Genomic DNA, 144179 nt, shown 5'->3' with positions numbered 1-144179 from the left:
GAACGGTGTCGGACACGGTAAAAAGTTTTGAACTGCTCAAAATTTTATTCCGAGGACAACCACACGTGGTAATCCGTGTTCCGGCAGTGATTAAACCTTGGGGAGACGCGGTAAGACGCGAAAGTTTAGCGGGCTGTCACGGGCAGAGCACAGTCATCTGACGCGTGTTACGCATTGGTATCATGGTATATAGCGTGTGTTTACCGGCTTATCACTGACAAATGGATTTTCCGCGTATATACACGTGGCTGGACGTGGTTAGCCGTGCTTAGGCAGTGTTTCAGCAGTGGAACAGCCGCCAACGGCCATACCCCTTACAAAGCACGGCCAAACCAAAATTGACCAAAAGATTACCACTTACGACCACGTCCACCAGATTTTCATAATTTTTTGTACGGGATTAAGACGTGGAGTGCTGTGTGACCGGGGCTTTATGTTCAAACTATGGTAATAGAAAGTTGGGATGGAATGACATGCTCACTTTGCTATTTGCATATTCATATTGACTGTTCAAGAACTGTTCCCCTCCCCCTAAAAAAAAAAGCGAAACTTCAAAATGTCCTAACTTCCTTATTTTTCATCCGATTTCGATGAAAATTATACCGTTGAACTCGTAATATTTTACTCTTTCTTATCTGACTAACATAATATATATTTGGACTGGATTTCCCATTTAACTTGGTGAGAATTTACTGTTGCGTTGTTACCCATTCCATTATTCGCAGTGTTTTGATTTGCATGTGTGACTTGCGACTTTATCATTTAGAACTAGTCGAACTTTCATAATATGTAGTCAAATCATTCGGATGACAGATGATATCAGTCACCCTATGCCAGTCAATAGTTGCAGATTGAATAGAATTCACTTATTCTTCACCATGATTGGATGTGGTAAGGATTTTTGTCTTCTTCATTTTTTAAGTCAAATTTTCTCACCTCTTTGCGGTAGGTAGTTTGGATGATATTTCTGTAGGCGCTTTCCAATAAGAGCTAGGATGGCTAGGGCAAGAAGCACACCAATGATCGCGATGATTGTTCCAACGATGTGGGGGCCAGAATTAGTTTCTTTGCCTGAAACTTGATATGCACATAGGTAAATATATTACTCAATAGCAGATGAATTTAGATACCTACATCCTTAGACTTACGTATGCTTTTTCTCCCTTCTGTCCATCTTAAGTACCTAGTGCTAAAGGAGAAATAAATCACTTGAGCTGAACCGGAAAACACTAGGAGACATAGTTATCATGATAACCAAGTACAGGTGAAAGGTTTATTATGAAAATAGTTGAGGGATAATATCCTTTATTTTACAAATTTCATTAATAGAAGGAGGCAACTGAAGAAAATTAACACCTAGTTTTATTATTTTTTTTTTTACATCTATACCCAAGTGATGTTGATGTCAATATTTGTATGGTCTTTTTTTGTGATGGTAAAATGTTTGATTGTCTGGCAAAACTGAAACTAAAAATTTGGAATCAGATTGAATTTATCTCAGTTTAACTCAATGAGTATACTAGTTCAATTCCTTTTGTCATAAACATTTTGCAGAAGCCATGTCATGACCTCATTTATTTCAGAAACACAAAAGTGGCAAACATATCACCAAACCTGATATTGGTAGGATAGTGATTCTCGCAGTCGACGTTCCATTCAACGAGTCACCAGCAGCAATGCAATTGAATGTTTGTTCTTTCCCATTTTCAGCCAAGACAGTGATTGTCTCGAGCCTCTCGTATGTGTTGTCAGGTAGTGTTGTCTGCCGTGACATCGTGGAATTTAGTTTCTTTCCCGACTCCTCGGTCCAGAGCATGGAAATGTTAGGCCTGAATCCACTCACGACACACGTAAGGTTAAAGGAAGAAATATTGGAGGGGGGTTGGTATGTACACCGGTCTTGATGGGACTCACTCTGATCGAAACATTCCTCGATGTCATGTTTTGATGCCATTGCTAGGAAAGAAGGAAATCATATCTTTATTGAAATTTTGAATTTAGACGTGAAGCTTAAATCGTCATCAGTAATGATTGCAATAACAATAGACATCATTTTGTTTTTTTTTTAGAATAAATTGGCATTTTATCGTATTGTCTGTTACTTCCTACGTAAGTTCTAAAACGTTAAGAATGCTCAGAAGATGAAAAGATTACAAAATTATGAGAATATTAAGTATATTCATGGCAGACCGACGAGTCCATATCTCTTGCTTTGATAGTCACAACTACTCAACTTTTCTTCACTATTCATGCAAGATTTCAATTCTGCCACATATTATCCCTCACAGACGCTTCACCACCATGATTGCGATGCTGGTGCATACGACTGATTTCAAAATTGTATCGATGAATATTTTGAGCAATAGTATTGCATATATATATATATATATATAGATATATATATAGACCTATCTCTCTCAATCTCTCTATGTATATGTATATATATATATATATATATATATATATATATATATATATATATATATGTATTCATATGTACATACATATATTACTATGTACATACATATATTACTATGTACGAACAAATATTGGAATGAGTGATAGTCGCTTTGTCAAATGATCATGACAAAGGGAAGGGAGCCAGAAAACGTATGTATTGCTCAAACAAACTGTTTGTATTGACAGGATGATTCATGTTTATTTATTGAATATATTATTTTATTGATAACATTATTTGACCAACGAAATGAACTCTTAAATGCAAATACAGTGACGTCCATTGGTGTCTCATCTATTGTGTCATCACTATGATTATCAAAAAAGCGTCGAACAGGAAAACAATTGCGACTTAAATGGATTATAATGAAAAATTTGCATAGCAAATTCATAGCCAATTCTTTATTAATTGGTAAATGTGATATGTAAGATGATTTGTGGCAAGCTATTTTTTCATTGCTTCTTGATTCAGTTATAGCTTGCGCGTCTATTTAACATGCGAGGTGTCCAGTAAAACATTCACATTTCATGACATTCACAAACATCGTCTCCAGCGATTCTCCAGAATGGCATTGTAAAAATCATAATCTTACTTACAGCTGACCGTCATGATGGTGGAATTTTCAAAATTCTCGAGATTTGTCCGCACAACTTGGCAATAGTAGAGACCCTCATCTCCTACCTCCAACTCGTCGATTACGAGGCTGAAATTTTTGTCGATGTCGAACCGCTTCTCCCTGCTCTGAAATTCCCCATCTATGAATCTAGCCTTGGTCGTCCTCGACTGCCCATCTGAGATACTTTCCTTGACCCAGAACACAGCTAAAGGCTCCTCTTGGATGTCACATCGCAGTCGGATGTCCTCCCCTTTCCATCCATGAACGTTGGAGGCAGAATGTACCACTAAGGCTAGATGGTGGAAGTGTGAAATCATAGAAATAGGAAGCCCTTAATGCGTCTTTTTCGCATGTTTGGCACATGACCGAGATAGCGCAACTGCTTGGTGTGTCTGTTAAAAATGGCGTCACACTGTCCCAAAATTGACACAAAACAATTGGATAATGCCATTGAATTAAACGAACAAGGAATTTTCAATTTGGTGCAAAGTTAGCCCCCTTGGGTTGTTTGCTCTCAGCAAACGAATGATTTGCGAAATCATATACAAAATGTACATAGTCCAACATTCGGAGAAGTTTTCCTCATAATGTTTCCCATCAATAAAACTGAACAACAGTTAATTTATGAAAGTTCTCACAACGTAGGTGCATGATTATGTGTGTGCCATTGCTGGAATACTGCCAGTCATAATCATTATACACGAAGTACAAGACAAATGTTCCAATGATTACACGCAATATTGTGCTTCCATGTAGAGACGGCAGCCGTCATACACTTTTTCCTCTCTTTTCCTTTCTCTCTCTCTTTTATTTATGTTTAGTGATTGATGATTTGTACACGCATGCCCTTGTGTACGTGTCGTGTGTTATCTTCTTTTCTGAGTACCAAACGCACACATGCATCTGCTTTTCTATTGGTTTCAGACAAATTATTTTAGTTTTCAAATAATGTACAATTTAAGGGTGAAGTAATCCTGTGATAACTAATCTTGCATCGTTTTCTGTAGAGTCAATTGCTAGGACTAGGTAGTTTAATTGTAACTTTGCCTCCACACCTCTGGCCGGAGGATAATTTACCGTCCACGGAAATATACATAAATATAGGACATAACGTGAGTGTTGCCTAAAAATATGTTTGAGATGAAAATTTCAAATGACATAAGATACGGAAAGAGATTTGAAATGGGAATATATAAAGAAAATGATATTCTATTGAACCCATGGTTAATTCTAGTCTTATTTTTACGTTTAACCTTTTTAACAGAGCTGAATCATGTAATAGAGTCAGGTCTTCTCTATGAGTCAGGTCTGCCAAATAAAATTCCCTATCCTATATGAAGAATAATTATCATTGTACAATGTACTAATATAAAAACATTTGTAGAAGAATTTTGACCCTTTTTAAGCCCAACGATCCAGAGACCTTCATATGGTGAGCAGCCCGTCATGCGGGTTTTCTAGACTGTATAACAAGTAAAAGCGTCGTAACGGTTGTTACGTGCAATACTGATGAGCATTTTTTTTTACTTTATAATAAGTCCACTTAAATACGTTGCATTGACAGAATTTCGGACAAATTGCGTTTTGTCCTAATAACTTACTCCGTTGTAAAGTGAACACAAACGTGGTTTGATTTCAATATCAGGCATTGATCATCCTTACTCTACTTCGCATTTATCATTTCGTATACGTTTGTAACAACTTTAAATAGGTTTATTTCCTCCGCGAAAACCTGAACTTCATTACTGATGTGGTTGAATCACTTTTTATTGAATTGATAAAACCCAGATTAGATAGCGATAGGCGTTAGACAGATTTAATATGAATGTATTTCGATATTTCAATCTGAATTTAAAGGATTTTCCAAGTGTATGTGCAAAATTTAATGCAGAGGCCCATCTTGAACCAGTGATAAAGATGAAAGTCTGTTGAGTGATTTGATATTGTGCATACTTTCATTTCCTATTGAATACCTCACAAGAATTCGTAGAAATACTGATTTCTACTTCTTTTTTAAGTCTGATTTCAAAGCCTACTGGTAATTACCTTTGATATAATCATATATATATATATATATATATTTGTTTTTTGTTTGTTTTTATTTCTGCATTCAATCAGATGCAATTTGAATACAAACTTCAAAAAGTACAAAGAACAAAGAATAACAGGTGCAGTGAAATAAATCGATAACAGTAAATAGATACACAATATAGGTGATTGCATTCAGATACACAGAAACATAAAATAAGATATACAGTATTTTTTTCAGTAAACAGCAGAGATCAATGAATGCAGGAGACCACCATCATAAGCGATTAAGCTTGAAATGGACGGAGGCCTCATAAAATGACTATCCAACGACATAACTCTCTTGGAGGAAGGTGATCAGGTGAGTGCAGTGCAGTTGCAGGTGAGAGTGCAAGATGCAGTTGAAGGAAGAAAATAGAGATTGACAATCAGATGACAATCATTTGCTATAAATATTTGTTAGCTTAATTGGTTTGGAGAATATAATTGTATCAAATATCGTTTTAGTGAGGCTTTCAAAGAATAAATACTTGAACATGACCTCATATTATCCGGGAGATTATTCCAAATGTCCGGACCCGAATGTCTTATAGATTTATGTGTCACTAATAATTTGGGATTCAAAAGGTGGAAATTTCTACATATACGTGTAGGGTACGAATGAACAGAAGTATTAAACCTAAACATGTTATTAAACGATGATGGAAGTTGATCATGTATATATTTAAACATAATTACTGCTACTTGAATAATATTCAAATCAAAAAGCTTCAATGTTTTAAACTCATGAAATAAAGAATCAGTATGAGCCAGAAAATGCGATCCTGTACAAATACGTATAACTTTTTTTTTTTGTAATTTGAATATAGAATCTATTTTGGTAGAGCCGCAAGTACCCCATACATGACCCGCTGCAACAAAAGAATCCGAAAGTCGGGGGAGGACAATTTTCTAAAAATGTCATGACATTATTTCCTTATTCTTCCACTTTTATGTCATATATAACATGTCTCATAAAAGTTCTCGGTTGCGAAGATGAGAATGATTTTATTAGCGCATGTTGAGTGGTTTAAAGGTCCAGTTTACCTTTGGGAGCAGTGATTTAAAAAATGTTCAAGATATCACATTTAATGCATATGTGTAGGTCTGTTGTATCATAAAACATCCTACCATATGAAATATTTGCCATAAAACCTAAAATATAAGGAGATATCAGGATTTTTCTCAATAAACCGTAACTGTATACGGTTTAGTCTGGAAACATTTTTATTATAACTATTGTTCACATTTTGTGTATTTAACAACACTTAACATCCATTATACGGATTCAAATTTTGACAGTGGTTGTTTCTATCCCTAACTCACATTTTAGAACTATTTTAAAGCACTAATGCTTTCATCTGCAAATGGTAAATTATGCCTTTAAGAAATCACGTACCGTTTCGAGAAAACCACTTACAAAGTTTACCTTCCGACGCTATCATGATCAAGGGGAAGCAAGACAGTTTTCACCGTTTGACAATAGAAGGTACGCTTCTACCAACCTCCGCGATGTTCATTCAAGCTTAGCACCAGTGGTCTATGCACGATCAATCAGTAACCAGGATGCCCCGTACGCTAAATTATCTTTCCCACATAAGTTCCGGACCCCGTGAGAGAATGTATGAATTTTCATTCGACCGTATGACATAATCATTAACAAGACGCTGTAATAATGGAAAAAGAACGTCTGCTTATAGCGATATCTCGTGTGGCAAATGGTGTACGTTCAGACTCATATACTAGAGGTCCCAGGTTCAAGTCCCACTTTTTGCTTCAAATCCTACCTTTTGTTTTTTTTTTTTTTTTGGGGGGGGTACTACATTTCTAAATTGAATTATTGAACTTTTAAAATTTTCAACACACAGAAAGTACTGCATGTAATATTAATAGTATCTCACATTATATTGCCGTTTATTCCGTCAATGAATTGGAAGTTTTGAGACTTGGGGTCCGGGAAAAATAATTTCGTGCCCCGTACACACCCAAATCTTCGGACACGTTTCTATTCCGTTGAAAGTCAGAAAGTCATGGCCCAGAAAAATGCTGTTTTCTTGGCTTTTCTTTAATCATTTAGCTTCGAGATTTCGGCAGATTATAGAAGATACATTAGACTAAAAAAATTATGTCAAAAACAGAAATCTGAATGTTTTGACGGATTTCGATGATGTGACTTCAAACTCGATTTTCTCGGCTCACCCGTTAGCGACTTTAGGATCCTTTTGTTGTAGCGGATCATATATATATATCATACATATATATATATATATATATATATATATATATATATATGTGTGTGTGTGTGTATATTGAGCATATATGATAGAATATACGTGACCGTGCACCACAAAACAAACAAAATGTCGCACACAGTGATTTTGTGTGAGGACTGAAAATAGGTGAAATGGGTCAACATAACCAATCTTGAGTTTTTTTTATATTTTCTGGAAGAGCAAGTCTTTTTCTATATCATATTAAAGTTTGGAATCATAAAACAAACAGGAATTTGTGTTTTCAGCAGTTTTTCTCGAGCACTTTTGGGTGGAATAATGTGATTAGTTGTTTCTCATAGAACCCTCTTCCCATTTCTCAAAAACCCTGTCCATACACTTCACTTTCAACTCCAATAACTTTAGAGAGAATACAGTCAGTCCACAGCACCCGATAATTCGCTCGTATTTATTCAACTCGTATGCAAGCCCGCTCTAGGCTTGCATACGTAATGAGCTGCGTAAGGGGATTTTGTCCTTGGGCTTTCGGCAACAAAAGTACACCTTATTTGGTATCAAATTTAAGGAAAATATGTAAACTATCGTCACATGTTACTCAAATTATTGTAAATGAAAAATATCATAGCGTAATTTGAGCTTGAAAAATGATGAAAAAAGTAATTCGTGCAGTACACGTTCAAGACGACAATCTAATCTTTCTATCCATGTAAATATCTTGACAATTTGTTGCTTAATCCGGTCAGGAACCAGTAAAATATACATCGATGTCAGTGCTGATCAGCTTGAAACCGTGTAATCTCAAGAGTAAGCTCTCTCATTGGACAGCGCTTGCATTCAGCGCTTGCATTACGTCACTACGCTGCTACATAACGGTTTCATGCCACTTGCGGCTTCTTGGCACGCGTGTAGTTCAAGCGCTGAATGCAAGCACTGTCCAATGAGAGAGCTCTTTCGCGCCACTGTACACTTTGTGTGGAGCATACTTCCGGCTTAGGAGTGAATTTTACAGACATTTCAAAGCGGAAAAACTAGTATAAATCATGCTTGCGTCTCCTTGACTCCAATATATGATGAGCATCTAAGTTTCCTCTCTACGAAAAAGCCAAAATCAGAAACAACAGTTTCTTAATCCGGTCAGGAACCAGAAAAGAACTTTAGACGACAAAATCTTCCGTGAAAAGCAGGTAAAATTTACGCAAATTTAACTGATTATATAGTCATAATAAGATCCGATGTTATACCCAATTTTAGTATCAAAATAAAGATCTAAGTCTGGAGCACAATTTACCGTGACTTGTAGCCATGACAAATGTATGTAAAAGTCGCTACACTGTGAAAACCATAGCCCTATCAAAGTCTCGCAAAATCTCGCACGACGAGACACCTTTCAAACGCAAAGATCGTCAACGAGAGTGCTGAATAAATCTTGCCGGATCGGCTCATTAGCATACGTGCTGCGGACTGACTGAATAATGCTACTACATCGAAAGTTGGTAGTAATCATTTACAGAATGTGCTAATGAAGCATGCTTAATTTCAGCTTAATCTGATAATCCCTTCTTGTTGTTACTCCCGTGGTCAACATCCTGTTTTTGTTCAATTCATCCCACAGCTAGCATGGCTTGGTAAAGATTAAGCGCTTCAATATACGCCCTGTACTTCAAAACCTGTTTTCTCAGAACACTTTCAATAGTGTGTCCTTTCTTTCCACTATTTAGATAGGTTAAGAGAGTCCATTTGCATTGAGTTATACATCATTTTAAAGCTTAGAGTCTGCTCTTTCAGAATCTACTCTTAACTAAAAATCCATACCTGGCGACTTTTTGTTTGTTTTGTGATGCAGGGTCACATATACATATGTATACATATGTATACACATGTATGAATATGTGAGAATGATATTCATATGCACACATATTATATCCCATAAGGACTTCGTGCTGGATACATCAAATTGAAAAAAAAAAATCCACTCACTGCCCTGCCTTCTAGATACCCTCATGATCATTCTCCCACTTCGAAAAAATAATCAGAATTCATTGTATACACTGTACGAATCTGTTGACATAATGAGCTAAAAGTGTCGCACAGGTGCGCTTGACTGTTGATACAGCGTGTCCCACAAAAAAAAAAAAAAAAAAAACTAGAACTATCACTCATTGTGATTAATATACCCCCACCCACAACTGAGGGAATTAGCTCAACCCGGATTATTTTTTTTTGATACTTTTTAATGAAAAAAAAATTACCATGGCAATGCTCTGTTCAACGGTGAATAAATGTATTGCTCACTGTTAGTCACATGTCCCACATCTCAAGTCAAGTGCTCAAAAACTGAGTGAGCAAGATAAATAAACTGACAATTTCTATGGTTTTTATTAAAAATTGTGCATCCATGGTAACACAATGTTGGACATTGTGAAAAAAAATGAAGTTTGCATAACTATATATCAAAGCCGTCACATGTGCCAAATTTCAAGCCAAATGCTAAAAGGATGAGGGGCTTAGTTGAATTCACAATATTAGTGTATCATTTTCATTCAAAATATACTGTTACCATGGCAACACATTTTCCACTCTGACAAAAGATTTTTTGCACATCTAGGTAATGTAGAAGTAACATGTTAGGAGAATCGAAATGTTTGTATGATTTTCATTCAAAATGCACTGTTACCATGGCAACACATTGTTCAACAATGATGAAATATGGACTTTGCATATTTCTGTACTATAATGGCTGCATGTGCCAAATTTCAAGCCAAATGCTCAAAGAATGAGGGAGTTACCTGAGTCCACAATATTTTTGTATGATTTTCATTCAACCTATGCTGTTACCATGGCATCACAATGATCAACAATGACGAAAGGTTAAGTTTGCACATCTACGTACCATAGTTGTCAGGTGTGCCAAATTTCAAGCTAAATGCTCAAAGACTGAGGGAGTTGGCTGAATCCACATGCTTTTTGGTGAAAAAAAAATGTTGTTACCATGGCAACGCATTGCTCAACAATAATGACAGATTAAGTTTGAACATCTATATAGTGGTCACATGTGCCAAATTTTAAGCCAAATGCTCAAAGACTGAGGGAGTTAACTGAATCCACAATATTTTTGCATGATTTTCATTTAAAATATACTGTTACCATGGCAACACATTGATCAACAATGATGAAAGATTACGTTTACACGTACAACAGTGGTCATGTGTGCCAAATTTCAAGCTAAATGCTCAAAGACTGAGGTAGTTACCTGAATCCACAATATTTTTGTATGCATTTTAGGGAAAAGATGTTGTTACCATGGCAACGCATTTTTCACCACTGACAAAAGATTAAGTTTGCACATCTATATGCTATAGTGGTTGCATGTGCCGAATTTCAAGCCAAATGCTCAAAGAGTGAGGGAGTTAACTGAATCCACGATATTTTTGCATGATTTTCATTCAAAATATGCCGTTACCATGGCAACACATTGATCACCACTGATGAAAGATTACGTTTACACATCTACGTACCACAGTGGTCATGTGTGCCAAATTTCTAGCTAAATGCTCAAAAACTAAAGGAAGTTAGCTGAATCCACAATATTTTAGTATGTTTTTGGTAAAAAAAAAAAAAAAGAGCTGTTACCATGACAACGCATTGCTCACCACTGACGAAAGATTAAAGTGAAAACAAAGTTCTGGTAAGGGACTGAGAACCCGTCTGGCACCATTTCATATTTGCTTGCAATATATCGAAAGAGTCTACAAAGAAACTTACCTGGCTGACGCGGTTTGCCGGAATGATGAGTCGTTTTGGAGTATTTTGAGAAAAATAATAAAAGTCGGTAGACCGACTTTTATTCCAGAAGGCTCCAGACTAACTCGGTCTCGGGAAAACTCGACCCTATTTCAGACAATTAACACACAGGTCGTGATCGCCATGTTCATCAGTACTCTATACTACGGGTACCAAACGAGGCCTTGATGAGCAGACAGGAAAGTGCGTGCTAATCCTGTATAAAACAACTGGACAGCGCGTGGAGAGGCGGTCCTCAAGCCTATATCCCCTAGTATACGCCACCTATTTATATCTGTGGTATACGCACATCACCTCAGTTGCTGAGACGCGCGGTCTTTGAAGTTTTTGTTGTTGTTTATCAAGCGTCTTTGATTGTTTTTAGAGGTGCTTGAGAGGCGCACAGTTAATTTTGCATGCGCGCCAAAAAGAGGTTTTTGATGCGCGCGTTGTAAGAACTCGGACCATTTTGAGCATAAATGTGTGCGGGCTGCATTCGAAACTTGAACTTGGTATTTTACCAGAATGTATTAAAGATTTTGACATTGCTTGTTTTAGTGAAACTAAAACGGACTGTGTTGATGAAGAGTTAATTCCATGTGGATATAAAGTGTATAGCAAAGAGAATAATGATAGGAAACTACGGCATGGGGGAATCCATGGATTGTGTATTGTTGCGAAGGAAAATTACGACGTACAAATATTAACTGATTCAAACTCAAAATATGTTTTATGGGTCAAAGTAGTGATTTCTTCTAAAGTGTCTCTTATTTTAGGAGCAGTTTACATACCCCATGAAAAATCGAAGTACTATGAATCGGATATGTTTGAAGATGTTGCATCCTCTATTGTTGATATCAAGGGTAAATTTGAGCATCCTGTGTGCTTAATTGGAGATTTTAATGCTAGAACTGGTAATTTGGATGATTTCGTAGATGAAGGTTATGGCGGTATCAATACTGATTTTACGCAAAGTTCAGAAACTCCAACTGTTGGTACATTACCTGTTCGGCGGAATGTGGATTCTCAAGTCAATTTGAATGGAAGAAAGTTGTTAGAATTATGTAGAGCGTTCAATTTATCAATTTTAAATGGGCGCTTTGGAGACGAATCAGGTGTGTATACCTTTGATAATTCAAGTACTATAGATTATTGCTTGATATCTAGTGATTCGTTTGACACTGTAAAGAAGTTTGAAGTGGACTGTTTTGATGATACACTATCTGATAAGCATAAAGCACTACATGTTAACTTTGATTTTGATTTCGATGAAATTAATGATGAAACTACATGTACACATGGAGAGTGTAATGCAGTCCAAGGGTCGACAAAGATTGTGTGGGATCAGGCAAAATGTTCTGATTTCAGAAGTGAAATTAACGAGAGCATCGTAATAGATGACATCTCCGCGAGAATGGACTCTGCTGAATTGAGTAATGTCAATCAAACCGTGATAGATGATTTGTTCGTTTCATTACAATCTATATACTTTACGGCAGCTTCAAACACAAATATGGTTAGAAGGTCTGTAACGAAGGCTAAGGGTAATTTAGCAAAATCTTCAGATAATAAACCATGGTTTGATGAAAATTGTAAGAAACTTAGGAAAATATTTATCAAATTGAAAAAGAAATGTAAACGTAATGGATTCAATCGTGATGTAATGGATGAGTTTGAAAATTTCAGAAGATTATACAAGAAAACCTTGAAGAAAGCACAATACACGTTCTTTAAGGACACTCATGAAAAATTACGTACGTTGAAGTCTGAAAATCCAAAGGAGTATTGGAATATACTAAATCCCTCCAGAAAAACGAAATCAGAGAAGTGTTCAATTGACATTGGAACTTTCCAGAAACATTTTAAGAGTTTAAATGATATTAATGATGGTATGCTGAGATCAACACCGACGAGTTTTGCAAATACTTGTAATACAGCACATATCCCTCTTACCATGCATATTGAACATGATTATAATGACCGAATATCTGAAGAAGAGGTGACTGCTCATATAAAGCAATTAAAGAATAATAAGGCACCTGGTTTTGATTTGATATTAAATGAATTTTTAAAAAACAGCAATGCGTCCCTAGTGAATGTAATAACCAACGGCGTAAATCCGTACTGAGGAGTGGGGGGATGATTGGCGATAGTCACCATCACCACGATTACAAGCCCATAACCGGACCGGCGCAGCCCTGGGGGGGGGGGGGGGGGGAAGCTTGCCCCCCCCCCCCCACACACACACACACTTTACAGGGATCAAATGTCCCACTCCTTTCCATGCAAAGTGGGAGGGAAGTGGCAGCAAAAATATGACGACTTTTTGGTCTTGTTTTTGTTTGTTTGTTTTGTTTTTTCTTGTCAGCCGACTTTCGGCGGAGAATCAGACCTTAAAAGTACGAAGAATTTTTTGTTGTTGTTTCTCTTGTCTTTTGATGTTCTTTCTTCTTGGCTGACAGGCGATTTTGCGCCCCCCCCCCCCTTTCAAAAACGTAGCGCAGCCCTGAATAATGCCCAACTAAATTCAATAAAATTATAATAAGGATATCCATTTCTTGAATAACGCAGTAGATATTTTCCTGTAGCTATTAATTGTATTCTTCAATTTTCTTGATTTAAGTCATCACAGGGGCATCGTTCCGTTTTAATGATGGGGGATAGGGGAGGGACTTTGAGTTTGAATATCTGTGCGAGGGAGCGGAGCGGCCTGGGGGAGGGTGTGGGGAGGGGGTTTCCCCCTCCCATGCAGACGAGGAAAATTTGGCATTTTCAGACCTCAAATTCAGCGATCTGGTGCACACTTTTGGTAAAATTTGGGATCTTTTTCCTATAAAAAAAAACAAGTAAGAAAAAGAAATATTCATAGATAATTGAATGACTACATCGTGGTATTTCAGCTCTTGCTCCGCCTGTGCGACATCACTGTGAAGTAGTGGGGCCTATCACCGGCGTAGCCAGGATTTGATCTTAGGGAGAGCGGTTAGATGCGAGGGAGAGATGCGAGCGAGGGGGGAGGGTGTGTGAGAACTTTTTGCATATTGATGTTGTAAATGGTGCAATTTGATTCATTTTTTTTTTTTTTGCGTGTTCTATCGACTTGAAACAGTCCAACATGTTTAAGGCAGCAGTACATTTTATATAGATTATTATTGAACAATTTTGCCTAAATGGTATCATTTAGAGAAACTTAGAGATCATGAACGCGATCATGAATTTTGACATTGTACAGTCCAAAAGCGGCCGTTTGTAGCTATATATTTTTTTCGCTTTGGAAATGCATAAGGGGGGGGGGCACACCAGGCGCATTTGCTGGCAATTTAATATCATCAGGAGAATGACATAACGATTAAATGCGAGCGAGCGAAGCGAGCGAGCTTGAAAATTTTGACATTTTACAGTCCCCAAACTGCTTTTTGTAGCTACATTTTTTCGCTTGCAATTACTCGGCAGCAACATCAGGAGAATAGCATAGCGATTAACGCGAGCGAGCGAAGCAAGCGAGCTTGAAAATTTTGACATTGTACAGTCCCAAAACGGCAGTTTGTAGCTATATTTTTTCGCTTAAGAAATTAAGGGGGGTGGGGCGCACCGGGCGCAACTGCTGGCAATTACTGGCAGCAACATCAGGAGAATGACATAAAGATTATATGCGAGCGAGCTTGAAAGTTTTGACATTTCACAGTCCAAAAACTGCCGTTTGTAGCTATATCTTTTTCGCTTTGAAAAATAAGGAGGGGGGGACGCACCGGGCGCAACTGCTGGTAATTACTCGGCAGCAACATCAGGAGAATGGCATGACGATTAAATGCGAGCGAGCGAAGCGAGCGAGCTTGAAAATTTTGACATTTTACAGTCCCAAAACTTCTTTTTGTAGCTACATTTTTTCGCTTTGAAAATTAAGGGGGGGGGGGGGGCACCGGGAGCAACTGTTGGCAATTACTCGGCAGCAACATCAGGAGAATAGCATAGCAATTAAATGCGAGCGAGCGATGCAAGCGAGCTTGAAATTTTGACATTGTACAGTCCCAAAAAGGCAGTTTGTAGCTATATTTTTTCGCTTAGGAAATTAAGGGGGGTGGGGGTGCACCGGGCGCAACTGCTGACAATTACTGGCAGCAACATCAGAAGAGTGACATAAGGATTAAATGCGAGCGAGCTTGAAAATTTTGACATTTCACAGTCCCCAAACTGCCGTTTGTAGCTATATCTTTTTCGCTTTGAAAAATAAGGGGGGGGGGGGGGACGCACCGGGCGCAACTGCTGGTAATTACTCGGCAGCAACATCGGGAGAATGGCATGACGATTAAATGCGAGCGAGCGAAGCGAGCGAGCTTGAAAATTTTGACATTGTACAGTCCCAAAACGGCAGTTTGTAGCTATATTTTTTCGCTTAGGAAATTAAGGGGGGTGGGGGTGCACCGGGCGCAACTGCTGACAATTACTGGCAGCAACATCAGAAGAGTGACATAAGGATTAAATGCGAGCGAGCTTGAAAATTTTGACATTTCACAGTCCAAAAACTGCCGTTTGTAGCTATATCTTTTTCGCTTTGAAAAATAACGGGGGGGGGGGCGCAGCAACTGCTGGTAATTACTCGGCAGCAACATCGGGAGAAAGGCATGCCGATTAAATGCGAGCGAGCGAAGCGAGCGAGCTTGAAAATTTTGACATTTTACAGTCCAAAAACTGCCGTTTGTAGCTGTACTTTTTTCGCTTAGGAAATGAAGGGGTTGGGGGCGCACCGGGCGCAACTGCTGGCAATTACTGGCAGCAACATCAGAATAGCATAGCATGGCATGACGATTAAATGCGAGCGAGCGAAGCGAGCGAGCTTGAAAATTTTGACATTTTACAGTCCCAAAACTGCTTTTTGTAGCTACATTCTTTCGCTTTGAAAATTAAGGGGGGGGGGGCACCGGGAGCAACTGCTGGCAATTACTCGGCAGCAACATCAGGAGAATAGCATAGCGATTGAATGCGAGCAAGCGAAGCAAGCGAGCTTGAAAATTTTGACACTGTACAGTCCAAAAACGGCAGTTTGTAGCTATATTTTTTCGCTTAGGAAATTAAGGGGGGTGGGGTGCACCGGGCGCAACTGCTGACAATTACTGGCAGCAACATCAGAAGAATGACATAAGGATTACATGCGAGCGAGCTTGAAAATTTTGACATTTCACAGTCCCAAAACTGCCGTTTCGCTTTGAAAAATAAGGGGGGGGGGGGACGCACCGGGCGCAACTGCTGGTAATTACTCAGCAGCAACATCGGGAGAATGGCATGACGATTAAATGCGAGCGAGCGAAGCGAGCGAGCTTGAAAATTTTGACATTGTACAGTCCCAAAACGGCAGTTTGTAGCTATATTTTTTCGCTTATAGGAAATGAAGGGAGTGGGGCGCACCGGACGCAACTGCTGGCAATTACTGGCAGCAACATCAGGGGAATGACATATCGATTAAATGCGAGCAGGGAGGTGTTTCTCTTCCCACCTCCCTGATTCGAGCGAGCTTGAAAATTTTGACATCTTACAGTCCCCAAACTGCCGTTTGTAGCTATATTTTTTTCGCTTTGAAAAATAAGGGGGGGGGGCACACCGGGCGCAACTGCTGGCAATTACCCGGCAGCAACATCAGGAGAATGGCATGACGATTCAATGCGAGCGAGCGAAGCGAGCGAGCGTGAAATTTTGACATTTTACAGTCCAAAACCTGCCGTTTGTAGCTGTACTTTTTTCGCTTTGGGAATTAAGGGATGGGGGCGCACCGGGCGCAACTGCTGGTAATTACTGGCAGCAACAAATATCTCGTAAACACATTTATGATGTAATCTGGGGAAATTTCAATCCCAGAAGTGTATAACACTTTTCGTACTATTCTGGCAAACTGTTGATGATATGTCTTGCCTTTTCTGTGGGATTGTTTAATTAGGGATTAAAGAATCCATTTTTCTGTTCGTGAGATGAATGTTGTATATCAGTAAAATTGGCTGCGAATAAACTTGTCTTATTAATCTATTGATTTATGTTTGTTAACAGGTGAACTTTCTAGTGCTTTTTGCACATCTCCCATGAAAACAACAAGAAATCTGGTTAATAGGTCTGAACCATTAATCTAAAGCAATGTTCATTAGACTAAAGGAGGTACTTGCATATGGCAAAATATGGGAATCGACACGCGTTCCTTTTGTTTTTTCTGGAGGCAAACGAATTATACTAACTGAGCAAAATCACTGCCAATATGGAGAGGGTAAATGTGTTGCAATTCCTACGACTGAAACTCGTACAAGGCTGTTCACGAACTCGTTTGTTATCTAAAATTTTAGATCTTTGCATTACAGTATATAGCCTATAAGCTAGCTAGGTGGGGATGCAGCTGGTCTGATGCGACGAGACTACGAACAGTGGATGCGCGCGAATACGCCGCCTATGATCCAGTTGTTTGTCGTTGTTTTTTTTTTTTTTTTTTTAAATCGGTGGCAGTCTTCTTACACGGAAAAAAAAAAACTGCGATCGTGGCGCCTAGCGGACGCGGTAGATGCGTCCACTGTTTGTGGTCTCGCCCCATCAGGTGTATCGCTTGGCAAAGACAATTATCTCGCTGCATCATACGTTTCAGCAAATTACAAAGACAATAACTGCATTCTCCGCCTAGATTATAGGCTATGCAATAATCCATCATGCTGAAATCAACATCACCACATTTCTTTTTGTTTGTTTGTTTTTTTGTTCCTACATCTTTTTCTTGGGAGAATTTCAGGGGGGGATATTTGTACAGGCCATCCCCACCTCCTTCAAAAGTGGGGGGGGGGGATATATCCCCCCCATCCCCCCCGGGATTTACGCCCATGGTAATAACCAAATTATTTAATTTAGTTTTAGATAGCGGAATAATTCCAACGGATTGGACGATTGGTATGATACGCCCTATCTACAAAAATAAAGGTTCTGTTAATGACCCTGATAATTATCGTGGCATATCGTTATTAAGTTGCATTGGCAAATTATTTACTTCAATAATTAATGATAGATTGACAGATTTTCTCGATGATAATCATGCCATTGGGGAAGAACAAGCAGGATTCAGAGAGACTTATTCAACTGTTGATCATATATTTGTGTTGCATTCAATTATTGACTTGTATTTATCACAGAGAAAAAAATTATATTGCGCGTTTATAGATTATAAGAAACTTTTGACTCTGTCGATAGAACATTGCTATGGAACAAAGTTGCTAGATGTAACATACAGGGAAAAGTTTTTGATGTAATCCGAAATATGTATAAAAATCTAAAGTCATGTGTTGTCAACAATTCAGAGCGTTCTGACTTTTTTAATTGTAATATTGGAGTGAGGCAAGGTGAAAATCTCTCTCCTTTGCTATTTGCATTGTATATAAATGATTTTCAAGATTATGTAAGTTCCGCATATAATGGTGTTGATTTTTTGCCTAATGATTTGTTGACCGTATTACATGATAAAGGAATAGATGTATTTTTAAGACTCTTCTCATTGATGTATGCTGATGATACTTTAATCCTAGCTACTAGTGAGAACGAATTGCAATCTGCACTCAATGCTGTAAGTGATTACTGCAAATTATGGTTACTACAAGTTAATGTCAGTAAAACAAAAGTAATGATTTTCTCAAGAGGAAAAGTTAGAAAATTCAAGCCCTTTATGTTTAATGAGAATGTTTTAGAGGTTGTAGATGAGTATACTTACCTTGGAGTGGTGTTTAATTATAAAAATGATTTTAAAAAGGCCCAAACTAAACAAGTTGATAAAGCGAAACGAGCAATGTATAGTCTAATGGTTAAGTCTCGAAAGATGCGGCTTCCAATAGATATCCAATTAGAATTGTTTGACCGGCTTGTTGTACCCATTCTTATTTATGGTAGTGAAGTTTGGGGATATGAGAATTTAGCACTCATAGAGAGTCTACATTATCAATACTGCAAACATTTACTGAGACTAACAAAAAATACTATGAATAGCATGGCTCTGGGAGAACTAGGAAGGCTTGAAATAGCCTGTACTGTTAAAGAAAGAATGCTTAATTTTTGGTTAAAGATTATTACAGGAAAGAAAGAAAATATTCATCTATTGTATGTAATATCATATCACTTTTGCATAATTATAAGATATATTCATCACCATGGTTGTTGAAAGTTTATGATACACTAAATGAGTTAGGAATGTCTTTTGTTAGGAATAACTTTGAAAACGTAAGTTCTTCGTGGTTTAGGTGTTCGATAAAACTTAGATTAAGAGACGAATTTGTACAGAATTGGCAGTCTAAGATAAGTAACAGTTCATGTTGTACGAATTACAGAATCTATAAAACGAATTTATGTTTAGATCCATATTTGTTAAAAATCCCTTACATTTTCAGACAACTTCTTTCCAAATTTCGCTGCGCCAACTACAGATTGCCAATTGTAACGGGTAGGTATGCTGGTATTGAACATTGTGATCGATTGTGTAATTTATGTAATTCTAATAGACTAGGGGATGAATTTCACTATTTATTTGAGTGTCATACATTGAATAATGCCAGGAATAAATTCATTAAATCCTATTATAAAATAAGACCAAACAATTTAAAGATGTCTCAGTTATTTAATTCCCAAAATCGTAGTGAGTTGATAAATTTAGCTAAATTTTGTAAGGAAATAATGAAGCTCCATAAGAAATAATAATTATTAATATCATTATTTGTATTTTTTTCATGTAAATATAGCTTTTTACAATGTTTAGTTTTATATTATTGAAATTGCTTTTATCTGCGTTATTGTTGCCCTGCTTTTTTTTTAACTGTTTTGTTTGTCTTCCTTCTCTCTTTCCTTCTCTCTCTCTCTCTCTCTCTCACTCTCTTTCTCTCTTCTGGGTCCTGCACCATTCTGTATATTTTGTATATTTTGTAACTATGCAATTTTCTGTATATATATGTAATTTACAATGTATTAATGTATTAATTAACTGATTTTATCTGTTACGGTGTTTATTTTTGATTTTCTTCAATACCCTGACGTTGGGTGACATGAGAAAAAAAAAAAAAAAAACCATTGTCATTGTCATTGTCAAACCATTGTCATTGTCATTGTCATTGTCATTGTCATTGTCATTACTGCGAGTAGCCAGAACGCTACAATGTAGTTTATACAGGCCGCTCCCATATGCATGGTACAACGCTGTACAATCCAGAGGGACAACCAATACAACTCATCCCGCCGTCAAGCAAAGCGAAGCCGAGTTATCCCCGAGTCCGAGTCTAGCCTGACCCCGTTCGGGTAAGTTCTTCTTCTTCTTCTTCTTCTGGGGGCGTTTCATCAACGAGTTCGTCGGAGGTTTTCACCGACGAATTTGCTATCAGCCAATCAGACGCAAGGATTTACACTGACAACTGTTAAAAGCTAATGAAATCCTTGGTCTGATTGGCTGATAGCAAATTTGTCGGTGAAATCTCCGACGAACTCGTTGATGAAACGCCCCCCAGGTTAAGTCTGCCTCCTTCAATAGCCTGAAGATTCTTGCAGACTGGTGCTATTTACATTATAATACAATTTATTGAACGTTTTTGGTTAATATTTCCCATTTTCGAATTTACCCATCGAATATCTTGTTATTACAGCGTCATTCCGCACATTTTCTAGGCATACGTTCACATTTTGGAGCAAAATTTGACAACTTTTGCAGGCGTACCAGAACTTTCTTTGGGCTTTAAAGGTGCATGGTCCCGGTGTTTTAGTCAAATGCGTACGCGGGCGCACGGCGCAAGTTTCCTATAGAGATCTACGCTATCGACTCCTCTTTAGCGCTTACGCTTTGGCCCACTTCCCCGAGTCCGAAGAAGTCCGATCCACTGTAGTCAGTGGTCCGATCACAGTTCGGCTCATGATTCGGCTGAGGGGGATGACAGCTTTTCATAGCAAACTTCTTTTGCGATGTCATAATAGGGGATTTAACAAGCACATAATGCACAATGACAATGACAATGACAATGACAATGGTTTGACAATGACAATGGTTTTTTTATTTTCTCATGTCACCCAACGTCAGGGTATTGAAGAAAATCAAAAATAAACACCGTAACAGATAAAATCAGTTAATTAATATTGTAAATTACATATATATACAGAAAATTGCATATTTACAAAATATACAAAATATACAGAATGGTGCAGGACCCAGAAGAGAGAAAGAGAGTGAGAGAGAGAGAGAGAGAGAGAAGGAAAGAGAGAAGGAAGACAAACAAAACAGTTTAAAAAAAAAAAAGCAGGGCAACAATAACGCAGATAAAAGCAATTTCAATAATATAAAACTAAACATTGTAAAAAGCTATATTTACATGAAAAAAATACAAATAATGATATTAATAATTATTATTTCTTATGGAGCTTCATTATTTCCTTACAAAATTTAGCTAAATTTATCAACTCACTACGATTTTGGGAATTAAATAACTGAGACATCTTTAAAGTGTTTGGTCTTATTTTATAATAGGATTTAATGAATTTATTCCTGGCATTATTCAATGTATGACACTCAAATAAATAGTGAAATTCATCCCCTAGTCTATTAGAATTACATAAATTACACAATCGATCACAATGTTCAATACCAGCATACCTACCCGTTACAATTGGCAATCTGTGATTGGCGCAGCGAAATTTGGAAAGAAGTTGTCTGAAAATGTAAGGGATTTTTAACAAATATGGATCTAAACATAAATTCGTTTTATAGATTCTGTAATTCGTACAACATGAACTGTTACTTATCTTAGACTGCCAATTCTGTACAAATTCGTCTCCCTGGCATTACTACAGACTGCGCGATGCGCAGAGAAGACAACGAAGGCAACATTACTTAGCAACACCTACGCACTTTACTCTTGATGACAGCTCAACTTCGGTAATCTTCGTATCAATGCTAACGGTGATCGGCAGTATCATCAACAGCGCCCTCTACACTACCGAGACTATGCCCCTCATCTATATACTATAGTGGTCATATATACTACTATAGTGGTCATGTGTGCTACATTTCAAGTCAAATGCTCTAAGACTGAGGGAGTTAACTGAATCCACAATATTTTTGTATGATTTTCATTCAAACTATGCTGTTACCATGGCAACACATTGATCAACAATGACGAAAGAGTAAGTATGCCCATCTACGTACCGTAGTGGTCACATGTGCCAATTTTCAAGCCAAATGCTTGAAAACTTAAGGAGTTAGGCTAATCCACACATTTTTGTATGATTGGTAAAAAAAAGATGCTGTTGCCATGGCAACAGATTTATTAACACACACATCAAAGGTGTTTTGCACAAAATATACATTACATTGATCGCATATCCCAACTTTAAACTGAATTGCTACAAAACTGAGAGAGAGGTGCAATCCACAACATTTTGTAAGATTTTTATGAAAATCTTTTGTTGCCATGGCAACGCATTATGAAATACTAAAAAAAAAAGGTGTCTTGCACATCTGCCTGTGATAGCGATCACACATGCCAAATTTGAAGTTAATTGCTCAAAAAATGAGAGAGTAGTTCGATCCACAAGTTTTTACGAAAATATGCCGTTTCCACGGCAACGCATTATGCGATACTAACGAAAAAGGTGTCGTGCACATCTACCATTGATAGCGGTCACACATACCAAATTTGGGGTCAATTGCTCAAAAAATGAGAGAGGAGTTCGACCCACAAGATTTTGCAACGGACCGACCGCCCGACCGCCCGACCGACCAGCCACCCGGCCTCAGAGTGATTCCTATATACCCCCCCCCCCCCCTTACACACTATGTCTGGGTGGGGGTATAAAAAAAATGTTAATAGCACTCTAGATATAAGGTATAATAAGGTATAATTATAAGTTGCAACATTATATTGTTTATATCTTACACCCATAAACAACAATTCAATTTCTACAACTGGATGAAATTTTATGAGATATGGTCCAATAATCACAAAGATATGAACATTCTTCATTACACATCAGGAAGCCTCTCCATCCAAGTTTTGTAGTCAGCACGTATGTGTAGTCAGATTCAGCGATCAAAATTCAAGTGGTGCAATATCTATTCATGTCCAGTCGCGGGCTTAAATCTGCAAGGGTTTTTCGTTTGTCAGGACTTGGAGATGACCTATTCATTCATCCGTTTCTGATGAATAGAAATTCTTGCATATTTACGCCTGTGCGTTCAGCGAAACACTACGAAATCTTATCAAAATCTGAACAGAGTACAAGATTAAGGCAGAATTCAATCAATGAGCACCATGCAAGGCGACAATACTCAGAAATGTGCTCAAATACAGGGAAATGGGTACAAGCAAAAACCTTAACAAGGGCAGATCGGGGAGAAGAGTAAGAGTTCGAACACAAAACATTGACATGGACCACATGAGGCAAAGCCTCATTCAAGAACCCTAACAGAGTAGGAGGAGAAAGAACGTCCTACACGTAATATTAGACTTCGTACTTTATTTTAACGTAATAACTAAACTTGGATTGAGAGGTTTTCTGGTGAGTGCTGAAAGAAGGCACATATACCTTTGTGTTCAATGGACCATATGGCATGACATTTAAACCAGTTGTACAAAATAGATGCTAGTTTACGATTATAAACTAACATACAATATGATTTGGTAATTTTTAAATACTCATTTAAACTGCCATTAGCATTTTTTTTTTTTTGTGGGACACGCTGTATAAGTAAGCTCGATAGAGTTCCCTATAAGACCAAATAACCTTATTATTAGTGACATATTTCCAAATAATAGTTATAGCATTATTCTAGTCTTTATAGTCACTGGTATTTTACTGTGAAAAAGATCATTCGCAACATTTTCTGTGATTGTTCTACGAACTGTTTCCTACGAACGAAATACAGCATTTAAAACGAAAGGAGTCAGGCTCAATGGTCACGGGAATTCCCCATTACCTACGCAGAGCTCTAAATTCACAATCGGAATTCTGTTTCAGTGCAGATATGTGTTACTACAGCGTTGCAGACTAAAAATTGTTCGGATTGTTCCGATACAAAATGGCGCAAATTCCTTTGTGTGAAATGCCCTCGGATTTCTGTCATAGACACTATATTGCACACATTAAACTCACAAGTATTTCTAATGCATGAATAATACGACCGGGCTTTTCTGAGGCAGCTCCTTTTGCTGGCCTGCCACATAGCAGCATCATAAACAAAGCAACCATTTTGGTGCAGATAAGCTAAATGACACAGTTCAAATTGCTTCAGTTGTCATCATTTTACTGTCTTTCTTCAATCTCAATCCCAATAACCTTTTATATAACCTTGTTTATAAAGTGAAATACAGGATAGGCCCTACTCTGCACAATATGCATAGTTTACTATAAAATTGATTATGGAGATCCCACTGACTCCCAAATGGCTTTATTCACGCTTTAACTCTACATTATGACATTATTTGCACTTATGTCTTGTTAATGTCATTTTTAATGTAATATGTGTGGTTGTCTTTCTCAACCTCATGACGAGTCAAAGACAAGACATGTTTGGTATAGGCCAATCTGTCAGCTTTTTTTTTTTTTTTTTTTATAAAATAGCGTATAAGGTTTGCAGTCCTATTAAAGCAACACGTTTGAATTTCAAATTTCCATCTTTCAGATCAGTGAGCGCTTTGAAAGGTGAATTTTGCGCCTTTCTGTGTGAAAATTTGCACCCGTAAAGGTGCTCACAGTGTGTCACTGGTAAAAGATGCAAAGTTTATTCTATTTTGCCTAATATAGAGTGTATATTCAATCGACCGTAAGCCCCTACAATAAATTGCACCTAGTTAGCAGGCCCGTAGCCAGGATTTTTCAAGGGGGGGGGGGGTGCGGTCACTAAAAAAACGGACCTTCGGTACCAATACCAATGATGACACACACACACACACACACACACACACACTATTATATATATATATATTTGTATATATATATATATATATATATTCTTTGGACGACCGAACTACAAAAGTTGTATAAGAATTTGCGCGCGAAGCGCGCCGCAAATTGTAAATTTTGACTGTTTTAATGACGTTTTAAAGTCTCGAGGAAATTTGTATTTTTGTCTGTTGCATGCAATCGCGTTACGGTATTTCATCTAGGAAATAGTAAAAACTCATTTTGCCAGGAAGTTGCAAAGTTTAATTGTGTTCGAGACTCTGCGCGCGTAGCGCGCCGCAAAATTGAGAATAGTGATTTCCCTGGTGTTGTTTTAACTTTTATTTTTTCTATTGTATACCCGCGTTAGCAGGCCTGAAGCCTGGTATGCGAGTTTGTCAAAAACGAAAATAAATAAGAAAATTTTTAAAACAAAATGAATTGTAAATGTGAACCATTTATATTTTGCCTCCTTGTGGTAGGATATTTCCAGCATTTCCGAACTTTCAAATAATCATTTTAGATTAATAATATAAAAGGTAGTAGATCCGATTCGCAAACATCTCCAATATCAGTCAAATGTCATATTAACCATCATGCTAAGAAGGTTTTCTTTGTGAAATTTGGAGGTCAGTGAAATTCAAAAATTAAACATCCGTTAGCCATTGGAAGAAGTTGAGTGCAAATTCAGACCTCAGGCTTAGTGCTCAGATGTTTTCCTATTTGATTTGATCTGTCTTACTGTGCACACTAAGACACATACTGGAATGGTTATTTCTTATCTATTAAATTATAGTAGGTTATTTGGTTACTAGCTGTCTCTGGGCATTTTCGAATTTGGGCTGCAAACAGTGGCGTATCTAGGGAAAACGGCGCCCGAGGCAAGCACGAAAATTGCGCCCCTAATTTCTGAAAAAAAAGTGTTCAACCCCTACCCCATCCCGGTAGGGACTTTAAACAAAGTCCGCATGATGCTTTTTCAAGCACTTAAAAGGGATCTTTTTGAGGGTGATTTAAATGTAATGAATTTTGATAGATTTTGGCGAGCGAGCGTAGCGAGCGAGCCGAAAATTTTTGTATTTCAGCTTACAAAACATGGAATTTTTACTCTAAATTAGTACCAGCGAGTGAGCCGAAATTTGTATATTTCTGCGTCATCATTACGTTTTTTTCTTATCTTTTTTTATTTTTTCTTGCGCCCCCCTTCCCCGTATGTTCGAAACCGTTGGCGTTCTCTTTTGATCCAATCGGCGATCGCTTCAGAACGAATGAAATTGCAGTCGCTGCTCCGTGTAACATTTTTCCTGCTAAATATAAAATGACATGAGTGAACACAATAGACATTATCATTTTGGCCGCGTCATCGTCACGTTTTGTTCTTATCTTCTTCTCTTTTTTTAAACAAATTTTGGCGAGCGAGCGCAGCGAGCGAGCAGAAAATTTTTGTATTTCAGCTTACAAATCATGAAACTCTTGTCATTTTTTGCTTATTAAATCTTACAATTCTAATCAAAATATAGTGACGGCCTTATAGATAACGATTTATACCAACAAACTGAGGACTTGAAAAAATACTCTAAATTAGTACGAGCGAGTGAGCAGAAATTTGTATATTTCCGCGTCATCATTACGTTTTGTTCTTATCTTGTTTGATTTGTTATTGTTTTTTGCGCCCCCCCCCCGTATGTTCGAAACCGTTGACGCCCTCTTTTGATCCAATGGGCGATCGCTTCAGAAGGAATGAAATTGCAGCCGCTGCTCCGTGAAACATTTTGCCTGCTAAATATAAAATGACATGTGTGAACACAATAGACACTGCCATTTTGTCATCATCACGTTTTGTTCTTACCTTCTTTTTTATACAAATTTTGGCGAGCGAGCGCAGCGAGCGAGCCGAAAATTTTTGTATTTCAGCTCACAGAACATAGAATGTTTGTGTGAACACAATAAACATTGTCGTTTTGTCCGCGTCATCATGTTTTGTTTTTATCTTGTTTGATTTGGTTTTCTGCCCCCCCCCCTTACCATTTTCCCTCCCCCTTCCGGGCGAGTTTTTTTTTTTCTTCTTCTTCTTCTTCTTCTTCTTTTTCTTTTCTTTTTTTCTTCTTCTTCTTCGTTTTTTTTTCTTCTTCTTCTTCGTTTTTTTTTTCGTTTTTTTTTGCGCCCCCAAGGAGTGGCGCCCGGGGCACGTGCCCCCCTTGCCCCCTCCCCCCCAGATACGCCACTGGCTGCAAAGAGATCCACTACCTTTAAGTTAGAAGAGAGATAAGTAAATAATGATAAAATAAACAAACAAAAAAGAATGAGTTTCTTTTGTAATACTATCTGACAAACTTTTTACTTTACCATTTTACTTCATAGCTCAGCACTTTCCATTCTCTCTCATACCCTCTTACCCATTACATTTATATGAAATACAACTAAAATGAGTTTGCGTGCCTGCATAATACTCTTTGGAAATTATACGTGAAAATTTTTTTGGGTTTTGGCTCACTTTAAAATGAGAACCAGTAGAACTGTCACAACATGAGAAAATGTATAAGTAATAATCAACACTACATTTCCGAATTTGGCCTGCAAAGAAATCCGCTACCTGTAAGTTAGAAAAGAGATTAGTAAATAATGATAAAATAAAAAAGAAAGAAAAGAATGAGTTTCTACCGCTGTATCCAGAACAGAGCCTGAAACGGTGCAGGCTCAAGAAATCGTTTGTACTATAATACGTCTTGAAGTACTGTGTGATACTGTTGACTCAGACTTCTACAAAGCTGTAAGTGAGAATTGTAATCCAATCCGACTCATTTTGTCTCTCCTGATCGTTCGTAAGAAATGCTAATTCATGACCACCTTTTCACAATTTGATTGGAGCATGCATTCATAATGGAAAATAGTTGACATAATAATCTATCCCCAGGCATTATCATGCCAACATGTACTTATATACATGTACTATATCTTTGTGAGACATAGATATAAAATGTCTCAGGTTTTCGATTATAGTTATAATTTCGAGGAAATTTCTTTAATTCTTATCATAATAAAAACATTATACGTAAACTTGAGGCTATTAGATTTTCATCCACTTACCTCTGTTCCTGTGAAAAAATGCAAGTGTCAACCTCAATGTCATCCACGAATCGCACGTACTCGGGCGGCCAGTGGAAAAAAAAAAAAACACCGGTCACACGCGCCAAGGGCCATGGCATGCAGTGCCAATATAATAATAGCTCGCACAAATTGATACATAACATTTGTATTTGTGTGCATGGGGACGATCCGATGGTTCATACAACAAAAGGGTTTCGTACAATTATTTTTAACATTGTTAAACGTACTCTTCCACATTTACGTAGCATAATAATGTGTCTTTATATTTATTTGGATTGTTATCTTGAGAATTGCTAAAAACCGTTATTATGAAAAATTGGACCTTTCAGAATTTTGGGGGGGGGGGGGGTGCGTACGCACCCGACGCACCCCCCCCCCCCCCCCCTGGATACGGGCCTGAGTTAGCAAGATGCTTAAAAAAAAAAACACACACACACCTTGAATTAAAAAAAAAATACTTGACATTATGTTTTAACCGGGGTCATCCGACGAGACCGTCACCCACGAGTCACACAGCCCACGGGTTCGACATTTGAAAAAAGGTCCATGAGTCTTACTATACAGTCCATAAGTTCAAAATTATAGGTAAAGCAGCCACGAGTTTGATTGATACAAGACGGGGCTTAATGTATCGGTCAGCCCATCCACCCATGGGCCTTGTTCGCTTCGTGTCGAACTCATGGGCTGTATGAATTGTGGGCTGTATGACTCGTGGCTGTCGGTATCTTGACGTGCACCGGTCTCAACCAGGGTAAGGTAATAGGTGCCTGCACGCCTTAAATCTTTATGATATGAAAAAAAAAATGCTTGTCAATCGATCGTAGGATGGATAATGTAGGAATTGAGGATCACAATATGGGGTAAAAGAAAACATTGGCTCTATTTTAAACTTCATTTGTATCGTGTCTTGATTACTAAATATGATAATGTGCGAATGTTCCTCTTGGTTAAGATGGTCCTCCCTTGAGAGTCCAGAACGATCTTTGGCGGTCTTACCCCGATCTTGCTCGCATAGTCAAATAGTTTGTAATTTTGGTTTGTTTTCCTGGCCTCTAAGAAGTCATGCCACGACAAAGAGCAAGAAGAGCGAGAAATTCACGGATATCACATGACAAGAAAAAGGCCACAAAAACTGTCAAGTAAGGGTCTTGCAGCACTGCATATTGGGATTAGAAGACTTACTGCATCCGTGGGAGATAATATACACTGGGAGTATTTTATGTCAAGTGAAAACAAGTTATTGATTTCTTGAAACAACCGTCTATCCCTGAAGTTCCTGGAAAACAATTGGATCGGTTGTACAAGGACACTAAAGTAAAAACTTTTGAAGGAAATCAAACTCTACAACACAAATTCAATTGACATTAAATTTGACCTTAATAATTTACACCATTGCTCCAATGTTAACAAGACACGTGACTACATTCGACTGTATTCGAGTTTACTTCATCATTTCTTTCTTAAAAATCAACAAATCAACAAATTAAGTATTAGAATAGAATACATCAATATTTAAAGGGTTAATCATGAACAATGACGAGAGCAGTGTGCAGTTTACACAAGGCAACGGATAATATAATATAAAAGCTAGAGTAAAATCTGAATATATTCCCCACAAATAACATATGAAATTTGACCATGAAATTCAAACTGACGATCCCTTTTTTAACTTAGGCAAACATAATCGTTACACAATGTGTATTCATAAATGGATAATGATTTCTGTAGGCCCTAGATCTAATAACTGAATGTTACAATAGTATAAAGCGTAATCAAGGCCACCTAATACAACAGATATCGACTGTTACAGGGTGGAATGTAACATTCTTTGGAACGCCAGGGAGTTATATTTTCCCTCGTGATCATATTTTCCCTCAGCGCTGCGCGCTTCTGGAAAATATAATCCCTTGGGAAAATATAACTCCCTGGCGGTCCAAAGAATGTTATATTCCACCCTGTACCAGTCAATATCTGTATACTGATAGACAAAACGAGATATGAAGGGATATTTCACTTCACCAGAATGACATAATCAAGTGTTTAACTGAATTTCTTCAGTGATGGTTGAACATAATCATACGTGAATGTCATTAAAGGAAATTGTCCTTACTGAAATCTTATCATATCTATTTCAGCAACAGTCATTTTGTGCATGAAAGGTATCATAGTTACTTTCACACAATAGAGTACGAGTGAAAAGAGAAAAGTCAAGAATTATGTTATATAGAGTCAAGGTTATGTTATATAGAGTGTTTTATTAGAAATGTCAAATTCAGTTACTTTGTATTCTAAAATTGGTTTAACACATGCTTAAAATGGTCATCAACGTATTGGCGCAATGATCATGGTTCATGGAATTCGGTTGTGTTCTCAGTCTGTTCAAACTGAGCTTCAAAATCATATGCTAAATAGCGGTTTGCCAGTGCGATCTAAATGTTATCATTTAGAAGAAGACAATTTCGTTTTTGAAGTGCCCGGGGCAAACTAGACCTAGTCGTCCATTTTGCTACCCTCTTATGACCTATTAACCGAGGCCTATAAAGCATAACAAGACCCACGGTAAGAACAAATATATATATTTTATTCAAAACAACTATAGTTAAGCATTTTGACGATTATGTCAACGTAGATTTATATGCGGTCATAACAAGCTACAATTAAGAACAATATCCCAATAACTATTTAGTTTAATGTACCTCCGAAGTTAAGGGGTCCATCTTATTCCACTTTGCCCCTACCGCTCAGTTGATATTAGAGTGCAGGTTCATATTAAAACATGGAGTTACACTAACCTTCTGCGGCGGGGCCACAACATACAGAAGTAGTCAGTGTTATTAGCAGAACGAGGTGGTATCTTCCATCCATTTCAGGTAGTCCAAACCTTAGACAGCTCCTTAGTTTCATATTATAAAACAAAGTGATTAGGCTTATACGTTCTGATCGCGATGTCCGCCAAGCCTGTCAAATGATTACAGTGATTAGACTTCTTCAAAATGGTGGTAGTCGAGCACACCTACGAAGTATTTGAGACAGACGAGACTATTTTCGTTTTTGGTTGTTGTTGTTGTTTTTTTTTTAAAGAAAGACAGGGAAAGAGAACAAAAGGTAAATATGAGCGCTGTTGCACCCTACCACCTATCCGTTTGCATGGTTCGCTTACTTCTTTGTCAAAGTTTCTGCATGTCTGAGGTGGTGTACATTCGTTCTTGACATTGTTGTTTCACGGAAGACTACACCCCATACAATGAACATTGAGATATTTCGGGGGAAAAATCATACAAAACATTTCGACTCTTTTGTAATGCAACAAAGGTGTGTAGGGCAGATTCCCCCATTGAGCCATGAACGCGCAATGTTATTCCTGTGTGTGCAGAGTACATTAGGACGGGAAAAGCTTATTCACCAGCTGTGCAAAGTTTGCATGCATTTCACCTACACTAGCATATACATCGATGTGCAATGTATAGGGCCTTATCCTGCCTTATATACTTGAAATCTATGTCTAAACCGTTGTGGTTAAGTGAATCAGCAATGTCAGCACTTTGTTTCATTTCCGAGCAGTGAACTTGTTTTAACTGTCTTATTTGACACGTAAAAGCATGTTTAGAGAAGTATTGAAGGTTACATTCTGGTCTGAATTTGTATGCTGATTGCAGAGTTTGGGGTAACCCATAGAGCTGTATTTACGTATAATACAGCTCTATGGGGTCAGGGCCCCGGCGCAGTGTTTTCAAAAGTGTGGGGGCCCACTTCCGGGTTTCATGAGCTAACAAGGAAAAAAAAAAGGTCCTCAGCTCATCTCTCCCCCCTCCCCGTCCACTTCCGGGTTTCTTCAGCTAACAAGCAAAAAAAAAAAAAAAAAAAAAAAAAAGGTCCTCAGCTCATTCTCTCCCCTCCCAATTTAGTGCCACTTACGTACTTCCGGGTTGAAAAAAGTGTGGGGGCCCAAAGTGATGATACCTTATGACAGTATTGTATTCCTTTGTATGGTGCACAAAAAGTGTGGGGGCCCGAGCCCCCACGGCCCCCACGGCTGCACCGCCCCTGTGGGGTAACCATTCAATTTTGATGATTGGTAATGAACCCTGTAAGGGGAATAGTAGATCGATTGTGTAGAACGATTACGATCACGATTGGTGAAGATCGATGTAGTGGAGAGAGAGAGAGAGAACGACGATGTAACGACGAAGAGGTAAAGCTTGTGTGCCGTGTCGGCAAAAGTAAAAGAGAACAGATTGCATTTTCCCGGTGTCGATATCAGTCATTCTGTGTGTTGTCTAACGAACCCTTACAACCCTGCCGGAATCATAGATTGTTGTGTTGTAGTGATGAATTTTAATTTTTATGGTTGTTAGACTCGCCCAGATATATGGGATATAAAGGAAGCATTTCTGCATTCTTGCTTGTGAATAAGTATAATTGAGTCCTGTCTTGTATTATGCAGCTGGACTGCGTGCTGTCTAAAGAGAGTGTGTATGGCAAGACATATATAATGACATCATTTGGCCTATATAGAGATGAACGCAACTGTCAGGCGTCTAATCCCTCACAATGATACTGTTATGATATAAGTGCACTATCAACTCTCACTGTAAGCAACTTTGGATGTAATCCTGTGAAGGTTATTCAAATTAAAGTGATTCAAATTATTGTGTTTTGAAGCTCTTTACGATATGCTAACACTGATTCCCGCAGCAGCACATATTGAACATACATGTTATGTGTGTGTGCGTGTGTGTGTGCGTATGTGTGTTTCTAAATAGGCCTAACCTTATTACGTCACGAGATACGTTTCGATTGATTTCCAAAAATATTTTGTTTTACTTTCAGATGCACATGGAGCTCGAGTAGATGCTATAAGCTAAGGGAGAAGCTATCACTTAATCATCATCGGGAATAAGTTTCGTTGTAAAATAGCTACATAATAGTTTTGTCATTCATGCTTCTGCTATTTGTAACCTGTTTGTTGTGTCTTTTAAAGACATTAAGCAGAGATAGAAATTAAGTCATTTATACATCTCATTTATTCCTGCAATGTATTTTTTTAATGATTTTATTTTAGTCTGCGTTGGTATGATTTATTAAGATATTAAATCATGTAACAGATAGCATGTTTATTCACTTTAGATATTTGATATCAGCTATATTGAGTTAATATCAAACAAGTAAGGAGTTGTGAGTGGGGCACGCGGGCATGTTCAGACAGATGAGTTGAATTTATTACATTCAAATTGGAGGCTTTGTTTGTTGGTTGTTTTGAAACATCAAATATAAAGCACTCGTTGCGGCCTTGTCACTCTTATGTCTCTTTCCATAAACTTGATCAAAAGCGTGTCAATAACAATCCTTCTACAAATGCCAATCTTTTGCTGCATCACCTTGGCGTAAAGTTTGAAGGAATTATTGTGAGTGATAATCAAGTAATTTATGACGGACAGACCATCCAATGGTAACTTCCATGGAATTCTTGATTTTGATTGGCTGATGAGTACTGTTGCCATGGTAGTTACCATTGGATGACAAAGTTACCATAATTGTAACTTTTATGCAACGGCCGGGACTGCAAAAAGTTATGGCGACGATGATGAAGCTACACACACACACATACACACACACACACACACAGAAATGTAATGTCGCAAACCGTGTACGAAAAACATTTTATAGAACTCGTGAACCAGAGAATTAAATGAAAATAAAGAAAACAAACATAGAAAACAGATTGAAGGAAAAGAGAAAAATAAGGGAATGGTATGAAATGGGAGAAGGAATATGACAAAAAGAAGAGAGTAAAGAATGAGGAAATGAAAACGAATACACGAAATTTAAATGTAAATTAAAATTATGTATGCTTTTGCATGCTCGAAATGTGCATGCATGTTCAATTCAATTTCAATTCAAAGGTTTTATTTTCACTTCTTTCAACAGAATGATTTATGTACAAAAAAGTATAAATTCGACATGCGTTTGAAGGAATGATACATAGATAGCAAAGAATAACATTTTTCAGTATATTATAGTCATTAAAAAGTGAGGCATTTTTCATACAAACATATTTATACATTCTGCGAAAAAAAAAAGTGGAGGTACCCACTCAAAAGACTGTGCTTGTACTATGTAAGGACTTCACAGGGGGAAAAAAAATAGGTGAATAATCAACTACAAGTGTGCGGGAAATGAGAAAAGAAGGGGAAAAGGGAGAGAGAGGAAACAGAAATAAAAGTAAAGAGACGAGACAACTAAAAATAAAAAGCCTAGATCAATCGATACATTGAAGATCAAACCCACAGAGACTATTAGCCATATTAGAAGTGTAGAACGTTGAAATCGACCGAGAAAGTGACATTTAATGCAGTGATCTATTCTGCATAATTTGTCGAAAGTTGTCGAAATGAGAGTAATATTGCTAAATCGTCCAATGAGCAATAGGTCATTATGTACCGAGTCTACAGTTGCTAAAGGGATAACGGGGAGAACAAAACAAAATAGATAAAAACAAAATATTCTCGGCACCTGTAAATGTGAAAATACTCTCATGTGTGTTTGCAGGGCAAACGAGGCGAGTGGCTGACAATAATTTGCTTACTGGTGTTTGAAACATTAACATTATCGTTGTCTTATAAAACGATTCCCTGTCACAAACTTCTCATCACGGGGAAAATTTCTCGAATGCAAGCACAAGGGCCTATTACAGCTAACAGGATCTTCGTCTTTTTATTATTATTATTATTATTATTAATCTTTTGTCTCCCTCCTCCCCGCCCACTACTTCTATAGCTGTAAGCTCTATTTATAGGCAGACCGCCAAAATATGGAATCTGATGGCTTCCATTTAGACGTCATCTTTAAAAAGAAATCGTTAATATTCTACTTCGTAAGGACATAATTTTGATGCTTGAATCTGTGATTAGATTTCAATGGTCATGATTGACAAGCAATCAGCTTAATTTTCCCGCCTGGATATATTTTTATGTTTTATTTGCTCAACAAATCCAAATGATTCTAGCTTGAAATCTATCGTTCATAGAATGCTATTCGGCCCTACCCATAATTTATTGTAAATAGACCTGTGCATCAAATAATATGAACGAAGGGCAAATTCGTTACAGCTAGCTGCGGCCCAATCTGAACAATCCAGCCGAATTGTGGCCAAAAGTCAGATGACGCCCTCTGTGGTGCATTATTTACAATAATGTTGGTGCTGCCCAATAATCAATACCAAACACTGCGTATAATACGAGTAATGATTCTTTGATAGTGAATAGTCCTCAAGGCACTTTACCATTGTATTGACAACACCTTACTCAATACATTTTCATCAGTGATAGGTCCTAATCCCTGATTAATCTTTCGTTGCACCTGTGAGCATTCATGATTCGTGAGCAAATAGACCTATATTATTTAAAAATCGATACACTTGTTTGCATGTTCTATTGAGTCTCGAGAAGGAACGTCTCGATTTTCAAGAGGGGTTTTTTAAAGTCAAATTGAAACTGGAACGAGTGAATGCATTGTTTGCTTAGCTGCGTAATCGAGATTTTATTCTTGCTCCTTTATGTAGCCTAATACCTAATTAATAGCCTAACAGGCACCCTTTTTTCACCAATTGCATTTAAGTATATAAAGGAAATATTGACATTATTATGGCTGTGCAGTCCTCATATCTTTGTCACACACGCACGCAATGCACACAGACGCAATTTGCACTCATCTATGTTTTATGCAGGCCTTTTAAATGTCCATTTGCGTTTAAGGTTTTTGTAAGACATGAATAGGAGAGAGAGAGAAATCATGAGACTCGGGAGGGAGGGCGGGTAGAGCCGTGAAAGGGTGGCCGCAAAGCTACCAAGTCTCACGCATTGTGAGTGAGACTAACTCAAGCATTTAGGGTCTGTCTCACGATCTCACGCATGACACCCATTTTTCTCACGCTTTGGGAGCACAGCTTAAAGGATTAAAGTGAGATTTGCAATTGAAGGCATATTTCCCTTTTGTCTTTCAAAATAAGTAAAAAATAGTCACTTAGGTCAGGGAGGTGGTCCACCTCCCTGCTTAGGTATGCACCAACTTGCACCATTAAGAGCTAAAGATTGAACAAGCTCCCTTTTATACCGTGGGAGGGCGGACCCCCCCCCCCCTCCCAATCACCTCCCCTCGTTCAGTCGCTTCGCTCCCTCGCTTAGAAAATAATGCACATGCGAGCGCGCCGAGATGCTGAGTCATGAAAATCTCACTCATAATTTTTTTTTTGAACTTGGCATCTATGTGGCCGGGAGCTTGTAGGCCTATGTGATTTCCTGTTTGCAAAACCCAAGAGCAGAAATTAAGAACAATAAGAATTAATAGGCCTAATTGTAAAGCATACTTGATTGATCGAATACATAAAAAAAGAAAAAAAAGGATAGGACTATAGGGGGAGAACAAGGGAGCGAAAATACGTTGTACGTCCAGTTTGTGGTAATTTTTTTGATTGATTCATCTGTTAGCATTTTATTTTTTGTGTGGAGTGTGTGTGTGTGAGTGTTTTTGTTTTGTTTCTTTTTAGTCCTCTATTTACGTCCCTTTGATGATCGCTACATTTTTGGCAAATCACACACATTTTAAATGGAAGTGTATTGTTCATGCGCTTCTATAATTGGGCCTACTCTTTACAGTACTAGTAATTGGTTTATCCTAGATACCTAGAGTTAAACGTGAGAGGCAAAACCATCTCGCGTCGCCTGGGTGCCCATTCCCCAAAAAGAAAGCAAAAAAAAAAAAGAAAAAAGGAAAGAAAGAAAAAAGAAGCATACCAAAATAAAACCAGTTGGATTAATGTGTTTGGCAATAATCATTTTGCTTTTATAGGGGCATCTACTCTACCCTCAAAAAGATGAACGGTAGCAGGTTTAGGTCTTTTATTGTTGTTGTTGCTGCTGCTATTGTTGCTGTTCATAATTTAATATCTTTTTTATTCTTTTTATTCATTTCTTTTTTCCTGCACAGAGAGCACATCGAGTCGAGCACGACACTTTCCCATTCCCTATACTGTGTGTGTGCAACGTATTCAAACAGGCACACACACCTCCGTCCATGACCAAGCATGGCGTTTAATTCGCTCTATGGTAACGAGTGAAAGATAGTCTCGAAAACAGTCAACGCTCTGAGTGCAATGATTAAAAAAATCAACGTTTTGATCAAAATGCAAATTAAAACAGAAATACGGTTTTGGTGAGCATCATTAGGAAAATAAAATCGTATCCACTAAAATAAAAACACATTTAAGTGGTAAGTGAATAAGTCTAGATAATTATGCATTTTAACGATAACTTCTAAGTGGATGGGACACTTACACGGAGTCTAACGAGTGAAACCCTGGATTATCTGGCGAAAGTGACGAAGACGCGGAATCGACACTATGAATTTTCTGTTTTAGGGCAAGGGAAGGTTGACAATGTGTCCTTCATTGTGAAGATAGGCTCAGAATATAACTGTTTGGTAAGCTGTGTATGTTTTGAATTCCTGTTTCCTTCAAAGTTTTATTCATTTATTGCAAAAAGGGCACAGTCGCATCAACCTTGACTCATCAAGTGCCTACCAGAATTCTGTTCATCAGTTCATAGGCAGGCCAATAAGAACGTATTGTACAGTAACCACGTTTGACTGGTCGAGCGACAGTGAACCCGCAGCGCAGCCTTGCGCCTTCTTCCTGCGGGCTGGCAAATCACTTGATCGAATACAGTGCCACCAGTGGTGTCCCCCTGTTAGACTCTGTTTGTGGTCATGGTCTTATTGGCTCGTCTGCTGTAATCACAGGCAAATGATGATGGTAGGCCCTACACATGATATTTTGTTTGGTAGTGAAATGCAGGCAAGATTTTGTATTGAAATTGCATTGAACCCTACATCTCTAGACCTGGCCTGGAAGTCTTTGAAAAATATTTTTCTAGTTCGCAAATTGACTTTATCTGTATAAAAAAAGCCAAATGGTTAATGTCAATGAACATGTTCTTGTTAATGTTATGTAAATTTACGTTATACTTTTGGTAGTTGTAGGATTCTAACAAGTGTTAGTTTAATTTACCACTTCACTTCAGGAACAAACTTTAGCTAGTAGCGAGCAGGAGTTTCTCTTCATACCAGACATCTAACCTATGTGCCAAAACCCACAGAGAGTAATTTGCAAAATCTATTACACATTTTGCTCCCTTTATTAATGCAATATTGCAAGATGGATGTGAATGAGTACTGCGCTCTGATACAGTAGCTTACACATTAGACATGTACATAGAAACGTGGTTCTACTTGATTTGTCTTCAACTTCAAATACTCTCATTCAAAATTACTGTTAATTCAAATAAGCTGTTATTTTCGCAATGGGGAGGCAGTCACAGACATTTTTGCCATTAATGTTTTTGCGAATTAACACCGAGGCTATTCAAAATGCGCTATTGCCCTAAGGCTGAAGCCACAGCAATATTTTTGCATGTTGTTAAATTTGTGGTCCTGCTGTAATTCGCAAAATGGCAAAGATTAAAACCTCACAAAAATAACAGCTCATACATTGATGTTCAGCTTTATTCACTTTGCAATAATTTTTTTTAGCAGAAAGGACAATCGCCATGGGAACCAAGGTGTCCAAGAATCAGGGTGGGGAAGCATCGAAGAAAGTCAAGGCCGTAGCAGCTTTTCAACTGGCTGGGAAGAATGCCGTCAAGAGAGCAGCAATCCAGGCAGCCAAGGATTCATGTGAGTGTTCCCTCTTTGGCATAGCAGTCAGTCACAACCTCAACACATGATGCTTCTTGATGCGTGACTGTGACTGTGAACGGACGTGTTGCTTTGTCGCTGCGATATTTTGCAGCTTTTTACAGCTTTTTAACTTTCTTAACTTTCAATAAAGGTGGATTTTTTTTAGAAATTTGAGTGCAGTTTCTACCCGCCCTTGCCTGAATCCAGTTTTGAGCATTTTTTTACCGTATACTGAGTGTCTTTTTTAAGCCAGTTTGTCGTCGTGTCCATCCAGCCTACTGTACGAGTTCAAGATGGCCAAACACGGAGCCCACGAAACTGTGAAACCCCGCACAGTACTCTCAGCAATTATGTGCGTGTCTGTACTGATAGCAACCAGCCACCTCTACACTCGCCACAACGCTTGCGGAACCCCAAGCCCACTGTTAAGCCTTAGTATTCAAGAATTATCAGGTGGGATCGTTTTGAACTTGTCTTCATTTGCTTATCCTCGTGATGTACAGTTCTTCGAGTACGACTGTGAATTTTGTGACTGTGCTTCTGATTATGAATTTGAGGTGTTTTCCTGTGCTGAACCGAACATGTGTAGCATAAGTGCCCACGAAACAACCAAGCATAAGATTCTTGCCAGTTCGAACCCCATCATAAATCCATCATTTCTAGAACACCTGGATTACGTCAGTAAACAAGCCTCACTTTTGTTGGCAATTGACATTGAATGCAGCTAAGAAATGAAATTTTCACGGCAATTTTTATGCAGATCTACATCCATCCTTTCTTCAAATTATCTGGTAGTTTGTGTACATGCCAACTTGCTGAATTATAATGACAAGTCAATGGTATGTTTGTATAATTTATCGTTGGTGATACAGGCTGGTGCTATGTTATCATTAGCCGGAGACATCCACCCTAATCCTGGCCCCCGCTGTAAATATCCATGTGGTGTATGCAACAAAGCCGTAAAATATGGCCAGGACGGTATTTGCTGTGATCACTGCAACACTCGGATACACCGTGAATGTGTTCCTATGAACAAAGAAATGTATCAAATCATTGCTGACCACTCGCATCTACTTGTATCATGGACCTGTATCCAGTGTGGTCTCCCTAACTTCAGTTCCAGTTTATTTTTACAATCCAACTCCACCAGTTTTACCGATAATAATCACTTCTCAGTATTGCCCGACCTCGATGCAGGGAATGGTCAAACAGTATTATTTTCAGATCTGGATAGTAGTCGCTCTCCTAAGAAATTTTCAGAACCAGTAGCAACATCCTCCCCCCCGCCTTACATCGACACGGGGCAAAACCAGAACCAGAGGAGTGCCTAGCTGTAGAAATAAAGGGGATAAGATCAAGAGTAAGGACAACATACGACTTATGATGACAAATTGCAGTAGCCTCATTGGAAAGAAAGAGGCATTCGCAGAAAGTGTGAAGGATTCAAACCCCCATGTTATCCTAGTCACAGAATCCTGGCTGAAACCTGATATCATTAGTAATGAATGCATCCCAGACAATTACATGGCCTACAGGAAAGACAGGGAAGAGAGACCAGGCGGTGGTGTTTTTATAGCTGTCAGGAATGACCTCATTGTAACCCCAATGGAGTATTTCGATGTTGATGCTGAATTATTATGGATCTCCATCCAAATGACTAATGCAAGACCAGTTTATTTATGTGTGTTTTATCGTCCACCAAACCAGGGTTCTACCCCTATAAAGAAACTAAGAGACTCCCTCGCCAAGATTAATTGGAAGAAAAACCCAGTAGTGTGGATTGGGGGAGACTTTAATGTCCCAGACATTGATTGGAACGTCCCTTGTCGCAAACCGGGTCCTGAGTGCAGTTACAGTACCTGCAGAACTAACGAATGAACTACTCAGTTTGTTAGATGATTTCTCTCTTGTTCAGTTAGCATATGAACCGAATCACAATCATCAAACTAAATCATTGAGTGTTCAAAACATTTTAAACCTTCTGTGTGTTTCAAATCCAAGCTGCTTCCAGCCTTTGAAGACAGAGCCTGGAATATCAGACCATTTTAAGATAATTGCAGATGCAAGCACAAGACCGTGTACGCAGAGGTCCGAACGCAGAAGGATCTTTCACTGGCACAAAGCAAATGTGGAAGGTCTTAAAGAGGACCTCACCCAGTTTCGAACCAAGCTTGAGGGTAACTACAACCAGTCATCTGTAAACGAGAATTGGGAGGGATTCAAATCTACACTCTTAGACTCTGTGCATAGAAACGTACCCTCGTCAATCAAATCATCCAGATTTAATCTTCCATGGCTGTCAAGACCCCTGCAACGATTAATTAGGAAAAAGAATAGAGCCTTCTACACCACTAAATCTACCAACTGTGAACGACAGTGGAAGCGATACAAGTCGCTAAGGAAGGAAGTCCAACGTAACCTAAGAAAAGCAGAGCAGAAATATCTCTCAACAACCATTTTCGAATCTTTACAGACTAATGTCAAGAAGTTCTGGTCATTTGTAAAACACCGTAGACGGGAATCATGTGGCATCCCAGCCCTAGTAAGCAACGGGTCCCTGGTTAGTAGTGCAGTTGATAAAGCAGAGGTACTTAGCAGGCAGTACCGGTCTGTGTTCACCAAAGAAGAGACATCCTCTATTCCTTCTCTAGGACAGAGTCCTTACCCAGCCTTGCCAGATTTAGAAATAAGCACTAATGGAATAACAAAACTTTTGAAGGAACTCAAGGTCAACAAATCTCCTGGTCCTGATGGAATCAGCCCCCATGTGCTGCAGATGTGCGCAGAGGAGATTTCTCCAATCCTCCAAATCATTTTCACACAGAGTATTAAAACCGGGAAACTCCCTAAAGATTGGAAAAAAGCCAACATTTCAGCAATTTTCAAAAAAGGCTGTAAAACAGATGCTGCAAACTATAGACCAATCTCCCTCACCTCGGCTGTCTGCAAAATACTTGAGCGTATCTCCTACCGACATGTCATGAATCATCTCGAAGAGTTTAACATTCTAAGTGACAACCAGCACGGCTTCAGAGCACGAAGATCATGCGAAACCCGACTATTGTCCACAATACACCACATATTAGATGGAACCGACAGCACAAAACAAGTGGATGCAATAATATTAGATTTTGCCAAAGCCTTCGATAAGGTACCTCATCAACGACTGCTCCATAAATTAAGGTTTTATGGAGTAAGAGGCCCCCTCCTCTCCTGGATAACAGCTTTTCTTACTGACAGAGAGCAGTCTGTTGTCATCCAAGGCAAGTCCTCTAAACCCATCCATGTAGCCTCTGGAGTCCCTCAGGGCACAGTATTGGGACCTCTCTTGTTTTTATGTTACATTAACGATCTGCCAAATGGTCTGACGTCCAGAGTTTGCCTCTTCGCAGATGACTGCCTCCTACTACGCCCCATTAAAGATACGAAGGACTGTATTGCACTTCAAAATGACCTTCACTCCCTAAAAACCTGGGAAAGAAAATGGCAGATGAATTTCAAGCCAGAGAAGTGTAACGTCATGCGATTCTCAAGGAAACGATCACCTGTCCTCCATCGCTATACACTCTTGGGCCACACCCTTAGGGAAACAAATCATCATAAATACCTAGGAGTCACCCTCTCGTCAGATATGAAGTGGAACAGTCACATAGATAATATCTCGGCAAAGGCCAACAGTGTTAATGGGTTCATCCAAAGAAATCTCAACAATGCCCCAACCCATGTAAAAACCCAAGCCTACAAGAGCTTAGTTCGACCTCATGTGGAATACTGCAGTTCTGTATGGTCCCCCCACACAAAGAAAAACATCGATAAGATCGAGGCCGTTCAACGTCGAGCAGCTCGCATAATCACAGGAGACTTCAGTAATCACAGTTCTGTTTCTAATATGTTAAGGAACCTCAAACTACCCCTTCTCCAGCACAGAAGACAACTCAATAGCCTCGTCATGTTCCACAAAATCATTCACGACTGTTCATGTCGACCTAGACATCAATACTTTCTTGAGATTCCAGAACTCTGTCATAAGCAAACGGATAAGAACTAGGAGCTGTAAACCTAAACAACTGGTGATTCCACGATCGAATTCCCAACCCCATCTATTCTCATATTTCCCCCAAATGGCAAGAGAGTGGAACAAATTGCCTGAAGAACTTACATCAATAACAAGCACAAATGCTTTCAAAACAGCTCTACAAAAGCATAAGTTGCATTTGGACTAAACAACGCTCCAGTCACAGTCACGTTCTGAGTGATGCTCAACCTGAGCTTTTCAGAGTAACAGATCCAGATCCAGATCCAGATCCAGATGAGGTCAATGTCCCAAAGGTCAAATACTTGGCTATGAATTTTACCATTCACACCTTGACCAAGATATGATTCAATTTCAGGATTTTAAACTTAGTAAACAAAAAAGTCCCATTTTTGTTCTTTTTAATAAACATTGGTGTCTATGTACTTGAAAATTCATTTGAATCTTATTGAAGGCACAGATGATAGTATTTAAGAGGAATTCCTATTTGCATTTAATTGTTATTGGAATGCAGAAGAATAATGAAATCAAAATGTTTTCTCTCTTCATTACATCCATACCTGTGTGGTAAATTATTGCATAACGTGTAGCACAGGTCTTTGTCATGTAAACTTACCTCACATGTAGAGGTGCAGAATATCTTTGAGAAGGTCATAATTAATTATATTAATTGTCATAGCATCTCGTAACTCAATGAGCGCATGCTGGGCACGAAAATTTATGAATACACATCTGGTCAAGATAAAAAACTTACAAAAGTATTAGAAGGATACATTATTGTACATACAGTACATGTACGATGATGTAGCTTTGCTCATTTTGTCTTGTTACGTAGATTCAGAAATTGAAAAATGATATCAAATTCCTATATGTGTCAGTGAAAGTTTAAGATGTTGCAGGAAGTGTGTTGTGTTGACCAACAGTAATAAAGTTTAAAAAGCTCTTCACTAATTTGAAATTGAATGTTTATTTGTTTGCTTCTTTTGTATGTTTGTGCAGTAGGCCTATCTAATAATGTAAACTGTATGCAAACTCTGGTACTTATTTACTTGGTCACGCAATCTCGGAAGTATGTATTCCCAGATCATCAGAAGTATGAAATTCTAGGTCAACTGAAATACAATTCAACACGTTGTGTAGGCATGATTCAGTTTATGTTACTGTTTTATTATGACTGCTTTACTTCTCAAGTCATGAAATGAGAAAGTGTGAAGCTAAATTGTCATACAATGGAAATACCTTGCTATATTTGACTTTTGACATTTGAAAAAAAAAGCAATAATTAATGTACTTCTTGCTTAGAACTGTCTGAATTCATGAGCTCTCCGCAAAAAGCAAGAATTTTAATGTTAATATGAAGAGCAAGTTATAATAAAATTGTGATTTTTTTTTATGATTGTCACATTTGTTTTTGATTATTTATTTAATGTATTTATTAATTGATGTACATGTTGCTCTATTTATGGTTGTAGAAGCCTGGTACATGATATGTTAATATCTTTTCATCAAATATTTTCTTTTGTTGGAATAGTGGCAGCAAAGGTCTTGCAAAAGGGTGATTTCAATCTTCCTCCCAAGCCTCCACCACCTGCAAATGTTGGTAAGTGAATTGTTTTTTTTTTTCAGTTAACATTTTTTTTATATTGATTATTGATAGATGTTGACATACATTTAGAGATATTCACATGGTGTCAGTAATCACTTCAGTGTTACCATCTCAGACCCAGTATTGTATTCTAGTTCTGAATTAGTAAGTGATTAACTAGTGATTGATAGTAGTTGAATTTATGTACCAATTATACATTCTGTCTAGACAAGGTTTCAATGACATCATCAAGCCAAGGTTCAACTTGCTGAGGGGCAAAAAAAAAAAACAAAAAAAAAAAACACCAAACAAACAAAAAACGAAAAACTGAGTATGTGTAGCAAGTGAATTAGCTTTACAATACATCCCACATTCCATCATCGCTCACAATTTTATCATGGCAGCCAGGCAGGCTGGTATGTGGTACGCCTACCACGTGCTACAGCTCTACGCTTAATACACATGATTTGTTTGTGCCCCTCGAGCAACACATCTTCTGGCGTCATGAAACCTCATCTAGATACATCTATATCCTTTTGAACATTCCTGGAGCATTGTGTAGTGACATGGATGTGCACGCGGTTAGACAGAGATAATTTGGGCTTCAATATTAGTGAAAATCAGTTTTTTGATAGACAATAGCATGGCTGCCCCCTCCCCCCCCCAAAAAAAAAAAGAACCAAACAAACACACACACCAATAGCAAACAGACAAACATATAGCTTGCATTTCAGATTGTTTGTGGTCAAGAAGGAATCTAACTATTAGCAGAGCTATTGGAAACATTACAACACTGCTGATTGACAAACAAAAATCCCCGTACCCTGTGGATGACCATCATATTGGTCTAACAAACAACTGAATGAAAGTAAAACTCACAGAAGTCTATACTGCAAAACATGATATATTCGCGGCATGAAATTTTCGCAAATTGAAGCCGACAGCCTTTTTCGTGGCATGAAATTTTTGCTTATTGCCACTGGTGTTCAATGCCTATTATAAAGATATTTAGTGTAGACAAGAACTTTCGCGTTCATTTTAATTTCGCAAATCTTGGCGCTTGTGAAATTTGTGAAATTAAAATGCACGCGAACATTCCTCGTTTTATAATATTTTCACTTTAAACTTATCAAAATTGTGTGTAATTGGTAAGGACATACAAATCACACATTGTCTAAGCAGTCATTAGACACACGACTAACCTGCACAGATTCTTTTGTGCTTGTACCAATCCTCACACTTCAGCTGACTGGGCGTGCCTTGAGGCATCGTCCAGCTGCGGCTTTCCCATCCCAGCGCTGGTCCACACAGAGTTTAATGTCAATGCCAGACATGGTGGTGGCACAGCCCTCCTTCTGCTCACAAGGGGCAAGGGTGACAGCGACTCCTCCGAAGTCACACTCTTGCGATGCGGCTTTGACGGGAACCACTTCTCCGCGAAGTCCCTGGCGCAGGGTGGGGAGCACAGCATTTACAACTGGAATGAGATCTTCACCAACTGCGATGGCTACCTCCAGCCCAAGCTGATCTTTGGCCATGCGCATGCCACAATCATCACGAACATCGCCAGCTACGGCCACGGGGGCTGCGGGGTTCTGTTCGACGGGCCCAAGGCTGGGTCTTACGATTCGACGGCAGATATCACCCCCTCTCCGCATATTTCCACGACTTCTGACTCTGATGGTTCTTGCATTCTTGTTGTCTGCAGTGCTGAGCCAAACAAGGCTGGCGCTGTGCCCAGCCAGACGTATCTCGTACACTTCAAGCGAGATGGTAATATTACAAAGGTACAATCTTCAATTTATGTTTGGTATCCAATGTTGTTAAGCTGCGTTGACATAGTCACATGAAGTGATTTTGTAAAAGCATGATCTAAAAGTTTACTTTTTGCGATATGCAAACATTTGTATTAGTTTCTATCATTGCTTTCTGTAACATTTCTATTATTAGTTTCCATTATTACCAGTAATTAAATGTTACAAAAATGCATTGTACATTACAAAGTAGACCCACATAAAAAAAGAGAGTAGTGGGGTATTGTCACAGTTTGAAAATTATTCATAGAAACAGGCAACAAGACAAACAAAAGAAGATAAGTGAATTTTGGGGGAGAAATTATTATGTGAACTAGAATGACTAATCCGCTTGTTTCCTTGCCATCAATATCTTTGCACTTAGCTGCTTTGTGTCCGTATTTCTGAATGCTGAAGTTGGTGGAATCGCCCTCATTTTAAGGATTGTGTATTTAACTGTTTGGTGTTATTATGTTCTCTGTTCCACTCATTCCCTCTGCTTCACATCTCTACCTCTCCCTTCACCCTTCCTCTCCCCCCTCCCCTCCCCCCACCCACCATTTTGTAGGTGCCCCTGTACCCTGATGGCATTGACATGTGGGAGTTTTTAAGTCAGGATGGGGCACTTCAGATGAGTGGCCCCTCCCACAGTCACTACGCCGTGTTCCACAGCAAGAGTGCGCGCTTCTGCGAATCCCACATCAGCAGGCCGCGTGGCAGGGTCATCCACCTGCAGGAGTTCAGCGGTACCACGGCGACCACGCTTCTGGAGAACGCTGGCAAGTACGTCGGTCGGACGATGCTGCTCTTGTGCTCTCACAGCCTGACTGACGAAGACAGCACAACCTCAGCCCTTTATCAGGTACCACACCCATAAGATGCACATACTCACACAAATATAGACAAAAACAAGCAGATATGTACACAGACACACACTCACACACACACTTGCAGACACATAAACGTGCACACATACTGCTGTACGCATTAGAAGAGATGCATCAGTGGTATGTAAACCATCTCCAGTTGAGTTCAAAGATACTGTAGTAAGTCCTTTGTCTTGACTAGAAAGCAGTTGTTTCAATTGCAGTGGGTTCAGAAACTTGCCCTGTAATGCAGCAGACCCAATTCAGTGTTAAGCTGAACTTAGCCCACTGTTGGACCATAATGCATGACAATAAATGCATAGCTGCCATTGAATATTCCTTCAACCTGCAATTTCCATGACTGGTGCATTGGTTGTTGTTTTTTTTTATACCTATGGCAGGGCTGCACACTAACCCATTTTTTCTACTGGTCCGACCTGTCTGTCGGACAAGTAGGTACCCAGTTTTTTCATGTTTTACTGGTCCATTTCTGAAAAAGTTACTGGTCCAACAGTGATTTTTTTTTACTGGTCAGGGACCATCGGACCAGTGTCAGTGAGCAGCGTTGTCTGTGGTTTAATTTTGTTGTTTATTTCTCTGTTTAATTTCTTCTTTTTCTATAAAGTACAATGTACTTCATATACCTGATTTCAAATTTGTACAACTATCTGATGCAAATGCGGTGTGTTTTAGAGGTATAGTCTGAAAAAAAAAATTGGATGAAGACCTTAGAGGAGGTATAATGGGTGATGATGAGATTTCATGCCTGCCCTTATAGATTGCTCTGATGAAGGGTCAAGTGGGAGTGGCATATATTGCTGGTCTCACTGGTATGATGGACTCGCCGGACGTCTGGACTGTCTCATTGGTCAATGGTCAAATGCTCACTGTTGTTGGGCCGAGTGGTCCCTGTCGCTATGCTTTCTTCAGTAACATTCCAGAAAATGTACCTATTCCAGAACAGAGGTGAGTACAGTTTGTTACCTACTTCTTTTTCTCACCATGGTTAGACTAGAGGTGCAAGTTTTCTCTAATTTTATAAAATGTCATTTTAAAGGTAGGGAATCCCATTTGCATGCCTTAAATGAAGAGTTGTATAAACACAGTGGTATGTTGAAGAGAGTATCATTTTAGAAACTCCCATAAAGTATTGAAAGTGGAAGGTAATATTTAGTACATTTTTATTGACCGTTAGATTTTGAATTGAATTCTTTTCGGGGCTCACCGTAAATTCCAGTACAGTACTAGGCTACCTTTGCAGACCCATGCACTGCATGTGTGTCCATCATGTATATTTTGTGAATAAAGTTCATCAAAACTTACAAACACTTCTATATACATTCTTGCCACACACTCTATATGTTATTACATCAGCTCTTATACTTTAAGATTTGTGTTTATAGATAAAAAATACAGAAGACTGCAACAAAAAGGCTTAAGTGTGGCTGACACACAGAACTACTGAGTAGTGGGGTTTTGTGCATTATTCAAATTGTAGATAACTGTTGACTTCCAAATTTCTAAGCAGTGGCCTAAACAAGTCCCCTGAGGTTCATATTTAATGTTTTGCTGCATTTTGGGAGTTCTGTAAAAGGTATCCCCTACCTTTAAGGCTTTTTTTTTTCTCTTGCTGAAACTGAGTGTTATGACAAAAAAAAAAACAAAAAAAGAAAACAATTTATTTAACCCAATATTGATAGGGGGAGGAGGGGTCAAATTGACCCCTCCTCTTGACATTTCGCGCCACGATTCTGCAACGCACAAAGATTTTGCTGCGTCCTTTCATGACTTTTTTCATTTAAGTCTGCCGCATATTTTGAGACCAAATTTGCGATGTCCGAGTACACTGTTCTGAAGTTATGTAATGTTTTGCATTTATTGGCATGTCAACCCGAAAGCAGCTCAAATTCATGATATCGTGTGCAAATCCAATGCAAATTGTGTTGTTTTTTTTGTTAAATTGATATAAATTAGATTATTTTAACTTTTAATCATAGAAATTAATCCCTTCTTATGTAGATAAGCTTGAAAAATTTCCTGCAACAAATTTTGGCAGAAAAACAATAGAAAACAAAAGGTCGAAAAAAAAATTAAAATACGTAAGAAATTAACAAAACAACAAAAAACAAAAGAAATTGATTTTGATTGTGCTATTTTTTTTTACAAGGAAATTGTTTGATATGTCTTGAGGAATTCTGACACAAAACTTCATCAATCCTTCAGCCTTTTTAATGGAGTTAAGGTAACTATGATTTCATGTATAAATTTGCATAATTTATTTACTAAAAATAGAAAGTCAATATTTGTCTATTGTATGACCATGTAATCTTGTGGTTGACACCTGGCTCTATGTTCATTTTAATATTTTGCCAGTTATGTGAAACTGTCATCACACATTGTCAAGACATTGTGCTATAAACCTATTCGGAGAAACATGCATTATGGCGGAGGCATACCAGTCGCCATAGCGACATTTCTAGTGTGTTTGTTTGTTGGTGATTGTTGTCGATTTTTTTTTTTTAGGTTCGAGTCTACATACTTAGAAGTATGAATGATTACTTTCTGTCCATGTGAAGTATCTAGAACATACAATATTTTGTTTCCTTTACACATACATGTAAATTTAAAAAGATTGTTTGTATCAAAATATCCAACAATCAGTTCAATCGTTTTTAATTAGGTCCTTTCCCAATCTTTGCCACTTCAAGGTTTTCTTCTAATATCGTAGTCATTTTAATAGTTGATATGGAATGCATATACTTCCAAATTTTTCTGGGTTCCCTTCCTCTGAAGGTATAACAAACTTGCAGTAAGAAAACAAAGTATTCAAGTGTCTCTCCACAAATTTGTACATGAATTTCACAACCTTGTCTCTATGAAATTTATTGGCAGTTATTACCCAGGAAAGGTTTTGCCATGATGCTTGGGGATGTCTTAGTGGCCCATAATACAAATTGAAGACAATGTCAGCTGTTAAATTTTGGCCCAATTCTCCACTGTACTGTGCACATGTAAAGTGCACACCATTACTTCTCTCTTGCTGGTCCTGTGTTGATGAGTGGACGTGTACTTGTAATGCTGAGAATGACATTATGCCTCACAACTTGCCCCAGGTGTGTATCAAATTCATCCGACAGATTTGGCTCGGCAGAGGTGTTCAGTGACTTCCATCAGTTTTGTTGTCTTTACCTTGAGTTTGCTTTCCACAGAGTTTAGTAAAATTTTACAGTCTAATACAATCTTCCATGGTGTAATTAATACATCAACAGAAAATTTGACAAACTGATACTTAAAGGCATAATTTACCATTTGCAGATGAAAGCATTAGTGCTTTAAAATAGTTCTAAAATGTGAGTTAGGGATAGAAACAACCACTGTCAAAATTTGAATCCGTATAATCGATGTTAAGTGTTGTTAAATACATGAAATGTGAACAATAGCTATAATAAAAATGTTTCCAGACTAAACCGTATACAGTTACGGTTTATTGAGAAAAACCCCGATATTTCCTTATATTTTAGATTTTATTGCAAATATTTCATATGGTAGGATGTTTTATGATACAACAGACCTACACATATGCATCAAATGTGATATCTTGAACATTTTTGAAATCACTGCTCCCAAAGGTAAACTGGACCTTTAAAGGGTGTGTACAGTTCTGGTCGAGGTGAGGATTTAGCTTTTAACGTTTTGTGAGATATTCAGAAACCACTCTATGAGATGTCAAAGAGCATGCAGTTCTAAGGGGTATCAAAAGTTTATTCGATGAAAATCGGTTTTGAAATGGCTGAGATATCCAAAAACAAGATGAAACAAAGAGATCCTAATAAAGTTGTGGCATGTCGCCGTTTATTATTAGCACTTTTTTGGATATCTCAGCCATTTGAAAACCAATTTTCATCAAATAAACGTTGAATCCTTCTTAGAATTACATGCTCTTTCATATTTCATATGAGGCTTTTCACTATCTCACTTAGGAATGTTCAAAACATGAATCCCCACCACAACCAGTACAACCACAACAAGGGACTGTAGTCTCTTTAACTCTTCCTTTAATAGTGTTGTCATCATTTCTGCAAATGGTCACTGCAGCCTTTCTGCTGTAACAGACACATTTTTGTTTTTGTTTTGTTTTTTATGAGCAGTTCCCCCCTCCCCCAGTGATAAGGTATATTTCATCTAATACACGCACACACAAAATGTTTCTCTGTATCTGTTGCAGATGTTTTCAGCGTGGTTGCCTGGCAACCGGGTCTTCCCAGCGGATCCAAGGAGGACTGATACTGAACAATGATTCGGTCACTCTGTGGGTGGACATTTTGGCCAAAGTGCTACTGACCGTCAATGGGTCCACCATCCAAGCTGTGGAAATGGGAGACTGGACCGAGCAGCCGGACGGGCGGCTGGCCTTCCAGAGGAACCTGACTGACAATGAAAACAGCCCAGGACTGAAAGTATTCCGAGCATTTGCAGTTTTGAAGGACCTTAGTAAGTAGCAAACAGCATACACATAATAGATTTCTCAGGAAGTAACTGAGAAGAATGAGTGTCAACATTGTGTATTTTGAATAGAAAGAAATTAATATCTAGGTGAAATTTTTCAGACTTAAGTCGGTGTTTTTCTTTTTTTATAAAGTGGAAGAGAAAGTACACTGTGCATATCTTGTTTGTGTTTTTCCTCATATTTTCCCTTTTTTTTTTCTTTCTTTGGAACTAAGCTGTGAAGATGTCATTTTTAGCTCACTGCTTTTGTCATCATCATGTTAGGTTGCTCACCTGTATGACTTGTGTTCCACTCTACAGACTGATGTTGTTGAGGAATATTCTAGCCTAAGGAGTCATGCCATTATTGGCATTAAGAATTTATTTGAATTGGAATTGGAATTGGAATTGGAATTGGGATTAGAATTGGAATTGATCTGTTGTACATAACAAAAGGAAGTTGCTTGGTATGAAAGGGTTGAATAGAAATTGTCATGCCCATGTGAAGGGTTTACATAGAGCTGGGAAAAAAGGGTTATAAAATTTGTCCTGCCAAATGAAAGGGTCTACACTGAGGTGGGAATAAAAGGGTTATTTAAATTGTACTGCCAATTGAAAGGATGTCCACTGAGCTGGGAATAAAAGGGTTATGGAAACTGTCCTGCAAAATGAAAGGGTGTACAAAGTAGCTGGGGATAAAAGGGTTATAGAAACTGAAATACCAAAGAAAGCATATACACAAAGCTGGGAATAAAAGGGTTATAGAAATTGTCCTGTCAAATGAAAGGGTCAACACTGAGCATGGAATAAAAGGGTTATAGAAATCGTCGTGCCAAATGAAAGGACCTACCCTGAGCTGGGAATAAAAGGGTTATAGAAACTGTCCTGCAAAATGAAAGAGTGTACAAAGTAGTTGGGGATAAAAGGGTTATAGAAACCGTCTTGCCAAATGAAAGGGTGTAAGTAGTTGGGGATAAAAGGGTTGTAGAAACTGTCCTGCCAAATGAAAGGGTGTACAAAGCAGCTGAGAATAAAAGGGTTATAGTAGTTGTCTTGCCCATATGAAGGGTTTACACAAAGCTTGGAATAAAGGAGTTACAGAAATTGTTTTCCCAAATGAAAGGGCCTACACTGAGCTGGGAATAAAAGGGTTATAGAAACTGTCCTGCTAAATAAAAGGGTCTACACTGAGCTGAGAATAAAAGGGTTATAGAAATTTTCCTGCCAAATGAAAGGGTGTACAAAGTACAGTACCTGGGGATAAAAGGGGAATAGAAACTGAAATATCAAAGAAAGCATCACAACACAAAGCTGGGAATAAAAGGGTTATAGAAATTGTCTTGCCCATATGAAGGGTTTGCACAAAGTTGGGAATAAAAGGGTTACAGAAATTGTCTTGCCCATATGAAAGGTTTACACATATCTGGGAATAAATGGGTTATAGAAATTGTCCCGGCAAATGAAAGGGTCTCCACTGAGCTGGGAATTAAAGGGTTGAAGAAATTGTCCTGCCAAATGAAAGGGTGTACAAAGTAGCTGAGAATAAAAGGGTTATAGAAATTATCCTGCCAAAGGAAAGGGTGTACAAAGTAGCTGAGAATAAAAGGGTTGTAGAAATTATCCAAGGTAGGAAAAGTAAGAAATCAATATAGCGCCCTCTATCGGGTGTCTGATTATTGCAGCTGACGAAGATTTGAAGTTATTTGACCTTTGACCTCAGTGACCTTGACCTTTCTAAAAAATGAACCCCTCAAGGGCAATTTTGCGGTCAACCTGCATCCACTCACTAAGTTTGATTGAGATTGGACCAAGGACCTGGGAGGAGTAGAGGAACAAACAGACAAACAGACAAACATTGCTCGAATTATAGTATGATTCTTAATGCCAATGATGGCATGACTCTTTCATTTGGCAGGACAAATTCTATAACCCTTTTATTCCCAGCTCAGTGAAGACCCTTTCATTTGGCAGGACAAATTCTATAACCCTTTTATTCTTAGCCAAATGAAAGGGTCTATACTGAGCTGGGAATAAAAGGGGGTATAGAAATTGTGACCCGCGACAACGGTTTCAGGCAAAAGTCGCAAGAGCAAATTTCCTCCTAGGTGGGGTACAAAGATTTTTACCATTATTTTTGTCGATTCGGGTTTTTTGCAGAAATCGAATCTTTGATATGTTTTCTACATCTACACTAAATTTCATAGCATAAGACTACGTTTTTCCTATCGAAAATGGAATTTTAAGCACCCTATGTTGGATCGCACTCGTCAGTTTCGAGCTTCTTTCGAACGCCGCGCCAATATCCCCAGCGTTGCTACGGCGCAAGGTCTCGCATGCGATTGGCTGGTGCGTCGCACACATTTACATAATTCGGCTTTCGGAGACACCAGTTGCAGCGTTTGGGGAATGCTTTGTCCACGCATGCATGATTACATGCTCCATTGTTCTTGCTATAGTGGTTTATACGCTATAGTGCGTGCTCTTCGTTTGGCTTTCTATCCAAACTATTCTACCGCAATGTTCGACAACGGAAGTGAAACAAATATCATTTAGCGCGACATAATCGTGTGAAAAGAAAAAAACGATAGTCTACTTGGACATGTAGTAAAAATTATGACAGCAGACCGACTCAAGGGAAGGTAGATGAGAGGAAAGGAGAGGTCACATGAAACCAGTTATATTCAAATACTACACATCAAGATCGCACGAAATTAACGAGTCGTGTTTGTTTAATACTGTATAATTAACACCACCGAACAAGGCAACATAATTATGCACGGCTTGTAAAAGCAAAACAAACAGGAAGCGTGACCTTTGCCAGCACTGGCGTTTTTCTGCCTACAAAAGGGTCGCCAATGATAAAGTCAAATCAACAACAATGAAAACGCGATTTGTAAATGTGTGGATTCGCCACCTGCTCCTGTTACATGCACATGGTCATGACGTGTGGATGCCATTGCGTAATGCGTGCGCCCATACACATGTACACCATACGTGCAATTATCGTATCCGCCATATTGAAAGACGTAATGGTAAAACAAACCCGAGCGAACCGCATTGTTTTTCGACTCCATACGCTGAGCTCCTAGGAAGGGTGCCCGGGAAATTTGACTCTCTCAGTGAGCTAATCAGAAGGCGATGTGGTTGCTAGAGGCGGAGCTTAACATCGATTGGCACCATCGTACGGATGGGTGATTCTCACCTCGCATTGCCGCTCGGACATTGCTTTGAGAAAGAGGTGAATCTTCAAAGCCCGTTTTCTCGCAATTTTGTCAGGCTAACAACTTAAAAAATGCATTTTATTTCGCTTTCCATGCCCAATTATGGTGCCAAAGAATGCAAGTGTTTTATATCAATGCAAAGCTTAGGAAATGGGCAATGTGATTCAGTGAAAAAATGAATTTTCAAAATCCCCGACTTTTGCCTGAAACCGTTGTCGCCGGTCACAATTGTCCTGCCAACTGAAAGGATGTACACTGTGCTGGGAATAAAAGGAACTGTCCTGCCAAATGAAAGGGTGTACAAAGTAGCTAAAAATAAAAGGGTTATAGAAATTGTCCTGCCAGTTGAAAGGATGTACACTGAGCTTTGAATAAAAGGGTTTTAGAATTTGTCCTGCCAAATGAAAGGGTCTACACTGAGGTAGGAATAAAAGGGTTTTAGAAATTGTCTTACCCATATGAAAGGTTTACACACATCTTTGAATAAAAGTGGTATAGAAATTGTCTTGGCAAATGAAAGGGTTTACAATGAGCTAGGAATTATAAGGGTTGTAGAAACTGTCCTGGCAAATGAAAGGGTGTACAAAGTAGCTGAGAATAAAAGGGTTATAGAAACTGTCCTGCCAAATGAAAGAATCTACACTGAGCTGGGAATTAACGTCGGACGATCGTCATCCCTAATTGTACGTAAACTCCCGACCGACCTACGTTTGTGCCTGCAATTGCGCAATGCCAGACTCGGTGCTATATCCATAAACGTGTGGGACAACACTGCCACTGAGACACGTGTGTGTGTGTACGCATCATACACAAACATTGTGACCGCGAGCTGCGTTGATTGGATGAGAGAGGCCAGAAGACGCATGGCTCTTTTGGCCTCTCTTCATGGGCATGCGCACCGAGAGTGTGCGTCCATTCAGAAGCTCTTGTGGCTCGCTCGGACAGCCATTTTTAGGTCAGGAGATTTGTAGCACAGAACTCTTGTAGTCTAGAGTGTTGCTGACCCACTGAGCCAGCACTATTCTCATTTGGGGTCACTACATTTGATACAAAATGGGGGAGGCAGCGTGTTGCGTTTGTCTCCGTGCCACACAAACCACTCGCCACGATTGTAAGGCTTTAAAGGGTTGTAGAAAATGTCCTGTTGAATGAAAGGGTCTACACTCAGCTGGGAATAAAAGAGTTATAGAAGTCGTCCGCCAAATGAAAGGGTCTACATCGAGCTAAGAATTAAAGGGTTATAGAAACCGTACTGCCAAATGAAAGGGTGTACAAAATAGCTGGGAGTAAAAGGGTTATAGAAAATGTCCTGCCAAATGAATGGGTTCATGAAGTTGCTGGGGATTAAAGGGTTATAGAAATTGTCTTGCCCATATGAAAGGGTTTACACAGACTGGGAATAAAAGGGATACAGAAATTGTCCTGCCTATTGAAACGTTCTACACTTATCTGGGAACACAAGGGTTGTTGAAACTGTCCTGCCAAATGAAAGGGTGTACACTGAGCTGGGAATAAAAGGGTTATAGAAACTGTCCTGCCTAATGAAAGGTTCTACACTGAGCTGGGAATAAAAGGGTTATAAAAATTGTCTTGCCCATATGAAGAGTTTACACAAAGCTGGGAATAAAAGGGTTATAGAAATTTTCCTTCCAATTGAATGGGTCTACACTGAGCTGGGAATAAAAGGGTTAAGAAAATTGTCCTGCCCAATGAAAGGATCTACACTGAGCTGGGAATAAAAGGGCTATAGAAGTTGTCCTGCCAAATGAAAGGGTCTACACTGAGCTGAGAATAAAAGGGTTATATATATGACCAAGGAAGCAATGAGTGCTTGTATGTAAGGCAACCAGGGTATTGACAGCTTCAATAGAAGTGTCTGCAAAGGACTTGGCAACAAGAATAATTGTACCTTGCCTGCAGGCACAACCGCTGCCACCAGGGACCTTGTGATTGCCAGCTTGCATTCATATCTACTGAGCCACAGCAGCTTCTCGATGTCAGAATGATCATGATTTCTGCTTCATAATCATCTATGGCTTTTATCCAATAACCCTTTTGTGATTTCCTAGATGGGACTGATGTATCAATTGAACTTGAGGGTTCCCCGTGCCGAGTCATCAAGCAGCCGCCAGGGGTGGCATTCGCCCTCAACTGCGGGGGGCCGACCTATGAATCCCTCAACGGGGTGGTGTTCAACGACAACCAGACTATGTTCCGAATGGATGGCGACAAAGGTATAGTGTATTAAAATGGAGTGTAAGGTTAACCTGTCTAGTGCTTGTCCCTAGTACTTTTGGTCTGAGGTTTGTGGATTATGAGTGCTGACCAGTAAATGCATATGAGGCATTTGTCCTAAGTTTGTGTACGATCAAGGGTTCTACTCCTGCATTCAGTTGAAGTGCATGGAGCAATTTCCACCTCAGCCTGTCAACACCCTTGATACATGGTAATTGCCCAATTTGCATGTTCAGCTCGCCAAATGGAATGTTCATACTATTCTACCTTTAGATGCATTTTAAATCTTATGCATTATAGTAGTTGAGGTTCATCTTTAAAGATACTGAAAAACATACTATAAAACACAATATTTTTGCGGCATGAAATTTTCGCAAATCGGAGCCAGTGGCCTTTTCCACGGTGCGAAATTTTCACGAATTGCCTCTAACATTCAATGCATACAGTGTGGACAACTTTCGCATGCATTTCAATTGCGCGAATCTTGGCCCTCACGAAATTCACAAAATTAAAATGCACGCGAACATTCCCTGTTTTACAGTATGTCGATTTCTTCTCATTGTGTTTTCTGATAAATGTTTTCTCTGACGTAGACGCTAATAACTTTTGTCTGTGCAGGACTGCAGTGTCTTCGTAAGTACTACCCGTGCACGTCCGCCGGGCGAAACTTCCACGCCATCATCGGGAACACCTATGACACGTACATGCACAGCTCCATGAACTGCTCCCACAACGGTTTCCAGAACGAAGTCAAGTTTGAGGTGAGGTCTCTTTGCTGTGAAGAGTATTGAGGGGTTATTGTAAAACAATGTGATGAGATTGCATGGTCCTGTGTTGTGATGTCTGCATAGCTGCCATCTATTAGTAGGATTTAGTACATTGTATCTATTAGTAATTTCAGCATACAGCTGTATGACTACTGTTTTGGCCTCATGAAATTCTGCATCATTAATGTTTTGTTTTGTTTTGTTTTCCTTTTCAACCCGTTGAGGACGAGTCGCCGAGTATACTCCGGCAAGTGTCTATGGGATATGCGTGTTGTAGCAAAATCAGACCGTCCTTAACGGGTTAATGTATTGTGAGCTTCTCTCAGAGCAACCCACTGTTAGTAACTTTCACTAGAATGATTAGAAAATTGTACACAGACATGTTGGCAACTGTGTGCAAGCTGGTTCGCAGCTTTTTATTGTTGCTGATTTGTGCCACAGTTAAAAGAATTCCCTACCCTTTCATGCTCAGATGCCGATCCCTCCTGGTGACTACACACTGAGAATCTACTCTGTCGCCGAAAACCTGATGCATGCTGATATTCGGGACACTGCTGGCACTTTCACCAGTAAAGTATGTATCACTGTTCTTAATCCTCTCATAATCAACATCTCAGAATGCTACTGACATTTGTTTGTGACTAAGCTGCTGCTAATGGTGATGGCAAAGTGAAAGACGTTGTCCCACATTTTAGGGGCTCAATTCAAACAACTCTGCAACTTCTGTTGACTTGGCTGTGTTATGATAGTTTTATCAAAATGAATAAAGTCAATCAGTATGTTTGCCAAATTTCCATTGATTGCATGGCAAAATGGAAATAATGTTTACATTTTGTCAACCAGACTACAAACATATATTATAAGTTTGTGGTTTGGTTGTTTGTTTTGTTTGCCTTTTTTCCCGGTATCTAAAGCAAAGTTGCATTTTTTTTTTTAGATCTTCCTGTTGCTCCAGTTGTATTATCATTAAACCTATTGAAGATAAGTAGATTTTGCTATAACACACATTTCCCGTAGACAACTGCCAAAGTATACTTTGGACCAGTGGAGTGAGATGAAAATGAAAATGACAATGATAATAATGATAATAATAATGATAATAATAATGATAATGATGATGATGATATAAATTACAGTTGTGCTAGTATTTGGTACTAGTACTTTTACTTCTCATATCTGTACTAGCAGCAGTAGCTTTCTGACAATAATTCTGTTAGTTCTTATGAACGAATATAAATGAATGCAAGCTTAAGTGTGGATATATATACTCAACGATGGTGATAGTGGTGATACCCCTTGATGAACAGGATTTTATATTCTCCTTGAAAAATCCTTAATTTCAACTGAAGCTTGTCAGTAATTAGTAATTAGTTTTGACTGATGTATCGCGGTCGTGATTTGGCAAAAAGGTGTATGTCTGAAAAATATCATGTTTTTGGTTTTTACCATTTGGGGGGTTTTCGATGCCGAAATTTTCATGTGACCAACTTTCGTAAGTCATCGATCATTTGTTTCCGAGATACTTGGGGCTATCTCTGTATTATTTTATCAATTTTCCTGCTTTTGATTAGGCAAAAGGGTGTATCTTTACATACACCCTTGACGTACAATGACGTACCAGGATAGAGAACTACATGATTTGGCAAAAGGGTGTATCTCTAGATACACCTCTAACCGCGCACGCTGGGGAGCGCTTAAAGATTTGGCAGATAGGTGTATCTTTAGATACATCCATCTGCCGAATGAATCATGAATTATAGTTGCGAAGTATGATAAGGCAGAAAGGTGTATCTTTTATACTCTGTGTATATTATATACTCTGTTGTTTATACGTGCTGCTGGCATGTATGTGTACCGTTTCACCGGTCGGTGCGGTGGCGGGCCATGCTCCTGACTTAAAACTGGCAGCCCGTTGCACTGCAGAAGTTTCTCCTTGTTGCTAGTCGGTGAGTAGATAGAACCTAATATCTAGAAGTTCAGATCTAACGTTTGTCCTAGACTTCTATGGCCACTTCTATGCCATTAGATGCGCAGATTCGTAAAATCTAGCATTTCTGTTGAAATGACAGCTTTTCCGGCAAGTGTGGCTGTGGGATGAGAGTTCTCTACGCTTCAAAATGACAGTGATCCCTGCACTGTCCGTGCTGTGCACTGCATGTAGAAGCCTGTACATAGTTAACTATACACAGCCCAGTCGCTGTACATGGTACGTCGCGACAGGGCTGTACGCGCGCGACCACCAACCACTAGGACAGCGACGTAATCGTATTACGATAGCTTTGAATTTTGATACTTAACATCATTTTTGTCACCTCAAACTCAACGAGTATACTTTTCAATATTTACTCTACATCTTATGCTATCAGTATTCAAATGTACGCAATGAAACTTACCGAAATTGATCATCATATCCAGCATGTCCACACCGTACACAATCTTTCACGCCAGGCCTAACTATACACAGCCCAGTCGCTGTATGGTACGTCAGATTGTGTACGGTGTGGACATGCTGGATATGATGATCAATTTCGGTAAGTTTCATTGCGTACATTTGAATACTGATAGCATAAGATGTAGAGTAAATATTGAAAAGTATACTCGTTGAGTTTGAGGTGACAAAAATGATGTTAAGTATCAAAATTCAAAGCTATCGTAATACGATTACGTCGCTCTCCTAGTGGTTGGTGGACGCGCGCGTACAGCCCTGTCGCGACGTACATGTACCATGTACAGCGACTGGGCTGTGTATAGTTAGTACATAGTGTAATGGTGTGCTGTGTGACTGTAAGATCGGCTACCCATTACGCTATGCGTATGGGGCTGTTACCTAACAGACATTTAGTGGCAGTTACACACAAAGGTCTAGAGAAAGATGTGTCCATGTCTTTGGAAATGATACTTGGATGTACTGCTCAAAGTGCTCAGTGGATGCAAACAGTTAAATGATCCTACCTGAATTTTCACATTTATTGAATTTATTGCAAAAATTGGGAGCAGCATGATAACTGCGTTTTTAAGAACAGATACATGATGTGCAAACAACTGCCTCTTTGTTTGCTAAAGCATTCAGTAGAGAAAACAAACGAACATTTTGTCGAAAAAAAGGGGCACAAAGCTAAAAATATGATGAATCATCTCATTGGAAGTAGAAGTTTTTGGAAAAAAGGGAGGAGAAGGAAGAAGAAAAATTCTTCAGCTGTAATCCTTAACCATGCATATCCATGAGACCATGTTTTGTTAATATTTAGACTCTAGGGTGAGTTGTAATTTGCGCACATTTTTCTATGTTTGATGAACAAGTTGTGCATCCTGATATTTTTCTTTATTGTTATTTTTTAAATCTTTTTGTAATAATGAAGTAAAGATTGTCAAGAGTTAACATTTGATTAGAAATGGTCTCACATACACCCTTCTCCCTACAAAATTTCTGGTATATTTTGTTATCGTTTAATTTGGCAAAAAGGTGTATCTCTATACATACACCTTTTTGCCAACTTAAATGCACGATTTCTCACGGTGCATGAGAAGATACACCTTTTTGCCAAAATAGCGTGGGTCGCAGTCCCTGTAAACGTGATTTGGCAAAAAGGTGTATCTCTATACATACACCTTTTTGCCAAGTTAAATGCATGATTTCTTACGGTGTATGTGAAGATACACCTTTTTGCCAAAATAGCGTGGGTCGCAGTCCCTGTAAACGTGATTTGGCAAAAAGGTGTATGTCTCTAAACATGCTAAAAGTGCTAATTCTGAAGTATTCTTTAAAGTTAGATGCAAGAAAATTATCAGGAAATGAAATTTGAAGTGTATACTAAATCATGGAATTGAATCCCTGAGCGTTGCACAGTTTAGGTGGCTTCTACGGTCAAGGAAACTGCCAAAACTTTAAAGTCGATTTTCTCGGCTTTGTAGTCGCTGTAAAACGGCAGACATACACCTTTTTGCCAAATCACGACCGATCTGAAGTAAGTATCTTATTTGATTAAAGGATGAGTCCACCTTCACATACATGTGGATTGAGTACAGTAAATGCAGCAATATTAGTAGAACACATCAGTGAAAATTTGGGAAAAATCAGACCATCTGCTGCTGGATGAGAAGACTACTACAGTGTATGATGTCACACACATAGAACGATGTAAGAAAAATATAGAGAATTTCACAAAATTTTTAATTTTTGCAAAAAGTGCACAATTCCTTGACGTGTCACTGACATAAGGGTAATATTGTTCCCCCTGCCTTCTGAAAGAGGCAAGTCAAGCATTTTATTATGCGAGAAAAAGTGAAAATATGTGGAATTTTTTCTTTATATCGTTCTACACATGTGACATCACAAGCTGTAGTAGTCTTCTCATCCAGCAGTGACTGAGCAGAAACTTCAAAAATTCATAACTTTTGAACGGATTGTCCGATTTCCCTCCAAATCTGATGCGTTCTGCAGTGAGCGCCCGTTGTATCGAAGTCCTCGGGGCCGGCAATTTTCTTTTGTTATATCGAAATTTTGTTATAACCATACAAATAATAATAAATAAAAAAAAAAACAGAGAGAGAATAATGTTGTGACCTGAATTTTTATTTCAGTGTGACCGGAATTCCATTATAACCGTGTTTGTTGAAATGTGAGTGCACTGTACTAATATTGTTGCATTCACTCAATCCACATGTCTCTGAAGGTGGACTTTAATTGTCCTTTAATGTGTTAGCAGTAAGTGGCTTATTCAACTTGATTTAAAGTATTCATTGGATGGTTATGATGTCTGATATCTTTATAGATTCGGAGCCAGCTGAAAGCAATCAGGAATGATGTAGAAGGGCTGACTGGTAAAACTTGTGAAGTTCCCCTCTCAGTCTCAGGAAATGACGGAACATGCATCTATTTCAACACCAGTAAGTGAGACCTTGATTTGAGTGGTGCGTATGTCACAGTAAACAGTTCAATATTGAGTGACCGCCAGCATGCTGGAACAAGGAATTTGCCTGTCTTTTTTTTATTATTTCTCTTTCTTTTTCCCCCTGCAATTTCAATGATAGGTGGTACTTGTATTCTGACAGTAGCAAACCCCCCCCCCCCAAAAAAAAAGAAAAAAAAAAGAAGAAACAAGGCAAGAAAAAGGAAATATTCATTATGGAGACAGACATCTCAGTGGCAGAACACATTCAAACATGTGGACAACTTCCCCTCCCCCAGACAATCAAATAATCATTGAAAAAAAAAAATGGCAGTAGCAGTGATTTCCTTTGCTTGTTAGTATGTACATGGTCAGCATACTTAGATCAAAATAATAATAAAGAAAAATAATGTGTTAGCACCACAGGAAACAGAAACCTAAATGAGAGATAGTTATAAAAGCTTTGCCAATGAGGATATGAATATGGCATGGTCTATAGAGGAATCGCTGAAATAATAAAACAAAGCAGGCACAAAGGTTACATTATGCTCACATTTTGTCAGCTGAGAACAAGAAGGGCACTTATTGCATTCTAAGATTTGAGTGTGAAAAAATGAAACAGTCAATTTCCATAATTAAGGCGAAATTTCTTTTGTACACAACCAAAGAAAACTGTTTACCTTGCGTGAGCTTTCTCCAACTGTCTGAAGGCAGACAGTCAGACAGACAGTAGGCAAAAGCTCACGCAAGGTAAACAGTTTTCTTTAGTTGTGTACAAAAGAAATTTCGCCTTAATTAGAGAATCACCAACCAGATCATTTTTAAATGTTTCTCATAGATGGTGGTGATGTCAGGCCATCTGCTCTGCTTGTATATGACAAAAACTTTGTGGAACCCCGCTTGTCTGATGAGGAGAAGACAGAGGAAAAGAAGAAGAAACAAGAGGTAAATTTAAATCTCCTTTTATTTTTTTTTCTTTATCTTTTTTCTTTTTTCTTTTTTTTTTTTAGAGAGGGCTTAGAGATGATAGTCAGTTTCTTTTGCTTTGTTGGAAGCAACTTTGTTGTTGTTTTTTTTTTCATTTATGATGCTGAAGACGAGTGATATTAATGAAAATTTTATAGAAATCACATTGATTCTATCATTCTTTGTATAATTTTACTCGATCTATTATTCAAAAGCAAAACTTTAAAGGGATGGTGTAGTTTGGGCTGAGATGGGGCTTCAGGTTTCCAATTTTTTTTTATGTGAGATGATAAGAAACCTCACGTGAAATGATCATGAAGAAAGAACATACATATTTGTACAATTGTAAGAAGAATTCAAATGATTTGATGAAAAATTGTTTTGAAATGGCTTAGATATCCAAAAACAAAGAGGTCCAAATAAAAGGTGGGACTCACCTTTTATTTAAACCACATTGCTTAGGATATCTCAGCCATTTCAAAACCGATTTTCATCGCACAAACTCAACTAAGATTATGCCATCCCTTTTTATACATGTAGTGGAAAGGTACTTTCGGAGTCTCATAACTCTTTAACTTTGTTGGTCTGCTGTATTTTGGTTTTGGTTAGTTTATGTTTGCTTTTTTTTTTTCTAGCTTGCTGACAAGCTGCTCCCTATCAGTCGATCCTTTGTCATGAAGGAGATGAAGATCGCTGGCTGGTCGGCAAACCTTCTGCAGAATGCATCAGGGGAGGTCAGTTATCTGATATTTGAAAAAAAGAAAGAAAAAGAGTATAAACCACTGTGTACTGTACATTTTACTCGCTTTCAAACCATGTTCTACTTATAAGGTAGCCTGAAGAATGGAGATCACTACAATTGTACGTACCTTGCTTTAATGAAGGAAGTTGGGAGCAGAACCAGATCAGATAGTTTCTTTGTTGCAGAAGGTGTATTGAGCAAATAAAATGTTTGTTTTCTCTAGTTGGTATTCAAACCTAAATGGGGATGAAAGTAGTCCTCAATGCTATTGAGTACCAGTTTCATTATCATCAATTGCTCAAAGTGCCTCCCTAGACAAAGTAGCAGATTGAATTTAACAGAATTTTGACATTTAAATTTATGAAATTCTTCCGTTGAGAAGTTTTTATGCAATTGATTGACAAATTGCCCTACATCGACATAAACGTTGATGTAGGGCAATTTACGTCACTGTAGGGCAATTTGTCAATCAGTTGCAGAATTTTTACCATTGATCAGTTTTGAAGGAGATGTTTTAAATTAGATTGTGCAGTTTTCCTCACATTTTTTCTTTTTTTTTTTTTTTTGGTGTGTAATCCTAAGAGAACTACTAACCTTTCTGCTTTTTCTTAATCCCATACTGTAATTCCACATTTAAGTGAATCTTCCCTCTTTAAATTGCACAGATTGGAAACATGTCAGTATGGAACTATGGTGGTGACTTCAAAGTAATTGCTGGTGGGGATGGTACGGAGAAGAGTAAGTTGGAGTTCTTGTGTCTCTTTTGCAACCCTAAACATTTGATTTGCTTCATCAGCTGGTACTTTAGAGGTACGTACTACAGAGAAGAGTGAGTTGAAGTTATTGTATCCCTTTTGCAACCCTAAAACTTTGACCTGCAACTGATTGACAGTACCCGCTGCATGCTATAAGGATTAGAACCAACACTTGCTGTCGGGCGGAAGCTCGGTGGTCTAGTGGAGATGACGCCTGTCCGGAGATCAGGAGGTCGTAGGTTCGAATCCTGCTCGAGTATGTACACCCATGATTTTTTATCATGGCTGATACTAAAACACTGATCAATTCAGTGCTTATTTATGTTGATGTAGGGCAATTTGTCAATCAGTGGCAATGAAAACATCTTGGCGGAAGAATATCACAAATTTGAAAAAAAAAAAGCTTTGATATGTGTTATAATATGGTACTTCAAAGGAGCTACAGAGAAGAGTATGTTAAAGTTTGTGTTTCTCTTTTGCAACCCTGAGAATTTGATTTGTGTCATGAGCTGGTATATTTCAGAGGTAGTTAATTCGGACTTTTCCTCTGATTAATAAAACCGGGAGTGTCCTTTTTCTCTTGCCCCCAGTGTTTGTGACGTCTTTCATGCAGTGTACCAAGTCACAGGATATTGACCTCACCCAGCACTTCTCTGAGAAACATCTGGACAGTGCCCCAGAAATCCAGGTACTACACAGTGGATACCAGTACAAATGATAGTTGCCATGCAAACCGAGCTGAGATGTGCTACTTTTCAGGATGCCACAAACAGCAGATGTATTATTATATGAGCGTTGATTCATACAGCAAGTATCTGTATTCAACCCTTTATATGCCAACATACATACGTAGTTGTCACTTGCTTTGCTGTTTCACTAGCATTCGGGCTAATGCCTGCCAAACCAATTCTAACACAGCAGTGCGACAGTATTTTACAACTGCAGAGTAAATACACTGGAAGATTAGCATGCTGGCACAATCCCCACTCACAGACAGTAAGTGGTTTCCCCAATAATAGTACCAGCTGGCAAAGAATTCTATCCAACAGATGTGCCGAGTGCCAGTTAGGTACAATTAAAGGTGAAACAGGAGAAAGATTACTGCGCAAGCATAGATTACAAACCTTGAAACCTATATCCTTAAGTTCGTCATATGTGTGTGTTTGTGTCCATGTATATTTTTGTTATAACTTGAATATTTCAGTTGAACATTTCCTTTCAGTGTTTCATTCCCTGCTGCTGCTGTTGTAGTGCTCCAACAAAAAACGTATTCATGGTCTCTTGGGTCGGCCTTCCACAATTCATTCGGTCTGTGGCTTAATAAAGGAGACCTCCAGATGAATTTTAGATTTTTACATTTTAATAACTATAAATTGGTAATACTGGGCACAGACTTTCAGAATTTATAGTGATTGGGTAAGGAATGAGAATGTTGTCAAAATTGGTAACAACTTACAACTCACCATAGGCATGCATGAGTAGGGTCTCAAGGCAGCAGAACAAAAGAAGAAAGCATGCATAAATTCTACACAGGTGAACTTGCTAAGCATGCTGTACTGTGATGGAATTTGTCTTCTACACTTCTGAACTTTGTGAGCCTCCTGCCACCATTTCATCATCTTTGTTCAGTGCTGTTTGTTTGGGGTTTTTTTCAGAGTATTGGTTTCTCAGATCTAGGAACTAATAAACTCAACAAATCTATACATGGAGCAGTAGATTTGTGTACTACATGATATGAAATTATGAAAATTGTCTGGAATTCCTCCCCATTAAGGTGGGAGAATCTTTTCATGAGGGCTGCAACCAGGGCGGTTACTACTCCTTCACTGTGTATCTGTCGGACGCCAACGGTGAGGTGATCTCCAAGCAGTCAACCGGGATGAAAGGGAGCATCTCAAAGTCCGGCTGGATCCGGGAAAGCTTCAACTTCCGGGACTATGGTCCCGGCGTTCGCATCATCACCTTTGAGAGTTCAGGTACAGGAAATGAAAATGGAATGCACATGTGTATTGCAAAACATTGTGGAGATGGTGGCTGCCTTTTTTGCTTCTATTCGACTGTTATGCTACAGCTGGGAGACTGAAGATATGTGTGTCTATAATATCAAGGTTTAAACCTAACTAGGCCGGGCTATTTAGGTAGATGATACGGCTGGGGGGGGGGGGGGGGGGGGGGGGGGGGAGGGGGGGCCTCCCAGGCCCCCCTCCAAATCTCGGCCATCGACTGTGCGATCGCGACGAAAATTGGCACACACATTGCCTATGACGTAATCTAAAGTACCATGAAGTTAATCTTTTTTAAAATTATCATTTATGCTGAATTATGCTAATTTATGCATAATGATGAATGAAATCAGACAATTAGTTATAAATCACTAAATAAAGCTCAAAACAGGCACATTTTTTGTGTAGATATTCTTTTTAGTGTCCTTAGCAAATGTAAGAGAAAAAAAATTGTGCAATCAGAAAAAATTTCCTAAGTATTTTATTGTTTTTTAAATTTCTTATGTATTTCTTTGTTTTTTTCAACTTTATGTCTTTCATTGCTTTTGCGATGAAATTTGTCCATGACATTGTTCCGAACAAGAAAATTTGTTATTTATTGATTTTACTCAATAAAACCCCAAAATAATCATGCTTTTATGAAATTTGCTTGTAAACACAGTTTGCATTGAAATTTTACACAAATTCACGTTTTTGAGCAATTTTTGGTCTGACATGCACGTACATATTTATGCGCAACTTAAGAACTGCGCACCCGGGCATCGCAAATTTGGTGTCAAAAGATGCGGGAGACTTGAAAGAAAAAAGTCATGAAACATCGCGGCGATAGCTTTTCGCGATAGCGATACATCGCGCGAAACGTCGAGGGGGGGCCTCGGAGCCCCCCCAGCCTAGTTAAGGTTAAGCTAAAAAATAAAGATAAAAGAAAGACATCAATCCAGGATTCTCCAAAATTTGTATGATCATCATCTCATACATTCTTTTTTTTTTTTTTCTTGTAACCCAGCAATTATAACCTACCTGTATCCATGCTAGGAATGAGCTGAAGCAGATTTCCTTTTTGCCATTGCATCATAGTTCAGAGCTACATGTCTATAGATATTAACCCATTGAGGATGGGCTGATTTTGCTGTAACATGCATTTCCCATAGACTCCAACCCAAGTTTTCTTGGGATTTGTCCTCAATAGGTTAAACTAACATACCAAAAGGTAAAAACTGTTTGTTTGTTGTAAAAATTCAATTGTAATTCTCTGACGCCATAACAAAGAATCAACAAATTTTAAATGTCCTGACACAGGCAAAGATGACAAGTACTGGGGTGGCCACTTCGGGACACGGATGTCAGCTGGCTTCGTGCGGGTCAAGAATGAGATCAGCCCTGCAAACGATGACATCTTTGATGATGTCGAGACTATGTCCGAGGAAAACCGTGGTCGCGATATCACCACCTTCTTGAACCAGCTGGTTGCAAAACACAAGAGTGCCCTTGATGATATATCCTCACAGAAAGGTAGGTAGGATGTTCGAGCCCATGCCAAGCCCGACACGTTTGCCCTTCAGCAAGGCACTTTATCCACATTGCTGCTCTCCACCCAGGAGTATAAATGGGTACCCGGTAGGATGAGAAAGCTTATGTTGGTTGATCAGCATGTGCGCGCCTGTAAAAATGGCTGCGACTGGCTGGAATGCTCCCCAGGGAGTGGAGAATGAGCACTGTTAGTGCTGGTTGGAAATAATGTATCCAATGACCGGGGTAATAATAGTCTGTAAAGCGCATTAAAACCCTGAAGTGTGTGAAATGCGCTATATAAAAACCAGCTATTATTATTATTATTATAGGATGTGGCCAGCCTGACAACTATAAATGAAGAGTTTGTTTGCAAAAACCGATAAGTCCATTTTTGAAGATTTTGAAGTACGGTCTCTGTCGTAAAGTACAAAATAATACCTTTTAAATGATATATTGGTCACTACAAATAAAGGTACATTTTTGAAGTTATGGTCAAAAAAAGCAAAAATTTTCTTATTATTCTCTTTGTTTTTCTTGACCTTTAATCGCAAATATCTCCATTTGACAAATATGGACTTATCGGTTTTTGCAAACAAACTCTTCAAATAGTCTCACATACCTATATCTATGTCAACAGCAATCTGCACCATTATACTGCAGACCTGTTTATAGCTGTACGATTAACAAGACACTACAAGCTTTCCAGACCACCTTCACAAATCTTTGTGATGCAACCAGAGTGGTACAAAGTATATAGTGTGCATTATGAATAACATTGTAATATGATTATACTGGATATTACCATGAGAAAAATTCAGTATATAGACCAAGCTGAAAATAATGCCTACATAGACTAGCTATATGCAAACATGTATCTGACTGTATTCACACGTATGCTGCCAATTGTGGTGTGCTCAAAGCTATTAAACATATCTACATGTACGTAATTAAACTTTATGTAATTTCCCATTCAATCCCCCCAAAAAAATTGTCTGAGAAGAAGTAAAAAAGGAATATGATTTTGTTTGATATAATCACTATAAACGTAGGATGTTGTCAGTCAATCTAATTGTCTAATATAATATGCTAATAGTATGAGACAATGATATACACACTTATTGTAGTCCTACCTATGATTGTGAGATATTAACATTCAAAGGTGCTTGCTTTAGAGTGTCTAAGTACTGATAAGTGACATATACACGTAATATAAACCCTTCAGCTTCTAATGTTTGGATGCACTTGTAATTCATCATCCACTTTAAAGAACACGAGAAACCCAAAAAGAAGTCTCAAGCCCAGGAAGCTGCCGTAGCTTTTAACACCACTCCAGGTGACTTCCAGCCAGGCAGGATCGCCACGCGCCTCGGCAAGCGGGAGATTCGCGTCTTCGTCTCCAGCACCTTCCGTGACTTTGGCGAGGAGCGGGAGCTGATCATAAAGAAGGTGTTCCGCGAGGTCAACCGGCTGTGCCTGGACCGCGGCGTCTTCTTCACCTACGTCGACCTCCGCTGGGGCATCACGGAGAAGGACACCCAGGATGGGAAGACGATTGCCATCTGCCTCCGAGAGGTAAGATGTGGTCCCAACTTCCTTCTGTCCCACCAGCTTTTAGGTCACATTGCATTCATATGGGGTCAAATCTTTTGCTTTGCTGACGGCGCGTTCACATGGTGTAATCCTGTGTGTACCAAATGGGTTTAGCTTATTGGTGTGAAACGATATGTTAGACAAGCTAATATTAGACCAAGTGAGTACAAAGTACCTTTAATATACAAGGCATTTGGAGTACTCCAAGGGCACTCCTAAAGAACACTAAACTCTGTGTGGGCAAGTGAAGAGGCTCTAAAAGTGCTCTGAGATTACACCCCTCATGAGGCTAGGTTTTCAAGTACTTTGGAAGTAGTACCCAGTATGCACTTTGCATGTGCTCCAAGTTCCCCTGTGAGCAAATGTTAATATGGGTTCCATGACATAATTGCTCTTGTGACAATTACTCCCATGAAATATCTGCATACTATTAAAGGGGATGGCTAGTAACTGATCAGTGGGAATCAGTGGGAATGCTGGGGGTGATTGTTCCAATCCTTGTGTGATTCATTTAAGAATACATTTGTTGTGTGAAAATTATTTGCTTCAGAATGGTCTCATATTCAAGTAATGTGCAGTTTAATGTTAACAATCGCCCCGTTACTGTACAGGCATGCTAACCTGGAAACATTAAATTGCACATTACTTGAATAGGAGACCATTCTGGAGCAAATAATTTTCACACAACAATAGATATAATGTACTCTTAAATGAATCCCACAAGGATTGGAATAATCATCCCCTGCCCAGCATTCCCACTGATTCCCACTGATCAGTTACAAGCCATCCCCTTTAAAGCCAAACATACATTATAAATGCTACATATACGAATGCACCCATAGAAATAACCCTTACCCTAATCCTAATCCTCACATCAAACTAAACCTAAAACCCTATCACAACCCTAACCCTAAAGTCCTTTGCAAAAATACATAGTCCCAGAGCAAATGTTGTGTCACCATTACAATGACAGCTACATATGTATACCTCTCTCAGCCACTTTGTGATGTATTGGTCTCAGCAGGCAGTCACTCTCTGTATGAACAAATTTTATATAACATTTCAAGACATGCATATATCAGAGTGCTTCAGAAGCGCTCCTGCCCTTGACCCTGTGTGAAAATGGGGCATTACATTGTACATGGGATATCCACAGAGCTAATCTACCCAGATGTGTACATCGTGTAGATGGGGTACCCAGTAGTAAGCTATATTCATCTATCATGGTTTAATAGCCCTTGTGCTTCATGAAGTAATTGGCCCAACTTGAATACTACCAAGGGAGTGGGTACAGTGCATTTGCAGGGATGAGGTTAAATCCAGTAGCTTGGATAATGATGTGTTATTAAACAACTGTGAAGGAGAGGTGCTAGATGAAAGGGGTCTAGGGCAATTACCCCCTGGGCAATTACCCCGCACCCTTCCCCTGGCCCTAATCCTAATCCTAATCCTGAACCTAACCCTAACCCTCACCCAAACTCCTAACCCTAATCTTTACTCTTACCTTACCACTGACCAGTATTTGGCCGGGGGGTAATTGCCCTCCGGGGGTAATTGCCCGGATACGGATGAAAGAAATGATGGCAATCACTTCATAGGCAGATGCATATAGTCTCTTTTTCTGTTACTCAAAGCATTTCTTCAAAATTTTATCCTCAGATTGACAAGTGCCGGCCATATTTCATCTGCTTGGTGGGCGACCGATTCGGCTGGAGTCAGAAGGAAGAGAAACCGGATGACACCCTGAACAAGAGCTTTGACTATGCCCAAGAGAATCACCGCGAGCTGTCTTGGATTGACGCATACCGCTATGGGAGCAGTGTGACCCAGGTGTGGACTTCACTGTGTTTTATCTTGGTTAAACCTGTTATGTACATCTTTCCAAGATCCTACAACTGTTTGTTAAAATTCAGCTAGTTCCCAAGAACTACACGTATATTTTGATATTTTTATGCCTCCGCCACGAAGTGGTGCCGGAGGCATTATGTTTTTGGGTTGTCCGTCCATCCGTCCTTCCGTCCGTCTGTCCGTAATGAATTTTGTGGCAAGCATAACTAAAAAATCTTTTGAGGTATCCTAATGAAACTTGACATGTATGTGTATTAGGGGGTGAAGTTGTGCCTATCAACTTTTGGGTGCACATGCTCAAGGTCAAAGATCAAAAGGTCAAGGTCAAATATGTAAAATTTCACTATTTCCTCCATATCTATGCATTGGCTGAAGATATTTTCTTGAAACTTAGTGTATGCATGTATTACCCAATTAAGATTCTATGGTGAAAGTTTGGGGTCATGAGGTCAAAGGTCAAAAGGTAAAGTAAAAATATTAAAATTTCACTTTTTTCTCTGTACCTTGGAAATTGTTCAAGGTATCTTCATGGAACATAGTATATATCGTCGCTGGGGTGACAAAACCTTGTATCTGCAATTTTGGTGAAAATGACTTTTTTTGGATTAATGGTCAAATAATGGGTTAAGTGATGTCCTGTCCACATCCCAACTGTCTTACTCCATAAACTTATGAATGGATCAAAGTCAAGTTAAAGTTCTTAAATCTTTAAATACATGCTCTCCTATTCATCCAATTAAACCTAGGTCAAGGAAGGTGAACATTCAACACATTTGTGACAAACTTGTCATTTTAATATTTTGCCAATTTTGTGAAAATGTAATCACACATTGTCCACATGTACTGTAGACCTATTAGGAGAACCATGCATTATGGCGGAGGCATACCAGTCGCCATAGCGACATTTCTAGTTTCAGTTAAAATGATGTTGATATCAGGGTTCATACAGGTCATGGAAAACCTGGGGGGCGTTTCATGAAGGAACTTGTCGGATAAAATGTCCGACAAGTCAATTATATCCGACAAGTTCAGAGAAATCAGCCAATCAGACTAAAGAATTTCTCCAAACTTGTCGGATATAATTGACTTGTCAGATATTTTATCCGACAAGTTCCTTCATGAAACGCCCCCCAGGAAAGACATGGAATTTAGTCTAGTCTTTTTCCAGTCCTTGAAAGTCATGAAAAACTGATATTTCCATCAAAAGGTCATGGAAAGTCATGGAATTGCAAAAATTATAGAAGTTCATCTGTTGTTTGTGTGAGAGGTGTATGTATTCCCATTGCTTCGCTTTGGTTTGAGATCAAATTTTGTTAAAAAAAGAATTGTGTAAAAGTCAGGGAAAGGTCGTGGAATTCTGGTTAAAATGGAATTTAATTCATGAGAAAGAGTATGAACCCTGTGATATTATCATCATCATTAGTTGTTGTAGTAGTAGTTTAGTAGTAGTAGTAGTAGTCATAGTAGTAGTGGTAATAGTGGTAGTAGTAGTAGTAGTAGTGGTAGTACAGTGAAACCCCGTTATAACGAGTTCGGTTATAACGAGGAACCGCTTATAACGAGGTGATCGCGTCGGTCCCGTTTTCCTTTGCGTGTAAACCTATGGCAGAACGAACCGGTTATAACGAGTTCGGTTATAACGAGATTCCGGTTATAACGAGGACTTTTTCGGCGCATCGTGATAAAGAAAAACATAAGAAATTTGATCGGATGTAACGAGGTACCATTTCTTGACTTGCCGCTTTTCAAACACGAGACAAATGAAACATTGAAAATCGAATTCACGCTATCCATGTCTTTTTCACGTTTTGCAGAGAACGGTTCCTTCCATGTTTTCTTCTAAACCACGCAAAAAACAACACATTAATGCCATTCGATGTTCCTACTAAATTATTAAACGTAATCACTCGATTTTCTTTTTCGCGAGATCACACGCGTGCGTAATGTTATAGGTCAGACCACAGCGCAACAAGGGAAAAAAGATAACGCACTCAAAAACTTTTCATGTATAACTCCGACACTCGTGGCAAATATGGAAATTCGAATGCGTGTTCAACTCAACATTATATCCTTTCCATTTGTAGTCCTGACTTCAGTTCTTTTGCTGGTTAGCAAATATGAGTGTATGATTATAGCCGAAATAATTAATGAAATCGCGATCTCGCCTGGTGACAGTAGCGTTAAAATAGTTGAATAACGCAATCCTGTCGCAATTTTTTTAAGAACGGATGGATACAATGCGAAGGGATTTTCGGCAGATGATAAAGAACGCATCTTTAATCCTTTCGGGCGCAACGATAATACATTGTATGAGATTACAGCCGAAATGATTCATGAAATCATCGCATTCCCGCTGGGCACCAACAGCGTAAAATAACCTCGCAAGTTACGGTAAACGACGCACGAATGTTACTCTGAAATCATCGCGATCTCGCCGGATGACAGTAGCGTAAAAATATAGTTGAATAAAGCATGTTTACCTACTTAATCGGTGTTCAGAAGAAGAAACAAACGTATTTAACAATTTGAATAGATCTGGGTTTGTTCATTATCACAATTTTAACAACGCATTTCCCAATTAAGATTAAACAATCTTTCTTTCAAAATGGTCTACGAGTAACAGATTTGCGTAAAAAGGATCACAACCTTCTAAATTCAATCCTGGCGCTTATTTTTCAAGCACGGATGTACAAAACGCGAAGAGATTTTCGGAAGAAAATGAACAACGCATCTTTAATCCCTTCGGGTGCAACGAACATACATTATATAAGATTACAGCCGAAATGATTCATGAAATCATCGCATTCCCGCTGGGCACCAACAGCGTAAAAATACCCCGCAAGTTATGCTAAACAACGCACGAATGTTACTCTGAAATCATCGCGATCTCGCCGGTTGACAGTAGCGTAAAAATAGTTGAATAACGCATGTTAAGCTACTTAGTCGTTGTTCAGAAAAAGAAACAAACGCATTTAACAATTTAAATAGATCTGGGTTTGTTCATTATCACAATTTTAACAACGCGTTTCACAATAAAGATTTTCTTTCTTTCAGAATTGTCTATGAGGAACAGATCTGCGTAAAAAGGATCACAACCTTCTAAATTCAATCCTGTCGCTTATTTTTCAAGAACGGATGTACAACACGCTAAGAGATTTTCAGAAGAAAATAAACAACGCATTTTAATCCTTTCGGGCGCAACGATCATACATTGTATAAGAATACAGCCGAAATGATTCATGAAATTATCGCATTCCCGCTTGACACCAACAGCGTAAAAATACCTCGCAAGTTACGGTAAACAACGCATTTTATACAATGTGATTTTGATATAATATAGGCCTATACTTCAAGAACATAACGTGCACTATTATGCGAAGAGATTTTCGGAAGAAAAATAAAGAATTAACCTATTTCAACCCTGACTTTTTCGCCTAATTCACAAATAATTTCCCTTTATTCTCTCGATAGTAATGATCCATAATTGTGTAATAACAACGCAAAGGATGTTCTTAACTTTCATTGTTGGGTATATTATGACGTCGTGCTTATGTTTTTCTTTGTTTTGATGCGTACGGTTAAAACGAGGTACCGGTTATAACGAGGTAATATCGCCGGTCCCACGGACCTCGTTATAACGGGGTTTCACTGTAGTAGTAATTCTTCGTTGTCTTCTGATTTTACTGAATGACTGGAATGCTATGACAGCTGAATGTGCATTTTGAGATCATTCCTCAATTGTTTTATTTTTTTCCTCACATGTTATCTAAAATACACAAACTCTCAAGATGTAGGCCTACCAGAAGCCCAAGTCTTTATCAACAAAATTGGATTTCCCCAAACTTGATTTCTATACTTCCATGGTCAGATGTTGAAGTACAAACAAACCCAGCATGCCTTTCCATCCTGTAACCTCTGATCACCATAACATCTTCTCTTTCTCTCTCTCTCTCTCTCTCTCTCTCTCTCACAGCTGGAGGTTTTGCATGGAGCCATGAGGCCCCATGTGGACATCCGAAAGGATCGCGTCAGGTTTTACGTCCGGCAGTCACGAGTTAAGAGGGATGAATTGCCCCCAGCAGAAGACAAGGAAGCCAAGGTGAGTCGGCTGCTTCACTCAGCTGAAAGACGTAACCTTTAATCCCTGTGTCTGGGTCATAGGGGTTGAAGGTCAAAGTAGAATGTAAAATGTCCTAGATGCATTTCATGCCACTTCAAATTCACTCATAGATTTAACACATCACTGTTGGCCGCACAATGTTTATGTTGCATTTCCAGAGCTTGTGAACCATTACCTGCGTCAAACCTCAAACCTTCAAACAACATATTACCTGCGTATGGTAGAAAATAACAGAGGTTTGTTTGTTGTTGTTGTTGTTGTTTTGTGTTTGTTTGTTTTTCATTGTGACCACCTTTCTGAATATGCACACTGCTTTATGTGACCACCTTGAATTTACCCCCAAAGAAAACACCATTTTAGAGACCTCAAATTATCGTATGATTTCATAAAATTTTTATTTTATGAAATCATATGATAACTATAAAATTTTAATAAATTTTTATTATCCTTTGTTTTTATTCGCTGTACTGTTTTATACCGCACTTCTTTATTGATGGTTCTTGTAGTTCCATCATGCACTCTACTGCACTTCATGCAATGTAATGCACTTTGAGAACCCAGATAAGTAGTTCCATCACTTTACAAACACTCATAATTGTTTTTATTATCATTTAACCCATTCTCGGCGTCACCGTCACTGTTCAGGAGGAGACGCAGTGGCACTTTGACCGGCAGCAACAGCTCAGGGAGACAATTCTCAGCTCTGGCTACCCGTGCAAGGTATTTGAGGGCGCCCTTGATGCTTCAGCCATGATAAGAGAAGTAAGTACAGTCTGGGTATCTATGAAAGTCCACACCCTCATGTACGTGTATTGGAGTGATGCCATTGAAGAAGTAAAGAGTACTGTCCACCTCCTGTGCCAGCCTTGTGCGGATGTTTGAATTGTATGTGACATCCAAGAAAAGCTCTTTGTACAGCTGTGGAGAGTTGTACAAGTGCAGCACAAAGATATCATGTGGGGGGAGGGGAGGAAGCTACACACTAAGGACACTGCATTAGTGAAATGTCATCGTGTACAATATTTACTCTTTTGGAAATGAATTTCTGTGTAATGTAGATTTCATCTCGCAGATAGTGTGTGCTACTTTTTTTGTGTTCATGTGTGCTTTTATGATACCATTCTTGGGATTTATTTTTCATCATTGTTAATGTATGTATGTTTATTTATGTGTTTGTATTCAAGGATCTGAAGCAGTGCATCGATGAAGACTTTCCCCCTGGAACCAACCTTACTCACCTTGAACAAGAGAGGGAGGCACACTTAGCATTTGCCGAGGCGAGGAGGCGTGTCTACATTGGTCGTCAGGAATATTTTAACGCCATAGATGACTACTTTTCCTCCCACAAAAAGGTGAGAGATTGGAGCTCTTGTTTCCAGGGTGGTAATTCTTGGTAGGATACAAATTCTTGAGAGAAAATATGTGACCGTGCACCTCAAAACGAACATAAAGTCGCACACACTGATTTTGCGTGAGGACTGAAAACAAGTGAAATGGGTCAACCTAGCGAACTTGACTTTTTCATATTTTCTGAAAGAGCAGGTCTTCTTTTACATCATGCTAAAATTTGGTATCATAAAACGGGCAGGAAAGTGTGTTTTTTAGCAGTTTATCTCGATTATTTTCGGGAGAATAGTGTGATTAGGTGTGTCTTTAGAATCCCTTTTTCATTTCTGAAAAACCTTGTCCACACTCTTCACTTTCAACTCTAATAACTTTTGATAGGATAGCGCTACTGCTTTGAAAGTTGGAATCAATTATGGACAGAATGTGTTAATGAGGCATGCTCAATTTCAGTTTAATCTGATAATCCCTTCATTGTTGTTACTCTGATGGTTTACATCCTGTTTTTTGTCCCATCCATCGCACAGCCAGCACGGTTTGGTAAAGATTAAGCGCATGAATAGACACTGTACTTCAGAGCATCTTTTCTCCGTTCACACTTTTCCTGAGTTTGTGCTTTCTTTCCAATATTTAGATAGGTTAGGAGAGTCCATTTGATTTGAGTTATACATTGTACATCATTTTCAAGCTGAAAGTCTGCTCTTTCAGAATATGGTCTTAACTAAAAATTCATGTCTGGTGACTTTTTGTTTGTTTTGAGGTGCAGGGTCACATATACGGTGTATGTGTTCTGAGAAATTACTGTCCAGAAAAGGCGGCTTGTCATTTCTGTGAAAGTGGCACCAGATTTCAGACATTACATATACCTTTCCACAGCACTTTATACCTCATGGTTTTCTCTCAGCAGAAAATCAACCAGTTGAGGACAAGTCCCCATACTCGGGCAGATGTCTTTGGGAAATTTGTGTTGTAGCAAAATCAGCCCATCCTCAACGGGTTCAAACAAAATAGCAAGTGTTCGGGAGTTTGGTTCCTGGAAATTTTTTTCAGAATTCTCTGGCGAAGTGACTTGCGACATGAAATTCCTTGCTAATATCCATTCCTACACAGACTGTAAACATTGTTCTTAAATCATAACATATGTTTTTTGTTATTTTTTTTTTTTATTGTTGTGGTCTCAATAGAAACCACTAACTATTGTTGGCGAGTCTGGATCTGGGAAGTCTGCCCTCATTGCTAATTGGTCGGGTCGATTCCAGGAGAGCAACCCAAAGGCCTTCCTCTTTCTACACTTCATTGGGAGCTCAGCAGAGAGCGCCTCCTACCTCAATCTCCTCAGAAGGTTTGTTTTCACCAGTGAAGACTCAGTTTGTCATGTTTTTTTTTTTGTTTTTTTTGTGCAACTGTTAATTGTTTAAACATCTTATTTTTATCTATTTATTTCATTTTATTTATTTATTTATTTTTTTTTTTTTGGGGGGGGGGAGGGGGTTGTGTTTTTGTGTTTTCGGGGGTGGGTGCCAATTATATAGCAGGTTCATGGGATATGACAATTTCCCAAATTGCAATACTACTGTAAATGTTTCTTTTGTAGGAAAGTTAAAATGCTATTTTTGGATAAAACAACAACAACAACAAACGAACAAAACCCTTCTTAGCCCCAAAAATACTGCAGGGTTGTTTACAAGGGTTGGCACCCCTGCCTTAACTTACTGCTGAGATGCAATCGTATGTTCAAGTGAAGTTTGTTCCCTGTGACTTGAGAAGGGGCCAGGTCGAAAGCTTTTTTGACTCATTGAAGACTACATGTAGTCCCAGATATTATCAGGTTGGGGTAAGTGGGAAATATGTGTTAAGAGAAAAATCAGGCAGGGAAAGCAATCACATATAAGGACTTCACACATCAAGAACAGTCAGGGACGGGTTAGGGACACAGAACAAAGAAAACAAGAGGGGAGGTGGGAGGTCATGGGCAAGGAGCCCAACAGGTAAAGGGAGGGGGATTAAAACGGGAGGGTGGACAGACAAAAGGCAGAGGAGGGTCAGTGATGATCCCAAGGACCATGGGGGCAAGCAACCTTTGCAGGATAAGGATGAATAGGGAGGCAACATCAACAAAATTAGGAACAACAGAGGGATAAAGAAAGGAAAAGGATGAAATAGCAACAGCATGGGGGAGGGTGGCTGAGCAAGCAGCGAGCCCTAAAAAGGTGTACCAAGAGGAGGCAACAAAATGCTCCCACCCTCCCCTTTTGTTTTCTTTGTTCTGTGTCCCTAACCCGTCCCTGACTGTTCTTGTTGTGTGAAGTCCTTATATGTGATTGCTTTCCCTGCCTGTTTGTCATTTTGCCTCTGACGAAGATTCTGCTAAGATCGAAAGCTCAGGCCCCTTTTGATTCCATTTCACTCCATTGGCTCGCCACTATTGGATAAGCAGTTTTCTTCAGCCTTTTTTGCTACAAGAGAAAAATCAGTCTGCCTTCAATGGGCTGATATCCTGGATAAATTTCCCCATCTAAAGAGGACCATACATAAAGTAACCAACACTTTGACATGGCATGATGCTATGAACAGATTGTCTGATTTCCCTCAAGCTCACGCTGCACTCTCTGAGTATACATTACTATTAAATGTGTGGAAAATTCCTTTTACAGATTGTAATGATGTTCATTCAAAGGTTTTTGAACATCTAACCACTTTGCTTTGTGGTTTTCATCAGTGTATCACAATCTCTGACATAATTCATGATGAGTATTTTGTTGCCACCATGCGTAATCAGTTTTCACTTTGCCTTGAGTGTTATCAGTGTCATCGTTATTACCTTAAATACTCTCTCCTTCCCTCTGACTTTATATCCAACTGTTTGTCTGTCTGTCTTTCTGTCATTCTGTCCACCTGTCTGTTTGCCTGTTGTTTGTCTCTCTGTCATTTTGTCCATTTATTTGTCTGTCTCTCTTTCTGTCATTTTGTCCATTTGTCTGCATGCCTGTCTGTCTTTCACCCGATCTGTATGTATGTGTGTCTGTCTTTCTGTCATTTTGTCTGTCTGTTTGTGTTTTTGTCCATCTATCTCTCTGAGCAGGCTGTATGAAGAGATGAAAGAGTTCTACCAACTGGACCTCGAGGTGCCCACCTCAGACAGGAACCTGGTCATCGACCTCCCCTCCTGGCTCAAGATTGCTGGTAACAGGTCAAAGGTCATGATTGTCCTGGATGCTCTCAATCAACTGGACAGTGGTGCAGGAGGCAGTGGTCAGTGGATTCCCATTTGTTTTGACCATGTTCCTACATTTGACTTCTTTTACTCATAATAGATTTTAGCATCTATAGTGGAGCAGAAATTTGGTTGTCAGTTTGCAAGGCTTGTAATCAGAAGGAAAATGTATTGTTTGTGTGTGTGTGTGTGTGTCATACTACAATGTCACACGCTTTTCCATGGTGTACTACAATATTTTTGAATTCAAGCAAAATTTCATGTTGTGATTCAAATGCGATTGGTGATATACGTGTAGGAATACACAGTAAAGTGTAATTGTGAATTATACATGAACAATTTCAGTTCAGTTGTATCTTAACTTGCATTGGATATCAAGGAAATATACTGTATATACTTCTACACATATCTCTCTCTCTTCTGCTCTCTCTGTCTCTCTCTCTCTCTACAATATATGGGTACATGTATATATGCAATGCATGTATACATGATATGACTATGTTTGACTACACCCATAAATAGATTATATTGATAAATAGATGAGGAGGCAGATATAGTGAGAGACTTAAGCTGGTGTGTAAGCCTAAGACTGCATAATGATTTTAAAGATGTGTGCATTTTTGCATACATATTCTATTTGTTTTTCTCTTGAGATAGTTTTGCAGTGCATGAAATATCAAAAGATTATGGTAAAGCAAGCAAATCTGAACTACTTTCTTTGACCCAGGTGATGAGATGGAATTGAAGTGGATGGTAGCTGAGCTGCCACCAAACGTGTACATGCTTCTATCAACACTCCCTGGCAAGGTAAATCATCTCCCCAACCCCACCTCCACAAACACAAACAAACAAACAAATCTCATTCTTTTCTCTCAGTAACATTTATTGTCTACCAGTTTTGCAAGTTCTGAGGGGCATATTTTTTTTTTTTTTTTTTATGGGGGGGGGGGGTTGGAAAGCTGTGAAAAACAAAGCAAGCCAGGTGTAGAAAGCAAGAATCAGAGTTTTCCGTGATTGACGAAAGAAGACAAAGGAAAAAGAAATATGAATAACAGTATTATTTGAATTACAATGTAGAATGTGTGCCTACAACAGCATTTGATATAACATTATACAGTGACAATAATTTGAGTGTCATGAATGGGTGCCGTAAAACTTTTGAAACTTTTTTGTAGCTGTCACTATTCTTGCTTTTAGCCTGTAGAAGAATGATGCCCAAAGATATTTACAACTGTAGTATCTCTGATGGAATGTTACACACTAAAGAATTCAGGTTGGTCTGGAAGAGACATGTCACTTGCGTGGGAACACACATTTCTGCTTTTTTTCTTTAATGATTACCCAGGGATACCCATTTTTTCAGGCATAAACTTGAATTCAGGCCTTTTTGTGTACAAAGTAGCTTCATGTACATGTATTTCAGGCGTGCTCTTTTATTCTAACTAGCATTCCTGATTATACTATAATTATGAAAAAAAAAAAAAAACCTAAAACCTAAAATAATGTTATGTACTCTGATACCCAGGCCCAAGACAAGGTGCTGGAGTTCTGCTGGCCGACATACAAGGTTGAACCATTGAAGGATGAGGAGAAGCATGAGATCATCACGGGCTACATGGACCTCTACGGCAAGTCGCTGAACGCCGAACAGTCCGACCTCATTATCAGCGCCCCTCAGAGCTCCAACCCACTCTACCTCAAGGCTCTACTGGATGAGGTAAAGACATGCGCCTCATGTGAGGGAAAAGGGGAGAGATCCAGAGAGAGAGAGAGAGAGAGAAAGAGAGTGGTGGAGAAAGACATCTATGTGACTTTGAGCCCAGATCTAAAGACTTAAACAGACGCTATCACTAGCTGTAACTATCTATTATCTATCCAAATATTGAGATGTAGCAGTATATGACAAACCTTGAGAGAGAGATGACGGTAATCAGCAGCACACAAAACATTTTTCTGACACTGAACAATAATCAAGCTACCAGCACCACCAAACGATTAGAAGGAATCAATAAGAAAGATAACTTAGATGTGTCAGAATTCCTTTCTTGAAACTTCTTTATCTACGTAGGTTTCTTTGGAACCAATTCATGAATACAGGAGTAAACGTATAGGTAATATGCCCATTCATAACAAAAGATGGATATTATTTGGTATATGGATAGATAGACAAAAGGACATTTATGTAAAGAGGACAAGGTAGAAGGAGTGTATTAGTGAAAGGGTTAGACAAGTGTGTAAATGAAAGGGTTAGACAAGTGTATAAAATGAAAGGATTGTGTAAGGGAGGAGGATAGATAGAAAGGAAAACATAGACAAAGAGAAAGAGACAAAGATGTTTGTAAGAAATGGTGAAGACCCCTCGTGATGTAGCCTAAGAAAGCAAAACTCTGAATGTGTAAAGTTGAGAAAGAGGGTGTGCATCAAGTACAAAATACTTCAGAAAAGGAGAAGGCACACAAAAAAAGTAGTAGGGTATGAAGGATGAAAAAATTGAGTGATGTCACTGAGAAACACAAAATGTCCACCAAAAATTTTCAAATATTCTCTCCCTTTCTTTCGATTTTGGCAAGGTGCGTATCTATGGCAGCTTCAATCAGCTGACGACAGCCATCAAGTCCTACCTGGCAGCTGACAATCCTGGGAAGCTCTTCGGAAAGATTCTGGAGCGCATGGAGGATGACTTTGAGAAGGGCAGCCTCTCTCGGTAAGCCAGATAGTTTCCCAACACACTGATGATATTTTTCCTTGCCAAAGAAGGCACTTCTTTAGTTTTGGTCCTTCGTTGTATTCAAAAAGCTGTTCATACGTTATGATTTTTTTTTTTTTGTTCAAGCATGGTATATGTTAATTTTTATCCTCTTTTGCATTCTTTGAATGCCATTACTTATTTCCTGTTGCCAATTTGTTTTTATTTTGTTGAAGTTTTATTTCATAATCATTGTTTAGAGTTCGAGTTTGTTTTGTTGCTGTTGTTTTTTTTTTTTTCATTTCCAAATCTTTTTGTTATTTGAAAAGCTTTTGTCATAATTTGATTTGGTTTATTGCACTTGTTCTCTTTGTTCTTGGGTTCTGCATGTTGGTTGCTATGGCAACTATAGTCCAAATTTGGTGCGAGATACCACCACGGCCATCTGGTGCTCTCACCGAGGGATGAGTGAGAACGAGCTGCTCACTCTGCTGGATGTAAGTCAGTTTTAAGTTCATGTCTCTATCTGTGTCTCGGTTTCAAGTAGAGCAAACTGTGGTAATGCATACCGTGATATAGTGCACCACACTGCTGCAGTGGCATGGTGCAGCATTGCCCAGGAAGCATTCAATCTCCTGTGTTGAGATGGGCATTGAGAGGTACCCATGGGGCATGCTTTGCTCGTGCCTGTTAATATTTTCTAAAAACATATCAAACTTTCATTAACAAACAGAGGAAAGTTAGCACATATACCTTCACAATGTACAGCCTGTGTCATGCATCAAATTCTACTGATGTGCTGTCTGGCGAACTTCAGTTATTGAGACTGAATTCATTCTATGTGTAACACAAATTGCACGTTTGTCTAATGGAAGAATGGAATGCAAAAAGCCCCCAAATCCTTTGTTCTATTGACAGCTTTAAACGTACATGTAGTAATGCCTAATTATCTCCCAGTGCTACACGTATGACCAACACTGCTGATCATTGTTTGTTGTGAGGTTGTGAAAATGCTGTCACTCTACTTTACATGAGAATGAAGAAAGTGTTTGAATGAGTGTGAATACAAAAACAGATAAATGTTATTTCCAATTATTTTTGTTTTAATTAGGGTCATCATCAAAAAGAGAAATAATAAATCTGTTCAATGTTACCTGATGTGTTACATAAATAATTTTGAAGATATCATGATTATCACATACATTGTAATTATTTTTTTCTTTTTCTGGAGATTCAATCTGAAATATCTCAATTTTATAAAAATGTGTATATCAGTTTTTGCATTTAAATTCTTCATATGTTTATAGAAATTCATTGGCCAATCTGAGAACACCTCCGTTTAACAATGATTCTAGTTTGAACAATTTTTAACTGTCAGTAATGTCCTATACACTACCAATTATTTTTGCATACAAACAAAGCGATAAAAACAAAAACATGTTACGTGTATGTCCTTGTGGTGTCCCATAGTGAAATTCAATTCCCTCTCTCCTGACCCTTTAGGTTCCAGGATTTGTCTGGTCGCCATTCTATCTGTCGCTGGAAGAGAACCTGATCAATCGTAACGGTCTTGTCAACTTCTTCCACGACCACCTGCGTCAGGCGGTGGAGAGCCGATACCTGCCTACCCCTGAGGACAAGCGCCAGTGCTACCTGCGCCTGGCCAACTTTTTCAACGCCCAGGACATAGACGACAGATATGTGAGTACTAAGGCACCTCGGTTGTAATAGCTGCTTTTGACCACTGAGATTTCCATGCTATATTGGGTATCTCCTTCAATCAGGTGTAAAATCAAAGAATATAAGAGAAATGGGACCTGACAAAAGAAACTCAAAATATCAGGTATTTCATCACTTTCTCTGACCTCATTATACCAAGTTCCAGTGTGTTGGAGCTCAAGAGTTGTTTTTGTTTTTGTGTGTGTGTATGTGTGTGTGCGTATGTGTGTGTGTGTGTGCGTATGTGTGTGTCATTGATTGGCTGACAGGCAAATTTCCATATGGTTGTATGTCACTGTTCTGATAACAGATGTACAATGCTTTCCAGTTATATGTAAAGGTACAAAGTGGTGAGCTTTTTTTGTTGGTAGTGTGTTTGCTGTAAACCTTACTAGCCATGTTCAGACGTATTTCTAGTCGGAGTGAAATTTTATGGTGCAGCAATTAGAATAGGGAAGAAACTCCGACCAATTTACCATGGCCTTCATGGGGATCACCGTGGAGGGTCGGTGTAACTTCCGGGAGTGGTAACGCCGCGCACGTTGACCATACCATTGTTTTTTTACCAGCAGCATTTATCTTCCCCATTCTTGTTGATGAGAATTTCTGAGCGCTAGCTTCTCCATCGTGATCGACTAGGTTAGAATTGTACATGCACGTGCACATGTACTCCTATCTGACTCCGGAAGTTTTGCCTTGGTCGTATAAGGTTTGTAAGGTCATAGATTACTCCGAGGGCTTGTCTGCGTGGGCAATTTACTCCGACCGGCTAGTCGTGGTAGCGAGATACTCCTGAAAAAACTCGGGAGTATCTTGGTCGGAGGAAGAGGTCGTGGTAAGTTCCCCCGACCGGAGGAAGTGACCACGACCTTGTTCAGACGGGCACTACTCCAACCTTTCCTCCGACCTTCCTCCGACCAAGCTTCCTCCGACCCTTCCTCCGAAGTTACTCCGACCAAAATTGCCTCCGTTTGAACGCAGCTACTGTGTTCTCCAATTGGCATGCACACATGAGTGCTTTGGGGCTGCCATTTGGCACAGACTTCTAGATTTCCAAAACTAATTGCCAACAGTATAGAAATTACCCACAGTCCCCCTAATCCCCACTATTTTACCATGGCCTTCCCCTGGGACTGATGCACATTTAATACTATAGTATATTCCTATAAAGTAGACTTGCTAAGCTGTAATCCACTCAAGTTCGGATGGGTTAATGTACATCAATGTTATTACTAAGTTACTGTAATGTTGTGTGTGTATTTGATGTTTGTAGTCTCTTCATACAAGCCACTATTAACCCGTTGAGGACGGGCTGATTTGGCTACAACATGCATTTCCCATAGACACCTGCCCGAGTATACTCGGGACTCGTCCTCAATGGGTTAAGAGACAAAAGAATAGAACTTACTGTTCAGTAAAGCATTATTAAGGTTGATATCATCTATTGAACCCGTTGAGGACGAGTCCTGAGTGTACTCGGGCAAGTGTCTATGGGAAATGCGTACAGTTGTCACAAAATCAGCCCATCCTCAATGGGTTATTAAAGTGTCTTCATGTATTTCAATCTGTCTGTGATGCATCAATTTCCTGCTCCCCACCCCCCTACAGGCGGATGAGGTACCCTTCCTCCTGGCCCAAGCTGGAGAACTGACCCGTCTCCGGGGTACCATCCTCAACATTGAGGTCTTCCAGCGTCTGATGAGCACCGAGGAAGGGAAATTTCAGCTCATCAAATCCTGGCGACTGGTACGTGCTTCTCCAGCCTCCTTTTCCTATCTTACTACTGGAAAGTAAATGAGAGAAATGCCTTTCTTATGTTTAGTGTGTATGTGTTTCAAGGTAAATGCAGTTAATGTAAATTAATGAATCAATTAATGAATCAATCAATCAGCCAATCATAAATCAGTCTATCAAACACATCTGATTCAATAGTTTCTCTACTCACTTCCATGACACTTTGGCAGAAGGGGAGAATATCATCATGAAGTTATCATCAGAAAGAGTTTCATACTGTTTTTAGGATAGATGAAGGCAGAAGGATTCAACATTTGTATATCATTCATTTACACATTTTTAGCATGAATGTGCAGCAGAAGTTGTGAAGGAATAAGTTATGAATCAATGCTTTTTACACGGTACTACTTACAGTATTGCATTGATCACATTTGCAAGAGATTCAGAACCTCCGATACTTTTTTCAGTATCAATGCATTTCGTGGAAAAAAGATCCTAAATGATCTCACATGTACAGTGTATTTCATCGTGTGGGTTTCATTTGAAAATTTGTGAAATTTGTATTTGCCTTTATCCCTTTGAAGTACGTTGTAAATTGCCTAGCTGTTGTGGAGTCAGGAGCAACTTTTGATGGGAATGTATACTTGAAATAAATATAGGAACCTTGTAGAAATTAGTCTGTATAAATTTTGAGCTTTTGCGTCAGGCCAATGCAGGAAATTTGTGGGGGGTTAAGGGTTTCGTTGACAAGACAAGTTCCTGCAAAAATCTCCACCTCTCTTACTGTGCATTATTACGTCCCTGATAGCATGGAAGGCTAGATAATATCTACACCACAAAACAGTCTGCATTTACAACATCACTTTACAGACAGAATAAAGATTCCCTTCTTAAAATTTTCCTTTGCATTCTGTCCTGGGTTTTATCTTTAAATAGCTGGGTGGGTTTGAACCCGTGGAGCAGGCCTATCTTGACGTTCTGAGCCGGTCTGAGGAGTGGGAGAAAAGTCGGAGCAAGGTTCGCCTTATCCAGCTTATGGCAGTCTTCTTCACCACGCTGGGTCTGTTGAGGGGGGCTAGGTAAGGGGGACTCTTCTCCTGTCTCAGGGTCAGTGGCCTAGCACTACTTTAACCTGTTGAAAGACAAGTCCCGAGTATACTCGGGCAGGTGTCTATAGGAAATGCATGTTGTAGCAAAATCAGTCCGTCCTCAGAGGTTTTAGAAGAAGTAGGAGTGCAGTCCAGGGGGATGTTTCATCAACGTTTGTCGGCGCTGACAACTTAAATCACCATAGTAACAGTCAGTGACCAGAGCATCTCAGCCAATCAAAAGCAAGGATTTTGCTGAAATTGGTCAGCGCCAACAGTTGTCGGCGCCGACAAGCGTTGATGAAACACCCCCCAGGATATGAATTCTCAGAGTTACAGGAAAAGCACTGCAACTTCTTACAGAATATCATGGATGTGATTTAGAAAACACTCTGAAATCATTCATTGGCAATTTTACTGATGAGTGCACTTTAAGCAGGTTGGGAGCAACCACCAAAATTTAGTTGCCATGACAACTAACAGTTGTTGCAATTTAAATTTGATGTGGTGCTCTTTGGACGTGGGTCCCCTTGATATGTAAATATCATTCATATTGTTGTGTATTTTCATGGCAACATTTTATGCTTGTCAGGAGATATTTTCATACTGTCCATGTCAGAAGAGAGAAAAAAAAGAAAAAAAGGGAAAAACCACCACAAAAAAAAACCTCCTCGGATGAAGTGTGTTGTGTCTGGTAAAGCTACATAATTGTACCTTAAGGCATGTAATCACTGTATTGTTTCTTTCTCTCTGTTGGAGCTATTTTGAATACGAACTTTGTCTATCTTACAGTATTCTGAGTAGTACATGGATGGAGAAGAACAAATTCCTCTGATGCTGATTGATTTGTAATGCCTACAGGGCAGTCTGGTGACAATGTACACAGTGCCACTGATATAAAAAAATTCCTTTTAATGCAAGGAAGTAGACATGTAGCTCACACAGTTATAATTACCAACATCTATTACAGAACACTGTTATGACAAACTTTCTTTACAAGTAAATAGACATGCAGCTCACACAGTTATGATTACCAACATCTAATACAGAATACTGTTATCATGACAAAATTTCTTTACAAGGAAATAAACATTCAGGTCACACAATTATTATCCTAACATCTATTGCAAAACTTCCTTTAATAGTTAAAATGAAATATCAGCATACCTGAAGAAATCTACCTGAGCTTCCAGAGGCACTTTCTTGTAACAGGAGTCGCCTGTATTACATTTTGTGAATTACTTCACTGTGGTGTATTTTATCTTCCATCAGAGTGTTAAACGAGCGTCTGCTGAAAGAGATGGAGCTCCAGTACCTCGTGGAGCACTCCACCGTGGTCCAACATCACTTCCACTACAACACCAAGCACCGGTGTAACCACCCTGTCGTCATTGATGTAAGTATCATATGTCCTTAACTCTTTCAGTACGAGAGACTATGGACATTGTATGCAATGCTTATGGGGTTTCTGTGCCAATCAGTGCTCAAAGCACACAAAGAGTTAAATGTTTTTTAGAAATGCCTGATAAATCATGCGCATGTTAATAATTCTTGTTTGCCATGGTAATTTAGGACTTAAAGCTTAACCATAGGTACTCTTTAGCATCTTATTAAAAGAAGCTAACCCGACATTACACTGAGTATATATGAGGTACATTTGCAATTACAAAGCGCTGAAACACATCATATGTGACCCGCTACAACAAAAGGATCCTAAAGTCGCTAACGGGTGAGCCAAGAAAATCAAGTTTGAAGTCAGATCACCAAAATCTGTCAAAACGTTTGGATTTCTGTTTTAACATAATTTTGTAGTCTAATGTATCTTCTATCATCTGCCGAAATTTCAAAGCTAAATGATCACAGGAAAGGCCTGAAAATAGCATTTTTCTGGGCCATGGTTGGCTTGCCCGTCAGCGACTTTAGGATCCTTTTGTTGTAGCGGGTCACATATGTACTTGCACCAGACATGGCAAGAAACCTTACATTGATTTAAGTGTGCATTGATGAAGACTGTGTGGATAATCGTAATTGTGAGTGAGAGTAGGGCGTGGAGGAGATTGGATTATCAAGAGGGGTCTGAATTCTGGAGGTGGTTTTATGACAACACCCTCGACTCCTAAGCACAGACTGGAGATAAGACTGAGTCTTTCCATGTCTCACACCCACAGGTCCTCATTGAGCTGGGAAACGTGTGCATCAAGCAGGGAAACCTGGAAGCCGCTGACAAACACCTGGAGGACGCCCTCACAAGGCTGACGAAGATCAAGACGCCAGAGCAGAAACTGCAGCTAGTGAAAACCCTGATAAGTTTGGGGTGAGTTCATTCTCTGGATGTGAAAACTTGGTGACAGTAGTTGTAGAAACGAAAAGACAAAGACAATGAAAGATCCCAGTATCTTCAGCATTACAATGTTTACTTTGTTGTGGGTATCTTGGCCATTAACCGATTTTCATCAAATAAACTTAATTCCTCTTAGAATTGTCTAAAGTGGTTTCTAAGTGTCTTGCAAGAAGTTAAAAGCTGAATTTTCACCACAACCAATACTATACCATGCCTTTAACCCATTGAGGACAAGTCTTGAGTATACTCGGGCAATTGCTATGGGAAATGCGTGTTGTAGCAAAATCAAACCATCCTCAACGGGTTAAGATCTTTAAACGGTGTTGTTGTTTTTTTTGTTTTTTTTTTTTGTCCCTCTATGCATGCCTTTCACCAGAGGATATCTTTTCTTGCACAGATTCATGTGTGACATTAGGCTAAAACAAGAACCATTATACAGTATCTTTTTTTTTTCAATGACTCCCTGACACTTGATTCTCAGCATTTCTAGTATCCACTTTTTTTATCACATGTTTCTCACTTTTTCTCCCCCCCCCCAAAAAAAAAAAAAAAAAAAATCTGATACAGAGCAGTGAAGCGCAAACAGGGTCAAGCTGAAATTGCTAAGAAGATTTTGCAGAAAGCCTTTTCTGTGTCCATTGAGGTCGTAGGTCATGACCACCACTACACGGCAGCTCTGGTGGGACAGGTAGGTGTACAAATTTCACCTTTCTATGACTATTGTTGAAGATTGTGTTTCTTACGGTCACAAGTAAAGCCAATAAAGAGAAGCTTTGCCTCATTCACATTAGTGTAGTGTTCGGTGAGTACTATCAGGAGTCTTCCGTGCATCAAAACGGGGATGAACTGCAATGAGTATTTGGGATCTCAAAATCAATCTAAACCAACTCATTTTTTAGCAAGTGCATCAGCCAGAGAAGTTTCTTTGTAGACCCTTTTGATGTATTGCAAGGTAATATCAGAGGGTGGAAGAATTTTGAATTTTAAGCCCTTCTGAGAACTGAGTTACATGTATAACCTTAAAAACAAATCAAAACAAAAGAAAACAAAACTGTAAGAACACAAGCCAGATACATGAAGTTTTGATGTCATACATAAAGTGCACCAGAATTGTTTGATAGTGTGGTGTCCGTTCCCATCTCCACTTGAACAGCTTGGTGAGCTGTGCTACGACCAGAGTCGGCTGGAGGAGGCCAGTCTCTTCCACTGCTGGGACTTCCAGCAGACGAGCAAGGAGACCGGCATGGACCACCCGCGACTGGCGGCCATCTTGAACAACCTGGGTCTCGTCCAGGATGACCTCCACGACGCCTCGGCAGAGAAGACGTTCAAGCTGGCCCTGGGCATCCTGCTGGAGGCTTATGGGAAGGATCATGTGGACGTTGCCATCATCAGGTGACTACTGTGGAGTTAAAGAGGGGGGAAAAAAAAGGAAGAAAAAGGATTGTCTCATGACTTTGTGATTTGACTTGAGTGTTGGGCAAAGTGGGCAGATGAGAGAGGATATAATTATGATGGTATAAATGTGACCGTGCATCACAAAACGAACAAAAAGTCGAATGCAGTGGTTTTATACGAGGACTGAAAATAGGTGAAGTGGGTCAACCTAGCCGATCTTGAGTTTTTCATATTTTCTTAAAAAGCAAGTCTTCTTCTACATTATGTTAAAGTTTGGGATCATAAAACAAAAAGGAAACTAAGTATGTTTTTCGCAGTTTTTCTCAAACACCTTATTGTTGAACAGTGTGATTAGATGTTTCTTATAGAGTCCCCTTTTCATTTCTTAAAAACCCTGTACACGCTCTTCACTTTCAATGACCGTTGAAAGGAAATGCTACTGCGTTGAAAGTTGTCATTAATCATGGGCAAAATGTGTTGATAAAGCATGCCTAATTTCAGCTTAATCTGATAATCCCTTTATTATTGCTCTGGTGGCTAACACCCTGTTTGTTTGTTTGTTTTTTGTCCCCATTTATGGCGCAGCTAGCGTGGCTTGAAAAGATTAAGCGCTTAAATAGACTCTTTACTTCAGAGCCTCTTTTCTCAGTTCACACTTTTCCAGAGTGTGTGTTTTCTTTCCAGCATTTAGATTAGCATTTATATAACATATTCAAGTAATGCGCAGTTTAATGCCCCGTCACTGTACAGGCACGCTAACCTGGAAACATTAAACTGCACATTACTTGAATATGAGACCATTCTGAAGCAAACAATTTTCACAAACAATAGATATATAATGTACTCTTAAATGAATCCCACAAGAATTGGAACAATCATTCCCCAGCATTCCCACTGATTCTCACTGATCAGTTACGAGCCATCCCCTTTAATGGCCTACTTTTATAACCTTTCAATTCCTTCCCTGTTTGTGTTCTGGTTTGCGGTTGTTAAAACCAGCATTGAATGTAGGTGTGTGTTTGTATCATTTGGTTTGCAGTAGACTTCAAATAACAAGCAAAAAAAAAAAATGAATCCACCCAATTTCAAGTCAGATTTATCACTGAATTTGCTGTCTGTTCTACATAAAGATATGACTCTTGACAAACCTGTCTTTGCACTTGATTGCATGTTGTTTGTTTGTTTATTGGGCGAAGGGTTGCTATATTTTTTTCTTTCTTTCTTTTTCAGAAAGGGTTTAGCTTTGTTAGGGGAAAAAAAGAATTGGGAAGTATTTTATTATCATGGCCTTCTCCTTTTCTCTTCAGGTACAACCTTGGAGCAAGATTCTTTGGCAACAACTACCTGCAGAGAGCCAAGTACCAGCTCCAGGAGGCTCATCGTATCTTTGAGCTCTTCCTAGGGGAGGAACACTCATCCACAGTGGAAGCCAAGAAAGCTTACAAGATGGTTGAACAGCTCAGTGCTTAGTCCCACAAATACATTCACGTGCTGCCTGTGAGCTAGGTAACATGCCAGGGGTGTGTCGTGTAGATTATGCGTGCATTAGTGATGAAATGTATTTGAACAATTTTGTCATTCTCTATCTTTTCTTTGTCTGTATACAGAGCTGCCAACTGTTGGAAGCACCAATCATTACTCAGCACCTTTAAAATTAAGTTTGTTTGTTTTTTCACTCAGCACCATCAAAATTCATATTTTTTCAAATGTCCTCCTCTTCAACTCTGTCAAAACCTGATTATGTCTTAATGCAGCAGGGAATGCATATCACAAGGTAGATATTCTTGCTCCAAATTGTTTTTTGAAATATTACATTCCTTAAATAGCACATGTTCATCGAGATATTGGTCATCTCATCTACAATGGGTGTATCATCATCATTATAGTACAGTCATGTCAGCTCAGGGCGTGAACAATGTGATGGCAAAGACATCACTTTCTGTGTCAGCAAGTCCTAGAGTATCTTGGCATCAAAGCTAGGCCGAAACTTGTGACAAGTTTTTTCTCACTAGACTGAAGATGCTCTCATCTACAGCATTGCTACAAGAAATGCAGATGATCGCTATCATGAGCTAAATAGGCAAAGTACACATTTGTCTGTTCAGAAGTTGATTTATCCTTTAACTTTAAGATCTTCACCCATGTGTCATCAGCTCTTTCCTTTGGATGAATGCCCACACCAGAGAGATCATTGAATCGATGGTGAGCAAACTCACATTGGATCGGATCCCTCTTGTCTTCCTACAAGTGAAATTTGTCAGTGAAAAAGGTACACTGTCTTAAATTCAGGCTGGAGCCTCTTCCCTGGGTCTGCAACGCTTGCATGTTTGAGAATCTCATTCAGACCTTCCAGCAAAACATTTTGAATTGGGAGGAAAGAATTTGAATTTTCATCATTTTAGCTCCTGTTTTAACAGGAGTCTCTTTTTCTGTGTAGAAAACTCCACTACACTATACATGCTCCTGCATGTATAGGAACTGTTTCATCCACCCCACTTTTTAGCCAAATCATCCTTATTTTTTCAGTTAGAAAAGTTGGGAGGTCCGCCTCATTGGTGATTGATAACTTCTTTAAAATATAGTCCTCACGGAGGAAAAGGAATCAGTATTTTGAGAAATTGAACTTCTCTTGAAGCAAGTTGGGTGGCAATGTCCTGACCAACGATCTTTAGCTCCTTGTGTTTCCTCTACTTACTCACATCTTTGTAGATGTGATTCTACAGAAAGTCAAAAATGCAGTCAATGGTTGTTGGCTAACAAAGTGCAGTAATATTTCTTTCAGTACGTCCTTCTGTTTCTCGCATGTAGATGGTGAAGTTTGGATCCATCTTCTTGGGGCCGTATTCTGAGGGCGTAATTTGGGTTTAACCAACCACTTAATTATGGAATTGGTATTCTAAGAACTTGATTAAGTAGGGGGTATATTAACTACTGTACCCTAGGAACAAGCGTTTTGGCTGGAAAGTTGTGCATAAAAAGTAAAGAGTAAAAAGGGAAATGATAATCCGTAGGCATATATTCATCCAAATTACCAAATCATGGTACATTGTCTTTGCATACATTTAAAGAATTAAAAAAAGTATATTATGGTATTTTGCGTGCATGCATCAGCTTGCATTTAGACTAAAATCTCTGTAATCATAACATGTATTTACACTTCTTCATAGGGCCTATGCCAGAGTGCTTAAATTTTGATAATGCACAATTTAATGCTGATATCACAATTTGAGGAATGTTCACCTCTGTCTTCTACTCGACCTGTTGCCAAGCCAAGCAAACTTGAGACTGCATCCTCCTCTGATGCCAATTCTTTGCACACCCCTGGTTTGAAAAACGAGGTACTGGGCAAGCCCAATGATTCTACTGTCTTCTCGGCGGGCTTTGATGTATCAACCCCGCCTTCAATGCCATCAAGGGCACTCTGTCCAATGAATTCGAGGAGCCGCTCTTCCAAAAGTGGCAGCTCAGGAGGTTCTCCACCTCCGCCGGTTTCATTCACTACTCTCTTCCTCTGGGCATAGTTCTTTTTCGCCTTTGCCTTCAAGTTGTTTAACCTGGTCTTCAACTCTTCCACAGTTCGCCTTGAAGTTGACACAAGGTTGATGGTATCTGTGATACTTTGCCATGCCATTTGCTTCATGTGCTAAAGCTAGGTTAGATGGGCACTCAAGGCTCCTTGCATCACTGCTTTCCTCGAGAACAATTCCATGACGAACACTTCAATTTCTTCTGTTGTGAAGTTGTCATTTCGCTTTTGCTTGTCGTCCTTGTTGGTCTTTTGCGAAGACTTCGGCATTGTCAGTATTTTCGTTCGGACATATGACAACAACAAAGAAATGTGTACCATAGGTAATAATGACAACAAGGTGGGGTGAATAATGTACGTGCTGGTGAAAGGTTGTAAACACAGGGATGGGGAGCGTGCATTTAGGACATAATGTGCACGTAATCATGTTCTTGGCATATAACGATGTGCGTGATTAGCTGGAATAACATTTAGATGGGAGGTACCTAAAATAATTGTAGGGAACTTAATTCTAATTACATCCTCAGAATACCAATTTTGCGCATTCCACTCCTAATGCCAATGTAACACAGACCTATAACTACAGAAATTGATCATATTTGCAGGTTTAATTGACTTACATTAAATTTAGTAAGCATTTTTTCTATCATGACTGGTATCCATCTGCCCAGTACAGGTGCATACTAGAATTCTGTGCATGCGTCCATACCCAGGGATGATGCTTCCTCTGCCTAGCTAAACCTTACTTCAATATGATAATATTCATAAACAATTACTAATGGTATTCTTACACACACATTAACTAAGAACATTATTTCTTCCAAGCATTTGCAAAGAAAAAGAAATAATCATGGACAAACAATATACAACAGTCTAATCTTTTATCAAATGTTAAATAGAGAAAAAATGTGCATCTAAACTCATCTGATTGATAGCTTGAGCAGAGGTTTCTCTGCAAGTTCTATTCCTCGATTAATCAAAATCTACATATCTCTAAACAGCAACATAACTTTTTAGAATGCATGATTATCAATTTGATTCTTATGTTAATATGCTTTGCTTCTGTCACAATTTTTTACAATATGAAGAATTGTCAAAACCAGTTGTACTAAATTATTAAAATGAGGACTAAATCTGGAGGAAGGGTATTCCAGTGAAAGCAATTTGACACTCACCTTTAAACTCACTTCTCTTACTCTGCGGAGAGGCATTGGTCTCCATCGATCTCATCACTGTTCTCCCCATAGAGAGCTGGCTGTTGTGAAGGCCAGTCACATTTTCTGTAGTCCTTCTGGTTTTTGTTGCTGAGCTGGTGGCTCGTGATGCAGTACTTGTGGTCTTTTGTGTAAACACTGGCAGCTCTTGGTGCAGTGTTGGTGGCCTTTTGTTTAGCACCAGTGTCTGCTGGTGCAGTGCTGGTGGCTCTTGGTGTATAGCACTGGTAATTTTTGTTGCAGCACTTGTAGTCTTTTGTGTAGCACTGGTAGCTCTTGATGTATCATCACTGATCTTTTGTGTAGCACTGGAGCTATTGATGCTACTCTGTGGTCTTTAGTGTACAGTGTAGCACTGGTGGCCTTTTACACACTGGTGTGTTTTGGTATATTTGTTTAGCAATGGTGTAGCTCTTGGTGCAGCACCCGTGGTCTTGTTGTAGCAGTTAAGTAGTAGTTCTTGGTGCAGAACTGTTGGTCTTTGTCTAGCACTGGTGGCTCCTAGTACAGCACTGCTGGTCTTTTATGGAGCACTGGTAGTTCTTAGTGCAACACGGGTGGTCATTGTATAGCATGTACTGGTACAACATTGATGGATTCTTGAGCAGTGCTGACATTGTTCTTCAAGTTGCTTGATGCTTCCTGACTAAAGTAGTGCCTGTGCAGTTCCCACTGCTTAATCAACCAATCTAGTGCTTTCTCTAATAACAGCCGCCGAGTGCACACATGCTTGAGGATGGCATGTTGCTCCAGTTCACACGTCACCTGGAATTGCCTGTACTCCTCCTGCCTCTTTCTAGATTTTTCCAGGAAGTAGTAGATAGGGATCAACACGTCTACCAGAACAAAAGGAAGCTGGTCAGCTCCTTTCTCTGCAGCAAGATGTATCAGATGGCATAGGCAACCCATGATAGAGATGTTGTAGTTCTTCTCTCAGTCACAAAGACACAAACTCTATTCTTCTCCCTCATCGTGACAGCTGCGTTGTCAGCAGAGAAGCACAAAACGTTTTTCTACAAAAGTCTATTCTCCACCAAAATCTTGTCAACAAGAAGATTGGAAAAGCTGTCATATCATTTAATTTTGATTTTCTTTCAACACAGTGATTATAGGAACTTGCTGAGCGAGTGGCTGTTATCTGCAAGTCTGTTCGTACAATATATCGAGAGAAACATAGCATAGTAGATTCAAGGTGCAAAATGGAAACTCTTTTAACAATGAAAAGAATAAAAAAATTTAACTCTAATATGGAGAGAATAAACACATACCATCATCTCCGTAGGCCATCTTTGAAGGGTTTGTTGATGCCGACGTCAAAAGGTTGAAGGACGGACGTCATGTCATGCCTCTGGGGATCATTACGAGGTCGGTGTTGCTGTCTTTCAGGAGTTCCTTCGTTGCAACTGTGTGATGACGCCGAAAAGCTTTCAAGACCAGCATGCTGCGTTTACGAGAGAGCCCGCCCACTCGCCGATTCCAGACGACCAGCAACCAGTCTTCAACGAGCGCCTGATCCATCCAGCCTTTCTCTTGAGCCCTCACAATGATGCCTAAGGGGAACTGTACCTTGGGGAAGGTCTTGCACTTGAAGATGATGTAGGGCGGCTACTTGCCCCCATCAGCAGTGCAGGAAAGCATGACCGTGAAGCGATCCTTCTCATGGCCTGTGGTGGTCATGCTGATGGACTGGTGTAGCTCTTGGTGCAGCACCTGTGGTCCTGTTGTACATTGTAGCAGTAGTAGTTTTTGGTGCAGAACTGGTGGTGGTCTTTGTCTAGCACCGGTGGCTCCTAGTGCAGCACTGCTGGTCCTTTGTGTAATACTGGTAGCTCTTAGTGCAACACTTGTGGTCATTGTATAGCATGTACTGGTACAAAGGGAGGTTGTTGTGCAGTACAGGTGGCTTTTGTACAGCATTGGTTGATTTTGGAGCAGTGCTGACATTTTTCTTCAAGGTTCTTGATGCTTCCTGACTAAAATAGAGCCTGCGTAGTTCCCACTGCTCAGTCAACCAATCTAGTGCTTTCTCTAATAATAGCCATCGAGTGCACACATGCTTGAGGATGGCTTGTTGCTCCAGTTCACACATCACTTGGAATTGCCTGTACTCCTCCTGCCTCTTGCTCAATTTTTCATGGAAGTAGTAGATAGGGATCGATCAACACGTCTACTGGAGCATAATGAAGCTGGTCAGCTTCTTTCTCTGCAGCAGTATGAATCAGATGGCTTAGGCAACCCATGATAAAGATGTTGTCATTCTTCTCAATCTCAAAGGCATGAACTCTATTCTTCTCTCCCATCATGACTGCTGCGTTGTCAGCAGAGAAGCACAAAACGTTCTCCCACAAAAGTGTATTCTCCACCAAAATCTTGTCAACAAGAAGATGAAAAGAGCTCTCATATCATTTCATTTTAATTTTCTTTCAACACAGGGATAATAGGAACTTGCTCAGCCAGTGGCTGTTATACTGAAGGTCTGTTCATAAAATATAACAAGAGAAACATAGCACATTAGATCCAGAATACAAAATGAAAACTCTTATTAAGAGAACCAAAAAAAAAAAAATCATACCGGTAACTCTGATATGGAGAGAGTATAAACATAGACAAAAACCACACATTAAACAAGACAGCAATGGTACTTATCATATTGCATAATACTAAGCTTTATAACTTAATAGTGTGTGATAAATAATAAGCTATATCTTCAATGTACTTCTGCATGAAATAAAACCTGAAATAATTGCAACTCATAAATTATTAAAATCTCATGTAGAATTTTCTTCCACTCTTTACTCTCTCTGTATTGTAAACTTCTGCATTGAAAAGTGGTTGAGAACTTAGTTTAAAACAGCTTCTAAAAAAATAATCTGTGTAATATATAAATGGATACAACCTTACCTCGCCATGTTCATCTCTCATCTGTAGTGCTTATCTGTAGAAGGGCAGTAATTACCTTTCTACAGTCTTCATCAAATTATGTAATGATAACAAGATACAGGGGCTGTTCCTTTGTGGCACAATCACGTCTTCCATCTGTTGATATGGGAAACCTCGTCCCTCTGATCTTCTTCACAATATCTGCTGAAGAAAGATAAAGAAAGATAAAGTATAGTATTCAGCCCAACATAGAATTTTGAAATTTATCAAAGAATCATTGAAGAAACATGATCAAATACAAGTTTCATTCCAAATTACACTCAAATAAATCCAGTTTCTGAACACTTCCACTTTGTTATAAATCAAGAGTAAAAATGTCTAAACCTGCAAAGTCAAGTGTAGGATAGACAATAATTCATATTCTGTGATGAATTTGTTTATAAATAAAAAAAAAAGATCTAATTCATAGCTAATAATATGAATAGGCCTAGTTGAAACAGATGCCAAAACAGCATCATAACCTTGTTTAATTCTTTTTTTAATCATGTGAATAATTTAACTCATACCAAATTATGAAAATATGTACGCAATAAATCAATAATCAATGTAGAATCTAAATACCAAACAATACACCAACCTTTTGTTTCTCAACCCAAAGTCTGTGCTGTTGTAGTGGTTTCTCTTCTCTGGCATGCAGATTTCTCTGTGGTTCTGCTGTCTGAAATCATCTCATGAGACTAGTTAGTTGATCAGCAATAGCCATCGGCAGATTGTGTTTCAGGATGAACTGTGTCATCAGAGTCTCTGCTCATATTGTAGCATTGTCTGTGGAAAGAGCAACTTTATGATGTTGTTGCTTCCAGCTACAATAAAGGATTGTGATACTCGGTGAGTGATGTGTAGGTGATTGCATGTGCAACTCAAAATCTCTTGCTCCCCTAGATAGAAATATCACATGAACCCAGGATATATCTTCCATAAACTTTTCCTTTCCTAGAAAATGCAGCTTTCATGTGCACTCATGTTGTACACTACACTGTGTGTACGGTAGTTACATGTTGTGCATCCTGTGTACATTTCATTGCACCTATTACTTAAGGGTGCATATTTTTTTTTCTTTTGAATTCATACTATTTTGGACATGTTTTTACATTTTTGCATGCTCTTCAGATTTTCCTAACAACTGCATATTTTTCAGAACAGTTGGCAGCTCTGTGTATATATTTATATAATGTGTATGTTGCCAGAAAATTGGGTGGCAGCATTCAATGATGGTTAAGAAATCACATAGAGGTATATTTACATAGTAGTCTTGCAACATATTCTACGAACATATCCTAATTCCACAGCATGCTGCTTCCATCATTGGCTGTTTGTGTACATGTACATAGATATATGACCAGTGAAGAAAATCTGAAAGAGTAATGGTTATAGGAGAACATCACAAATGTTCTACAATAATGTAGTCATCTCATATAACCAATCCACGAATGCTTTTTGACGAACTGTAGAAATATTGCACGATGTTGAATTATGTGTGCCAACGGTGTGCTTTCTGTAAGATCAGGAATGCAAGTTTTTAAGCAAGAGCCTGTCTAACTCATGCAGGCTGTGATAGTATGGAGTGGAGGGAGTACCCAGTGCTTTTGAAATCTTAGTTCATTACCATTGCTTGCATAGTAGGCAATACAGACCTCCCAACCATACTGAATTTGGAGGAAAGAATCTAAATTTTGACCATCCCGAGCTCTTGTTTCAACAGGAACTTCCTATTTATCTGGATAATTTTACTACAAACTCCTATGGGAATTGCTCATTCTATCCTATTTTTGAGCCAAATCATCCCTATTGTTTTCAGTCAGAAAGGTTGGGAGGTCTGGCAATATACAAATGTATATTCTATTAATTTCTTTGAACAAAACAGCTTAGAGAAGTAGTCCCAGTTACATAGGGCAATCTGTACAAATGGGTCCTTTTGGTCGTTATATTGGACTATATCATATCAGGTATTTTAATTATGCATCAGAAGTCAAAGAAAAACAAAGGAACTTTTCCATGTGGACAAGAGGGAAGAACCTTTCTATTGTAAATTGTCAATTCAGTGTCATAACTGTAACACAAAGAATTGCATCGTTACTTACATTGTAAAATTGCAGGTGAATCAGTGATCCTTTTTGTATACAGCTGTAATCATGATCATGACAAATATTAACTCCACCATATGATTTATTGAGAAGCTGTGTGTAGGGTTTTCTGTTGAATAAGTGCCGCAAGTGTGTTGGCAGTGCCATATTGTAAATTCGGTCAAGTGTGCTTTGCTTAATATGTCAAGCATTTTCACAAGTACATTGTATGTGTGTGTGTGTGTGGGGGGGGGGGGGCGTTTGGAGGAGGCGGTAGAAAATCACTTTGAATGCAGAGCATAAAATTGGACTATGATTGCATATCTGTCTGGAGATGGACAAGGAATTATTGTTATTGCATGGGATCAGCACAAGAAGATGGCAATTCAAATCAAACAAGAACCACTGTGAGTGCATGGTCCATCCCAGAGCATCTGGCAGGGATTGTAGACACTTGCAGGGTAAAGTTATATAACAAATAATGTACAGTTCCTTCCTCTTGTGAATATTAGATTACGTGTTATCATATCACAATACTGCATGTTGTAATATATGGTAAACATTGTGTTTTGGGAAATCATATATCAAAATATTGAATCCCCTCCCCCCCCCCCCAAAAAAAAAAGAAAAGATGGAGAACAAGTCGTAGATTTTGATAAACCTTTATTTATTGGCAAGTATTATAAGTTACGCATCATGTGCTTGGAACTTGGATAGAATAGGGTATTTATTCCATTGAAGACAGTCCCGAAAATACTCTGACAAGTGTCTATGGAAAATGCATGTTATTGCAAAATCAGTCTGTCCTCAATGGGTTAATAAACCATTGTCTTTCATACATTGTAATGCATTTTTTTTTTAACTGTTGCACCTTGAGATATGAATTGTTTGTGTCATGTAAGGCTGACAAATTTGTGTCATGTAAGGCTGACACATGTGTATGGAATCAAAATGGCATGAGAGTTCTTTATGATAAAGGTTATGCCTAAAACCCTGACAGCATTTGAACATATTCCAAAACTTGCTGAAGGCAATATGACAATCTTCAAGATTTTGACATGTAGACTGTTTTGACATTGTTGAAAATGTTAGACCTGTATTAAGTTTTGTTTGAAGCCAGCATTATAGTACTATTGTAGTTCCATCCAATGTCTTTAATGTTTGCAGAATGAAGGTATTGTGGAGTGGAAAGAAGATAAGCCTAAATGGGTAAACATATTTACTCTGTATATATGAATGTAATATCAGTTGTGATTGTGTGTGGCAAAATGACCACATATAGTTTCAGGTTTGAGTTTCTTCAGTTTGTCTCCCTCTACACGTATGAAAATTTATTAAGATCGCAACTGCTGATCTGTACATTAATTTACAGATCAGCAGTTGCGATCTTAACAAATTTCCATTTGTACTGTAGAGGGAGACAAACTGAAGAAACTCAAACCTGAGCCTTCACCCCTCTGAATAATATCTTTCCTTCACATATAGTTTGTTTACATTTACCTTACAAAGTGTTGTGTGTTAACTTGTCAAAATTTTCATCAACATCACATATTGTGGAGTTAAAATATGATAAGCCCCAAAGGGTGAGTACATGTATATCTATAGGCTGTGAAAAGGGTAAGCTATGAATGTAATGTCAATTGTGGTGATGTGTGGCAAAATGACTGCATAGTTTGTGTACATTTATCTTAAAATGTATTGTCAGAAATTTTCATCAACATCAGGTATTGTGGAGTTGAAATATGAAGTTTAGCCGAAAAGGGTGCATATATTTAGAGGTTGTGAAAAGGTATTAGCTATGAATGTAATAGGCCTACCAATTGTGATCATGTGTGGCAAAATAACCACATACAATTTGACCTTGATTATCCGGCCTCCTTTTATTCGGAAATCTCTATTATCCGGACGCGTTCAGGCAGTGAAGGACTTTTCTTTCTTTTTCTTTCATCCCAAAAATTGAGAGGAAACAGTGACCAATTCAATTACAATTTCTACAAAACTTACACGATTTACCTACAAAATTACATAATTTACAAATTGCATAGAGTCACACCACATTATCATCGTAAAAGTAAGCAGTCATGATCTATAAATTCACCATAAGAACATGGATGGATCGCGATCGGTCAGCTTGGACGACAGCTATATACATTAACATTGTGTCTCCCATATCCGGCCAATTCGCTTTAATATCCGGATGTGCACCGGTCCCAACATGGCCGTATAATCGAGGTCGAACTGTAAAGTTTGTTACATTTTCCTTTAGAAAGTATTGTTTGTTTACTTGTTAGAAATTTTCATCAGCATCATCTAGTATTATGGCAAGTCACGTAGAGTGTTGTCTGTTGTCAAAAATATCATAAAGATATGTCTGAACTGTTTCAAGGAGTGCCGATAGCATAGTGGGAAATGTGCTGAAGTATTCATGATGGTGAAGAGGACGAAGTGACCATTAAGTGTGTGAAATTGTGGCAGGGTAAATAGTTTATGCATCAATATTTACCTTGTTCATGCAAATGCAGTATGATATACAGAAATCATTATGTTCAAAAGCAATACTAATTATAGAGTATATTACGCATAGCATTATCATATTTTGAAAGTATGCACTAGTATTCAAAATAGCTGCACAACTTAAAGCCTAAATCAGTGTTGACCTAAGAGTGACCTCATGACTGGACTTTAGAACTGATATGTGGAGTTCTTTTCTAAATGGTTGGTAATGTTCTTTGATGTAAATATTAACCTCTCACATACAATAACTTGGAAGTCCACCTCTACTTTGTGAACAAACCACCTGGTAACCGTAGCTGTTATTGTTTGCATGTCTAATGGATTATACTGGTTGTGGCTATTTTCTGAATCTCCGTGTAGTCATATCTAATTTCTTATTTTCAAAGATAAACACACCGTTGTAAATGACTGTTGTGCATAGTGTATCAGACAAGATTTGCTTGAGTTTCCCTAAGTGTCAGGAGGTGAATATAAAGGCATTTTATTGTTGATTAAAACAAGTTCTTTGTACTTTAAGGGATTGTATGGTTTTGGTTGAGACTTTCATGTTTCTTACATTTTTTTCTTTTGGTGAGATAATGAGAAACCTCTTATGATGTATGAAAGAGCATGTAATTCCAGGAGAAATTCAATGTTTATTTGTTGAAAATTGGTTTTTTAATGGCTGAAATATCCAAAACAGAGCGACTCTAATAAAGTGTGAGACCCACCTTTTATTACAATCTCTTTGTTTTACTTTATTTTTGGATGTTTCAGTCATTCCAAACCCGATTTTCATCAAATAAACTTTGAATTCCTCTTAAAATGGTATGCTCTGTACTATTTCATAAGTGTGTTCTTGGTATCTCGCAAAAATTTAAAAGCCCAATTTTCATCTCCACCAATACTGTACTATCCCTTTAAAGCATTCAACTTTTTTATACTTGCTCATCAATAATGCTGACCTACTTGAGTGCTGTAAAAAGATGCTTTAATTCAACGTTTCCTGACTCATGTGGAAAAATTTATGCATAGTATTACTTTTTTTTTTTTTTTGGTCATTTCAGTATTTTCATTGACATTTTTTTTTGAATAAAACAAATTATGCATAGAATACCAATTAAAGTGTGACACCATAGCCATACATTATCACTTCATTCTCTATAGACATTTATCATGACTCGATGAAATGGGATGTACAGTGGACTCCCATTATAATGAAGTCCTCCAGACCGGCAGTTTTGTTACGTTATATCGAAATCTCGTTATAACCAAACAAATAAACGATATAAAAACAGAGACCAAATAATGTTGAGGCCTGAATTTTTACTTCGTTGTAGCCAGAATTTCGTTATAACCGTGTTCGTTATAACGGGAGTGAACTGGGACTGTCCAGAGTTCTGGTTGAGGTGAGGATTTAGCTTTTAATGTTTTGTGAGATATTCAGAAACCACTCTATGAGATGTCAAAGAGCATGCAATTCTAAGGGAAATCAAAAGATTATTTGATGAAAATCGGTTTTGAAATGGCTGAGGTATCCAAAAACGAGGTGAAACAAAGAGATCCTAATAAAAGGCGTGTCCTGTCGCCTTTTGTTATCACTTTTTTGGATATCTCAGCTATTTGAGAAAAAAAAAATTCATCAAATAAACATTGAATCCTTCTTAAAATTACATGCTCTTTCATATTTCATAAGAGGTTTCTCATTATCTCACTTAGGAATGTTATAAACCTGAATCCTCACCTAAACCAGTACTGTACAGTGCCTTTAATTGTGGATATGGACTAAAATACCCACGGCTGTGCATTATAAGGTTTGATCATGCGCGACAATCCACTCAAGTATGTGCATCATTTGTATAATAGATACGATCTCACTTTGGGTTTTTTATTGGACATGTCTTTCAGTGAAACATCTTGTTAAGAGATATCGTTTTCTTTCTGCTGAAGTTTTGGTGGTAGTATGTACGACATGTCTTTTATTTTGAAACATTCTGTCAATTTCAGTTAGAGATATAGTTTTCCATTTTTTCTCTTAAATGTTGATGTTAATAAGTGTGAATGACATGTCTTTCCATAAAACATTCGATCATAAATTGGATAACAGATGTGCTTTCTGCTGATCTTTTGATATTAATAATTGTGTATACATGTCTTTCATAAACATGTAATAACATGATAACAGATGTGCTTTCTCTAAATTGTGCTGAACTTGTGATGTAATAAACTCATGCAAAATGTCTTTCATTAAAATTTTTCTGTCGTAACTTGAATATAAAATGTGTTTTTCCCCTATTTTTTTTTTATATTATGTGTCTAAGATATGCCTTTAAATTATCACGTTTTGTCATTAAGCGTCGTGAAGAGGAGTACTGCCCGTATGTGTGAAGTGACTTTCAAAGTCCTGCTTGCGTAGTGCAGGCCAGTAGTACAATAACACTGAGTAATCATTATGCCGAATCACTTGTCTTGGCCTAGTGCAATTGCTTGGTGCGCCGTTGGCATATGACGAATTTGTATTTGCGTTGAATATGTTCATTTGATTAATTTCGTGAGGGTTTTTTTTCCCCCGTAAATAAGCACAAAAAACCCACAAAAAAAAACATACAAACAAACCCAAACTAACAAACAAACAAACAGATAATTCCATTATAATGTGGACACAGAAAGAAAAGACTTACACATATACACCTGTCCAGCATCATCACAACCTCTTTTTAGGCCGATGAAGATAAACGAAAGCGAATCTCTATGAGCCTCCTCGACATTTTCGAGAAGTTTCTTGTATCCATAACTTATTCTCTCTTTTTTATCTGTATTTATTGTCATTTTTGTCATTCATCTGATTATCTGGTTGGCGGCTTTCATACGTCCGTTTTTAGTACATGTATAAAGACTTTGGTAACATCGCCCACCACATGCATGATCCTTTTCGCTGAGCTAGAGACTTGTTTCATGGTACAACTGTGTGGACTGGCTATCTAGTCTGCTTGATTTCAATGGATGTTTTGACATTCACATCGGTTATGTATCTGTATTCTTTATGAGATGACATCATTTAAGACGACACACACACTGACACACATACAACAACAACAACATTCCCTCTCAAATCGCTAACTCTTTACATATTACATGACAGGCTGGCTGAAGTCATCCCAATGACAAAAAAGAAATTCAAACTCAGAAATTGTTAAGACATACCTAATCACACGATTCATGTACATAAAAATGTTGTTCTAGAAAACTGCTAGAAATACATTATCCCATAGTAGTTTTATGCTCCCAAACTTTAGAAAAGAATGTAGAATTGCTCTTTCAGAAAATATGAAAAAGTCCAGATGGGCTTGTTTGACCCATTTTATCTATTTTGAGTCCTCGCATAAAATTAGGGCGTGCAGCTTTTTGTTGGTTTTGTGATGTATGGTCACATATTATGATATGAAATAATATATTATTAGTGGTATAATAATAATATGTTATGATACAATTGGAAAATTAATATACGGTATTTTTCTGCGTATAAAATACTCAAGGCAAGTACACGTTTTCAAAATAAAATTAAAAAAAAGTATGACATTTTAGCACCCTACACCACACTAGCATCACATAATAGGCCACAGAGATGATTGTGCTTGAAAGCTGCCCCGTATAATAGGTCCCAGTTCAATACACACAAAATTTCTACTTTCACACAACATCCTATTCCTCCAAAACGCTGTAGACACTCCGCGAAGTAACCTTCGATCATTCGCTTCTGTACAGGGCTGTTTTTTCCCCCATTTAACTTTAAAAATGTGAGTTCAGGAACAGAATTGTCCAACACAACAAATTTGGAAATTGCTTGGTACAATTGTAACCTGTGATGTTTACTCTCAATAAGACAATACTTATATATATATATATGTATAAAGACATCGTTTAACATCGTTTCCGGTTTAAACAGATAATCCCCATAGTATGATCCCATAACATCCTGCCGTGGTCTTAAAAATAATTAGATAAATAAACGAAAATGTCAATTTACGACTGACTGATTTCATATTTAGTTCAGTCTTTCCCCAATGCTGAGAATCGTGAAAATATTGGAAACGATTTACATGCATGAAGATATCCATAGATTATGCAACTATACATAGTGGTGATAGCATTTTTTTTTTTTTTTTGGGGGGGTCAGTGTTTACAATATTTCTTCCTAAGTTTTTAAATGTGATTTTTTTAATAAAAATATCGAAATACACATCTCAGCGAGGAAAGTTCGACAGTATTATTTGAACTTAAGCGTTTTGTTACTCTAAATGTTTTGTGGATTTTGTGTAATCTTGTTCTAAACTCTCCAATTGTACACTTTGCAATGATATCCTTGTTTTTTGTTGTTGTTTTTTTTTTGGAAACCTACCACAGAAACAAAAGCTCTTATCAGCAGAATCTGTGATGAACAGAGCTTCGACAAGATAGGCTCTAGAGTTCAGGTGCAGCCAAGTGTGGAGGAGACTTATAAAATACGTGTGCACAGACGACGAGTCCAAATCAACAGACGTATTGAGAAGGCGTCGGTATTATAATCATTGCATTCCTCATCATTATCTGTTCGAGAGACACTGATATCAAAACTCATACAGCGTCAACTTTAAGCTTCAATGGATTTTGTAAGAAATAACAGCAAAAAGTAATGGACTTTAGAACGCAAGGTTGTAGATTTACGCGTGGTTTACTTTGTATTACAGTAGTTGGTTTTGAAAACAGCACTAGAAACGACAAGTTACATTTTGAAAAAAAAATACGCTTCATGTCTATCTGTATAACACTATAACGTATCAAACTATTCAAAGAGAAATGAAAACGACAAGTATAGTTTTTTGAAAACTACTCTACACTTTCATGTTTATTTGGCGCTATTACGTACCAAATTCAAGTGAATGGGAAGTATCCTTTACGTTCACAAATGTAACTCACCATCTTCCCATGTTTTGTTATGAAGTCAGTATGATTAAAAAAGCTGTTTCTCAATAAAAACTGCATTACAACTTCCTGTCAAACGGCAAGAAGGTCTTCATTCTCTTAAATAAATTATGTACTACGATGCATAGTTCAAGTATATGATACAGTCTCAACATGTAGTGCAGTAATCTTATACTCTGAGTAAGTTTTCTGCTGTGCAACAACAGGATTATTTACATTAAAGAAATAAAAATAATTAAAGAACATAATTTGAAATACAGTACTTTGTTATTACTTCTTTTTTTACACTCAAACTAGACAGCGCGTACCTCCGGCTCTTCTCATCAGAACCAAAAGAAATTCATAACCTGATCGTCGAGGAAAAATCTATAAAAAAGACGATTAGAAATTACATAATTTTTTGAAGTGTATAAATTACATTATTTTCTGAAGTATGTGCCCATTCTGAAGAATGCGCACATAGTGTGTTAGTAGAAAAAAAATATGTAAACAAGTAGTCGAGAATGACTATTGCTTTGGTACAACAATGAGCATCATATAGTCGTTGTCATGGGTAATTTCTCATTCAGCATTGTTTAGTGTTAGACTACATATCCGAGTATAATCTAGCCATCTAGCCGAGTTCCACTTTGTCATAGATTATTTTCATACTACAATTTAATACTACAACTTAAACAAATTATGTTTTAAACAGATGATACAGGCCTACATTGTGTACATCGAGTCAAGAAAGACAATTTTACGTGGATCTATAGATGTACCCTAATCCTGAAAATAAATTGGGTCCGATAATCACAATACTTGTGACTTTATTCCGAAGGTCGTAAGTTCGAAAATAAGATAATGTTCTTAATCTGAAATTCAAATAAGTTTCGTTATTCCGAGGGTTTGTTAATCCAAGAATGAATAAGTGTTCTTAATACAAAAATTTAAAAAGGTGCATATTAACGAACCTTAGTTCGTTTTCGCCAATCAAAAGCTCAAATTGAACCTTCGGAATAACGAGTTGTTTTTTTTTTTCTCATTTCTGGATTAATGAACCTTCCTAATGACGAACTTTTTATGATTAAAGATCCTTCGGAATAATGAACCTTATTTGAATTTCAGATTACAAAACCTCCGAAAAAAAAAAGCCGTCGGAATAACGAAATGTACTGTATACCCTTTACTCCACAGAGTTTTACAATTTTCATTTGTCAGAAATTTGAAATTTCAGTTGACTGCAGTGCACTCCCGTTACAGTGAACACAGTTATAACAAATTCCGGTTACAACGAAGTAAACATTCAGGCCGCAACATTATGCACTCTGTGCATTTTTATGTTTTATTTGTTCGGTTATAACGAAATTTCGATAAAACGAAAGAAGACTGCCGGTCCAGAGGACTTTGTTATAACGGGCGTCACTGTATTTTGAGAGCTACAGAATGATTTCAGATCGTGACGAAACCCACCCATGACTACAAACATATAATTAAGTAGAGTTGCTGTAACTTACTTAATCTAGTGGATATAAACTTGATCCTTTTCTACTAAGGATACTTCATTTAAGCACTCTCAATCAAAGACAACATAGATTCTAGTCCTCTTATGAGGGGAATGACGCACGCATAACATCCCACTATTATACCGTGGTATAAGTGTAGCATTGTAATGCTCTGAACGATTTCAACAACTTCAAATCCTAATTACTGAATCACAGTTAGCATTCCAACAAGATAACCATTACTTTTTCAGTAAATCACCCTTTCGATATCATCCTTGTCCTAGCGAAACTCAATGCTCTTCTCTCTGTGTTTATTATTATGTTTCTTTTATGTACATACTTTCAGTGGCATTAAAAGAACAATCCTCATGACTTGTTATGTGGTAGCAATGACTACACTGCCCGACTTGTGAGCTTGCACAGAGGGTCATTGGTTCGAATCCCCCAGTGCATTTTTCCTGGGACGTTTCGCGGGATATCTCAGCCATTTCAAAAACAATTTTCATCAACTAAACTTAGAATTCCTTTTAGAATTATATGGCCTTTCATATTTCGTAAGAGTTATCTCATTTTCTAAAACAGAACAAAAACATCTGGAATCTACGGCAAACTAATATCAAAAATCTATGGAAACCTGAAGCCAAATCTAAACCAAAACTATACTAACCCTGAAATATGATCAGTAGTATTAGAAGCATTTTTTGTAAATCGAGATTTTTTTTTCCTCTTCAACTCTCGAGATGAACTGTGAGTGTTGCTCTATCTATGGCACTTGTGATAGGTCCATCACAGAGGTGACATTCTTCGTTTGCGTGTCGTTGCTGTACTGGTGATCGATGCCATGGTCGAAGAGAGGCAACTTTGTAGTCTTTGATAAACCTTTGGTGAAAACATCCTTGATGGCTGTGCGGAATTTAGGGTAACGTGCTGCGTAGATGAACGGGTTGGCGGATGCGTTGATGAATGCAAGGAAAGTGAAGACGTAATGGAGAGGGCTGAATAAGTAGTCGGATATACGTCCAGTCAGACCCGTGACCATCAGTGTGAAGTTGTGCGGACCTAAGCTGAGGGTGAAGATAATGACAATGACTGCAGTCATCTTCACGATGGTGTTACGAGCCTTGAGGTGAGCTGATGGAGAGTCTGCCTTCTTGGTAGCGAGAATGGTTTGAAGTTCTCGATATTGGCGGCTCAACGATAAAGCCGTAAGAATCTGTGTAACGGCCATGATCATTACTGGGATACCCACGCGGGCAACAAAGAGATAAATTGATAATTTAACCTTAACCGTCCTCGTTTTAGTGTCTTTACACTTGTTGTCGATAACCTCCACAGTTAAGTTGTGAGCGGAAGCGGGAAGAGAGAAAAAGCCAACACAAGTGAGGAAAATATAGACTCGTCGCTTTGTGATGAGTTGGTGACGGCGTAGAGGGTAGGCAACGGCCACGAATCGCTCAACAGACATCCCTGCCAAGATGTAGGCGGACGCAAAGACAAATACCCAAAGCGGATAGCTGGGTCTGTACACAAATTTACAGTAGAATGAGCCGAGGGATGTATCTGGAACCCAGTAGGCATTCGGAATTGGAATCATGAAAACGGACGTCAGAAAATCAGCTACTGCCAACGCGCCGATGAAAATGTCAGTAGAGTATTTGGACGCATTCCGCCCAGCAAGGACGAGAACCACCAACAGGTTGCCAACGATCCCGACAACAGCAAAAAGAAGTTGGAGTAGGTCATTCCAGGACCACACCATACTCCACGCCCATCCGGCGACATCGTGAATTTCCACTGTAGATGTCGATGAGTTTCCGACATCTACTAGCGTGGCTGTGAAAATCATGGTGCCAAACGTAGTTGCAGAGGTTTGCGCTTCCATCCTCACTTTTATGTCAGAAAGATGCTTACAAAAAACTCCTGAACTTCTGACAGCAGGACAATGTGTACTTGACAACAAACAAACTTCAAATTGTCCAAAAGATGCGAGTCTGCAAATAACATGATCAAAAGTTTTAAAGTATATTTGGGAATTCAGTTGTAATAAAGCAAAATCGATTGATTTCATGGAAATAAAGATTAAAATTTAATATAACTTACAAAGGAGCCGTATACCAAATCAGATCAAATTAGGTCAATTAGTTTGAAAATTTTTTTAGTTTGAAAAAAGAAACGCCGACAAATATGTGAGGATTCAAGTAGTATTACGAAATACTAGTGGTCTGTTTAAAAAGTTCTTGCACCAGGAAGATATTTTTTTTTGTCCAAATCCTCCGCAAAATTGAATCAATGCACTTACTTCCTGCCACCATTTATTGGAATAATATGTGGAATATTCACAATTACTTATTCATTGGTATCTGAGTTTATAATGATATTATTATCATTTTGTAGCTGTCTGTTTCTCCCACCCCGCTCCTTCACAATTTTGTCTTTTACAACCAGTTCCTTATCGTTGTGGTTTCCTGACAGGGGAAAAAAGTTCCTGAAGTGCCTTTCATTTTGGTCAAAGATTGATTCAGAGTTTAAAATTCTGTAGAATGGTGACAAAACAAATGTGGACAGTAATCATTTGCATCATATTCAGTATTACCACAGTGGCATTAATAAGTCCGAAAAACAGTATCTATTCTTTTCCACAACTAATAGAAACAATCTAAATAAATTTGACATTTTTGTTAATAAGTTGGTTATTTTCAATAATGTCGCAAGCCTGCCCAATATAATTAAATCAAGTTTATGATAACGTGTAATAAATTATGATTAGGAATGTAACCATGACAGGTAATGGGCTGGATGCATAAACGCTAGCAATTGCTTGTGCTAGACCTTTACTCGAATCCGTATGCATAAAAACAAGCAATTGCTTGCGAGCAGAAGCTCTTGCTAGCAAGTACAAGCAATTGCTTGCTGTCCGCAAGCAATTGCTTAGAGACCAAGCATTTGCTTAAAAACGTATGCATAAAACATACCTTTTGCTAGTTCTTGCTAGGAATTGCTTTAATACGATTTTCCAAGCTCTGTAAAATGAGCTTGAGGTTTTGCTTATCTGGGACGTTCCCTTTTAAGTGTAATTTTCATAAGCATGGAAGAAAGACAACGATTGTGAAGGATTGGTATAAATCTACAAGAAATTACTCTTAAGTAGAGTAAGAAATTTTTCATTTCAACAACGGGAATGTCCACTGGTTAACACGCAAAATTTGATGAAAAATAGGTAGGATGTCTCATTTCGGTGGAGAGCAAGGAGACGTCTCTCCACGTGCGATCTGGCAGATGCGGGCTATTGTAAGCAGTGATGGGAATCAGCCAGTAATACGAGTGTGTGTATAGTTGTGTGTGTGTGCGTCTGTGTGTGCATTTATGAGTGTCATTTTATAGCTCTTCTGCTATGTCAGGAAATGTTTCTGCACACACATGCCCTTTCAAATGCATGCTGCCACACTCGCCTTTGTTCTTGTGTTCGCACAGGCGTGACGTCCCTTAAATTGTTGAAAACGCAAGCAATTGCTTGTGCGGGACAAGCAAAAGGTATAAGCACTAGCAAAAGGTTATGCATATGGATTTAAGCAATTGCTTGAGCTGGATATTTTGCTAGACAAGCTTGTGCTTTTGCTTGAAGCAATTGCTTACAAGCAATTGCTTGTTTTATGCATTCGGCCCAATACGTGTGCCAAGTTATTATTCTCTAATCAAGTTTAAGACAACTAAGATTCACATACCTTAAGTTTCAATCGGAAGATGAGACGCAGCGCGGTACCCTGTGTCTTGACCGAACAGAGGGCGAAGTTTGGCTGGAGAAACAACGGCTCCGCTTACAAGATTTAGTAGTAAGATTATAGTAAGACTGCGCATGCTCGTTCCGGACGTTCCGTTTCTCTTTCTTTCTGTTTGTATCTTGTCTATTGCATATCTTTTGCGGATGATAAGATTCTGATGAGCTCTATCCCCAATTCATAGGTTTTACCCAGGAGAAGGAAAAGTGTATTGACAAGTATACGTTGACAAGTATATAAGTTGACAAGTAAATATATACCCCCCCCCCCCCGACAGAAATGTTGCCCTTCAGTGTCCCTCCCCTCTCTCCGAATTGTCTATCTTTCATGAGTAAAAATGCATTAACGTGACTTCCATGGAAAGCTGAACGAATTCATTCAGTCATTTTCTATTTCACATGTTGATGATGTATGATTCCGCTCTGATTATTTTAGAACACTGCCACCAGTGGTCACAATATCGTTTTGCATTATCCAAAGGGAAAATGAGTTCTATGCCCACTGTATGATTTCATTGGTTTCTTTTAATTCTTTTTGTTATACGAATCAACTCTCATTTTGTTACATAAGACAATGAGTATGCTTAACCGTCTACACCAAAACTACCAGTACTGGTATTTTTGCTTACAGTTGACATAAATAAGTTCTATTAATTCTGGTTTGCCAGCTTCGGAAAAGTTTGTTTGTAAAGTTCATTTCTGTTTGAAACATTCTTTATAACGTACATGTGTGTAAAAAGGGTGCATCTCTTTTAGATAGGCTGTGACAGCCTGTGACGATTGTATACTGGCAAGCATTTACAAGCCTCTTGATCATTCTCTTGTATAGTTTCCATGCACTTAAAGCTCGGGAGGAAAACGAAAAAAAAAAGACGCAAAAGAGAAAAAAAGAACACTCAAGTGACTTTCAAATCAGAACAAAATTATTTCAAAGGTATGATAGAAGCTAACATCGGAAACTGAACAACAAATATGAAGTGATACTTTCTTTAGAAATAGTCTACTTTATTTTTTCCTATCCAGTGCATGCGTGTAGGAAAGCAAGGAAAATTCCCATCGATTTTTAAATGGATTTTCAGTGTTTATTGATTCGTTTTGAGATCATGCTCTCATCTAATGGTCTGAAGTAAAAGAATTGGCTTTAGAAGCGAAGGGCTCAGTAACTATTTCCAGCATCATTGCTACATACCACGATTGAATAGACCGGGGTGGACAGAGGGGAAAGAGAGAGAGAGAGAGAGAGAGGGAGGGGAGTTGGAGAAAAAATGAGAGGAGTAAAGAGAAAGAGAGAGTGGTATATTATGTGGAGAAAGACCAAGATAACGAGAGAGAGATAGAGAGTTATGATATTGCTTTCGTTTGTAACGCCGACAGAACCTCCATTACTGTTTCTCTATATAAGATGACAACATAGGGATATCTATTATAAACGACCTTGAATATTTGCACATTGTTATGTTCTGTACGGAATGTATGTGTGCCTGTGTCTGTCTCTCTGTCTGTCTGTTCGTCTGTATGTATCGTTTCCCAGAATACGTGCCCCTGCCGTTTTATCGATATTTAAAACCAGTTGCGACGGGAGTATATTTGTGGAGAAATATAGCTTTATGAAGGATCATACGTAACTCGAGTAAAGGGGAATAACGGAAGAAAAAAAAAATCGATTCTAAATAGCGTACTCAATTTTCCCATCATTATAGCATCTTTGATTTCCCTGTGGCGGCTAACTTTGCTTTGGGAATCGTACGTTTGTCCCCGGAAAAAAAAAATCATCTTCATATAAACTGAAATTTTCCTCCGACAAAGCCTTGACATCAATACCAATAACCAGCGATAGGAGTCCCTGATCATCCGATTCAATGTTAATTTTGAAAGAAGGACATTGATGTCACAAATTTTATAGATATACATAACACGATGGCATCTAAATCGTTGTTTTTGTTTTAGTTTTTTCATTGCGATGTGCTGCTTGTGTTACTGTCTCACTTGTCAGCTCACGCTGCAATAAAGTTTGGACCGTGATGTTTTCTAAACAGAACACTTTTGTATCAGGCTACTTCTTCGTGACCAGACGAACCCAGAATACCGAACAAGTAATTAAACTAAACAAATAAACAAACATAACAAACAAACAAATAAGCGCAAAAAAAAAAAATCCTTGCATTCTTTAATGTGATTAAAGTTCTTTGGTTTCTCAAGCTATGAAAGAAGATACAGCATACCCCCTGTATCACCCCTAAATGTAATATCAACGCTAAATGTAATATCGACCCTAAATGTAATACACCTTAACCCTAAATGTGATAACAACCCTAAATGTAATACATTTTAACGCTAAATGTAATAATCGAGTCAACCCTAAATGTAATACATTTTAACCCTAAATGTAATAACCGGAGACAACCCTAAATGTAATACATGTCAACCCTAAATGTAATATCGACCCTAAATGTAATACATGTAAACCCTAAATGTAATATCGACCCTAAATGTAATACTTTTTAACCCTAAATGTAATATCGACCCTAAATGTAATACATCTTAACCCTAAATGTAATATCGACCCTAAATCTAATACATCTTAACCCTAAATGTAATATCGACCCTAAATGTAATACACCTTAACCCTAAATGTAATAACAACCCTAAATGTAATACATTTCAACCCTAAATGTAATACATTTCAACCCTAAATGTAATATCGACCCTAAATGTAATACATCTTAACGCTAAATGTAATGTCGACCCTAAATGTAATACATCTTAACGCTAAATGTAATAACAACCCTAAATGTAATACATTTTAACGCTAGATGTAATAACAATCCTAAACGTAATTCATGTCAACCCTATAAATGTGACACATCTTGACGCTTAATGTAATTACGACCCTAAATCTAAAAACCTCATTTTTGAGAGTGAAGCAGGTAACCAACGCAGAATATCGGGCAAAAGGTCAGGGGGTATATGAAGGGGATATGACGAAACTTTTTATAGCACTCTTGAAAGAGCAGCAATAGTTGCTTAGATTTGTTTTTGTTGTTTACCCAGGTAAAGATCACACAGTCTTATTAATTCCTTTGTTTGCTGCAAAGTTAATTAGGTACATTCAACATATTTTTTTTTTAATCTATACCTTTATCATACAATCACATAAACATTTTGTATTTCAATCTTCATTCAGTGTTCATGTTTGTTTAAAGTTTTGATGAAAAAGAAAAAAAATGGGCAAAAATTCTTTGCAAGGAAATTCTGAATATGAATAATATTGCAAGAAAAAAAAAACCATATACCTACTGATGAAACGGGATGATAAAGCGAGTAGATTGAGAAAATTAGAAATTAGAAAGATTTAGAAAGATTTCGCAAATTTTTTACGAACCATCATTATCTATGTAATGTTTCAATGACGAAATATCTGTCACACATTGACATGGCAGCAAATCACTGTCCGAAATATTAGCCTCATGACATTGTTCACTACTCCTGGTAATCACTCCTATACTTAGTGACACGAAACTGGGACAATTGGTCGTGGGGGAGGGTACACGAAATGAATTTAAAAATGCCAGCTAAAGCAAAAAGAAATAGATGTCTTTTATTATCTTTGAGTCACCATTAATGACTTTCCTATGATATGTGAATGTATGAGTAAGGCAAACTGACTTAACTTTTGCCCATTTTTTTTTCTTTTTCAACAAAACTCTAAGCAATAATGAACACTGAATAAAGATTGGAATACAAAATGTTTATGTGATTGTATTATAAAGGTAATAGATTTAAAAACTATGTTACATCGACCTAATTAACTTTGCAGCAAACAATGGATTTTATAAGACTGTTGTGATTTTTACCTGGGTAAACAACAAAAACAAGTCTATAAGCAACTAAATTGTCGTTCTTTCAAGAGTGCGAGAGTGCGTCATATCTCCTTCGTATACCCCCTGACCTTTTGCCCGATATTCTGCGTTGCTTACCCTCATAATCAGGTGTATTACATTTAAGGTCGAAATTACATTAAGCGTTGAATATAGGGTTGACATGAATTACATTTAGGATTGTTATTGCATTTAGCGTTAAAGTGTATTACATTTAGGGTTGTTATTACATTTAGCGTTCAGATGTATTACATTTAGGGTCGATATTACATTTAGGGTTGTTATTACATTTAGGGTTGAGGTGTATTACATTTAGGGTCGATATTACATTTAGGGTTAAGATGTATTACATTTAGGGTCGATATTACATTTAGGGTTAAAAAGTATTACATTTAGGGTCGATATTACATTTAGGGTTGACATGTATTACATTTAGGGTTGTCTCCGGTTATTACATTTAGGGTTAAAATGTATTACATTTAGGGTTGACTCGATTATTACATTTAGCGTTAAAATGTGTTACATTTAGGGTTGTTATTACATTTAGGGTTAAGGTGTATTACATTTAGGGTCGATATTACATTTAGCGTTGATATTACATTTAGGGGTGATACACCCCCAGTCTTTCCTCTAGGAACCACCTTTTGCTATACATCTGTTACGAGTCTAAGACCTAGTTCAGACCCCATACACGTCTGCGTGTGTGGGGTGCGTTGTGTGCTCGCGAGCTCACAAAAACTCACAATGGGTACATTGCTGGGTTCAATGATTTCAATGTATAAATGTGTGTACGTTTTTCTTGCAGAGTTCATAACTATCATTCCAGTACTATTTCCTCGGCAATTTGATATTCAATAGTTTTCATGGTTCTGAGATCAATTCGACAAAACCTAAGCAAACATCATGAACATTGCGTGAACTAGAACCGCGCACGTTCATTGGTGAAGAGGACATGGTCGAAATGGATTCAGTTTAACAACGAAATACCAAGCTAGCGAAACCATCAATGGCATTACTAAGTTAACTGTAGCACATAAATTGTATATGCTTGGCCCTGATGTGACATTGATTCATCTTTATTCTTCTATCATTTGTCCCTTCCTGCCTAATTATAAACTGTGTCTTTGTTTTTTAATCAAAATACTGGACTAATGCGTGTTATTAACATCGAAACCTATTGGCGTAAAATTTTACTAAACCTGACTGATCCTAGTCACACATACATGTATTGCGTACGATTACGAGCGCCATGAGCATCATTCTTGATGGACTTCAGCGCATTATAAGAGGCCACTTTTATTATTATTATTATTATTATTATTATTATTATTATTATTGTTATTATTATTATTATTATCATTATTATTATTATTATTATTATCATTATTATTATTAGTACTATTATTATTATTACTATTATTAGTATTATTATTATTATTTGGTTATATCTGTTATTGTGATATCATTCGGTTTCTTTGTGATATGAATGACTTTGACTTTGAATGAACTTACATGGTCCTTATATAACATCAATTTAACATGTTTTTTCATCCTTTCTTTCTTTCTTCCTTCCTCACTCGGACATGTTTGTTTTGTTCTGTTTGCTGTGTTTTGTACGATTCAGAATGCTGTACAGATTGGAATGAGTCTTTAATAGTTAGAATGGAACCTATTCGAGTGAAATCACAACCAATCATAACGCACTGATATTGAACGATGGTCTGTCCCTTTTATAGAAATGTCATGGTGAAGTGAAAATATGATTTGGAAATGTTATTCATAATACACATGTATTACTAGGCCTACTCTTTTTCTAGCAGAGTGTTTGTTGTCTCATCATAATTGTTAACAGGCCTACTTGTTAACAACACTCTAAAACATCCAGGTCAGAACTGACCCGGAAAGGGTCCGTTGGGGTTACACTCCGTTCCAGGTCAAAAATGACCCAATTCATGACTCTGAATGGGGTCATATCTCACCCCATTCCTTGTCATTTCTGACCCGGAACGGAGTGTGGCCCCAACAGACCCTTTTCAGGGTCAGACTGACCCGGTTGTCTCTAGAGTGAAGGTTTTAAATTTCAATAATTCTTCAATAAGTTTGATCAACTCAAAGTAACACACACACACACACACACACGCACACACATGCACGCATTTATCCTGGCAATAATGCCCATTCTCCGCCGTAATGGCCATCTCTTGACCCTAATTGTTGCTTCATCTTACGACGGCAAAGGAGTATCTCATAGTAAAATGAAAGAAAAGAACTTTGTTGAACTATAGCCAACACCTAATTCTATCCTCTCTCTCTCTCTCTCTCTACATGTTTTATGTCGTTTGGGGTGTTTTTTTTTAAGAGAGAATATCAACCTACACTTCATCATTTTGTTGTCGTTGGTGGTGGTGTTTTGTTTTGTTTTGTTTTTTGTTTTGTTTTGTTTTTGCAGATGTTATACACTGTCTTGTACCAACTGTATCGTCATCCATTATACGAACCTTATTTCCAAGCGCGGTCAGTTTTCTGAAGTTTGTATGAGAATGAATCATTTTTTTTTTTAATGTCTATAATTGGTACAATAATATTGGTTCACGACAAAACCAACATGCACCATATGGTTGCTTAAGACACAGGTATAGGACAAAGCATTGTTATCTGTGGATGTTTAAGCTAGCATGCATAGATCATTAACCTATGCGGGTGGTTTTCCGGAGGATATGAATTAATCAAACTTGGCGACAGCCAGAGGATCAAATAGAGACTCGCAAACAAATAAGTTCACATCATTTTTTTTTCTCTTGTACAATGTTAATGATTATGTTACCATTTCTCTGTACATCTAATGTACCCCTGGACAAGTGAGTCCAAACGATTGTTCTTCACCTCCGTTGACACTCGAGTTCAATGAAATAAAATTCTTGACATCTTCGTAGTTCAATTCCACTTTCTAAAAGGATGATCTTCTGCATTTTAATTATTTCTTAAAACATTTTATACTCTGCGGGTTTTCCACTTCCATAGTGGGAATTCAGTAAGAAATGGCTCTTGGTTTTCTACACCTTCGATGACTTTATACGTATATATTAAATGTTTTGCAATAAATTATGATTGGGCAGACATTTTGTAAGAATTTCTTACACTGTACTCAGCTGGTATTGATGAATGGATTAAAAAAAAAAATCAAAATTATCGATTGATCTCAAGGGCCTACTGTCGCACTCCTCCGAGCCTTTCTTTAAAAGTATATCTACCAGCCAACAAACTAATGGAGAATTTACATACATCTAAAACAATACACTTACACAAGTTAATACTTCCCCTGTAATGAACTTATTTGTTTGTTTGTTTTTCCATCAGAGGTAGTGAGCTTTAATTCTGCCTGGTGCTAACTTCTATAAAGCAAGGTCATTGATGTGCAATGTTCCTTTCACAGAGGTGGGTAAATTGATATCTGGCCAGACAGTCATGCTGTGATAGTGATGTCAGCGCCCTCTTGCAGAGTATATAGCTGTATGCTAAAACGAAAAAAGTTACATAAAATGAAAACAAAATATATCACATTATATGTACTCACGTGGCATAAATCATTCGACCATTACTTCTACTTCAACATCTCTACATTCTACTGTCATCTCTCTATTTCTAACAATTAGACTAATGCGATACTACAAACAACATCTCAGTTGCAACCCAAGGGCTTATCGTCCCACTCCGCCGGGCCTTTCTTTAACAAATTACGAGCCAACACATTAAGAGTTTACATGTAAAAACAGATAAAGGAATATCTATTTTTATCAGTTTCAAATATGTGACATCAAATCTGCTAAAAATGAAAATAATTAAAAATTGTAAGTGACAATTACAATTAATCTTCAAATATACTTCTTGTTATGTAACGAGTGCATATCATTTAAAAGCTCTTATTTTTTTTTCTATTTGATGATTACTTTAATTCAAAAGAAATCTTTAAGATGGCTCTTATCTTTTCTTGTATTCAAACTCTTCAGATATCTTAACAGTATTTCAGACCATAAAAACGGGAGATAAAGTACGTTGCCATTATTTAACGAAAGGGTGCGAATGCTTTTATCTTAATCTCAGATATATTTCATACTTAATCTCAACACATTGCGATATCTTCGTCCATGTTTTACAGAGAACTTCTGGCTACAAAAAGCAGAATGGCTCATGAAACCGTCGGAATCTATTGTCCTTGATTTTATATTTCCTTACACCTTTCCACGTTATATTTTGTTAAGAATACAAATATCAATATACACCTTCCATCCAATATATCCCACAGTGACGCGAAAAGAGTCAACTAATATTACTAATACTTAACAAATTGATACTTTTCTTCCTCACAGGTAATAACTTTACTTTTAATTGTTATGCAAATATTTTTTATTGTAAGCCAACGTGAGGTTTAATTTTGCCGTCTCAGATTAGGCCACTCACGGAAGAAGCATTGGTTATCCTTGTACCGACCCCCAAATGGTGATCGATGCCCTGATCAAAAAGTGGAAGCTTCGTCTTCGACAATCCTTTGGTGAAGACGTCCGTGATGGCCGTGCGAAACGTAGGGTACCGAGCTGCGTAAATGAAGGGATTAGCTGTCGAGTTGATGAAAGCAAGAAAGTTCAGAGCGTAGTACAGAGGGCTGAACAAATAGGATCTGAGGGTTCCACGAAGGCCAGCTATCATAAACATCAGGTTACTTGGACCCAAGCTCAGGATGAAAACTGCTACTACGGTACCCGTCATCTTCACGATGTTGTTCCGAGCTCTGAGGTGGATGGAAGGGACACCACCTTTCTGAGCAGACAAGACGTTCTCCAGTTGTTTGTGCTGTCGATGTAGAACCAAGGCGGTCAGGACCTGCGTAACAACCATGGTGAGCACGGGGAAACCCACGCGGGCAGCGAAAAGATAAATTGTTATATCAACTTTCACCTTCATTGGCTTTGTGTCTTTACAGGTGTTGCCTACTACTTCAACTTTTACACTATGCGCAGAGGCAGGTATGGAAAAGATGCCAACGACGGCCAGGAAAATATACACTCGTCGCTTAGTGATGACGTGGTGACGGTGTAGAGGATATGCCACCGCCACGAAACGCTCCACTGACATACCTGCCAGGATGTAGGCAGACGAGAAGACAAATATCCACAACAGATAGCTTGGGTAAATCACCTTGCAGTATACAGAACCGGCAATGGTATCTGGCACCCGCTGAGCCATTGGAACTGGGATCATCACTACGGACGTCAAGAAATCGGCCACCGCGAGCGCCAAGATGAAAACATCCATCGAGTACCGGGCCGTCTGTCGCCCGGCCAGGACAAGAATCACCAGAAGGTTACCAACACTTCCAACCAATGAAAACATCAGCTGCAGCAGGTTTGTCCAGGACCAGGTCATACTCCACACCCATTCGCTGGCCTCCTCGGGGATCCTTGGAAGGGTTACCATGTCAGGATCTGTCGTATCCATCTCTACCATCATCGCTGTATATGACAGCGGGTAAGAAGTATCTGAATGCATTCGTGCTTCCATTGGTATGAAACTACCTGTTGACGGTTAGGTGTTTGCTCAAGTGAAAGCATCCACTCTTCCACCCTAACACGTGTAGTTGTATCTGTTGTCCTACGATGGGTGATAAGGAATATAGCATACAAGTTACACAAACACTAACAAAAAATACAGAGGATGATACAGCTGTTTCGTAACACTGAATAAAAGTGGTTGTTCCATTGAATTTTCTTTTAACAGCTAATCTAATAAAAGTTGTCTCTAGATAAAATCATGAAGCTCCAAAGGTTTGGAGATTGACATCTTAAGAGCTTTAACCATCTTCAATTGATGTCATATTATTGATATTGAACAATCGACCGCAATTGCTGACTATACCTTAAGGTGCTAAAGTAGAAATAAGAAACAGCCACAAAGAATCTTAAGGTTCTGCGGAAGAACTTTTTGTTTGGCCTGATCGATGTATACGTGGTTAAGTGGGAAATGCTACTTCTATTCTTATATTGAAGGCATCATCCCATGAAGTTTGCATTCCCGTGATCTTTCCCGCCGAGTATACAGTGTACATTATCAATTGAATTGAAAATACGATTAGGTGATCCTGCTTTTGAAATATCCTCTGCTTTCGAGAAGAGAGTTTCTTCATAAACACTGATAAATAAGCGAAGTGAGAAAAAAATGAAGAGGCTGAATTCTCCTTATCAGTAGTCAAAATCAGTCACTAGTAAATTAATTTGGTTAAAAGAAATTGCATTGCGAAAACTATTTCCTTTCTTAGAAGAAACGTGATTCGTTGTTATCTAAATAAAAATATGTCCAAACTTTGAGCCCATTCAAGTATGTTTTTACTCGTTAAAACGTTGAAATACAATTACAAGTAATGTATATAAAGGCATAAAAAGCGAGAAAACCTTATGCATTGTCCAAACGTTCTGTCCTTTGTGATTTTGGAAAGAAAAAGATACTCATTTTCATTGGGCCATTCCCTAAATATGGATTTATCTACAATCTCACTATTTCAGGATTCCCATCGAGTTCAATTTCCAAGATTTGTTGTTTTTTTTTTATGTTAATACGTATAATAGTCATAATATAAACGGAACCCCTGGTACAATAAAATGTCACGACCACACCATGACATCTGGCTGACTTGCACGAAGGAATGCAAAGAGATGAAGTTTCGTCAAGTTTGATGGGTAAATAGCAATTAACTCCACTGATTAGTGTAATTGATTTGATTAGTTAAAACTTCATAACACGAAAAAAAAAAATAAATAGTACTACGGAATAAACAATATGTCTTCAGTAAAATGTAAAGCTTGTAGGGTTTGGATACAACTGGGTAGTACCTTTACAACTTATGGGAATTTTACAATCAATGGTAACTAGTATTCTACGGTAATAATCTATATCATAATCTATAGTAACAGTATTCCACAACCGATGGTTACCGTTGATTGCAGAGCTGCCATTAGTTGTAAAATTAGCTTAGTTTTACACAGCGTGATCCAGATTTAACCCATTGCATCCCACATTAATTTCTTGTCCATAGGTATGTGTGCAAAATGTGTGCACATTTGTCTCATTGGCACATAATGGGTTTTAATCAGATACCGACAGCTTGTCAGGAGTTCTGATTCCTAATAGATATTAATAGGCCTACTTTACAAAGATTTTAAATAAGATGTTATTGTAATCTATGTTGAATTAAGCAACCCGTATTGCAGGTTCTAATCGTTTTCCAGGAAAGAACACTACTTACATTACTGCCATCAACGTGATTAATATATTTAGATAAGTATCATAGCAAAACAGACATGCCAAACGTTAGAATTCTGTAACATCATGATAAGCGAAGCCCTGATACGTTCTTACCAATCGTGTGACGGTAATTTCAGGAAAAAAAAAAACAAAAACATCGAAAGTGAATGTGCTTGGGGAGAATTTAGACTACACTGTTCGTCGGAGAAAGAATATGGACCGAGTCAAGCTTAGGAACATTACCTCAACGTTGTCTTTGCTTTTGACCGTCTCTTCTTGAAGCAGCTGCATTCCAGTTGGAATTTTTGACATGTCAGTCAGTGGAAACGACCATCGATCATGTAATCATGGTTAATATAGCGGTCACCGTAAATGAAATGGGGAGGGGTAGGGATAGTGACCCCTGCGCATGCTCACCTTGTTAGAAAATCATGACATAGTACTAATGCCAACCAACGTCCATTATGAGATAAACTTGGGGCATGCGCTTTTCAGGCTGATGAATAATTTCGTTAAAACCAATATCTAAACATTACGATGTTTCCAAACTGAAGAGAATTTAACGAAAGGTTGTTACTTTATGTAGTTATTTCAGATCGTAGTTATTGTTATTGCCATATAAATGTTAATTGTTTTGAAATAACCTGACAATGAAACGAGATAGCTGCTATATGTGAGTACCCATTCAAAGGGATTACTTTTAAGATATTCTTGTGCCCTAATCTGATAGTCGTAATTTGATTTTTTATTTATCATAATATTTAAACACAGCAGTTAAGGTTTAGATTTCTTAAATTTGATTTTCTTCCTGATATTGCTCTGTTTAGAGCGCAGAAATGTATCATATCTAAATATTCTGCCGAAATGTAAGCTTAAGTCATTCAAAAATCCATGTATTTTTTGTTTTCAATCCAGAAGAGTTTTGAACGTTACTGCTCATTTGACAGTGGCGCCCGCTGATATGACTTAGAATGGGATTCACAAGATCATGCCAAAATATAAATGGAGTTTATTGTAATGAAACTGATGCCTCTCTTCGCGTTATTAGGCCTGCACAGCTAACATCAATTTTCGGAACTGAGTGCTGAAGCGTGCAATTTACAAACAACATTTCAGAACTTAGCTAACAACATCCTTGCAAAGAAGCATTTAATGTTCCCCTGATTGATTTTATGACCTTCCCCACGGCCACTCGAGCTTCTATTTGACTTATATTCTAAACAATTAAAGAAAAAAAAAATGTAGAGAGTGCAAGGATTTCTGCATGTATCCTTTGATATAGTGTATAGTGTTAATACGATGCCCATATTTATCCACTAAAACTGCATGTTTTATTGATATTCAAGTGGACATCAAACGATATGTCATTCGTTGGTTTCATCAGCGAAGATTTTTGAGGTTACATATTTAATCTTATATGATGTCTTGTGCACACTAGCTCTTTATCAATTATATTTGGATTTCATTTCTAAGTACGAATTGCTTTTCTGACGTTTGTATGTTGTTGAGACTGTAATAATTTACAATTGGCACAGTCATCTCATATTCATTGCACATTATCTTTACTTGAGCCACAAATAGAATAAGGCAATGTCTGTGGAAGTTTAAGCTAGCACTCGTGGATCACAATCTGGTTTGTTTTGAAAAATAAAATGTGAATTAATCAAAACTCTGCAACAACCCACTGATCAAGAGGAACCTTGTAAACAAATAATTTCCTCACATTATATTTCTATATCTTATACCTCTACATTTTTCTTGTGCACTATTGATTAAGTTTGTTATCATATTCCTACGTCTGTACATCGCATTTAGTGCTAGGCAAATGAGTCCCAATGTTTGTTTCTCATATGTAATACATAAAATAAATTGGGGCCTCCGTCCTATTCAGAGCTTTGTTTTGAGAATTTTTTTTTCTCCCACGGAATTTCAAAATGAAATAAACCTATATATTTACTTTGTGTGATTTGATATGTATATATTACATAGCATGGATATTAATTTTGCTTGATAGTCCTGCATGCCGACAATTAACTGAATTTGGTTACGTTATATCAATAATGAGGGGCAGAAATAAAACTGAACTAAACTGAACTATTTCAAAACAATGCAGTTATATCATTGACTTTTTCTATCTATGCCTAATGTTTTACTTTGGTGCATTATAGAACACTGGCCTGTAGATACAACTTTAAAATCATTAGATGTCCCGAGTTAGAATGCTACCTGATGTCGAGTTCTATAAAAAGGGTGTTTTATCCACGGTGTCCCTACACATAGGTGTATGAAGTGACGCCTGACCCAGCATTTTGGCAGGGCTCTGGTATCAAGATGGAGAGGCCTTTTTGAAGAGCTTTCCTAAGACGAAAAGGGCTACTGAGTAAGACTAATTGAGGTCATATCACATCCACTCGGCATGAATATTTCTTCTACTGTCACTCCTTTGATATTCATAACAATTATACTAACCTGACTCCACATTCAAGATTTCAGTTGCACGTTAAATTTTTAATGTGTCACTCTTTAACAATATTTACAAAGTAACAAATATTTTGATGGTTCAAATTCGAGGAACACAAGTTTAAAGTACGTTTTTCTTATTTCAAGAAATTCAACAAAATTCTTTGTGAAATATCTAACTTTACGTTACCCTGTGTTTTAGGTTTGGTCTGAGCATGTTCAGGTATTTCACAGCTAACATTTGGACGTTTTCTGAACGTTCTTGAAACATTCCAAGTTCGTTATTTGGACATTTTGTCAAAACGTTTTCAGAACACCTTTTTGAGGAAGGTTTTCTACGTATTTAAAACGTTTGAAATGGACGTTATAAAAACGTTTTTTAAACGTTTAAAAAAACGATCGCCCCGTCACTGAACAGGCATGCTAACCTGGAAACGTAAAACTGCACATTGCTTGAATTTGAGACCATTCTGAAACAAATGATTTTCACACAACAATAGATATATAATGTACTCTTAAATGAATTCCACAAGAATTGGAACAATCATCCCCCAGCATTCCCACTGATTCCCACTGATCAGTTACTAGCCATCCCCTTTGATTGCAGGCTATTAAGTAAATTTTTTATTGTTATGACTTAATAATACTTTCTCAGATTAGGTCACTCACGGAGGATGCATTGGTAATCTGAGTACTAACCCCCGAATGGTGATCAATAGCCAGATCGAAAAGTGGCAACTTCGTCTTGGACAATCCTTTGGTGAAGACGTCCTTGATGGCCCTGCGAAACTTAGGGTACCGAGCAGCGTAAATGAATGGATTAGCTGTCGAGTTGATGAAAGCAAGAAAGTTCAGGACGTAGTAGAGAGAGCTGAACAAATCGGATCTGAAGGTTCCACGAAGGCCTGCTACCATAAACATCAGGTTTCTTGGACCCAAGCTCAAGATGAAAACTGCTACTACGATAGCCGTCATCTTAACGATGTTGTTGCGAGCTGTGAGGTGAATGGGCGGGACACCGCCTTTTTGAGTACACAAAACGTTCTCCAGTCCTTTGTGCTGTCGATGTAGAACCAAGGCGGTCATGACCTGCGTAACGACCATAGTGAGCACGGGAAAACCCACGCGGGCAACGAAAAGATAAATAGCAATGTCAATTTTCACATCAATAGGCTTTGTGTCCTGGCACCTGTTACCTATGACTTCAACCGTGATATTATGCGCAGAAGCAGGTATGGAAAGTACGCCAACGACGGCCAGGAAAATGTACACTCGTCGCTTCGTGATGACGTGGTGACGGTGTAAAGGATATGCCACTGCCACGAAACGCTCCACGGACATACCTGCCAGGATGTAGGCTGACGAGAAGACAAATATCCACAACAGATAGCTTGGGAATATCACCTTGCAGTACAAAGAACCGGTAATGGTATCTGGCACCCGCTGAGCCATTGGAACTGGGATCATCACTACGGACGTCAAGAAATCGGCCACCGCGAGTGCCAAGATGAAAACATCCATCGAGTACCGGGCCGTCTGTCGCCCGGCCAGGACAAGAATCACCAGAAGGTTACCGACACTTCCAACCAATGAAAACATCAGCTGGAGCAGGTTTGTCCAGGACCAGGTCATACTCCACACCCATTCGCTGGTCTCCTCGGGGATCCTTGGAAGGGTTACCATGTCAGGATCTGTCGTATCCATCTCTACCATCATCGCTGTGTATGAAAGCAGGTAAGAAGTATCTGAATGCGTTTGTGCTTCCATTGGCATGACACTACCGGATGAGTGAGTTACGGCTTAGAATCTCTGGTGACGGTTAGGTGAAATGTTTGCCCACGTAAAAGCATCCACTCTTCCACCCCAACACGTATAGTTGTATCTGTTGTCCTGCGATGGGTGATAAGGAATATAGCATACAAGTTACACAAACACTAACAAAAAATATAGAGGATGATACAGCTGTTTCGTAACACTGAATAAAAGTGATTGTTCCATTGAATTTTCTTTTAACAGCTAATCTAATAAAAGTTGTCTCTAGATAAAATCATGAAGCTCCAAAGGTTTGGAGATTGACATCTTAAGAGCTTTAACCATCTTCAATTGATGTCATATTATTGATATTGGACAATCGACCGCAATTGCTGACTATACCTTAAGGTGCTAAAGTAGAAATAAGAAACAGCCATAAAGAATCTTAAGGTTCTTTGGAAGGACTTTTTGTTTGGCCTGATCGATGTATACGTGGTTAAGGGGAAAATGCCACTTCCTTTCTTATTTTGAAGCCATCATCCCATGAAGTTAGCGTTCGCGTGATTTTTCTCACCCCGCCTATATCACATAATCAATTGAATTGAAAATACGATTAGGCGATCCTGTTTTTGAAATATCCTCTGCTTTCGAGAAGAGAGTTTCTTCATAAACACTGATAAATGAGCGTAAGTGAGTAAGTTGAAGAGGCTGAATTCTCTTTATCAGTAGTCAGAATCAGTCTCTAGTATATTAATTTGGTTAAAAGAAATTGCATTGCGAAAACTATTTGTTTTCCTAGAACAAACGTGATTTGTTGTTATCAGTTTATAGTGTATACACCTAAGTAGGCTTTATATGCAAATCATTTTCATCTCTGGAAACAAAGATAGCTTGGTCACAGTAATGGTTCACGTTTTTGTATAGTTGTTTTTGTCTTTGTTTTTGTTTTTGTTTTTTGGGTTTTTTTATCACATAGGCATACCAAGCTTTTCATATTTGGTGCCATTACATCACCTAGTCTTATCTTCTATCCGTTCTCCGTTTCTTTTTCACAAACACTGATTACTCGGGGCTTACAGCCAAACAAGCTAGCTTTCGTGTATATAGGTCCCGTCATACTTCTCTTTGTTCAACCCCATTTCGATTTTGACCAGTTATCATTACAATTGCTGTGTTATCACCATGTATATTGTTTGTTTTCTGCACATTGTTTACAAGGTAAAAGAACTTGCACTATTATTTCTGTTGTAATGTTCATGAATAAGAAGTATGAAAATAAATAAATTGAATTGAATTGAATTTATTGAATTGAATTGAATATCTAAATAAGAATATGTCACATACTTTGAGCTCATTAAGGTATGTTTTACTTCTTATAACGTTGAATTACAATTAAAAGTAATGTATGTAAAGGCATAAAAAAGCGAGAAAACCTCATGCATTGTCCAGACATTCTGTCCATTTGGTGATTCCCTAAATATGGATTTATCTACAATCTCACTATGTCAGGATTCCGGTCGAGCCAAATTTCCAAGATTTGTTTTGTGTTTATACGTTAGTAATAATATAAACGGAACCCTTGGTACAATAATATGTTACGACCACACAATGACATTTTGCTGACTTGCACGACGGAATGTAAAGAGATGAATTTTCGTCAAGTTTGATGGGTTAATATCAATTAACTCTACTGATTGCTATAAGTGATTTACTTAATTAAAACTTTATAACATAGAAAAATAAACAGTACTAAGGAATATACGATATATCTTCAGTAAAATGTAAAGCTTGAAGGGTTTTAATACAATTGGGTAGTACCTCTACAACCAATTGGAATGTTACAGTCAATGCAATAGTAACTAGTATTCTACGGTAATAAGCTATATTATAATCTATGGTAACAGTATTCCATAACCGATGGTTACCGTTGATTGCAGAGCTACCATTAGTTGTAAAAATTAGCTTGGTTTTACACAGCGTGATCCAGATTTAATCAGAGACCGACGGCTTGTCAGGAGTTCTACTTCCTATAATAAATACTAATAGTCCTACTTTGCAAAGATTTTAAATAAGATGTTATTGTAATCTATGTTGAATTCAGCAACCCCTATTGCAGGTTCTAACTGTTCTCCAGGAAAGAACACTACCTACACTACTGCCATCAACGTGTTTAATACAATTAGATAAGTATCAATAGCAAACATGCCAAACGTTAGAATTCTACATCATGGTGATAAGAGCAGCCCTGCTACGTTCTTACCAATCGTGTGATGGTAATGTCCGGGAAAAAAACAAACAAACATCGAAAGTGAAGTGCTTGAGGAGAATTTAGACTACTCTGTTCGTCGGAGAAAGAGCATGGACTAAGTGAGTCAAGGTTAGGAGCTTTACCTCAACGTTGTCTTTGCTTTTGACCGTCTCTTCTTGAAGCAGCTGCATACCAGTTGGAATTTTTGACATGTCAGTCAGTGGAAACGAACATCATGTAATCATGGTTAATATAGCGGGCGCCATAAATGAAATGGGGAAGGGGGAGGTGGAGAGAGACCCCTGCGCATGCTCACCTTGTTAGAAAATCATGATGTAGTACTAATGTCAACCAACGCCCATTATGAGGTATACGTGAGGCATGCGCTTTCAGGTTGATGAATAATTTCGTTAAAACCAATATCTAAACATTACAATGTATCCAAAGTGAAAAGAATTTAACGAAAGGTTGTTCATTTATTGCAGAGGTGTATAAAATTTTCCTACACACACACGCATACACACACACGCTCACGTCTCATGATTTATGTACACTACTCATGTATTATGTCTTAAAATAGAGTAGTCCATGGAAACAGCTAGCATTATGAATCATAAAAAAGATAAAGTCGTTGATGTCGACTTTCAGAAGAGAGAGAGTCTCCGTTTACCCATTATACCGTAAGCACCGCACATCGACAAGACTAAAGCTAACAGATTAACACGTGGGTAATGCGCAAATTTAAAAGGTAAGTTAACTACAAATAACGATTGTGCCTTTGAAGGTAGAATGGTGCATAACGTACGTTCCACTGTATTCGAAAAAATTGTATGATTTTCGTATAAACCTGGTCAACTTCACAGCTCATTGTAAAAATTACTAGATCCCATGGAAGAACAGAATCATAATAAAGTAAATCTGAAATGTGCAATCCATCCATTTTGTCATCTTTCTTTTTATTTATATTAATGTATAATTATGTATTATGTGTATCTTTTAATGGGAAATAGAGAATAGATAAACAACAAATAAACAAAACAAATATAAATTTCTTCTTAAATTTTGACATACATCAACTCATACAGAGATTGTCATATTCATTTCGTTTTCTATCAATTCATTATTGAGTTCGAATTGGAGCAACAACTTTTTCTTATACCCAGACCGCAAATGTCAATGGAAAACCTAACCAGTGGAAATTATCATACTTTATTCCCACTTTATCTATTTCTTCTCAATTACTACAGCCCATGCACGATGAACCCAGGTATGATATTTTCTCCACTATGGCTCCATGTATAAAGCGAACATAGCCACACGCTGTGTAATGTTTTGACTGCAGGGTCGGTGTTTATACTTGTTCTTTTACTAAAACATCATCACAGCATAACCAGTGGTTGGTACGAGAGCAATTCAAAGAACTCTTTACTGGGATATGTACAGAAATTAAGGCATATGGAAGGAAAATGAAAACCTTTGATATCAAGCAACTTCACCTTTACCGAAAAAAAAAATCTCCTTGTAAACAGGGTTGAAATAAATGCGACCTAAAAAAAAATAAAATAAAGACTTTGTATGTGTATCTTTTTAGCAAAAGAAATACACAGACTTTTCATTTTGCCCATAACGTCTTTGCGATTTTATCTGTTAATACTTGCTGGTAAGGTTAACATATGATTATAGGTTTGGCAACTCAGAGAAGCACACACGCAGTTAAATGGTTCCCCTCCCCAATACAACCCCAAACTTTGTAACCGCTTCCCGTTTGTGCCCTTTTTTTTTTTTCGTAAGCGAGATACTATTCATGAATAATATGAATGCCCTGCAGGGCAGCAAAAGACTCGAGTTTTCTTGAAATACGCATAGTTCTTCTCTGCATATTGTTTGTGTGTTCACACAGAGATGCTGTGTGTTGTGTGCATGTGTGTGTGTGTGTAGGTGTACGCGTGCACAAATCGTTTGTGTACTGTATACAGCAGTCCGCACGTACATGGTTGCGTGCACCAACCGCGATCTGAACTTGAAGAAATTATTTGAGCTTAAAGAGATTTTATTTCTAATATTATGCTGATTGCCACCCAACACCCAACACCAAACACCCGGGTCTCGGGAAATTACCACCTGGTAACAACCATGGAGCTACTTCCTTGGTAGAACTGATGATAGTATAAAGCAACATATTTAGATAATTTCATCACTTGATTATCATTGATTTGGGGAAATCATTAATAACTTCGCGGTCTGCTCAAAAAAAAAACAAACAAACAAACAGTACACCCAAAACAAAACAAACGTATACAACATAAAGTACAAGTGCTAGCATAGGCATAGCTTGCATGCACAATTCAGCGCAGCGTGTACGTGTGTAGTTGTGTGTGTGGCCGTGATAAATCCCATATAGTCTTCTACCGAAATGTAAGTTTAAGTCATCCGAAATCCATGTATTTTTCTATCCAAGAATTTTGAAAGTTAGTGTTTATATGAGAGTGGCGCCCGCTGATATGACTTAGAATGGGATTCACAAGATCATGCCTGAAATATAAACGCAATTTGTTGTAATGAAACCGAATTACTCTCTTCGTGTAAGAGTATACAGCTAACACCAACTGCGGAACTGAGTGTTGAAGCGTGCAATTTACAATCACTATTTCAGAACTTAGCTAACAACATCCTAAATACATAATTCTCCGGCTGATGTCATGGCATTTCACACGCGCGGCCACTAGAGCTTCTCTTTGACTTCACATATTTTAAACAATGAAGAAAAAATGTAGAGAGTGTAAAGATTTCTGCGTGTATCTTTTAATATAGTGTAATGTGTTAATACGATGTCCATACTTATCAACTAAAACTGGACGTTCAAGTAGACATCAAACGATATCTCATTCGTCGGGTTCATCCAGATTTTGAGATTACATTTTCAATCATAAACGATGTCTTGTGCACATTAGCTCTTTATCAGTTCTATTTCAACCTTATTTCTAAGTACGAAATGCTTTTCTGACGTTTGTATGATGTTGGATCTCGGACTGTAATAATTCACAATTAGCATAGTCACCTTATATTATCTTCACTTGAGCCACAAATAGGACAAGGCAATATCTGTGGACATCGTGGAAGTTTAAGCTAGCACTCGTAGATCATTGTAATCTGGTTTGTTTTTGAAAAGTAAAATGTAAATTAATCAAACCTTTGCGATTACCCACTGATCAAGAACAACCTTGTAAACAAATACCTTCCTCACATTATATTTCTATATTTCATACCACTACATTTTTATCGTGCACTATTGATTAAGTTTGTTATCATTTTCCTACGTCTGTACGTCGCATCGAGTTCTAGGTAAATGAGTTCCAATGTTTGTTTCTCATATGTAATACATAAAATAAATTGGGGCCACCGTCCCAGTCAAAGTTTAGTTTTGGGTATTTCTTTCCCACGGTGCTTTCAAAATGAAATAAACCTATATATTTACTTTGTGTGATTTGATATCATGGATATTAATTTTGCTTGATAGTCCTGCATGCCGACAATTAACTGAATTTGGCTACGTTATATCAATAATGAGGGGCAAAAATAAAACTGAACTATTTCAAAAACAATTCAGTTACATCATGGACTTCTGCTATCTATAGGCCTAATGTTTTACGATGATGGTGCATTATAGAACACCGGCCGGTAGATACAACTTTAAAATCATTAGATGTCCCGAATTAGAATGCTACCTGATGTCGACTTCTATGAACAAGGTGTTTTATCCACGGTGTCCCTTTACACACAGGTGTTTGAACTGATACCTGAACCAACAAGGCTTTGGTATCAGGATGGAGAGGCCTTTTTGAAGAGCATTACAAGACCAAAACGGCTAATGAGAAAGAGTAAATGAGGTCATATCACACCCAGCCGGCATTAATACTTCTTCTACCGTCACTCCTTTAATATTGATAACAATCAAACTAACCTGATTCCACATTCAAGATTTCAGTTGCACGTGAAATGGTTAATGTGTCACTCTTTAACAATATTTACAAACCAACAAATATTTCGATGGTATTTCAAATTCGAGGAACACAATTTTAAAGTACGTTTTTCTTATTTCAAGAAATTCAACAAAATTCTTTATTAAATATCTAACTTTAAGTTACCCTGGGTTTTATGTTTGGTCTGAGCATGTTCAGGTATTTGAGATCAAGTTCATACTGAGACCTATCCAAGCCAGTGCTTTCTGGGCCCCATTTCATAAAAGATGTTAAGACAGCACCTCTTGCTGGAATGACAGCTTCCCATAGCAACAGCCAATCAGGAAGCTGGATACTCGCTGTTACCATGACGATTGCCATTCTACGAAGGGTTGCTTTCATGTCTTTTTTTAATGAAATGGGGCCCAGATATTTTATTGATGTGAAGGTAAGTAGTTGCTAATTTACACACACACAAAAAAAAAAAATAGGTGCACACGCAAACACACATACAGGCAATCACTCTTTTATAGTTTGCATACAATGTGTACATGAGGTGCTTCATCACGTTATCCGTGTAGAATCAGATATAAAGGAAAGAAAAGTACCTAGAAAACCGAGATTGGCCATTAAAAATGACATTACAGTTATCTGACTGTCAATCATTTCATTTTTGAAAAAAAAAGAAAAACAGGCAAACCACTTTTTGATTTAAAGCTTTATATACCACACAAAATTAATGGAAATTAAATATCACAACATCATGTGGGCCCTATAATGACTGAAGAGTTGTTGAGGCATTCTAGCTCAAGCACAATGAGCGTCCTTCCCTTTAACCACAGCTATACAAGAAACCGACATCATCACCATCATTATCATCTCGAAAATTAGTTTCTGGAGAAAAAAAAAAAAAACACTATATAGACATAGACTTTAAGAAGAAATTAATCGCAACACGACTGGAGCCCCAATTCTAAAATTTTAAGAACGTCTACCATCAGCCAGAACACAATAAAACCTTTCAAATGCATTAGATAGCGCACTTCTTGCTTAACAAGGAATTTTCTTGAAGATATGATTACACGTATTCCATATTGTTAAAATATTGTCTGTGTTTTTTCGAGCAGGTTTAGTTGAAAATATCTCAAATTCTCAAAAATCAACTTCTTTTCTAAGGAAACTCTCCATAAATACATTGTACAAATGATATTAGATTTATACTACTTCCAGAATTTATCATATTTATATTAAACGTTTAAGACACATAATATAAGATTATGTTATAATATAATTCATAATGTAAGACGTGATTATATATATCACATAAAAATAATACATATATACATGTATAAGACACAAACGTAGTCGACATATGGTATGGCAGAGAGAGAGAGAGAGAGAGAGAACGAGAACGAATTCATTCTAGCAATGTGTGACTTCCATCTGATACTCATTGTGGCATATGACAAGTCGCTTCTCTATGTCCAGAGTCAACTCGTGCAACTGATACTCGAAAAAAAAAAAAATTTCCTTTTCTCCCTTACAAATCTTAACGTTGATTGCAGGCTAAGTAAATTATTTGACTGTTATGATGACTTAATCCTACTTTCTCAGATTAGGCCACTCACGGAGGATGCATTGGTAATCTGAGTACTAATCCCCGAATGGTGATCGATGGCCTGATCGAAAAGTGGCAACTTCGTCTTGGACAGTCCTTTGGTGAAGACGTCCTTGATGGCCGTGCGAAACTTAGGGTACCGAGCTGCGTAAATGAAGGGATTAGCTGTCGAGTTGATAAAGGCAAGAAAGTTGAAAACGTAGTAGAGAGGACTAAACAAATACGATCTGAGGGTTCCACGAAGGCCGGCTATCATTAACATCAGATGGTTTGGACCCAAGCTCAAGATGAAAACTGCTACTATAGTAGCGGTCATTTTCACGATGCTGTTGCGAGCTGTGAGGTGAATGGACGGGACACCACCTTTCTGAGCAGACAAAACGTTATTCAGTTCTTTGTGCTGTCGATGTAGAACCAAGGCGGTCATGACCTGCGTAACGACCATAGTGAGCACGGGAAAACCCACGCGGGCAAAGAAAAGATAGATAGCAATGTCAATTTTCACAGTCATCGGTTTTGTGTCCTGGCACCTGTTACCTATGACTTCAACTTTTATATTATGCGCAGAGGCAGGTATGGACAGGATGCCAACGATGGCCAAGAAAATGTACACTCGTCGCTTCGTGATGACGTGGTGACGGTGTAAAGGATATGCCACTGCCACGAAACGCTCCACGGACATACCTGCCAGGATGTAGGCAGACGAGAAGATAAATATCCACAACAGATAGCTTGGGAATATCACCTTGCAGTATAAAGAACCGGTAATGGTATCTGGCACCCGCTGAGCCATTGGAACTGGGATCATCACTACGGACGTCAAGAAATCGGCCACCGCGAGCGCCAAGATGAAAACATCCATCGAGTACCGGGCCGTCTGTCGCCCGGCCAGGACAAGAATCACCAGAAGGTTACCAACACTTCCTACCAGTGAAAACATTAGCTGGAGCAGGTTTGTCCAGGACCAAGTCATACTCCACACCCATTCGCTGGTTTCCTCTTGGAGCCTTGGAAGGGTTCCTATGGAAACAGCCGTCGTTTCCACTTCAACCGTCATCGCTGTGTATGACAGCGTGTCAGAAGTATCTGCATGCGTTTGGGTTTCCATTGAAACTGAACTTCGGTATTGGGTGATTTAAGGCTTTGAATCTCAGATGACAGTAAGGCCAATTGCTGTCCAGCGTTAATGCATTCAGTCTCCCTGCTGATCTTTACACTGAACAGTGGTAACCAGTGGTCCTGCCAAGTGTAGGGAGACAAGGAACCTAGTTACAGAAACTTTAACCTCCATATCATAGAAAACTACACCAACCTTTCCAAACACTAACGGAAACCTTCTTGTCATCAAATTATCTTTTACCAGTTACTTTGAAAATTTATTCCGTCAATATAACGATTGCACATTAGCTTCTTTAGATATTGTAAATCTTTAGAGGGTTTGCTAAAGAAGATTGATGCTTTATAGAGTTTTAGCAGAAATCGATCGACACCATGTATATTGGCAGTCGATTTTCACTGTTAACTTCTTTTTGATGGTAAAGAATAAACCGGAAAAGCCACAAAGAACCCGGAGGACATTCTGATGAAGAACATTTGTTTCACCAAATCGCGGAATGCGTAACAATTGAACAAAAATGGTGCTGATTTTTTTTTTTTTTTTTTTTTTAGTAAAGACAGCAGCATTTCATGTATTCATCGCTCGCGTCTTCCAGCGTTGCCTGCAAAATCAGTTTATTTGGAAACTGCGATGAATTGATTCTGTTTTTAAAATTGACTCTGCTTTGGAGCAGTAAATTGTCTCCACACACTGTGGTGAACAAATCATTTAAGGAGCAGAGTCTTTCAATGCACATAATATCATTCATTCATTCTCACCTCCATCTGAATATGGAAAAAAAGATATAGGCCCAATTCTTTCCAACAAAATCACCCATGGACACATCAGTTTGTTACAATATTGCAAAATATGCCTTCTACTTTTCCCTACATTATCATCCGTACATTATATTTTGTATCATACGCAATGGTTTCCCCTTTCAAATTGTTGAGCATTTGAATTGATAAATGTATCACCTTGTATTTTGTATTTTCTCTAATTGATGAAATTAGAAAGACAATTGAATTGAATTAAATTTGGTTATAACAATTCGTATTGTGAGATCGTGGGTTTTTTTTTTCTTTAGGCGCAAAAATGAACTACTTTTCCCTAAACTGAGAGGAAACATAATTCATTATCTCAAAATATGGGCAGTCTGTTTTGGATTGCTTTGTTTTTAGATGGTCAAGTACGATAATATATTAATAATCATTCTTATAACTTGTTTGGCGGGCATATGAATGTAACCCTAAACATTTTGGTGGCTCGCACGACGGAAAGCAAAGTAATCTATGTCAAATCCAACATCCGAAGTACTGGGAGTCAACTGTGTGCTGCTCTAAAAGACCGGCCTGTGGCACTCACATCTCTTATCAATATAATCAGATAAACATCATGTCAAAATAGAAATGCTAAACGTTAGAGTTTCGTATCATCATAATTAAAAGCCTTGACACATTCGCGTCAATTGTGTCAGAGTCAATATACTTATCAAATGAGCACCGAAAAATTATGTGCTTGACATGTATTAAAGTTACACTGATTCTTTTTTTATAAGAAACAAATAAGATTTTCAAATAAAAAGTATTACCTTAAAGTTATCTCTGCTTTGACCGTCTGTTCTTCATGCAACTGCAAACCTGTTGTCAACTTTGGCATGTCACAGTGAAAACGAACACCCAGCGATCGTGACTGATATAGGGACTCCATAAATAAAGGGGGGGGGGGACAAAAGAGGTTTGGAGGTAGAGGGACTCAAAGGTGACCTATGCGCATGCTCATCAGAAAATCATTACATGGCATTAATGTCAACCATGGACCACAATGACGTTAGTTCAGCATGCGCTGTACAATGTATGGAGTGTTTTCGTAAAGAACATTAAAAAAGATCGTTCTTGAAATGTGTGCGAAGTCTTTCTGCACACACTTGTTTTATATTTCATGTGCACGTGCATTTTAATATACATATCTCTCCTCTAAGATGTGTATATTCCGAAACTACAATAGTATCAAAAAGAAGTCGGAGTGTATGATGTCAACTGTCAACTTATTGCACAAAGTGGTTTAACAAAAGGGGCGTCAGCAATCATATCGCCAGAGAAAAAGATTCAGTTTACATTTCGTCAGGACAGGGCATCAACGGAGCTCACGCTAATGGACTAAAATGTTACCGAATACTAGGACATGACAAGTGCCACGAATAATGACTGTGCCGTTGAATGTAGAATGTTAAACAATGTAATAACCACTTTGTAGAAAACAGGGCTTTCGTCTAAAACTTTAACTAAATTTACATCTCATTTCAACGTCGAGATTTAGTTAGACTTTATATTTTTACATCTAAATTGAAATTGACACCTTACCTTTTTATCTGTATGAATCGAGGAATATTTTTTTCTACAATTTGAGGATACATTATTTGTTACAACAAACCCAGAAAGAGAGAAAATGAAAGAGTCTATTACGTGCGCTGGTCACACAAGGGTCACTTGACGCCGTGCAATTAATTCAAGTTAGCAAGAAAAGTTTTTCGTGATTACTGCAAATATAGTTCATGGAATTGATCATACTCGATTTCCCGTTCTATGCACTTTCGCTCAATAATGAAAGAGGACACCTCGTGCGTCCATATGCAGGCATGATATTTCACCCTTAACTACGTCTCCATTACAGGAAACAGCAGAATATAACCGAACGTGGACATGGTAGAGTCTGATATATTACCTGAGAGTATACGGTATTCATATTTTTCCTTCTTTTATCAAACACAAGTTAGTGACAGGTCAACTGCTGGACTATATGATATCAATTCAAAGAAATGTTCAGCGGGAAATGTCTACAGAAATGGAGGCACGCGGACTGAGGTTTGATAATGCGAAAGGGATGTATACGTGCGCTGTGCCGTAATAAACGCATATCCTATTTCTCAACAACATCGCACTACGTCAAGATATTGCCTCAGGAAAGAAACAGTTACTGAACGAGATGTCAATCACAGCACTATTGACATTACTCTCTCTCTCTCTCTCTCTCTCTCTCTCTCTCCTACCCGCCCCCATGGAAAAAGGAATAGATGTATAGTGCACTAAGAATTAAAGCCACTATTTCCTTTAGAGATGAAATACAAAACCCAGCTTTAACGCTTCAAAATTGTTCTAAAAAGTGACTTAGGGATAAAAACAACTAATGTAAAAATGTTAATTAGTACAATCAATATTAGATATTTTTAGCTATACAAAATGTGAGCAATATTGTAATTAAAACCGTTTCTAGAATAAACCGTCTTCAATTACAGTTTATTGATAAAATAGATGATTTTCCTTATATTTGTGACTTTAATGCGATTTTTTTTTATATGGCAAGGATGTTTTGTGATACAACTGTGAACTAATACATATGCTTCAAAACTAACTTCAAATTAATAACTTGAACATTTTTCTAATAACCGCTCCCAATGGTAAACAGTGGCTTTAAGCGGAAAATGTTTAAGCTCATTCGAAGCAGGGAGGTGAGAGTCACCTCCCTGTTCGAAGTTGAAAGGTGGAAGGAGGTTGGAAGGAAATTGGAAAGCAGAGGAAGAAGAAGTGGAGTAAAGGGCAGAGAAAGGATGAGGAAGGGGTGGGGAAAGGGAAGGGGTGGAGGATGGGGAGGAAAAGGGTAGTGGAGGAAAGGGGAGGTGGAAAAGACGGAGAGGGGTGAGAAATACGATACGAGAGGGAAAGAAGGAGAGAGATGGAAGGGGAGAGAGGGGGAGGGATGGGAGGGGGAGGAGGAGTAGGCGAGGAAAGTGTAGAGTGAGCACAGGGGAGAGAAAGGGCGCTCAAGGCGGTGGGCTGGGGGGACTTTAATAGAGGAGCAGCGCAACTGTAATTCTGATCTATGGGTAAAAAACAGAGTTTTTTAAAAAAGGAAGCACTTTATTGGTCTACCATCGACTTGATGATAGCCATTCAAAAATACTTACGATGTGGCACGTAACCCACACAAGAGAGAGAGAGAGAGCGGTGGGGGATGTAACACAATATTACCGAGTAGTTCGTTTATTCTTTTTTCATATTCCTTTCCAATCCACATACATGAATGTTACAAATGTCAGAACGATAGTAAATTTCATGTAACATAGTATGACGTAGAAACGCAACTTCTTTCATTAAAACTGGAAATGAAAATTGAAGGACTTCTGTAGAACCAATTTGTATAATGCAGTCCCCCTACTTTACGTAAGTTACCACAATACGTTTTTACAAAACTTAAAAAAAAAAACAAGTAGATATAAAGCCAATTAAACAGTGTAAAAGTTATACTTGTCAATTCCGCTAGGTATTCAGGAGAGAAATGAAGGGAAAGAAGGGGACAGAAAGGGGGAAGTCACAAGCAATCCTCCAAGATGTCCAGTATTACTGTGTAATGGTATTTCCATATCATTATACTTCAATTTTCCTAACATAGCTATGGAATCATAACATGATTTTATACCAGTTTATTATGCCTTTTACATAGTGTAGGACTATTCTTTGTATCATCTTAATATCCATTCTGTTTCAACTCAGGACAAGTTTATTTGTGAGGGGGAAAATGTGGAAATCAGATTAAATCAATCTTTTCCTTTATTTCTTGCTGGGTATAACTTCCAAAGCATCACATTTCAAACCTCCATTATCATGGGTAGTTAGCGACAACAGAATATAGACAGCGGTTTTCCTCATGATTGATTAAAATAGAGCCAAGTAATCTTTGTTAAGACTGATAAGAATAAAAAAAAGGGTAAAAATCGCCAGTTCCACGTTCACTTTTTTAAAGAACGCTACCAGCAATGAATAGCTTCATTTCAAGTCAGATGAAGTGTTTTCAAAAAGAAAAAGTTTAAGAGCGAAGACATTATTCACATGATTTTATTCATCCATAATGAGAAGATACGACCGTCTGGATCTCTCTCGCTCCCTTCTTCTCTTTACAGTGCAGTTTAACACCAATGTCATCCCATCCACTTATGGATCGCTGTGACACAATTATGCCCTCCCTAACTTTTCTAAAAGCTTCTATTTCCGACATAATTTTTTTTTTTGCCAGCACGTGACAAAATAAGTTATCTAATATTACTCTTGTCACTCGTCTTCTTACCTTCCCTTTGATTGTCTCCTTCAACTGCAAAATGTCTCTCTCATCCTTGTACCTGATAAGGTGTTCTGAATCTGTCAAGTGTGCACAAAAGCCTTCTCACGTTCACGTGAAATGTATGAATCTTTTTTTTTCACACAATCCAGTCAAATATAAAAATATCGGCATAAAGTCAGAAAATAAAGATTGATCATTCGCAAGCAACTTCCCACAACCTAAATCTATATTTCCTGTAGATTGCACGCGGGCATAAAGAGTTTGTAATTTCTTTCATCGTGGTAATTGTTGTTGCTCACATATTTTAATTTTCATGAATTATCTACCTTATATCAATCTAATGTCAGACCCCAAGGGCAGCACGAAGGACCATGTAACCCAATTTCATTAATGACATGAAAACATTTGCTTTCAGTTTCAGTTTAGTTCAGTTTAGTTCATTCTATCACGAAGCCCGCTTC

General features: G+C 38.3%; 5 protein-coding genes and 1 non-coding gene across 6 annotated transcripts; 2 read left to right on the top strand and 4 right to left on the bottom strand.

Annotated features, from left to right (window-relative positions):
* Positions 1-38778: 38778 nt before the first annotated feature.
* On the top strand, positions 38779-93312 carry LOC140229605 (uncharacterized). Its single transcript, XM_072309849.1, has 35 exons — positions 38779-38905; positions 44473-44541; positions 45772-46313; positions 46888-47181; positions 47964-48151; positions 51411-51676; positions 56961-57125; positions 57745-57887; positions 58366-58467; positions 62666-62780; positions 63621-63727; positions 64384-64482; positions 65156-65228; positions 65836-65933; positions 67020-67221; positions 68548-68760; positions 70028-70332; positions 72010-72180; positions 76172-76297; positions 76964-77080; positions 77503-77670; positions 78847-79004; positions 80745-80914; positions 81604-81683; positions 82402-82593; positions 83447-83580; positions 83975-84059; positions 85066-85263; positions 86890-87027; positions 87952-88094; positions 89376-89499; positions 90272-90417; positions 91012-91132; positions 91598-91839; positions 93150-93312. The coding sequence occupies exons 1-35, from the start codon at positions 38779-38781 to the stop codon at positions 93310-93312; spliced, it is 5784 nt and encodes a 1927-aa protein (XP_072165950.1).
* On the top strand, positions 65433-65505 carry Trnas-gga (transfer RNA serine (anticodon GGA)). The gene has a single exon. It is a non-coding gene; the product is annotated as a tRNA-Ser (tRNA).
* A 17975-nt stretch (positions 93313-111287) lies between the features above and the next one.
* On the bottom strand, positions 111288-112406 carry LOC140229604 (galanin receptor 2b-like). The gene has a single exon (XM_072309848.1). It carries the CDS (start codon positions 112404-112406, stop codon positions 111288-111290), a length of 1119 nt encoding a protein of 372 aa, XP_072165949.1.
* A 10211-nt stretch (positions 112407-122617) lies between these two features.
* LOC140229603 (neuropeptide receptor 15-like) lies at positions 122618-123679 on the bottom strand. The gene has a single exon (XM_072309847.1). The coding sequence runs from the start codon at positions 123677-123679 to the stop codon at positions 122618-122620; it is 1062 nt and encodes a 353-aa protein (XP_072165948.1).
* A 4722-nt stretch (positions 123680-128401) lies between these two features.
* On the bottom strand, positions 128402-129643 carry LOC140229601 (QRFP-like peptide receptor). Its single transcript, XM_072309846.1, has one exon. It carries the CDS (start codon positions 129641-129643, stop codon positions 128582-128584), a length of 1062 nt encoding a protein of 353 aa, XP_072165947.1. The 3' UTR covers positions 128402-128581.
* A 7856-nt stretch (positions 129644-137499) lies between these two features.
* LOC140229600 (allatostatin-A receptor-like) lies at positions 137500-138564 on the bottom strand. Its single transcript, XM_072309845.1, has one exon. It carries the CDS (start codon positions 138562-138564, stop codon positions 137500-137502), a length of 1065 nt encoding a protein of 354 aa, XP_072165946.1.
* Between the last annotated feature and the right edge of the window lie 5615 nt (positions 138565-144179).

Source organism: Diadema setosum, chromosome 6 (assembly GCF_964275005.1).
Source record: "Diadema setosum chromosome 6, eeDiaSeto1, whole genome shotgun sequence".
In the NCBI taxonomy this organism is placed as follows: Eukaryota; Metazoa; Echinodermata; class Echinoidea; order Diadematoida; family Diadematidae; genus Diadema; species Diadema setosum.
The sequence above is the reverse complement of the archived record's forward strand: the minus strand, read 5'-3'. Positions and strand labels throughout refer to the sequence as shown.

What these genes read in the sequence shown, in the direction of transcription:
- LOC140229600 (XM_072309845.1), bottom strand. Translation starts at nt 138,564, where the DNA reads ATGACGGTTGAAGTGGAAACGACGGCTGTTTCCATAGGAACCCTTCCA.
- LOC140229604 (XM_072309848.1), bottom strand. Translation starts at nt 112,406, where the DNA reads ATGGAAGCGCAAACCTCTGCAACTACGTTTGGCACCATGATTTTCACA.
- LOC140229605 (XM_072309849.1), top strand. Translation starts at nt 38,779, where the DNA reads ATGGGAACCAAGGTGTCCAAGAATCAGGGTGGGGAAGCATCGAAGAAA. An exon ending in CTGGCACTTTCACCAGTAAA is followed by an intron (nt 58,468 to 62,665) that starts GTATGTATCACT and finishes ATATCTTTATAG; the next exon opens with ATTCGGAGCCAGCTGAAAGC. An exon ending in CTTCAGCCATGATAAGAGAA is followed by an intron (nt 77,081 to 77,502) that starts GTAAGTACAGTC and finishes TTTGTATTCAAG; the next exon opens with GATCTGAAGCAGTGCATCGA.
- LOC140229601 (XM_072309846.1), bottom strand. Translation starts at nt 129,643, where the DNA reads ATGGTAGAGATGGATACGACAGATCCTGACATGGTAACCCTTCCAAGG.
- LOC140229603 (XM_072309847.1), bottom strand. Translation starts at nt 123,679, where the DNA reads ATGGTAGAGATGGATACGACAGATCCTGACATGGTAACCCTTCCAAGG.